Source organism: Neltuma alba, unplaced genomic scaffold, assembly GCF_004799145.2.
Source record: "Neltuma alba isolate B1F8T4 unplaced genomic scaffold, ASM479914v2 tig00010307_pilon, whole genome shotgun sequence".
Taxonomy (NCBI): domain Eukaryota; kingdom Viridiplantae; phylum Streptophyta; class Magnoliopsida; order Fabales; family Fabaceae; genus Neltuma; species Neltuma alba.
In genome coordinates, this window is record NW_021635221.1 from 2348 (window position 1) to 146526 (window position 144179).

At 32.1% G+C, this 144179-nt stretch overlaps 2 protein-coding genes and 1 long non-coding RNA gene across 4 annotated transcripts; all 3 read left to right on the forward strand.

The window, feature by feature from the left end:
* Positions 1 to 2885: 2885 nt before the first annotated feature.
* LOC114755656 (BTB/POZ domain-containing protein At5g47800-like) lies at positions 2886 to 8743 on the forward strand. The gene is given in 9 exon segments (XM_028944519.1): positions 2886 to 2910; positions 4469 to 4626; positions 4730 to 4821; positions 5451 to 5589; positions 5678 to 5747; positions 5902 to 6300; positions 6670 to 7410; positions 7989 to 8516; positions 8518 to 8743. Coding segments are annotated over 6 exon segments (1836 nt in total). The 5' UTR covers positions 2886 to 2910; positions 4469 to 4626; positions 4730 to 4821; positions 5451 to 5530; the 3' UTR covers positions 8557 to 8743.
* A 32613-nt stretch (positions 8744 to 41356) lies between these two features.
* LOC114755653 (probable leucine-rich repeat receptor-like protein kinase At1g35710) lies at positions 41357 to 108187 on the forward strand. The gene is made up of 20 exons (XM_028944516.1): positions 41357 to 41499; positions 60408 to 60478; positions 60577 to 60648; positions 61085 to 61156; positions 61255 to 61326; positions 62896 to 62967; positions 63067 to 63138; positions 63236 to 63307; positions 63749 to 63820; positions 64089 to 64160; positions 103444 to 103515; positions 103610 to 103681; positions 103776 to 103847; positions 104162 to 104233; positions 104665 to 104736; positions 104831 to 104902; positions 105218 to 105289; positions 105892 to 105963; positions 106400 to 106471; positions 108141 to 108187. The coding sequence occupies exons 1-20, from the start codon at positions 41357 to 41359 to the stop codon at positions 108185 to 108187; spliced, it is 1485 nt and encodes a 494-aa protein (XP_028800349.1).
* Positions 60441 to 61308, forward strand: LOC114755652 (uncharacterized). Of its 2 annotated transcripts, none has more exons than XR_003741338.1 (3): positions 60441 to 60478; positions 60577 to 60648; positions 60748 to 60769. It is a non-coding gene; the product is annotated as an uncharacterized LOC114755652 (long non-coding RNA). The 2 variants fall into 2 exon arrangements; XR_003741339.1 differs by lacking the exons at positions 60577 to 60648; positions 60748 to 60769 and adding exons at positions 61085 to 61156; positions 61255 to 61308 and having other exon boundaries at positions 60443 to 60478.
* Positions 108188 to 144179: the final 35992 nt, after the last annotated feature.

Below are 144179 nucleotides of genomic sequence, written 5' to 3' on the forward strand. Positions count from 1 at the left end.
ACTCCCATATCCCCACTGTGCTCCACTCTTTCACGTTTCCTTCTCTTTTTTACCATGCCGCGGCTTCGTGAAAAATAACACAATAATTAATTTGACTTTCTGTCTTTCCTCCTTTTTTTTTTTTTTTTTACCACATAAACTTACTCATTCCAACTGCCCGGAAAGCAGCAAAACTTCTAAGATTGAATTTCTTCTCACATAGATAGATATAGCTTGAATATATATATATATAAGAATTATTTTTTAAAAAACAAATAATTGAGAAAAATAGAGATAAAGTGTAGAAAAATAATAGTTGTGTTGAACATGAGTAATGGAACTGCACAAATTTTGGAATGGACTTGATTTCTTTTTGGTTAAGATGTTTTTTCTCTAAAAGTATTCATTAAGAAGTTACAGGTAGAAGATTTATTTTTATTCATTTTACTCAATGTTTAGAAATATTTAAAAAAACAGTGTTACTTTTTTCATTAAAAATTACTGTTTATAATAGAAGGGTGAAATTACTCATTTTTTAACCTATTAACTCAAAAAGTGGTTTTAAGTACTTCGTGGATATTTTTAAGATGAAAATTAACTTAATCCAACCTGGGTAGTACAAAGGTAATGAAAGGGAGAGAAAGAGAGAAATTTTTTTAATAAATTTAATTTTGAAAAAATTGATGAAGTAAGTCAAAAGTTTTTAATTAATTTTTTCTTGTTTTTTTATCTTGCATATTTTCTCATACATAATATATGGCAAGGAAAATTCAATAAAAAACAAAGAAGACACGAAGTTTTTTCTTGTTGCGTAATAAGTAAGTGGGACGAAAGAGGACAAAACACGTGGCCGACATGCATACGAGAGTTGGTCCCACAAATGGGGCAATAGAAGAAGAATATCCCAAGATTTAGTGGGGGGAAGCATGATGGCGGATGCACACCAGATCTTTCCCCTATGCTCCCCGTGGGGCTCACCGTCATCCCTACCCCAGCTTCGCCTCCCCCACCCCCCTCTCTATTGCGTTGCATGCTTTTTCTCGTGCAATCATTCTCTACCATTTCTCAAGTTACCCCAATTCTCCATCATCGCATTAAATAATTTATTTTCCAAAAAAAAAAAAACCAATGGGTAGGGATTGTGATTGTTTGGTTTTCTATTTCCAAAACTATTTTCTTAAAATAAAAAAAATATATTTGCAAATGTATTTTTAGTAATGTGTTCTAGAAAAAGGTAAAACAAAAATAAAATTTATTCTGAAAAATTAAAAAAATCAGGATCTTTTTTTTTGATGGTATGATAATTTTTGTCCTCAAAAATTAGAGAAGAGGGAGAAAATATAATATTTTCATTAATAATAATCATATTAGTAAAACAAGCTATTTTTTCATCTTTTACTTCACTAATTTAAATAAGGTTTTTGAAATAACGATTTGAGCAGATTTTTAATTTTTTTACAAATTTTTTTTTTGAAAAATTACTCTATAAAACTATCTTAAGATCATAAAATAGATAATAAAACCAAGTAAACCCTTATTTTATACTTTTGCTATTCCTATTTTCCTGTTCCATTTTCGTTTTGTTCCCTAAACATGTCTTGTTCCATATTTAAAGATATAATTATTGCTTATTTCTGGTAATAATTTTGGTACATGGAGAACATTAAATGGGGGTAGTTCATATTTAAAATTGTATATGGCATGAAAGAAAAGTAAAACTGAAAAGGAATAATAGGTGGATTTTCCTTTCGTATTGCCATGACCTATTTTCTTTACCAAGACAAGTAAATTTAGAACTTGTAAAAATTAATGAAATTGGGTGATTTTTATGTAAGTACCAAATGAAATGTCTATTTTTTTAAATTTTTTTTTATATAACTCAGAGTATTCTCAAAGTCATTTTGATTAAAATTAAAATATATATTGGCCTCTCAATAAATTCACTTTTCATGATCTTATATTTTCTACCTTACAGAATGAAACTACTTACCATATCAACTAACAATTTATTAATAATAAAATGTTTATTTAACTGTGAAGAGTTGGAATATGTTTTGATTGTCTTTTGTTAAATTTATCCATTATTAAATTATATTGAAAATGTGGAACAATTAAACTGAAGGTTTATATTTAAGCCAAATTTCAAATTTGTTATACTATATTCGTTTTTAGCTCACAAAAATCAACAAAACCATGCTTTGTGTTTTGATTCTATAAGGTGAAACGCCGACTTAATTGCAAATGGATGGTTGACATGAATTGTTTAGTTATTTTTGATAAATTCAAATCCAATGATAATAAAATGTGATTTCAATATATAATTTCCAACCGCGAAGGAACACGACTAATTTGGATCCATTAATCACACAACTTCTTAATACGTGACCCTTTCTTTCTCTGTCATATTTGAATACATCAAGGGGCGAAGAAAGAGGTTTTCGTTTACTTGTTAATTTTTGAATGGCTTCCTCTTCTTTACCTTTCCCCTTTTCCTTTTCTTCATTCTTTCTTTTATTTCTCTTCTGTTCTGTTCCGTTTCCCTTTCAAGCTGCTTACCAATTATCATCCATCATCATGCCTTGCTTTTGATGCATTACTATGTTGACTAATCCCAACGAACCACTCTCTCTCCCTTTCTCTCACCTTTGCTTTCCTGCTCCCCAAACACTCTCGCTTGGTCTCTCTTTGGCTGGTTCCAAACGAAACAAATTAACCCATTATTCGTCTTTCTCAAGATTACATGAATGAAACTAATAAAGCACTCATTCTTACTCATCTTCTCTGCTTCTTTTACGTAGAGATTTATATGCTTGGTTCTGAAGTTTGGCCTCCGTATCCACAGCTCGGTGCTTCTCCTTCTTCATCTTCTTCCTTCAATTTGAACAGTTTGCGAAATGACGCAGCGTTTTGCGCTCTGAACGTTTCATCCGAGTAAGATTCAATTCAGCCATCTGAGTTTCATGTCTTGGGCATGTTCTCTGTTCTTGTATCTGTGTTTTCTCTTGTTAGTTTTTCCAATTCTTTAAACAATTTTTTTCTGCTTTCAATTAGTTTCTTAGATGTCTGATGCAATGCCTGATTCTGTGATGAGTAATTTGATTGAAGCATTCTCATTGACTTGTTGAACAATTAAAAGCATAAGATAGCTTTTTTACCGGATGTACCCCCCCCCAAAAAAAAAAAAAGAAAACAAGAAAAAACGTGTGGAAAATAACTCAGTGTAGGTTTTACTTTGAAAAATCCAAAAGGATAGGGACAAAAAGGAAATGATAAATCCTCCTTGTGGGATGAGCAGAAGTTGACCTGTAGTGAATAACTTTATCAGTTTCAGAAGACGATGGCCACGGCCACATAGGCCAAATGCCTTGCTGGATGCCAATTAGTAATCAGGAGATGGATGCCAATGATACTGTGTAGAGAAAAGATACTCTGACAGTAGTCATAATCATTTTCTGCAGTTTGATGATGTTCATGGAATTGGAGTCTGTTGGGACTAATTCTAAGAAATAGAATGCTTGTGAGGATTTTTGTTCCAAGAAGCATTAGTTCTTCAAAAAAAGAGTCCTGTTATATTTAGCACTTATATGAAGCAAAGCACTTCAATTTGTACTAAGATATTTTATTCTGTTAGATTCTTTTGTGTTGTGTCATTGTATTTATATCATATGATGTCTCCTTCAGTGTTATTATCGGTGCTTCTTAGATTCTGATACAACTTATTTAGATAAATAATTATGAATGGATTTCTTCTGTCTGATTGAAAGCAATGGGCCGTGCCATTTATTATATATCACCTCATTTCTAAACAGGAGTCAAATTAGCACCAAAACCATGCCTAGCGGCCTTATTTCCTGGCACAAATGCTGAAATTTTTAGTTTATAATATGCTAAATGAAGGTGAACCATGAGAACTACATATTTGCATTCAGTAAAAAGCAGTGAGAATGACTTTGCAATCAGGTCTCAAACTTAATTATGAATCATTTTCGCATTCAGTTAAGAAGCTTATGGTAACACATTCTTGTTATTTGTTCATGATGAATCATTTTCATATTCAGTCAAGACCTGTTTGGTAACACATCTTTCTTATTTGCTAATGATGAGTCATTTTCGCATTCACCTAATAGTTGTTTGGTAACACATCTTTGTTATTGTTTTTGCTTGGTGCATAATATGGAATCCAAGGCATTTTGTTAACAATTGCATTCTGTATGCTGACATATCTGCTTTGGATTTATGCACCCTTTTGGTTTTACTTGTCTCACATTTTATGGTTTCCAACTTTCAGGAATATTATGAAATGATTTTGCACTTTTGGCATAGCTGAAAATGCAGGGCCTTACAAATAAGTTTAATTAGTGATTGCCAAAAATCAAAGTAATTGATAATTTCTAAAGACTAATGAGCTTATCTCATAGGTACAAAATAATAGCTTGAGTTGAGTTAGCTAAGAAATCATCAAATTCTGAAATTCTTCAGTTACTGCCAGGAACTGGAGCAAGAGGCAGAATGCTCTGAAGTCTGATGTAAGACAATAAGAGCATTCTGCATCCACTTAGCTCAGTCAACTTCACTATTCAGCTTTCAGGTTTTATTCAAGTAACTTCAAAAACATAGCAACAGACATTTGCGTTACATCTTTCCAAGGTGTTAAGCAGTTGCTATTCTATAGACTATTTCATCATCCTCTTTCTCAGTGCATGATAGAATATACTGGTTTAGTTTATTATAGTTTTTCATTGATCTGTAGGTGAGGTCACTTTCGTCTACATGCTGAAGAACCCTCAAGAGTTCTATACACCGAAATGAGAATGACAAAGGCTTTATTGAATGAAACTTGAGGTAAGGCTCTCATGCAGACTGTTCTTTCACCATTATTCTTTATATTTAGTGAGCTTTCCTTATACGCAATTGAGGATGATGAAGACAAAATCCTTCTCTCATCTTTCCTCCCTCTTTTTTATTTTTTGATTCTCTTTCTTTGTTATTGTTTTCTTTTCTTTTCTTTTTCCTTTCCTTGTTTTTTTGTAGACTTATGTTATCTAAATTTTTAGTAGAATTGGCAGCTGGCACATGTTAATCTGTCTTCTGCTGCTAATCAGATGATCCTTGTTCCAGTTTTCTTCATGTTACGTGTATTAACTAGTTAGTCATTGCTGACAAGGCATGAGCTGATTAGGTCCTATATTTAGACCCTAGTGTGTTTTGATTGGCTCGGTTTGCAAAAGTTAGCTTTTATGCATAACACTTCACCTGCTGAAATGTTCTGTAAACACACTCTCTCTTCCCAAGCTCTTCCCAAAAATAATGGTTTTCCATTTAAGTTTCATTATTTCCTTGCAAAAGTTTTTTCCGCCTTTATACTTTAGATATTTCATACTGATGCATTGCAGTTTTCTCCCATAGCAGTACTCAATCAACTGATCAAGGTATCAGATACTTATTTCATGAAATATGTTGTCACTTGCAAGGTACAAGCCATCCTTTTTCAATCGGGCTTTTGAAGTAGGGACTTTTACTGACTATTGGGTATAGACCAAAACAATCAACAATGAAGTTTATGAAACTTGGAACAAGGCCCGATACCTTCTACTCAGAACAAGCCACTAGGTACTGACAGTAATCCTTTTCTAAGATGCTTCACACAGTCTTTTTCTTCCCTTGATATGAAAAATAAACACGAATTCTGATTATGCAGGACTCTGGTTTCAGATATACCTTCAGACCTTGTGATTCAAGTCAATAATATCACTTTTCTACTGCACAAGGTACACATGAAAGGGAGTCACGGTTATATTGGTCAGAACTACTCTTTTTATTGGAGAAAAAATATAATTATGATGTTGGGGGGGGGGGGGGGGAATAGAGAGAGACCAAAATTAAGTCTTTGTTCATGTTCAATTCTACTTTTGTTTGCTGCAGTTTCCACTTCTTCCAAAATGTGGCCTCCTGCAGAGGCTTTGCTCTGATTCTAGTGATTCTGAGTCTATCTCTATAGAGCTTCACGATATTCCTGGAGGGGAAGAAGCTTTTGAACTCTGTGCTAAGTTTTGCTATGGAATTTCAATAAATATAAGTGCTCACAACATCGTACCTGCACTCTGTGCCGCCAAGTTCCTCCGGATGACTGACTCCATTGAGAAGGGAAACTTTGTTGGTAAACTTGAGGCTTTCCTGAATTCCTGCGTACTTGAAGGTTGGAAGGACTCCATTGTGACTTTGCAGACCACAGCTAAGTTACAAGATTGGTCTGAGAATGTTGGTATAGTCAGAAAGTGCATTGATTCAATTATTGAGAAAGTTCTCACGCCCCCACAACAGGTCTAAGGATTTGGCCCTTTCTACTTCGTCAAATTTCTAAAATTTCCGTAAATATGTTTAAATAGATACTTTCTATAAAAGATAGATAAACCAAACAAATCATAAATATACAATTATGTCATATGTGAGTCATACTAAATGCTGCACATAAGATACTTGTATGACTTTTCACGAGTGACTAGATCTATTGAACGTTGGGCAAGTTTTCTCAAAATACTAGAGCGGGCCTTGGACATGCGTGGATTTTGAGATGAATCACATTATTCATGGCGTGTGATTAGTGCATTTTCTTACAACTTTTATAGATATTAATTTTTAATTGTTATGCCTGTGGACATTTGCTGAATAAATGAAGATCCTCATGTACAGGTCAAATGGTCCTACACTTACACCAGGCCCGGGTACAAGAAAAAACAGAACCCCGGTGTCCCAAAGGATTGGTGGACGGAGGATGTTTCTGATCTTGAGATAGACCTTTTCCGATGTATAATCATGGCTATCAGATCGGCATATGTGCTACCACCACCACTTATAGGTGAAGCCTTGCATGTCTATGCCTGTAGGTGGCTCCCAGGGATCACAAAGCTTAGGAGTTCAACAAGTTCAGCTTCTCAGACAGAAGAATCCAAGGAAAGAAATGGAAGGATTCTTGAAACAATTGTAGGCATGATTCCGGCAGATAGAGGGTCAGTTTCAGTTGGCTTCTTGTTAAGACTTCTCAGAGTTGCAAATTTTCTTGGGGTCTCCCCAATGACGAAGACTGAACTAATAAAGAGAGCCAGCCTACAATTTGAGGAGGCAACAGTGAGTGATCTGCTTTACCCTTCAACATCACTTTCTGACCATCACTTTTATGATATAGACATAGTTCTAGCAGTGCTGGAAAGTTACTTGAAGCTTTGGAAAAGAATGGCTCCTGGTGCAGTAGAGAGCAGCAACTTTTTAAGGTCAATTAGAAGTGTCAGCAAGCTCATTGATTCATATCTTCAAGTGATTGCAAGGGATCATAATATGACGGTGTCAAAATTTGTTTCTCTTGCTGAAACTGTACCCGATGTTGCCCGAGCGGAACATGATGATCTGTACAAGGCCATTAACATCTATCTCAAGGTGAAGTATTTATATTACACCTGCATTGACATAAAATTTTGGAACCTTCTACGTCTAATTCTTATCTTCTAGAAAAATACCTAAGAAACACTGCCTTTTTTGCATTTTTTCAATCCCTCTCTTTAAAATCACTATTTTCAAAATTTCTATAACAAAGGAATAGATTAGCAGCATATAGTTAAATCCTTCAACAATTGCTTTTAGCAAATATTTGATATATTATTTGTATTTTTGTCATTTGATAGAGGTTATTACTGTCTGAAAAATTTTCTTCTCTGTTGCTTCCCAGAAACCAGAAGGCAGCGAGAGAGAGAGAGAGAGAGAGAGAGAGAGAGAGAGTCCTGCCATCATTTGTTTTGGTCAAGAGTAGAAGCTATTCTTTTCTTTCAAAACGATCTTTTCCTCTTCCCCAGCCCCTTCAAACACACACCAAAATAATTCTTATCCATTAATATAACTTTTTCATTGTACTTAATAACTGTATATAATCAGTTTCATATTGAGTTTAGCAAGACAATATGGTACATTTGTAGTAGAAGTTTCATCGCCTTACACTATTTTAATGACATTATTAACAGGAGCATCCTGACCTGAGCAAGGCCGACAAGAAGCGCCTGTGTCGTATTCTAGACTGCCAGAAACTGTCCCCGGAAGTCCGAGCTCATGCTGTGAAAAACGAGCTTCTTCCTTTGAGAACGGTTGTGCAGCTGCTCTACTTTGAACAAGAAAAAGACTCCTCCATGTCTACCACTAGCCACCATAAAATGCCAAAACCTCACGAGCTTCTTCTTGGAGCCAAAAAGAGGCCACAAGTCAGAGAGAGCAACGGGAAGCAATATTCTATAGGCCCAGATAAAGAACTCAAGAGAGAAGAAGACACAAGAAGCGTATCTCTTCCTGTAACCAGAGAAAAAGATCGACCCAAAATTAAAAGATCAGGCAGTAAGTTGCCAGAGGAACTAGAAAGGAAGATGGTTATAAAAGAGGTTGAAGAAACGGGATCAGAGAGGGGAATGGAAGTGAAAGAAGAAAGTATACCAGGTGGTAGCAGGTTGAACTTGGATCCTAAGAAAAGCATGAGAAGGGCACGAAGTAAGTCAGAGTATGGCCGTGAAAAAGGAAGATAGAGAGAAATATATATCTTAGACACAACATCTGTTTAATTACTTTTATATGTGAACTTAGTAATTTCAATTCTTATTATTTTCTTTTTCCAGTGACATAAATGTTGTACTACAAGTACAAGCAGATAAATATTTGCACTTTACTGTTTCACGGTAAAGAGTTGCGATTATTAGGAAATATTTGAGAAATTTTTGTTGTATTTTATCTATTGAAGAGGTCGATACTGCATTTGGAATTGGAATATTCTGAGAGTCACATTTTCCACGACATTGCAATTGTAATATACGACCTTCTGTCTTCGGTCTTAATATAAGAGTTAGTTGGAGATTTGATTTAGTCTTAAATATAAAAATTCAATCTATTTTGCCTTTCCAAATTTGTAATTTACTGTTCCTATTGATTATACATGTCAAGGGTTTCTGTCCAAAAAAGGCATTTCACAAAAAGCAACTCATATCTGTGGCAAATAATTAACTTACTGATTTTCTTTATCTAATCAAATTAGTTAGGTAATTCTTATATTAAGGATCAGATATAGTATCATGATATCCCCACTGCTAAATTGGGAGAGAAGAGATTTTTTTTTTCTTTCTTGTTTTTTAGATCATCATGTAGTGTCTGTTACTTTCTCAATAGTCACTGATTGTCATATAACTCCTTTTTCTGAGGAAAGCTCTTTGAAGTAATCTAGCATTGATCTGAACCTTCGGAATTGACTCAGTTTAATAGTGTCCATTTAATTTTTATATATGTTTATAATTTCATATAACATTTAAAATATCGCTTGTCCGGGTGGTAACATCTCGGGAAACTGAATTTTCAAGTGCTTCAAAATTTTTGCGGTCATATGAAAACACTGAACAATCTGAAAGAATCATATTCCCATTTGTGTTCCTTGCATATTCCTCAATGGGGTATTCAATGGATGCATATACATTTAATCAGTAAATGAGCCCTCTTTTTCTTTTCTTTTTTTCCCTCTTTTTTTTTTGACACACCAAAATTGGATTTCATGAGCAGGTTTGAATAGTTGCACTAGAAATAGGAACTAGCCATATGTCCAATCCAGAGCATCCTCAGAACTGGTAAAAAAGTGAACAGGCAGGAAACTAGCCTAAAACCGGTCTTGAACCGATCTATGATGAACAATAAATATTTTTATTGTACCACTTTGGTCATAAATATAAGTCATTTATAGGAAAAAATTTTGGTCCAACATTTAAGTTACTTATAATATACTTAATGTTTGTTTTCCAATTTTACTCTTATTTAATCATCATTGGAAAGAGAAAAAAAAAAGGAAGATATATAAGAATGACTTGTCAATTTGTTAATGTAAAGAGAGGAAATTTTAATAAGGGTAAAATTAAAAATTTATTAATTTAAATATTTCTTGGTATGCAAAAAATGTGATGGGCAACTTATATTAAGAACCAGAGTGATAATGATGTGATCTACTGTAAACTTAGTATGTATGACAAGAATCTGGATAAAAATTATCTAATGTTCTTATTTTTCATACGTTTTTTTTAAAATTATATCATAGTTCAATAGTCCAACTGATGAACCTTGAACCAATGGCTTGGTTAGCTCAATGCTATGTTTAATTATGAAACCATCGTTTTTAACCGCTGCTCATAGAATATTAATGTAAAAAATTTTCAGCGTCTAAAATTTCTTGTTCATCCTTCCCCTTTTGAACTTCTATAATTTATTGTGTCTGAATTATTTAGTTTATTATGCTAGAAAGGCTGGTCACCAAAAAGGAGGCGAATAGAGCGATGCAAAATTTTTACAATTTAAATGTAAACACAGAGTGAGTTGAGAAACATGTCCATGACAACGAAAAAAATCAGAAGCTAGAGGTGAAGTTTAAGGTTGTGTTCGGGATCACGCTGATGAGCCTCAACAAGCTGTAAAAAGTAGCTACAAACCTAAAATACATGTTTAGATGGGTGCTAACAGTAAATGGCTTATGCTTTCTGGTAAAAAAAAAAAAAGGCTTATGCTTTGAAGTGATTTTTTTCCCAACAATGCCTTTTGTTGCTTTTGTCTTTTGCATTTCACGTTAGACAAAAAAGTAGGGTCCAGATGGGTGAGTGAAAGGCTGCTTTTACTCATCTCCTAGAGTTCATTTCAAGATTAATAAAATCTTTTTTAAAAATTTAATTGGTGAGAAGTAACTTATAAATTTTTACACATATTGAGTGCGAATTTTATACACAAAGTACTTATATTCTGATTTAGATAATTCTCACTAATTATATTTTCAATAGGGGGATTTTTTTCCCGATTTTTTCCTAAATTTAAATATTTTAGTATTTTTAAATTTTTTTGAATAATAACTATGTAAACAGAGTAAAATTAAAGTATTTAATTAAGAGAAACACATAGGCACCAAATTAAAAATTGAGCAAAAATACAAGCATCTGCAAAATGGTTTTCTCTTCATTTTTATAATTTTTAATTTTAATATTCCTCTTAAAATTAATACATAATGTGCATATACTATATATACATTATTTAATAAAACTATTTCCTTTTAAATCATTTTATATTCAAACTTACTTTTATATTAATAATCTAAATAAGTTTTCGCTTGTCAAATTGATTTTTTTTAACAAAAGTCAATCCAAACATGAATTAAATTACACTAATTGACTTTTCTTTTTGTATAATTCAAAGTATGCTCAAGTCACTTTTAACTTGAAATTAATTTTTGTCAAGTCGGGAGTACCACATCTCACATTTTTGGCTACTAAGAGAGAAATTTAAAACTGACTAAAGGCTAGATAGGATAATAGAGACATAGATGAGACATCTTTTGAGATAAAATTCTAGTAGGAACTAAATTGTAAATTTGAAAAACTTCGTTCTAAAAAATGCATTTTTGGAAGGTGTGCTCGAAATTAACAGAAAATAAGAAAAAAATTGTATAAACTAGAATTTGAGGCCTAAAAGGTGAAAATTTGATAAAAATAATTTGTGATACGAAAAATGTAATACCTTAACTTTAGACCATGCATGCGGCCAAAACATGATAATTGGAATAACTTCGCATAATCACATCTCATTAAACTAGGAAAAACAGATTTTGAAAAATTACTTAGGTTACTGTTCATTTTATAACTCTAAAAATATTGTCAACTTTGAAAATTCATAATTAATTCTAGAAAAATTGAAATGAGGTGGTTCTAAGTTTTATTTGAAGCTCATTCAATTCCTTATGGAGGAAAAATAATCATCGGTCAATTACTAAATCGTATGAGGCTTCATTTTCTTCCAAAAAATCACTATTCATTTGGTCTATTTTTATTTTTCAACATTTTACCTTAACTTCAAAAGTTCATATCTTTTCATACAAAACTCCAATTTTGGCAATCTACTACTTCATTTGAAGCTTAAAATATGATCCATAAGGCCACCAAATTTCATATCCAGATTCTATCATTTGCTCATAAAAGTTGCAGTCCCAAAATTAGGTTTTACAAGCTATTTTATCTCATTTTATTTCCCTAACATGTGAAATTTGATTTCTAGCTTTCATTCTTACTAAAATCCATTCATACAATCATGGATACTATATCATAATACCTCCCAAGGAGTGGGAGCAACCATCCATACAAGCATTGATCAATACACAAACATTACATAATCCATATAATTCATTATACAAAACATATAAAACTTCATAATATTGCATGCAAGATTCCTTATCAAGCTTCCAAACTCTTTCTTTTGTCCCTTTATGAGCCATCTCCTGGGAGGATCAATTGTATATAAAAAAAGTGAGATTTGAAAGAAATCTCAATGGCATAAAACAACAATTATAGTACTAAAAATGTCAAATTATTCATCCTGTACATAATCAAATCTTTTCACATATTTGTTCACATTTTCATGCAATGGAAAGGGAACATAACATCATCTCATTAATATCTTAACTACACACATTGCCAAGGCATAAATGCAAGGACTTAAATACATTTCATCACACATAACCACATCTGGCATAATATACATAGCAAAACAACCAATATAAATCAATACTAAAATTATAAGTTCATGCTACCCCTTATCAAGATTAACTCCTTGATCCTCTTAGCTTGCTCTTGAGCCTCCTCTTGCTCAATTCCAATGTCTATTAATCACATAACAATGGCATTCCACATTACTAAAACAATTTATCAAATACCTAACTTAAAACCCTAACTAATAATCCTTAAATTTTGGGCTTTTGCATTATCTTTTCTGACATAATTCTCTTAGTAGCCAGATGGTGGGAAGAAATTGGATTTTTATAAAACTAAGCTTAAGTTTTAACAAGAATCAAACTCTAACCCTATAATCTTAGCTCGGCTGAATGGTATACCAAATTGTCACAAATTATGGTTCTTCTAAAAACCAAGTTAAAACATAAATTTCGAACCATTCTCTACCCTTTAATTTGTATACCATAAATAATTCATTTCTCAGTGTATGAAAACTTGGATAGCAACTAGACTTAGGGTTTCAAGCTTTCAACTTCCAACAAAACCCTATATAGAACCAACAATTCATATGGCATCATAAGTTGGATAAGATTGATGATCTTACCTTGATTAAGTGCTTAATTTCACCTAGATTTTCCCTTATTCTTCTCTTCTTCCTTCTTCCTCCTTGCTTGGCCGAAACTTTCCTTTCTTTTTGCTCTTGAGTTGACTAAAAATTTTAGCCTAAAGTGAAACATTCTTCCTTAAACCCTCTTTAGTACATGTTTGGAAGTGTTACAGTTCAAGCTATTTACGAAACAAACCCGTAGATTGAAAACTTGCTTACTAGTTAATGGGTTTCTGTTCACTAAAAATTCTAGATTTTTGGTCCAAATTTGATAATTCATAACTAATTCTAGAAAAATTATATTAAGGTGATTTGAAATTCTATTTGAAGTTATTTCAATTTTCTATAGGGAAAAAATTTAAATCTGGCCTTACCCCATGCCAATTTGTATAGTGTATTCGTGAAAATTTTGCTGTTCATTTGATCAAAACAGTATTTTTTTAGTTTCTCTACCTTAACTTTGACTGATCATAAATCTTAGCACACATATCCATTTTAACTGATCTACCGCTTGTTTCAAATCTTAGGATGTGTATTTTAAGCATACCAAATTTCATGAGCAGAATCAATCGTTTGCCTCACTTTCACTTTGCCACTATTTTCATGGCTTATTTAAGGATAACTTATCCCCCTAACTTGCATTAATAATCCATAATAAATTCAATACATATGCCATACTGATCCAACATTGCATTTATCATTATTATTCATCATTATAGTCCATTTATACATGCCATTATTATCATTTGTCATCACATAACATCAATGGCACATCTATAACATACATTGGTATACCAATTACACAGTGTAATATAATAAATTTCTTCAATTTTTTCCTCTTTTCTTTGCTTCCACTTTATACATCCTTTACTTGATCATTATAACCAATTAGGGCTGGTTAAGGAAAGGTAAAATTTAGGAGAATCTCAGTAGCAAGCATTACTATTAATACTTGTAAGATGGATGCAAGTGTATGACATGCTTGTTTGATCTAGCTCATCCTTACTTATAACATGTTCTTATGCTCAATGTTTCACATTAACATGTAGGCCATGAAAAACATCAAAGAAATAGAGCATTATACTTGCATTTGTATCTCATATTATTATCAAATAATATAATGCATATCAACATACAAGCATACATATCAAACATACAAAAAAGGTAAGTTCCCTATATTGTATCTTTAAGCTTTTCTTCCTTGATCCCTTTTATCCCAACTATCAAGATTGTCTAAAAATCTTGCCATTCTTCTTCTTGGGTATCTCATGGCCCTAATTCACAATACGAAATAATAGCCAATCCATTAAAACCATGAAAAACCATTAACCATCTTAACTCTTAAACTCTTTCCTCTTTAACCTTGAATTTCACTTTCCTAATCTTGATTCCTATATTCATTCTCTTGACGGTTTCCCACTCAATTTTTCATGAAAAATCTAAATATGAGCTTAGATTTAACAAAATCCAACTCCTTCCTCCATTTCTTAACTTGGCCAAATGGTATGCTTTAGGGGTCCAAAAATTCTATTTTGAATTCTAATGCTTTCAAACTTGTTTTCTCACTTTTAACCTACACAATTTTTCATTCTAAACTCATTGGAAGTATCAACATCATTAAAATCTAACCCTAAGGCATAAAACTTAGCTTGGATAAACAATTCCTTTAAGTAACATAATCATAAAATTCAACCAATTTTAACATAAAACAACTTGATACTTGTTACTTTCAAGCCTTTAAACATTATTCTAACATCAATTTCATCTTCCTTTTAACTTAGGAATTTCGTACATCATACCCCCTTAGGGTTTCAAGCTCCTAAAAACCATCAAAACCCATAACCAAGCTCAAGAACAACAAGGGTAATGAAAACTACATCAAAAACCATGAACATACCTGTTTTGGAGCTTGATCTTCCATGGGAAGACTTGAAATTCCTCTTCTTCTCTTTTTGCTCAATTTGCTCTCCCCCTTCCTCTTTCTCATTTGGCCAAAGGCCTAAAGGGAGGGTAAGGGGTATATATAAAAGTAAGCTTAAATCTTGGCCATTGATCTTGTGTATATGTGGCTTAATCTTGGCCATCTATTTTGCCTCTTTGTCTTGTGATGATATGTGTCCTCGTGATATCATGCTTACATCATTTTGCTTACATCATCAAGCCATGTGTCCTTCCCTTATATCTCATCTTCCATCTAACTGTTCACGTAATACCTTCTCCTCTCATCTAACTGCAGACATAATCCCTTACATGTCCCTTCATCATTTTGGCATTAAAATAGGGAGGAAATTAATAGAAAATTCATGTAAAATGCAACCCCTAGGTATTTCTCTACTTATAGTGTCATTTTGTACCATGTCAGGTACTTTTCAGGTCTTGACTTACCTGGTACCACTAGGACATATTCTGGTATCATTTTCTTATCTCAAATAAGTCCAAATATGGCACCATCTCAGATGAGCATAGAAAAAAATAGTTAGCTCCACTAGCAGGCTACTTAACCTCACTGAATCACGCAGTAAAGATTTTGTTGTCCCAAGTAGACAGAAGACTGTCTAAAACATACTCGTATTGCATTTTAATTTTTCTACTGGCCATAAATAGCTCTTGGTGGCTCAACATGATGACTCATAATGGCATTATGATTCATTTGTTGACTCAATGCACTAACTCATATGCTGACTCAATGCTTTCATTAATGCGCCATCAATATCTTTAGATATTTTCTTTGATTTTGTCTCCTATTTAGGGGGACAAAAATTATTTAATATTTGAATAGAGTATTTTATTCAATCCAAAACTTCAAATATTTATCCATTCATTCATAAACTTTCTTTAATTTTGGAAAAAACTCTATGAATTTTCTCAAACCATAACTCAACCCGTAGGTATTTTTTTTTTGAATTTCTTGTAAAATGCCCTTAAATTGTAAAATTGGCTTTTAAATATTTTTAAAACCATTCTACTAGTTTTCTGGGGATGAGACTGATTTTATAATTTTCTATAGCCTCTTAACTCATAAATCCATATTTTCACTTACTTTTCTGAGATTTCCTTATGGCTTAAATAATTAAATGTCACTATGTACCTCAAAATAAGTCAAAATCCTTAAAATTCATTTAAAGGCAATTTAAGGCAATTTTTGTAATTTTTCTTTATATACAAGCCTTAACATGCCATTTCTCATTTTTTGACAATTTTTTGGAATTTTTGGGCATAATTTTTATTTTTGCCCTTACCGGCTCGAAACTTTTCAAATTTACAATTAATCCCTGCTCAAGAATCCTTCAATTGAGGTTCCCAATATAATCTCTGGGCCTTAGTTACCTCAACTCCATATGGTAGACCCCCTAAGACTTCATCAGAGTCTCTATCATCCTCTTTTCTCAGTCCAAAAAAACTTTTACTTTGCGATTTAGTCCTTAAAAATCCCTCTATCCCTTCAGGAAACCTTTAGGGATTCCTGCAAAAAAGGATCTAGTAGCCTACCCTTCATAGGCTAATTCTGGTGCTTTTAGGCCTAAAATTTGGGATGTTATAACCTTTTTCTTCTCAAAAGAAATTTCGTCCTTGAAATTTCTAGGTCAAACGTCTATTCTTACCCTTAATGAGAGGTTAACTGAGGAGAGTATCCCCACTTATACTCAACTTTGGTCCTTTTAAACTTTCCATTATACCTCATTGCTAGGTTTTGATCTTAGAATTCATGCTTACATAGCTTTCCGTTCCCTGATGATGCCTTTTGTCGTCAAAGCACTCAATTAAACTAGGTCCCAATTAATTTGTAGTTTAGGGTCAACCTAGGTCATTACTTCCAAGGAGCAAGTTATGGGTTTCTTTAGGTAAAAATTTAGGTGATAAAAAAAAATGCAATAAATCGGACCTAAACTAAAATGCAAAATTCTAACTCTAAATGCAAGATGCAAATATCCTAAAATCTATATGAAAATTAAATTAAACTAAATGAATGCAATGCAATTTTGGGGGGGGTTTTTTGAAGGAAAATAAAAATAATGAATAAAGAAAATTAATCAGAAAGAAAAGAAAATTAAGAAATGAAAATTGAGAAGTTCTCTTCAGGTAAGGTAGAGGGGACAACTTAGGATTCGCATGAATTCAACCTTCATAACCTTAATCAATTAATTAAACCAAAGGGAAGTGATAAGAGAGTGGAATTAATAAACTTAATTACCTACTTGAAATAAAGGGAACCCTTAATCTCAAAAACCCTTAAACCATTAGAGAACTCATAACAGTATAAGGTTGGTCAATTAAGCTTATCAAAACCAATGAAGATATCTCAATTTAATTTTGGAAATTATGTTTCAAATTATCCAATTAAACAATCAGATAATCAACCAACTTAATTAAACAATTAAGAGGTGAAAGAACCCAAATTTTGCAATTCAAACCACATTGACAATTAAACTCATAATGAAAACTCAATTATAAATTCAATTAACAATGCAAAGGTTCTAAACATATATTCCAACAAGTGTCTCAACACAAATAAAATCCAAATATCAATTCAATCCAAGAATAAAATTGACAATCTAGAACTAAATTGTCTCAACAGGAATACAACTTAAAATCATTTAAAACTAAATAATTTTAAGTCCTTGAATTAAAAAGATGAATGGAACATCACTCCCTTGTAGTCTTCAAGTGCTAGCCCAAGGCTCAAGTCTTTTCCATGCTCCTCCCAAGTTGCCTCCCAAAGAAGCTTAAGCTTCCATCAAAATGTCTCCTCCTCCAAGGTTATTAGATGCCATAGCCATGAATGATAAGATGTAGATGGGAGTTGGCCGTGCAATGAGAAAGGAGAGGAATGATTGAATTTGGTGGGTGAATGAGGAAATGAGGGGGAGGAGAATTGGCGTCCAAAACTTCTATCCGTGCGTGAATCAATGGAAAATAAAAAGATATGATTTGGCGTGTGGGTTGTCCTCTCAAATAAGGAAAATATTTTGACGGGGGAAAAGGAAATTTTTATGAATCTAAAACTCAAGCCCATTAGTAATTAATTGGCCCACTTGATATTAGCCATTGAATTGTGCTTAAATCCCAAGAAACAATCTTGCACCATTGGATCTCCTATATGCCCCTTTCTTGACCTACAAGAATTTAAGTGCATCCATTAATGTAAATTATATCCAAATATAATCAACAATTAAATATTAAATCTGCACAAAAATTAGGCAAGAAAGTGCAAAACTTTCTAAAAATAATCTTTCTAAAAATATGAGACTTGTTTTCAAAGAAATAGGAAAAATTAATTCCAAGTCAAAAATAGGAAATCACAAAATATCTATATTTTTAATCCAAAATCTCAATTTTTATGCAAAATCCAAAAATCAACCAATTTATCCAATAATGCATAAAAAGTTCATTTAAGTTCAAAATTATCATTTAAATCCTGAATTAATGTGGGATAAAATATATAAAAATTGGGCTTTATCACTTACTTTTCTGTCATTTACATGAGCATGGCGCTTACTTTTAAGCATTTCATCATCACTGTTCATATTCTTCCTACACTTTAGGCCCATCATTTCATGATAATGCCATGACAGTACACTTGTCTTTATGGTATATTACTATACTATGGCATTTTTGGTTCCTCTAACACTGCCTTTATCAGGTCTTTTAGCATACTCTGTCATTCTCATCTTTACTTTAAAGGCTTATCTCCTTTTCTTTCACATTCTCATTTCATACTTAGCTTGTCTGAATGCATACTGTTAAGGACTTACAGCTCTTTGTTCTTTCAACTCTTACTTTCCTCACTTTCCTTTATTGACTAGAATAGAATTGAGCTTGGTCTAATTAGCAATAACGTTATCCGTGGAAAAGTTAAGGTTACTCTCTCTGTATTAGTCAACCAGTTGAGGAGGTTTTAGTATCTCAAACTCATCCCTAGTTATCATCTTCCCAAATAGGTATTATAGTCTTACTCTTATGGCTCAGCAACTTTCCTTTAGGCTTGATCTATTACAACCTTAAGAGCTACTACGCTCTACCGTAAGCCTCTTTAGGATCTACTGTGACCCTAGAATTTTTCTCTGCTCTAGCTATATTCCAATTCCCTGGGAGACTCTAGACCACAAGATTGAGTAATAAAATAAGTCACCTATACTTAATTGGTAACTTGACTGATCATTTCCCAAGACTAATCACAGATGCTAGTATTGCCTTCTTAGGCCCTACTCAATCTTTTCTGTCAAACTCTAGAGTCATTCATCTTTCTACCTTTCCTTTTCCCTTAGCTCTTAACTTTCTTAGGCCATTTTTCTTTTTATTGTGTCTCTTTAGTGTTTTAGGCCACGGTTTATCTTTATGGCCTTTTGATTTACCATCAAATTCATGCCAGTCTGCCATACCTTACTAATTCTCTTACTTATCTTACTACCATCACTATCTCTTATTGAATATGAATGGTACAGGGAGAGAATTTATAAAATCATCTCTATTATCTTTCTCGGATATTTTATCCTTACATTACTCTTGGCCAGTTTTGCTCTCATTGGGGTAAGGTAGACTCCGTGTGTCTTGCCTCCACTGCTGTTACTTTTTCTGTGGGAGCACGTATTGCTCACACCAGAGCAATGTCAACTTAACCACTTTCCCTGACTTAATGGAGGACCAAATACTTTCACAGGTATGACATCAACTTTACTACTTTAGAAGGATGTACTGTTACCATCATAACATTGTCAACTCCATCGTAGTCGTTTTCCTTCCTTCCTTTCTGAGGACAGCTTGCTCTCGGTAGAGCAGTGTCAACTTTGAGTCAAAGGACTACATCCCACTTCTTGAGAGATACTCTAGGCCAAGAGTTTCCACTTACTTAATCTCTATTTTGGCATGTTCTTTACATATTAAATCCCTATCAGGAAGATCCTCTCTACCTGACTCATTCGATTAGTTTGGTAGTGGCATTCATCTGTAGGGATCTCAGCTTCTAGGTTCCCTACTAGCCCAAGTGCTATGGTCATACTCCTTATTGATGCTTTAAGGACATAAAGGAATACTTACCAGTTTCAAACATTACCATACATCTAGGCATTATGGAGAACGTGCTAATCTGTCTATACTAGCTCCCAGTGTAACCATCATCTTTAACCATGTGCACTAGATTCAAATATTGGGGCTATACCCCAAGTTAAACCTCAGCTTTTGAAGGCATCACTAAGAGGGTTCCTGCTCCTTCTGTATCATCTAATCTTTATCCCTTTTGGTTTGCTATCTCTTACAGTTTCCTATGTTTACTATACTTCTCACGTATTCCTCTTTATCTTTATCCTCAAGAAATACCGCCTGACTTTTACTCTTTATAACTTCTCTTATCTTTTGACCATTCATTCTATGGTCATATATTGGTCATCATAACTGACCACATTACACAACAGGTGTAAATCATTCGAACACCCTACTGTGTGGCATTCTGGTTAGGCACTTAACATCAATCACTTGAGGCTTAGGTTGTCACTCTGCTTTCCCATTATGGTATAGACTCATGCTCCTACCTAGCTTACTGTACACTCAACCGTTACCTTCTGGGGGAGTCTTCTGACGTTGACTCATACCCCAGTTAAGCCCTCTCAGCTTAATTATTCCTCTTCTGAGGGGGAGTCTCTTAGTAGTGGCTACCTATTTCTCAGGTTACTATATGTCATTCCTTACTTCTCTTCTTTGTCTATTTACCTTGGAGAGCACACCTCAAACTCATAACCATAGTTGGACCAATCCTAGTAACCCTTTACTTTCCTAAATAGGGGTTTCACTCATACTGAGCTTTGCTTGAACTAGTGCTTTGTTTATACCTTTACCAGAACCTCGGTTCTATTTAAACTTCTGCTAGAACCGCTGCTCTGATACAAAAATAAAATATCCTTCCTTAAACCCCCTTTAGTACATGTTTGGAAGTGTTACAGTTCAAGCGACTCATGAAACAAGCCTATAGATTGAAACCTTGATTAATGGTTCTCCGGTTATTGTTCATTAAAAATTTCAGATTTTAGTCCAACTTTGATGATTCATAACTAATTCTAGAAAAATTGGATTGAGGTAGTTCAAAATTCCATTTGAATTTCTTTCAATTCTCTATAGGGAAAAAATTATAAATCTAGCCTTACCTTATGTCTATTTGTACAGTTTATTTGTGGAAATTTACTACTCATTTGGTCAAAACAGTATTTTCTAGTTTCTCTGCTTTAACTTTGACCGACCATAACTCCTAGCACATACATCCATTGCAGGTGATATACCTTATTATTTTAAATCTCAGGATGTGTATTTTAAGCATACCAAATTTCATGAGCAGAATCCAACCTTTGCCTCACTTTCACTCTACCACCATTTCATGGCTTATTTAGGGATAACTTATCCCCGTAACTTACATTAATAATTCATAATAAATTCAATACATATACAATACGGATCTAACATTGCATTAATCATTATTATTTATCATTATAGTCTATTTATACATGCCATTATTATCATTTGTCATCACATAACATCAATGGCACATCTATAACATACATTGGTATACCAATTACACACTGTAATACAATAAATTTCTTTGATTCTTCTCATCTTTTCCTTGCTTCCACTTCATGCATCCTTTAGTTGATCATTATCACCTATTAGAGTTGGTTAAGGGCGGGTGAGATTAAGGAGAATCTCAATACGAATATTACCATCAATGCATGCAAGATGGATACAAGTGTATAACATGCTTACTTGATCTAACTCATGCTTACTCATAACATATTCTCATGCCCAATATTTGCATTAACATGTATGGTGTCACACCTCTTTTATTACACCATTATATAACAATTAGAACCCTTTAGGATCATTATATAAGCCTTAGGTATGAGAAAATGCTCAAAAATTTGAAATTTTTTCAAATTTTAGTCTAGGTCGTGACTTTGTACTCCTAGGTCGTGACTTGAGGTCATAGAAGCCATTCTTGCTTCCAAGTCATGACCTTAGCTTCCCAGGTTGTGACTTGGGGTCATAGAGTGCCTTTAAGCACTATTCATTGTTTACTGAAATTTTCACCAACTTTGAAAATTCATAACTAAATGTAGAAAAATCAAAACGAAATGGTTCCAAGTTCTATAGAAAGCTCTTGACATGCTCTTTAAAGAAAAAAAAAAACTCATTGGTATCCAGATCTCTTGCATCAATCCCAAATTTCATTCAAAGTGGTACTATTCATTTGGTCATTTTTCAATTTTCTAGAATTTATGCCCAACTTTGGAAGGGCATATGTTTCTATACAAAACTTCAAATTTAATGAATTACCACTTGTTTTAAAGGTAAGAATGAGATCTATAAGTATGCCAAATTTCATATCCAGATTCATTCAATTGCTCAAAATCACATTAGTCAAACTTTACTCCCAAAAGTCAACCTTTATCCCCCTATTTGCAATTCTTGCTCTTTCCTTTTCTTTTCCTTTCACATAACCTTTCCAATCATATACCATATGCTCGCACATGAATCCTTAATCAATGATATTATATTCCAACATAGTTTACAATAATACATAACAATGTATATAATTACAAAACATGATTTCAATAACAATACACTTCCTCCTCTTTCAAATGAATCCCTTTCCTTTCTCCTTGCCCTTGGTAACACTACCCGTGATTCCTATTACTTGTTCACTTAGTATAATTTGGCCTCTTTAAGGGTTCAATGTTCTCCTTAATTTTTCTCCAAAAACCTTCATCAATCCTTGATCAAAACTTGACACTTCCTCCTTAATTTGCACGGTTATAAGCTCTCTTCCAAGGTCAAGAATTCAGTTTGGCAATACCTCCCCTTATGGTTCTTTATTTTTGACAAAAATGTTCAAATGGAGGGGGTATTTATAGACAAGAAAAATCTGACTTCCTCCCCTCACTTGTAGATGAAATTTGGCCGCAAAAATGGCCATGTGGATATCAAGCCCCCAAAATTTCATATCAAGACAAATGTCTAATCTCTATAATATTCCTACTGATATTTTGACTGAAATTGGGTTTAAATCCATTTAATTGTTAGGCTACTTATTGCACAAAATTTTGGGCTTTCCTTGGCCCAAAATGAAGCCCAATTCTACCCCAAAAAGAAAGAAAGAGTGGAGCCTACTCATAATCATTAATTCCAAACAAAAATGCAGTTTATCAGTTACTATTCACTTGTAACTTTTCATAATTTTCCTAGGCCTCCAAAATTGAATTTATCTCCATGAAAAATCCTTGTTTCATATAGGGATATGATTTGGAAATTTTTATGATTTTTCTCCACCTCTAACTATTTATTTTGAATTTTTCCAGATTAAGCCTTTATCGGTAAAACGATGAGAAAATAAATTCCCTAAAATTAATTCCTACACCTGCAAGGCCTAAAATTAATTTTATAAATTTCTTTAAATATTTAAATAATTAATCCATATTTCTTCTAAAATTATTGAGGTCTCTAGCTATTTAAAATAATTATTTTCCTTCAATTTTTCAATGTTTTTTTCGAAAAACCTCTGTGTTCGGGAAATTCCATAATAATTCATTTTCACACCATTTTCACCTCTAAGGCCTCTATTGAGGTTCCAAAACCTCTAATTCATCAATTTTTTTTTTACTTTTTTGATAATTTTCTAGAATTTTTCTATTTTGTCCTTCTTGGATTGATAAATTTGAAAATGTTAGTCTGGACCCTTTTTGGATCTCATACCATGCCTAGTTTTCTAAGCCAATCTTCTTTCCCTATTGGCCCTTAACCAAATTTTTCATCCCTTTTATCAACGCTAAATTCGGCAGGATGTGATATTTCCTTTCCCTGAAATAAATTTCGTCTTTGAAATTTCTGAGTAAAACTTCTATTCTTATCTTTGATGAGAGGTTGGTTAGGGAGGTTATTCCCACTTATACTCAACTTTCCCTTTTTAACTTCTCATTGTGCCTCACTGCTAGGCTTCAATCCTGAGATTCATACTCACATGACTTTTTCTTTCTTACTTTTCTGTCATTTATACGAGCATGGCCCTTGCTTTTACGTATTTCATCCTTGCCGCTTGCATTTTCTTATGCTTTAGGCCCATTCTCTCATAGTAATGCCATGATAGTGTACCCGTCTTCATGGTATTTTACTATACCACGGCATTTCAAGTTCTTTTAACACATCCTTTATCAGGTCTCTTTGGCATACTCTGCCTTTCTCTTCTTTATCTTAAGGGCTTATCTCCTTTCTTTTACATTCTCATTTCACATGTAGCTTGCCTAAATGCATAACCTTTAAGACTTACAACTTGTGGTGCCCTTAATTCTTACTTTCCTCACTTTCCTTTATTGACCATAATAGAATTGAGCTCAGCCTATTCAACAATAATAGTGTATGTGGAAAAGTCAAGGGTACTTTCTCTGTATTGGCAACCAACCTAAGAAGATTTCCCCCTTTTAAACTCATTCCTGGTCATCCCATTCTCACGCTCCAAAGAGATACTGCCCTTATGGCTCAGTAACCTTCCTTTAAGCTTGGTCTATTGTGACCTTGTATTCATTCTGCCCGAGCCTTTAGACTAGTGGACTGAGTTATAGAATAAGTTGTCTACCCTCAATTGGTGCCTTAACTGATCATGCCCGAGACTGATCACAGATGCCAATATTGCCTTCTTAGGCCTTACTCAAATCTTTCTGTCAACTCTGAAATCATTCATCTTTTTGGTCTTTCCTTTTGTCTTAACTTTTAGCTACCTCATGCCATCTTCCTTTCATTATGCCCTTGTAATTTTCTAGGCTGTTGGCATGGTCTTCTGGGCTTATTATCATATCCATGCCAATTTTCCATGTCTTACGATTTTTCTTTCTTATCTTACACGGAGAGGTCTAGTAAAATGATCTCTATCATCTTCTGAGGTATTTCATCTTTTTATCACTTTTGGCCAACTTCACCCTCATTAGGGTAAGGCCAACTCCATCGTAACCATTTCCCTTCCTTTCATTCAGAGAACAACTCACTCTCGGTAGAGCGGCATTGACTCTGTTTCCTTTCCTTCCCTTTAGAGAATAGCTCGCTCTCAATTTGAGAGAAATTCTATGGCCAAGACCTACCGGTTACTTAATTTTTGTCTCGGCATATTCTTGCATGTCAAATCCTTATTAGGGGAGTCTCTCGACCTGTCTCATTTGATCACCATGGCAATGGCATCCGTCCATAAGACTCTCACCTCTTACATCCCTTACTGACCTGAGTGCTATAGTCGCACTCCTTATTGATGCCTTAGGGACATAAAAGAATACTTACTAGTCCCAAACATTACTGTACATCTAAGCATCATCGGGAACTTATTTATCTCTCTCTATAAACCAATTTCCAGTGCAACTATTAACTATCACATTCTCAGCTCTAAATAATATCAGGACAGGGCTTCCACTATTATGTTCTCATTACTCATTACCATGCTATGGTACCTTGTTAAGTTCGAGGAGTTATACATATTTACCTCATAATACCTTTCCCATTACTCTTGACCAGTTGTCACATCTCAAAAATTTTATCTAGGCATAGAGAGTTAAAAATTGGGATGAGGCCAATATAGAAAGTAAATAGAGGGATGAAACAACTTTTGACTTGAAACCTCGATAGGACTCGGGATGGCAATTTCAGAATCATTAGTCTAGAAAGAGCAAAACTAGAAAATTTGAGAAAATTTTTAAAAAATTCCCAAAAAATGAGAAAAATATAAGTTAGAGGTTTTGGAACCTCAATAGAGGCTCTAAAAGTGAAAATCATGTGAAAATAAATTATTACGGAATTTCCTAGATACTGAGGTTTTTTAGGAAAATAGTGAAAAACTGGAGGAAAATAATTATTTTAATTAGTTAGAGGCCTCAATAATTCTGGAAAAAATATGGATTAATTATCTAAATATTTTTTTGAGTGTATAAAAATTGGTTTTAGGTCTTGGAAGCCTAGGACTTAATTTTAGGGAATTTATTTCCCACACTTTTACTGATAGAGGCCTAATTGGGAAAAATTCAAAATAAATAGTTAGAGGTGGAGAAAAATTTTAAATTTTTTTAGATCATATCCTTATATGGAAAAATGATTTTTCATGATGAGAAATGAATTTTTGGGGGCCTAGAAAAATTATAAAATATTACTAGTGAATAGTAATTGATAAAGTTTCAAAATGGTTTAGTATTGTGATTTGGTTTGTGGGCCATCCTAAACCATTTGTGGGCCCTAGATTGAGCCTAATTAAGGCCCAATTATGTGACTATTTTGGAGCATTCAAATCAAGTAAAGAAAAACCTAATTTTCATAGATAAATCTTAGAATATTCTAGCAAAAATCCACAGTACATGATTTGAATGGTAGCTAAGTAACCCCCTTAGGTGGCATTTGGTTATCCAAAATGAGGAAAAATTGGCAAAACTTTTTCCTGTAAATACCCCCTAAAAACACCGAAAAATGGTAGGAAAATTAGAAAATTAAGGAGAGGTTCTGCCACTTTGAAAACCAGACCTGTAGACCAAATTTATTGAGTGTTTTGAGGCAAGGAAACAACAAGCTTTTGTCAAGGAATCATCAAGGTATGTTTAAACCTTGCTATAGCTAAGATTAAAGTTAGTTTTTGTTAGGTTTTGCATGAAATTTCATGGTGAAATGCTGCCCCTATTTTGGTCTAAATGCTTGCCTATTAGGAAAGGATAGAAACCTAAAATATGAAGTGGAATAAGCTTGTTTAAGTGGTGTATGGATTGATTTTTGGAAGAAAACCAAGTTAGGTTTTCTTAAACATCATTTTGGGCAAGGAGAGTACATGGTGCAGGAGTTTGTTTCACCTTGATTTGATGATTCCAACGGGTTTAAAATGTGTTTTTGTGTAGGGATATACTAAAGGAAAGTGTGTAAAATCATTGGAATCAAAAGTAAAATTTTTAAAAAACCTATACCCCTTATTCAGCCAAGGTTGTTTGATAAGGAAGGAAATTGATTCCTAAAAATCTGATTGGATATTTAAATTTTACATGAAAAATTGTGTAGAAATGATCCAAGAGATTATTGATTCCAAAGGAGGAACAATTTTGTTGAAAATCAAAGAAAAGGAGGGAATTTAGTACGTTTATGATTAAGTAATGTATTCAAGTTATATAATTCCTAATGTGGATTACAATTATACTTGAATTGATAGGTTTTGTGAAAAGAAAACAAGAAGAGGCCAATTACATCAAAGAGACCGAAATTATACAAGTATTGAAAGGTAGCATTGAATTATACTTTGAATGTTTATCTTACTTGTTTAATGTGATTATGTTGGTTGCTTTCGTTGAGAAACTTGTGTTGTGATAATTGTTGAATTGATGACATTGGATTGTGCTTTGGCCAAATGCATGGAAATATGTCTTTGTGAAAATGTTGATGTTCCTCTCTTGTTATAATGCAAAACATGATTTTATGTTGAAGTTCCAAAAGCATCTCATATTATATCTTGCTTGATTTACATGAGAATTATACTTCATTGCTACTGAGATTTCTATGAAATCTTATTCCTCCTATGTTAAATTATGTTTCAAATAGGAAGTGGCTCATCCATGGACAAGAGCAAAGAATTGGTAGTGGGCTAGAAAGGCATCATAGTTTTCATGATGTTATGGAATATCATGTAATGTAGTTGATGAACTTTATCATAATATTGTAATGGATTATGGATTGTATTATGTTATGTCCATATTTGTATGATGTGCCATATTGCTGGAACTATTAATGCTGGATTGGTTAAGTGAAGTAATGCAAAGAAAAAGAAAATAAAATTCAAGAAAAATACGATTAGGGGATAAAAATGCCTTAATTAGGGGCAATCTTGTGCCACATAAAATAATGAGTAAATGAATGAATCTGGACTTGAAACTCGGTCTTATAGATCTCATTTTTAGCTTTAAAATAAGTAGTAGATTGCTAAATTTGGAGTTTTACGCTAAGAGATATGCCTTTTCAAAGTTGGGCTAAAATACTGGAAATTCAAAAATTAACCAAATGAACAGTGCAACTTGTCAAATTTTCTGGCTCTGTTTCAGATGTATATGAGTCCAATGAGTTAATTTTTCCCTATAGAACGCATAACAAGCTTCACATAGAAATTAGAACCACTTAGTATTGATTTTTCTACATTTAGTTATGAATTTTCAAAGTTGGCCCAAAATTCTGTGAACAGTATATGAAATCCCAAAATAGAAATTTTAAAGTTGAAAATTTTCCATTCTTAAGCTTTGGGAAATGACTTTAGTTGGTTTTAATGGACATATAATAAGGTCATAAAGGAGGTGTGACACTTTTTGATATTAGAGCAAAGGTTCTGGCTGTGTATAGTTGCACTGTATTGACTATTATATGTTGTGAAATATGATGAAATGTTATGTTGGTTATTGAACGTTGTTGTGAATTATGATTGATTACTATTTATGGTTCGCAAATTGGACTACTCTGGTACCACCCATAGATGGAAGACCCCAATGATCTAACTCCACCATCAGGGTATTATTAACTACTGAGTGAAATAGAGGATATTTACTCTGAATAGGACTCAAATGAGATTATACAGCTCTATGAGGGAGATGCATAAAGTACTATAATGCCTAGGTCACATCCAGACAAGGTGGGCCCCAGTGCAATTAGGGTAGTGCTTATTAGGACTGTAAGACTGGAGCAGATTAAGGTTAAGGACCTATCAATCAAGAAAAGACCTTTGTTGGTAAAGAAAGAGTTTAAAGACCATGATAGTATCTTCAGAGAGTTTATAAAGTTGGGAAGACATATTGACCAAACCTAAAACCAATGTGCAGCCATCTATCTGGATTATTTCTATTATATGAGATTATTGCATAATGAAGTGGTCAAGGAGGGCCAGTACATAGATGATGCTGTCTGGTGCCAGGTATTAATAAAAACACTACCAACTACCCAAGTTTGGTAGGAATAGTTCCGGTGACTCAGTAGATCCTCTATGTCACGCACCTTTGATTAGTTACTAGACAACTTGGAGCTTTTTATGGCTACTTTGTTTCCCTTCTTTGCTTTTGTGATGTAAATTAAGATGACTGTATTATATTACACTTAGTGGCTGTGGTGGACTGTATGAAACTTTGAACAATATTTTGCCGGTCAATATTCAATCTGTCTTTGTATCATAACGGGTTCTTCCAGTATCTAGAGCTGGCCTGAATATCTCCTTTTCAGGTCTTATGGCTCTAATTCTTCTAACTTGGGCTTTCCTCTATTAATCAAAAGAAAATTGAGCTCATTTTAATTAATGATAAGGTTATCTAGAAGGAAGTCATGGGTACTCTCTCAATACTGGTTTACCACTGAAGGAGGTTTCTATATCTTAAACTCATCCCTGATTTTCATCTTCCTAAACTGTACTCTTACTCTTATGGCTTAGCCACTTTTCATTAGGCTCGGTCTACTACGACCTTGGGAGCTACTATGCTCCACCATAAGCCTCTTCAAGATCCCCGATGACCCTGGAATACTATCATCAATCTGAGTCACATTAAGATCTCTAGGAGACTCTCTGACCACAGGGTTGAGTAATAAAATAAGTCACCTTTACTTAGTTGGTAACATGACTGATCATTCCCCCCAAGACTGTTCTAATAGCTAATATCATTCTCTTGGGCCTCATTCAATTCTCCAAGCTACCTATCTGCTTCTTTAGGTGCCTAAGCCAATCTGCCTGAGAAGTTCTCTTACTCCTCTAGCTGTTCTTACCGTTCTTAGCTACTTTAGAAAGGTATAGGGGGAGGACTTATGCAACTTCTCCTTCCTCTACTTCACTTTTCAATAGGAGCATACTGTAACATGCATAATACCTGGCATTTCAATACAAGGAGTGCAAGTTCTTACTGGTCGCTATGTTTGTAGTGTGCCAACCAGATGTCTTATCCCTAAAAAAAGGGCATCTCATCTTGTTTACGACTGATTCTGGAAGTCATAGGGAGAGGACTTATGAGGTTCTTTTCTTTCTCCTTACCCTTCTCTGTTAAGCTCAAGGACATTTAACCCTAGCTTTGTTCTTAGCTTGTTATGCTTCCGTTGGGGTGAAGTCAACTGCACTTGCCTTGCCTCGGCTGCTCCCCTTTCTTACTTGGACAGGGTATCTTGCTCTATCTAGAGCAATGTTCATTCTGACTTGGAGAACCAATCTCCCAATTTCTCTAGGAAGACTCATGGCCAAGACCATATCCCCTGTGAAGGGTGCCTCTCAACCTAACCCCAAGTAATTGAGTATATCTTATCATTGTCGGGAACATGCCAATCTCATAATGCTAGTTTCTCGCATAGCTATCTGTCTCTTTCTCTTCTTCTTGATCCCCAAGAATTCTATTAGGGCTATCCATCTTGAGTTTTCTATCTCTAAGTTCCTATTTATCTATTTTGGGACTTGAGATAGCTACTCTATCATGGTGCCCCAGCTCTAACAAGGTTGTAAGAGTTTATCCAGCTTAGGTGGCCACTACACCCTCTTAGTGGTGTACAGATTCAACCCCTAACTATCTTGGTCAACTCCTTATCATTACTCTTCCTTTTGAGGGGGAATTTCATAGCTCTAAATAGTGGCTACCTCTCTTTTTGATCTTTACTAGTCTTACTCTCAGTGACCTCATAGTCTATCAAGTCTTGCCGAGATACCACCTTAGCATCTGAGAGTCATTGTCTCTATTCATCACGACCAAAATCCTTGTTTGCTATGATGAAAGTCACCACTTCCTCTAGTGATCACTTTTGTATTTGTTCATTGCCACCAATGCCCTTGGTTCATTGTGATGAAACATACTTTCTCTTAACCTCTACTAGTCTTACCTAGCTTCGTTCATTGTGGCATTGCCCGCCGTCTGAAGGGTTTCCATGTCCCTAGCCTCACTGTGATCCCCAACTAAGTTAGCTACTTCCTTTCTACCAATTGAGAAAGGGTCTGGCTCATATCTCTAGGCCATTAGCACTTTTGGTTTCCCTTATCCTCAAGGATCACTAGCGGTAGAAAGGTATCTTTAACTCTTCCTAGCTTTTTATATCTATTTAGGAATCGAAGATAGCTACTTTGATCGTGTGCATTAACATATCAAGGCTATACTAACTGTATCTAACTTAAGTTGCCACTTGACCCTTTTCTTCTAGGGTTTACCTCTTTCTGACTTGTAAACCATTATACTTTTTTTTTTAGAGGAGAAGTCTCTTTATCTTTACACAGTAGCTACCTTCCTTACTGTATAATTTCTTATCATCATTTATTCATTCCTTTCTAATTGAGGACTCACACATCACCTTTTTAGTTATTCTCAATGCTTATTTTTCTTAGAGCATTCACCTCCAATCCATAACTTGAGTTGGACCTTAGCTAGTATTCTATTACTACCTCTGACTTGAACTGGGCTTTTTCTAAACCTTTGTAGATAGTTCCTTTTTCCTATGCCAGAACCTCTACTCTGATACCAAAAATGTCACACTTTACTTATATAATAACTTAAAGTCTATTTAGAATCATTTTAGATTAGTGTCCATTTAGAATCATTTTACACCACTTTGGATGGCCTTAAACTCAAAATTATGCAATCTGGACATTGATTTTTGAAAATTTACTGTTCACTATCCATTTTCCAGATTATAGGTCTAACTTTAAAAAATCATAAATAATTTTAGAAAAATTGTATGGAGGTGTTCTAAAATTTCACTTATAGCTATTTCAATACTCTTTAAGGGAAAAATATGTAATTATACTTATCTTTAACTACTCTTTACTTCAATTCTTTTTTTTTTTTACATACATAACATGAGTTTACTCTTTTCTATTCATTCTCATACATTGTCATTCATGCCATAAGCATTCTACAATATAAATTGCATCAAGGCGTTCATAAACATAATTTACAAAATAGGAGAATTATACATTGAATATAATCTCATTCATTAACATCAATAATTCTCTACTTTCTTCTCCTTGCTTTTCATGTCATTATTGCCCATCATTGATTGACTTAAATGGTTGGTTAGGAAGGGGTGAGATTTGGAAGAATCTCAGTAGAAAACATCACCACATACATGCACAAGATGAATGCTAGTGTATGGTATGTAGTTTTTCCATAAACTTAAATTAACTAGTGATATGCTATCATACTTTATGCTTGGTATAAAAATGTATGGCTATAGAAACATAGTAAAAACAATATTTCTAGTAACAATCATCATGTCACAACATTATTTAAACATCAACAAAAATAAACCAACACATAAGCATATCACATCAAGCACATAAGGGGTAAGTTCACTACCTTGTACTTCAAACTTTCCTCTTGCTTTTCCTTCGACTCAATTGACTTTCCAACCATAAGGGCTTTCAGTCAACATCAATAAACATTCTCTCAGATGTTCCAAGGTCTTAAACATAGTCACATTGATTAAACAATCCATTAGAACCAAGAGGTTACATAAAGTTCAAGACTAACTCTCTTGAACTTAACTTTTCCTCTTAATTTTGGATTGATGTTCTAACTTTGTAAAAATTATTTCCTCAGGCCAATCCAATACAATTTTGCCCAAAAAATCCACATATGAGCTTAGATTAATGAAAATCCAACTCCTTCCCTAAAAATTAGTTTGGCCGAAAAGGGGGTTCATAAACTCCAAAAATCTCAACTTCAAGTCTAATGCTTCCAATGCTTGTTTTTTTAGGTTTACCCTATACTATTTTAGGGTGTGGATCTTGAAAACCTCATCTTAGGGTGTGGATCTTGAAGTAGCCGAGCAGCATCAATGGTTACCAAGACATATAATATTTCAAACGATAACTCAAAACTACTTGAAACAACCTTGAATCAAATGCTTTAATTATGTTTAACTTCAAAACTTCCTTCCCCTAACCCTAACACATTTTGGCCAGCCATGAACAAGAGGAAGAACCAAATTTTTAACCATCAAACTCAAGAAAAACAAGCAAGGAACAACATAGAACCACTTACTAACCTTAGATCCAAGCTTAGGTAGATGGTTTCTTCTTGATTGATCTTCAAGAAAATATTTTGCAAGACTTTCTCCTCTTAAACTCATGTTAGCCAAAAATTGAAGGGGGAGAGGCTCTATTTATAGCCAAAATTTTGGCTTAAATAGACCTAAATACCCTTGGTAGCTACTAGAAAAAGTAAGGGAAAACTTAGAATTTCAAGTGGACTTTTGCATCATCATTGCATCATCTTCTTGCATAATCCTTACATCATTCTTCTAGAAGGTGCTAGGTGTAATTTGGTGGAGGAGAAGGGAGATTAAATCCTAGCGATTAGATCAAAACTTAATCTTTAAGTTTCCTCCTAATTTACTTGGCCCAAGTTTCTCTTACTTTCTTGATGGCCTTTCGAAGCTCAAAAAATTCTTCTGTCTACTCCATAAATTCTCTTTAGTTCTAGAGAATATCTATAAATTTTTTCAGGCTATAGTACTTCCTTTAAGCCTTGCATAAAAATCATTTACTAAAATACCCTTTTATCAGCACAATCGGCTTTATATTTTATTAAAGCCATTTCATTGACCTTTTGATTATGGGGCTAATTTTATAAATTAGTACAACCTTTCAATCCTTTAACCTTATTTTTGCATATGTTTTTTTAGGTCTCTTGCTATTTTAAATAATTACCTCAAACAATATACTTCGTACTGGCCAGAACCTTATAAATTATATTGAAGCTACCTCAAGGGTATTTTATCATTTCTCTTTACAAAAGAGTCTTAGAATATTATTTTTCATTTTTTGAGATTTTCTTGGAATTTTTTGTATACTTTTCATTTTTACTCCTAATGGCTGTAACTTTCTGAATTTACAGTTTTGCCTCTGCTTGGGCTTAACCTCATAAAACCACTCTCTTTGAGGCTTCTTAATTAACATTTGACTTGTATTTAGCCTCTCTTCTCTTCCTGGAGCCTCTAGCTTTGGTTATACTTCAATCTCTGAAAAGTTTTACTTTGCAGTTTAGTCTCTGAAGCTGTTTTGACTTCCTTTCTCATCTTTGGGACTTTTGCTCAAAAGGGACTTAGTAGCCTACCTTCTTTAGGCTACTTCCAGTGCTCGTAGACCTAAAAATTGAGATGTGATAGTCTTTATTGTACCTAGGGGACACTCGATGTTGATTGTAATCAATCCCTCTAAGGTAAAAATTTGGTATTTTGATTCTCTTAATGGGGATCCAGCCAATTGACCATTTATGCAATTATTATTTACCAGATATCTTGAATATGCCTTATCACATTGAATTTAATTTCTTTGTTCTATCTAATTTTTGACAATCATCAACATTTAATTTCATTGTATTCTCAGAGCTTTGTGGCTATTCTACACAGATCAAGGCTTAGCATGCCCCCCGATTAAAGGCAACCTATTTCATTTCGTGTTCCCATGGAAAAAAGTGAAGATATTCATCACCATTAACTATTCAACTAAATATACTTTATCATTATATCGTCACTAATATATTTTCCTTTCCCTTTCTTTACAGTGCCCATTGCAACCAAGCAAGAGCTTGAATCGTAGATATTGTGTCATGAAGTTCATGAAAGAATTACTTATGCACAATACTAACACAATCCCTCCTAAAGTAACATGTATTTATTCAAAGTTCAATTTATACTTACGTTAATTATACATTTATATCTAACATCATCAATTTCTTTGTTTTTTTGTATACAGTACTTTGTGGATACATATTACACGCAATATTCATCCAATTAGATAGAAGAAATTATGGAAGAATTGGCAATGGTATTGTACTGTCAGTGGGCAATGAATAGATAGACAAGAAGATTGGTATTGTCTTTTTTTTTTGGTTTTATATTTCCCACTGTTCAATGGTGTTTTTAGTTTTGGTACTTGGATAATTTTGTTATGGTTTTGTAAATAGCCAATTTTGGTTTTGGTTTAGTACTTGACAAATTTCGTTTTGCTTTCTCTTGTCTGGGGTTCCTATTGTATAATACATATAGCTTTTGGTTTCTTCAAATATAATGTCAATTTTTGTTTCTAATTTGCTGGTTTGATTGATATATATATGTTCTTTGTTTTGTTGTTGTCGCCTTTTGTATTCAAAACGCAACGGGTTGCTAAAAAGAAGCCACCTCATTTTTTTAAAAAGATAGTCCATAATACTTGATGGGTGTTCAATATAACCGTTAGGTATTCTTTATATATGTTATAGTTATAATTAATAACCATCAAATATACATGATACTTAACTATTATAGATAATAACCATTGAATATATTAACACTATACTTGACAATTATTGGTAAGAACCATCAAGTATGATGAAACTATACTTGACAATTTTTATCAATAACCGTCAAGTATTTGGAATAATACTTCATGGTTCTATAAATAACCATTGAGTATATGTTATACATATTTGACGGTTATTACTAATAATCGTCAAGTATTTGGAATAATACTTGATGGTTTTTAACTAAAAACCATCAAGTATTGTGTCAAATATTTGACAATTATTAACCATCAAATATTGGATAGGAAGATATTGCCTCCATATTTGATGGTTATAAACCATCAAGTATTTATATTTTTGTAGTAGTGTAAAGTTGTAAAAGGGTTAATTTTTTTAGTTTCTAGGAAAAACCATTATTAATGGCGATACCAAACATGTTAGTAGAGTTAAACCACTTGTTTGTCACTACACAGAAATTGAAAAAATGGCACTTTTTTAATTTCATGGAAAGCTTGTTGTTAATAATATTACAGAACTTGTTAACTGTGTTGCAGGAGTCGTAAAATTCTCCATTTATGATGTCATGACTAACATCTTGAGGTGTAAAAAAGCTTTCAGATTATGTGGTTAATGATGTTACGTGAATTGTTAATGTTGGTACTTGTCTTATTAATAGCGATATTAAAATTGTGAAAGTACCACTTTTTCTATTTCCTAGAAAACCTATTATTGACGACGATACCGAACTTATTAATAGTATTAAGAAAACTTGTTAACCGCATTTTAAGAGTTGTAAAATTCTCCATTTATAATATCATGACTAACACCTCGAAGAGTACAAAGCTCTCAGATCATGTGTTTAATGGTGTTACGTGAATTGTTAATAGCATTACACAACTTGGTAATAAAGTTACTGAAGTTGTAAAAGTGTCACTTTTTTATTTCTTAGAAAACCTGTTATTAAAAGTGATACCAAACTTGTTAATAGTGTTAAAAATATTTTTAACACGTGCCTCTTTCTCTTTCTTTCTTTAAAAAATTATGCATGGTAATATGCTCAGTTCAACAAAACTTGAAAATCCCTATTTAGTCCTATCTGATTAAAAAGGAATTACTCTTATTGAATTGACTATTTTGGGATTTCCAAATTTATTAATCATTTTTCTATCATTTTCCCATTTAATTTTTGTAAATAGTTATTTGTTTAATATTTTTCGGATAAGTTTAAGTAATTCAGTTAATACAAATATAAAAGACTTGATTAAAAATTTAAATATTTTTTTTAACAAACACATATACTTCACTATCTATAGGGTTCTTCAGTCCTAAAAATTCTACAAATAGCTATGTGAGAATTTGGTACATATCCAAATTCCATTATTATTATATGGGTAGCTAACAAAAATTGATCATTAACCCTATGTTTGGTATGAGGGAATTGGATGGGAAGGAAAATTTTAATAAGTTTATTTAAAAAATTAAAAAAGTGGGGTTATAAAATTTTGATAAAAAATATGAGATAAAAGAGTAAGCAAAATTAGTTTAAATTTTTTAACCCTCATTTTTTTAATTTTTTAAATCGAGCTCATTAAAATTTTTATTAGAATTGGAGGGCAAAACCAAACCATTTGGTCATCATATGTGTCAAATGTTTCATCCACTACTAGTTTTTTGATTTTAGATTCTGCAAACATTGTCCTAATTGACAACTTGACGATAACCATATGGTAAAGTTTTGAGCTATCCTTCAGATGCAGAGGTTTGTGAAGCAGTAGGAAAACCCTGCATTTCAGGTTTGGTTTTTTCAAATTTAGTTATTAATGAATTTATATTTTATTTAATTAAACTAACTTTGTTGAATTTGTTTCCTTGTCATAGGCACTGAGTAGGAAGAATAAGCAAATATCTGAGCTTAATGTGTACCTATATACCATGTCTTGTGGAGGATACAACAGCTTGGAAAGAAGTATGGTAGAGGAACAGTTGCAGGCTGCACAAATGGCTGCTACTTCAGACCCTATTGGAGTCATTCTACCCATCCAGCATCCTTCTCACCAAGAAAACTGGAAGGCAGCGAGGGTTAAAAATGGTCAATATATCACTCCAGAGACTGCTACTGTTGGTGAGAGGATTGTAAGTAATATCATTGCATTATGCGTTATTAACTGTTTTTTTCAATTATCTTAAATTGAATTTATTGCTTTAATGTTATAGAATACATTTGAGGAGCAATTATCCTAAGGTATATTCGTTCCTCATGGATGGATGTATATCTTAGCCACTGTGATTAAAAAGGCTGACTATCCTGCTAGAGTTAAAGCAGTCTCTAAAGGGATTGGCATTAAACAGTTCTTTGGCCCTGATTTACGAAGAAGTACTGGATCATTCTCTGCTAATATGGTACCTAAAAAAGAGCTTGACTAGTGATTAAAAGAAGAAATAGAGAGAGTTTGATCTCACTTCAGTCAATAACACAAGGCGGAAATGCAAAAGATGCGTGAGGAGTTCGATGCCAAATTTCAACAAGCTATGATGATGATGGGCACGATCGGATTCCAGATACCTCGAGTGTCTGAACCGTCACAAGTAATAATCATACATCTTCTCAAGGTTTATTTCATCCATTTAAACTTATTTAATTTGCCTTAAGTAATTTCTTTCTATATTTTGAGATTCACCTATGATTAAAAGTAGGAAGGAAAGTAATAATCAGACGCAACATGTCACACCTTACTTTTAGACCTCATTTTATCTCAATTGAAACCATTTGGAATTATTTCTTATGGCCTTAGATTGGAGAAATTTGAACTTTTAGATTTCTTAAATTCGAATTACTGTTCATTTTAACCCTTATAAAAGCTAAATTTCGAAAATTCATAACTAATTCCAAAAAAATCAAAATAAGATGGTTCCAAGTTTTATTTGATGCTCATAATGTCATCTTTAAGGAAAAAAAAATACTCATTGGTATCCAGAATTCATCCATCAAGCTCAGATTTTGTGCAAAATGGTACTGTTTATTTGGTTATTTTTTAATTTTTCAGGATTTATACCCAACTTTGGAAGGGCATAACTTTTTGTACAAAACTCCAAATTTAATGAACTATTACTTGTTTTAAAGCTAAAAATATGATCTACGGGTCTGACAAATTTCAGCTCAAGAACCATCCAATTAAACAAAATTTTGTTAGCCCTTAAAAAGTCAACTTTTATCCCTTTTCATTCAATTCTTGGTCTTTTTCTCCTCTATCCAATCCATATAATCCTTCCAATCATACATCACATACTTAAACATGATTCTTAAATTAATTGCTCACATATAAAGCATTCTTGATCGTTAACACAATATTCCAACATAATTCATAATACACATAACAATACATAGTAATTACAAAACATAACTTCAATGGCATTAAGCTTAATTATCTTCCAAGGTGAATCCCTTTTCTTTCTTCATACTTGATCCAGCTCCTAGCTGGTAAATATTTGGATATAAAAGAATGAGATTTCATGAAAATCTCAGTAGTAATGAACCATAATTATCATGTTAATCATGCTTTACATAATGTGACATGCCACAATGCATAATAACCATTCTCAATTTCATGAACAACACATTATTCCATCAAGGAAATTAGCACATATTCATAACTCATATCAATATACATTTGGCCAAAGCATGTCATGCATTGAAGAACATTCCGTGCCATAGTATAAATCAATCATTTCATAGCAAAACAAAGCAATCAACGCGTACACATTGAGTAAGCAAGAAAAACAATCAAATTAGATTCAATGCTACCTTTTGTACTTGGTTCAATTCAGCCTCCTTAAGGATTTGGTATTTTCCTTGGTTCTTCTCCACAAAACTCATCAATCCAAGTATAATTACAAGCCATATTATCAACCGCTCAATTTGATGACAAGTACTTAACCTTAAACCTAATTAAATCCTCTTTTTCTTTATTTTTGTCATAATTATTCCTCCTTTAATTCTATCAATCTCTTAGCTCATTTCTATACAATTTTTTTTATGTAGAATTCAAATATCAATTCAGATTTAACAAAATCACACTCTTTCCCCTTCAATTCACTTTGGCTGAATAGGTAGGATTTATGTTCCAAAATTTTTATTTTTAATTCCAATGATTTTAAATACTTTTTTTGGTGTTTCCCTACACAAAAACACCTTTTAAACTTATTGGAATCATCAAATCACCTTGAAACAAACTCCTACCCTAGGAAACCTTAGTGGCCAAATAGGGGCTATATAAGTGCTAACTTTGATTTCTTTCAAAATTCAATCTAAATATCAAATAAATATAAAATTTCAAGCTCATATTTATAATTTCTATCCTTCCCTAATCCATCCTTAAACTGAAGGAAAATCACAGCATAGAACCTTGGGATTTCGTTATGAAATTTCAACTAAAACAACTTTTAAATCCAACCAAAATCAAGTTTAAACATACCTTAATAGATCCTAACTTCAAGCTTGATAATTTTTCTTGGATTTAAAGGGTATTAGGAGCTATTTGGAGTTGAGTTTTTATTTTGGCGTAATTTTCCCCTATTTTTCTCTATTTGGCCAAATTATGCATGAAGTGAGCGAGTATTTATGGGCCAAAAAACTAACCTCTCTCTCCTCACTTGTAGAAAAAAATTGGCCATCAAAAATAGCCTTATGACTGCCATCAAATTTTTCAATTTTTCTTATTTGTCCAAGTGTCCCTTTGCTTGAGTTTTTCCATTGATATTTTGACTTAATTTGGGTTTAAGACTCCTTAATTGTTGGGCCATTATTTGAAAAAAAATTTTGGACCCTCTTGACCCAATATGAACCTCAAATCTGATTTAAAAAGGAAAAAAATGTGAGGCCCACCCATAAATATCAATTTTTGACTAAAACTCACTATTTTGGTTACTATTTTCAAAAATAGTTCTAGGCCTCTAAAAATTCATTTTTCCCCCATCAAAAAATCCTTTATAATATAGGAAAGCCCCCTGAAAAACTTTGAAATTTATTTCAAATCCTAGGTATTTATTTTGAACTTTTTCTAAAACAGAGCTTTACCGATAATATTTCTGTAACTAAATGTTCTAAAATTAATCCTCTCACCTCCGAGGCCTAGAAAAAAATGTATAAACTCCAATAAATATTTAAATAATTTTTTCATATTTTTTCCTGAATTATTGAAACCTCTACATATTTAAAATAATTATTTCGGACTAATTTTTCACTGTTTTTTTTCAAAAAACCTCTATTTACAGAAAATTCTGTAATAATTTATTTTCATGCCATTTCCATCTTTAGGGCCTTAAATAGGGTTCTAAAACCTCTAATTCACCTTTTTACTATTTTTTGAGAATTTTCTAGATTTTTCTCTAATTTTTTTATTTTACCCTTCATAGACCAATAATTTCAAAAATATTAGTTCAAGCAAGGGTTAGAGCTTAACTCAAAAGTTGTCTCACCTCTAAGTCTACTTTGCTATTTAAACCTCTCTCTAATTTATTATTCATATTCTCAGGGTTAAATTTGGTGGGATGTGATAGAACAGCTGACAGTGTTTGACACTGACTCTAGCCCTGACCCTGCCTAAGACAATGGACTGCCGTGTGCTCTCTATGTGGACTTTGAAGATTCATCTCTTCATATTACTAATAGTTGAGCATTCTTGGACACAAAGATCCATGATAAGAAAGTTCCGAAGGATCAAGTAAGGGTAAAAGTGGATAAGATCTGTAGTGGTCATGGTGGTACACCAGTGCCCAACATTGCTGATGAGGTTCGACTACTGGTTCAGGCTAAAGGAAATTTCATTTTGTGGCCAAAAAGATTTGTGGGAAAGCTAGTGGCTGTGAAGAAGGCGACAAAGAGTGCATATCCTGTCCTCTAGTCTCTTCTTAATCACATTGGGGTTATATATAGAAGTTTGGCGCTTCTTCATTCCATGGTGGGAAATATGGAGAACCCCTTTACTTTCAACATACCACTGGGAATTGTGGGTTTAGATGTAATATACGACTTCACTATTGATAAGAAGGACCTCATTCAATTCCTCAACTTTGAGGAGCTGGATATATTTTTCATGCAGCTGGCTATCTTGTAAGTTACAATATCATTTTTTTTTATTTCATGTTATGCTTATATATGTCCTAATGTGTATTATTTGAACAACAGGCACTTCACTCACATCTATTGGCATAGAGGACTTGAGGGCACATATGGCTTTTTGTGTCCTCAAAAAGTGTAGAAAATAGTAAATATTGTGGAAGCGAGGTTGATCTACATGATGACCATAATGACCCGGACAAAAAAAAGTTATATTTTGCACCTTACGTGGAAGGGTAAGTATATTATTGTATTTGAGATATACAAGTTATATATACAAGATTATAATTAACATGGTTCGTATTTTGCAGTTATTATTAGACCCTAACATGGTTTGATTCCCTGCATGGAGGTCCACAAGAAGAAACCGGAGATGTTACTGACACATGAATTTATGTTTATATATTTAGTACATGTAAAGTTTATAAAAACGTGCTCTAATATCATTTTCTTTTGATTATTGATAGGACTTTTCATAGTTTCAATGTTGTGGCCAAAGGGAAACATAAGCCACTACTAAGATGGATTCTCCCACAAGTATGTTATTTTGAGCTAAGTATACGCTTATAAGTTTTTTCAATAGCCAAAGTTAATGTTTATAAATTTTTCTTAGATAATCAAAGTCAGATATTCAATTTTTTATTTCATTTTGTTAGTATCGTTGTCAATCCAAGAGTGTTGAATGCAGAAATTATGTCATCTACTATATAAATGACATCATTGAGACAGGGGTTATTGAGAAGTTAAACGAGATAAATATAGGTTAATTACATTGTATGTAATTTTTCAATTCTTTTCACGTTTTTGATCAAGTTGACTATGTTACTTTTAAGTTACAGACATTCCAAGATAGTGTGCCATATGACATCGAGGAAATTAACTTGATGAGGGATACTCTGTCAACAGCATTACTTGAGAAGTTTTAAAGTGTGAAATAGTTAAGTCATTCATCTCATTTTAGTTCATTTTTTATTATTAACTAGTTAAGTAGCTGTTGATTATAATGTGTAGGTGATTGAATAAGGATTAGATATTAGTGTTAGGATAAACATCTTAAAATGGCTTTACATATTCTTCTACTTTGCTGGTTGTATTTGACTCTATAAATTGCAGGAAGGTTGTATAGCAAGTTCACGTAGAATGTTAAAAAAAAAAAAAAGATGCAGTTTTTAATGGTGGTTATTTGTTTAACCACCATTAAAAACATTTTTTTTATAAACCGCCATGTAATATTCTCCTTACAACATTAACGGAATTCACTGCACTTTCAAAACCATTATGAAAAGCTCATTTTAACCGCCGTTAAAGATCTTTTTTTTTGGTAGTGTTGGTAGAGTTATATAAGGTACAAATTTGTTCCGTGAGTTTTCACTTATAAGTGCTAAGCACTGGGAAGTCTTTTTTTTTTTTTTGTATAAATTTGCCTCAAAAGTATAAAATCATAGCAGCTTTTCCTTTTACTATTAAAAAACTAACGTTGATTGGTTAAATAGTAATATTGACTGTTAATATTTTTAATAGTAGGGGACAAATTTGCTATGATTTTAAACTTTCACGATAAATTTGCAATTAAAAAAAGCTTTCCGATGCTTAGCACTCTTGAGTTAAAACTTTTGAGACAAATTTGCACATTAACTCTTTAAAAATTTATATTTCTTCTGAACATAGAGATTAAATAATTAATTTGTAAAATAACTGAAATAGAAATTAAATAATTAATTTGTAAAATAACAAACTTTTTTTTATTAGGTCTTATATTTAAAATTAGATGAGTATTTTTAATAAAAATTAAATTATCTTCCTATATAAAGACTAAACCTCCCCAATATCATGTGCGCTGCTCAAACATCAAGCACTGTGATATTACTATTACATCATGCCACCCCTTTCTTCCCATTATTACTACCCCGTGCCCATGATGGCTGAGGAGAAACAGAAACATGCTCTGCTTTAGGGTGACTGGTGGAATATCTCCAACCTTTCAGGCATTATATGGAATCTGTACGTAGAAGCATCAAATAAAAACTTAATAATAATTCAATAAACCTACATTGCACATAACTGATTAAGAAAAATATAATACTCAAATGGCATGGAAATTGCCAAATTGTGACAGATTTGACACTGTAGGCACGCAAATATATATATGTGCGCGCGCGCATGCACATGTGTGTAATATGATTATGAAGGATTTAGGAAGAGGAGCCACCAACAGTAACAACAAAAACAATCTTTAACTTTGTCTAGCATCTGGGGAGGTTTTTGGTGAAAACCAAAACTGTGTTAAGAATAAGAAAATACAGGAAATTAAAAAAATGCAAAATAGCAGGATGCGAAAAGATCAGAAGAGCAGATTAATGTCTTGTTTGGAGCTATTTATATTAAGTACTTATAAATACATTTATATAAATTGAAACGAAACTCTCTTCGTATACTTATTTTATATTCCGTAAATTATAACAAAAAAATTATTGTTGACATCACCGTTACCAAACAAACAGTAAAATATTAAGCTAATTTGGTGGCTGAGTTATTGTGCTTTTGACAGCCCATTCTTTTTATAAGAATTTATTAACATGGTATGAAAGAGGAAAAAAAAGAAAGAAGGGAAGTATTCCTTGTAGTTTTCAATTAAACTTAGTAATAGGAATTGGGTCAAGTGAAAGGGGTTAGTCCCTCATAATGTGACGAACCAATGTTCGAATCTCTGATGCCATAAGTGCCCACATTTAATGCTTAATAGTGCTTCGAATAGGATTACCTCTAAGAAGAGAATACTTAAGCTTTAGGGAAAAATATAAACTCAGTAAACTTAACTGAGGTCGTTAGAGTTTATCTATTAGAATTTGGATGCTTGTAGTTTAAACTCCCTCTGCTAATAATTAACTATGTTGATATGGCTTAATGGAGTTAAAAATAAGTATGTGCCAAATGATTTCAGTTAAAAAAATTGCCCAAAACTACTTGAAGATTTTAAAATTTTAAAATTAACTAAAATAATTTTAGTCAATAAATAAATAAATAAAAATATCAATGAAATCAAGTCTTCTCATCACACACGTTATATTTATGTCCATTTGTTTTGAGGAGGCGGCCGCATACTCCAGCGGCCTTGATGTCGACGGCGCCTTATATAAAAGAGGGGGGCTTTAAAATCTGGAAAAAAAAAGAGAGTATAAAATTGTGTAATTGTGCTATCAAAATAAAAAGCAGCAAAATAGATAATATATTGAAACGTCGTGTGAATAAGCCCACCACATTGATTAATAAAGTGTTTCGGTAAAAACTTATACAGTATATGGCATAAATATGTGAGAAGAATTTCATATTGACTTACATAAAAATACTTTTATGAAAAAGTGCAACGCTGGCAAAAAAATAAAAAAAGGCAAACATGTTTATTTCTTTCTTCTGCTATTTTTTATAATGGGAAATAAACTTGCTCAGCCTTCCTCATTAGAATAACAACTTTCCTAAATTGGCTTTCATGCTACTTTTGGTGATCAATTTTTCATTAAATAATGATGAAGAGCTGTCTTAATTGTCATCCTATAACTTTGAATAGCAGTAATTACAATTCAAATTATTTCAAATACTGTTTTTTATTAGGCCAACTTGCATCTCTGATCCTTTAAATCTATTGAAAATTTTATTTTGAAGAAAAATTATCACGTGTTCGCGTATTACGTAAATTTTGAAGAACAACAATGGTTGCCACAAAAAATCATTCAAAGTTGATTGTGTTAGGGTTATGAGACTAAAAGAATACTTTACAAAATTAAGAAACCAATCAGAGTACGAAGAAAGAGCCACTGATGATGATGAAGAAAGAGCCATCAATTTAGAGTGAAGAGGCCAACGAGTGACAACGACAATAAAGAACCAAATCTAGGTTAAAGATGACAATAGAGAGTGAAGATGAGCAAGAATGGTCCATCGATTAGCGGGCCACAACTTTCGAAGTGAAGACCCAAGTCCCAAAGGAGTGAACGGGAAAAGATGAACATGAGGCTGTTGATAATGAAGAAGATGAAAGGGCTATTTGGGAATTTAACACACAAGAAAATTGGATCCCACCTCTGATCGAAGGAAATTGAGTAATAAGTTAATATAAACATAAAAAATTGAAAGGAAATTTCATGAATTCTTTAAATAAATATATGATCGATCAAATAAGTTGTAAATGTTTGCAACAAGATTTTTGTTTAAAAATTTTAAAATTTAAATTTAAATGATTTATATAATGTCCGAAACTATTATATGATAAAAAAATATGCATTTAAAATAACTTTTTAGCCTTTTAAAAGAAACCTAAATAAATAAGTTTCAATATGTTATGAAGAATTAAAATTAAAAATTTTGAAAATATATCTGTTATAATTATTTGGATCAAAAAGTATTTTTTATGGATATAAATGTTCAAAAAATATTTATGTTAAGAGGGGATATTTTGATCAAAATAAAACTTTAAAAATCAATCTTAATGGTCAACTATTAGTTGGATAGATAGAAATGAAATCTCAAATATATAAAGACAGTTTGTGTGATATACATTTTAATTTCAAGAAAAATTTATATACATTTTTTTTTGAATACTGTATTCCACCAAAATCAGTACCAAACAGCAAAGGGAGACAATTTATATACATTTTTAAAATAAAGGAGATATTTCTATAATTCGGGTAAAACAAAAAGATAGGTAATATATTTTACTCTTAAATTTAATAAGGAAAATTCCAAACAGTATTATTATTTTCTTTTAGTAAACTTATTATGAGTTAACTTTCATTTTGCTTCTTTCTCTTTCCCTATATGCGAGTAATAAGTAAACTGACAGAGGAGTACAAGCAAGGAATAAAAAACCGGATCGGACATTAAACCGGTTAAGGTAGTGGTTTAAGGATTAGTTGCTCGGATCGGGGTCAACTCGAGGTCCAACCGGTCATATTAAAATAATATAATTTAATTAAAAATAACAAAATATAACAACATTAATAATCACTAATAACAAAATATATCGAAATATAACAATAGTTTGATTATAATAATAAAGTATAACGACATTAAGAATTTTGATCTTTATTGTTTATCATTAAGTAAATTTAATAATCATTGATACCAAAATCATCATTAAAATTCATTTAAATCTATAGGGGTGAGATATTAGAAGCTGAATGAAAAAAAAAAAACAACCAATAACAATATAATCATCCAAACCGGTTTATTAATGATTCACACCAGTTTTCACCAGTTCATTCCGGTTTGACCAGTTCGCTACTGGTTCAATTCCCCACCGGTTTAATATCCAAACCGAATTGGACCACCGGTGAACCGGCTAGTTTGATCCGGCTTTTTTGTTCTCTGAGTACAAGTGAAGTGATGAAGACTTTAGTGTTGACTTGGATGGTTGAGAATCATCATTTCATCCCAATAAGGCGGCCAGTTAAGTTTTTGTCCATATAAAGACTCTGTGGTTGCATTCATTTTTTGTGATAATCACTTTATGCAAACAAAATTAATGAAAGATGGGTGTAATGATATTGGTACTTCTATTATGCTTTGCTACAGCTTTCTCCCAATAGAGAAACTTGCTCTACTTCACACCAAATGGTGGAATTTTAGTGATAGTGCCCACAACTTTTCATACCCTTGTTACTGAGAAGAGATATATTGCAATGATTTTGGAAGCGTTGTTATGATGAATCAACCACGGATCCCTCCATAGCACCCTCAGCTAGAAGATCTCAACCTCACTGCATTTCCCAACCTACAATATTTGATACTCAAAGGAAGGGGTTTGATAGATGCCATTCCACCTCAGATAGGATCTCTTTATAAATTCATTTACTTGGACTTGTCTTATAACAATCTTACTGGTGAGTTAGTTATATACCTTCTACTTTCACTCTTACCTTGCAAAATTCACTCAGTTTCAAAATGTTATATCTACCTCAACAAATCTAATACATCTATTTACAACTAAAATTCCAATATAGATGGGTGCTCTTCAAAATCTTATTATTGTTTATTTATTTCAAAACAATCTTGCTAGTATAAATTAATTAACATTTACCCTTAGTTACCAAAACTCACTCATATACTAGCAAGTTACTATTTATTCTAGCTTTTGTCGGTGACCTTTTATGCATCACTTGGATTATGAGAAGTATGTCTGTGAACTTCGGTTATCCGGGTTTTAAAATATTGATGATCTATCATTCCCTTTTTCTGAAATTTCAGAAAAATACAAAATAGGAGGAGGCAAAATTAACAGAAGAGACTGAAAACCAAGCTAATTTTTTGTAGCTAAGTTATCGGATTTTGGATATCCCAAATGTTTGTTCACAAGTTTTTTTCAGGACACTTGTAATAGGAACCAGTTTAAAGTGCTTATGGCAGGAATGATCACTATTATACTCATCATTGCAATGACATTAGATATGTATAATTGTAGTTTCAACCATTTAGATTTATAATTTTTTAACAAATGATTTTTTAGCAAGTAAAAAATTATTTTCTTGAAAATGTGAATAATTAAGATGTTATTTGTATTTTAAATTTTTTCACAGATAAAAATATAAAATTATTTAAAACATAAAAATAAAATTATATTAAATCTAGATCGTTCAATTTTATTTTGAATGATTCAGATTCCCAAACTGAATATCCTGTATAAGGGGTGAGCTCTATCTACCCATTAATTCTCTAATATGTATTCCTTCATTTCATTCTTTTGATAAGGCTTTATTAACAACTTTGTATAAATCTAAAGATTTAGTTAAAATTAATTAAAGTTGTTAACATTTCAAAATTACCAAAAATCGTTGTGTCAAATATACACAAACACACACATATATATCAATGAATTCAACTCTTCCCATCACACCGTCATGATTATGTCCATTTGTCGTGAGGGATACTCCAACTTTGACGTTGACGATGGCTTGCAAACAAGGTGTTTAGAAATTAGGACGTAGAAAAAGAAGTTGTAAAGTTGTGTAAGTTTTGTGATATCAAATTAAAAGCACCAGCCAAATATATAATGCCCCCTCTGATCAACTGGTGGAATAGCTACAACCCTTCAGCCGACCATTGTGATGAATGGGATGCCATATATATTTCAATGATAATGGAAGTGATATTTAATTTATTACATGTTATAACTAAAGCATATAGCATGTGGTTTTAAAGTAAAAGCAAATGTCAAAAGTACCCACTCCTTACACTCTTATAATAAAGAGTACCATCAATTTATGTTAAAACTGAACTTGAATTGCTTCTTATCTAACACTCTACCCTTCCAGTTGGAAACATTTTCCTAAATAATCATTAAGCTTAGAAAATTGATTTATCTTTCTAGAAAACAAGTTTTATAATAAAGATTACTCAAATGTATCTCATAGTGCTGTTATGGAATAGCTTCAAAAAGTCGCGAAAACTTTCTAGGCGCCCAATTTACTAGGTTCCTATTTTAGGCGTTGTTACCATTTCTAATAGAAATATCTGAAGTGGAGGATTTAACATCAAAGCGCCAAATAACAAGAGAGAGAATCAAGAGGTTACAAGATCCATTACCTAAGACTTATATGCAGATAAAGGAAGCAAATGAAGCCTTATTAGAAGGCAATGATAAGAGCTCTTTATCTAAAAATTAATAAATATTGCACAAAAAAATAATAAATAGTGGTATATTAGGCTTACATTTGGAACTTTACTTTTTTAAACTCGATCACACCTATTAGTTGTTAAATATATGGCTATATATTGCAGAGACGAGGAGACATATACATAGATCATTTACCAGTGTGTGTGGAAATAATTTAGAATTTTTTTGAAAAAAATATAAGGGAGCTGGCAGGCATGGCGGGCGCAGCTACTTTCAGCCTTCACCATCGTAGGCTAGCTCATATCGACACTACTAGCCCACTTCACCAGGTCTAGATCAATAGACTATACCTTTGTATCCAATTGTACCCATTCCACACGTTATATTTTGGGAAAATTATGGTGGAGTCCCACATAAATAATTTAATTATTAAAAAGTTTCTTGATTAGTTAATAGGTCATGATTTGTTTTTTTTAATACGTCCGAGCTTATCATTATTACATACTGATTCGTCTCCAACAGTTTTCTCATTGATGTCTGTTGATGTCATTTTTGTCATTATTTTTGTGAGAATTTATTAGGGAGAATTATGATAAGGTTCAAAGAAAAAAGAAGATAATTATCAGTTAGTCCCCATGACAGATGAGTAGTTGTCATTTATCACTATGAAAGTTATTATTGCATGCTGTACTAGTAATTATATTTTTCACTTGGAACTTCATGGCAATTCTCTCAATTTATTATCTTTTTTTTTTTGCCTGACAATTTATTATCACTTATCCAATTGAGGCTATAATAATCAAGGTACTAAAAACCGGACCGGCAATTGAACCGATCAAGACAATGGGTCAAGAGTCAGTGGGTCAATCCAGAGCCAAACCAGGGGTCAAACCGGTGAGAAATAAAAAAATAATTTCAATGTTCACTAAGAACTAGATATATGATAATAAACTATATCTTTACAATTTCTTATAATATCATACTACTAAAATCACTAAATATTCATCCCAACAAAATATCAAAATAGATATATGATAATAAAATATTCCTCCCTATAATTATTCAATCACTAAGTCCTAATTATCAACAGCTTTTAAAAAAATATCATCAAAATAATTTTTTTAAAAAAAGGGGGGAGCTGAGTTAACCCACCAAACCGGGCGGGTCACCCTGGTTCAGTGCAGGTCACACTGAGTCATCATGCACTCGGTTCACAGACTCAACAAACAACAAGACAGGTTACCTGGCCTGTTCACTGGTTTTCGGTCCAAACCAGCTGGTCCGGTCCCGTTTTCAATACCATGATAATAATTGAAGTTATCTCTTCCAGTCACTCCTAACATTTACTGTGGTTTAGATTACTTTCTTGATATGCATTTTTTTCCCTTTTAATCTTTGTTTTAAGTTGCTTCTTACACAAATTAAGAGAATGTATTAATGCTTAACCAGTTTGTCGGTATTATTTAATATTTTTTTTGTAAAAAGTATTCTACTTATTACTTTATTACTTTACAATGACAAATTATGGAATAAAAACCGAATAATAATTCTATATAGTTGCACATAATTAAGATAAAAAAACTGTCATACTCGTAAAATCTACTCATAAAAAGGAAAAAAAAAAAAACGCGTTTGGAATGGTCTTTAAGACCAGACCATAACAATAGTAGTTGTAGACTTTTGAATCTTTTGCAGTTTTGCATGAATTGTAAGAGACAAGTAGCATCATGCAATAAATTATTGATCACAAAATTTTGACCATGATTTACAAAGAAATTACTACCCTCCTGTTTTCCATATGCGTGCCTACTTAAGAAGAAATTGATGGTCCTTTATCCATATTTATTTGTTCTTATATAAGAAAAAGAACACACAAATTAATCTTTTAATAATTAGGTTACAAAAATTCTCTGTTGAACGATGAGTTACAAATATTTATTTAAACAGCAACAAATATAAGAATCTCGGTTTTAATAGTAAATAACTGAGAATAACTTAAGACTTAAATACCTTATTTACAACTCGTATTCTTATAGCTGTAACTCATCTTTTAGTAATATTTTTTTAGATATAAAAAGTTAATGTTTTTAGGCATGAGTTTCCCTTCTGCATTTTTATGATATTTTTATATTCTTTTAGTTATAGAGTACATTTATCTTCTTCTTTTTCTCTTCTTTTCTGGTTGGGGACACTTGAGCACTGCACACAGAACCCATAACAGGACATTGAAATCCCTAATCTCCAACTACTAATACAGATTTAAGCATTACTATAAACAAAAAATCAGGAGTTAGCATAATTTTAGTTTGTATCTTTAAACTTCCAACCCATGACCTTACACACAAAAAAATTTAAAGATGTTCAAGCTTTTTTTTTTTTTTCAATGAAAAGAGACAGCTGAGTAGGTACTAAAGGCCTAGGATTACATTGCAGGGGATGTCAAACCTGTGACCTTCCTTTTAGAAAAGAGTTTTCATATGCCACTAGAACAGAACGCTATTATTTTAAAAATGTTCAAACTTTGTGTTTGATCAACCTGAAGCTGCAGATACCATTTAGGCCACTAGAGATGGTCATTATGTTAAGGCTAAGCTTGACCCATTTGGTAGAAGTTCATGAAGGGTGGTAGTTTTTTCCAAAACAATTAATTAGAAAAAATTTAGGCATTTCTAATTAATTGTCATCCACTTCATGTGAATCTATTTAGCATATTCGAGAGCTTATTGTATTCCAATTCCAATTATGTGGGACCCAATAGACTAGTTTTGTATTTTATTATGCCCTTCTCACACGTTACGTTTATGTCCATTGCCTTAATTTGGATGTTCTCCAAAGACTTTTGACTCTAATGTGTGCCCGTCTTACACATCTTTAATAATGAGTTTGCTTTTTTTTGAATTTTCATAGGACCTCTATATGTATTGTGGTGTTCATCTCACGTTTAGCAATCTCTTGTCTATTTTTACCATACAAGACTTTAATATTGACGAAGACCATTAACAATGATATTCTTTTTCTATTCTTCTTTAATTTTTAAAAAAGAAGGGAGAAAAAACTCTACTATCTATTACAATTATTACCGTCATCTATTCTCACAGATTATATGCATACAAAGTTTTAAAAAAAAAACAATTTGATATGCAGATGAAATCCGTGTGAAGAGAAAAACAGGTTTCCATAGTGTTTATACTCTCTCCCATCCTAATTATAAGAGCTAGTTGACTAATCTGAAGAGATTAAAGAAATAAGTTAAGTTAGTTATTTGTAATAAATATATGTTGTCTTTCCTAAAATATCCTTGCTAATCAAATGTATTGGCTAGAAATGTTATCATTAGAAGGACTACCTTGGAAAAAAATGTATAAATAAAATAGACAAAAGAGATTGGGATCTTATATTTAGGACTAAAATAAAAGTCAAACAAGATTTTATATTAAGGACCGGAGGTAGTATTTTTTATGGTTAAGGATAAAAAATATATATGAAAATATACTAAAACTTCACACAACATCGTGAATGTTCTTTGGGTTCAAATTGACTAATTCAAACTTAAAAAGAGCTCAATAATGCCAATGCTATCAAAATTAACAAATGTCTCTTTTTTAACAATGGGACCCATGATTTTTGTAAGTGAAAGAAACAAAATACCTCTAATTACAAAAAAAAATTCAAGGGTTAAAAAAGTTGATGTTTTCGGGCATGAGTTTCCCTTATACATTTTTATGATATTTTTGTATTCTTTTAGTTATAGAGTACATTTATCTTCTTCTTTTTCTCTTCTTTTCTGGTTGGGGACACTTGAGCACTGCACACAGAACCCACAACAGGACATTGAAATCCCTAATCTCCAACTACTAATACAGATTTAAGCATTACTATAAACAAAAAATCAGGAGTTAGCATAATTTTAGTTTGTATCTTTAAACTTCCAACCCATGACCTTACACACAAAAAAATTTAAAGATGTTCAAGCTTTTTTTTTTTTTTTTTCAATGAAAAGAGACAGCTGAGTAGGTACTAAAGGCCTAGGATTACATTGCAGGGGATGTCAAACCTGTGACCTTCCTTTTAGAAAAGAGTTTTCATATGCCACTAGAACAGAACGCTATTATTTTAAAAATGTTCAAACTTTGTGTTTGATCAACCTGAAGCTGCAGATACCATTTAGGCCACTAGAGATGGTCATTATGTTAAGGCTAAGCTTGACCCATTTGGTAGAAGTTCATGAAGGGTGGTAGTTTTTTCCAAAACAATTAATTAGAAAAAATTTAGGCATTTCTAATTAATTGTCATCCACTTCATGTGAATCTATTTAGCATATTCGAGAGCTTATTGTATTCCAATTCCAATTATGTGGGACCCAATAGACTAGTTTTGTATTTTATTATGCCCTTCTCACACGTTACGTTTATGTCCATTGCCTTAATTTGGATGTTCTCCAAAGACTTTTGACTCTAATGTGTGCCCGTCTTACACATCTTTAATAATGAGTTTGCTTTTTTTGAATTTTCATAGGACCTCTATATGTATTGTGGTGTTCATCTCACGTTTAGCAATCTCTTGTCTATTTTTACCATACAAGAATTTAATATTGACGAAGACCATTAACAATGATATTCTTTTTTTATTCTTCTTTAATTTTTAAAAAAGAAGGGAGAAAAAACTCTACTATCTATTACAATTATTACCGTCATCTATTCTCACAGATTATATGCATACAAAGTTTTAAAAAAAAAACAATTTGATATGCAGATGAAATCCGTGTGAAGAGAAAAACAGGTTTCCATAGTGTTTATACTCTCTCCCATCCTAATTATAAGAGCTAGTTGACTAATCTGAAGAGATTAAAGAAATAAGTTAAGTTAGTTATTTGTAATAAATATATGTTGTCTTTCCTAAAATATCCTTGCTAATCAAATGTATTGGCTAGAAATGTTATCATTAGAAGGACTACCTTGGAAAAAAATGTATAAATAAAATAGACAAAAGAGATTGGGATCTTATATTTAGGACTAAAATAAAAGTCAAACAAGATTTTATATTAAGGACCGGAGGTAGTATTTTTTATGGTTAAGGATCAAAAATATATATGAAAATATACTAAAACTTCACACAACATCGTGAATGTTCTTTGGGTTCAAATTGACTAATTCAAACTTAAAAAGAGCTCAATAATGCCAATGCTATCAAAATTAACAAATGTCTCTTTTTTAACAATGGGACCCATGATTTTTGTAAGTGAAAGAAACAAAATACCTCTAATTACAAAAAAAAAATTCAAGGGTTAAAAAAGTTGATGTTTTCGGGCATGAGTTTCCCTTATACATTTTTATGATATTTTTGTATTCTTTTAGTTATAGAGTACATTTATCTTCTTCTTTCTCTCTTCTTTTCTGGTTGGGGACACTTGAGCACTGCACACAGAACCCACAACAGGACATTGAAATCCCTAATCTCCAACTACTAATACAGATTTAAGCATTACTATAAACAAAAAATCAGGAGTTAGCATAATTTTAGTTTGTATCTTTAAACTTCCAACCCATGACCTTACACACAAAAAAATTTAAAGATGTTCAAGCTTTTTTTTTTTTTTTGTTTTCAATGAAAAGAGACAGCTGAGTAGGTACTAAAGGCCTAGGATTACATTGCAGGGGATGTCAAACCTGTGACCTTCCTTTTAGAAAAGAGTTTTCATATGCCACTAGAACAGAACGCTATTATTTTAAAAATGTTCAAACTTTGTGTTTGATCAACCTGAAGCTGCCGATACCATTTAGGCCACTAGAGATGGTCATTATGTTAAGGCTAAGCTTGACCCATTTGGTAGAAGTTCATGAAGGGTGGTAGTTTTTTCCAAAACAATTAATTAGAAAAAATTTAGGCATTTCTAATTAATTGTCATCCACTTCATGTGAATCTATTTAGCATATTCGAGAGCTTATTGTATTCCAATTCCAATTATGTGGGACCCAATAGACTAGTTTTGTATTTTATTATGCCCTTCTCACACGTTACGTTTATGTCCATTGCCTTAATTTGGATGTTCTCCAAAGACTTTTGACTCTAATGTGTGCCCGTCTTACACATCTTTAATAATGAGTTTGCTTTTTTTGAATTTTCATAGGACCTCTATATGTATTGTGGTGTTCATCTCACGTTTAGCAATCTCTTGTCTATTTTTACCATACAAGACTTTAATATTGACGAAGACCATTAACAATGATATTCTTTTTTTATTCTTCTTTAATTTTTAAAAAAGAAGGGAGAAAAAACTCTACTATCTATTACAATTATTACCGTCATCTATTCTCACAGATTATATGCATACAAAGTTTTAAAAAAAAAAACAATTTGATATGCAGATGAAATCCGTGTGAAGAGAAAAACAGGTTTCCATAGTGTTTATACTCTCTCCCATCCTAATTATAAGAGCTAGTTGACTAATCTGAAGAGATTAAAGAAATAAGTTAAGTTAGTTATTTGTAATAAATATATGTTGTCTTTCCTAAAATATCCTTGCTAATCAAATGTATTGGCTAGAAATGTTATCATTAGAAGGACTACCTTGGAAAAAAATGTATAAATAAAATAGACAAAAGAGATTGGGATCTTATATTTAGGACTAAAATAAAAGTCAAACAAGATTTTATATTAAGGACCGGAGGTAGTATTTTTTATGGTTAAGGATAAAAATATATATGAAAATATACTAAAACTTCACACAACATCGTGAATGTTCTTTGGGTTCAAATTGACTAATTCAAACTTAAAAAGAGCTCAATAATGCCAATGCTATCAAAATTAACAAATGTCTCTTTTTTAACAATGGGACCCATGATTTTTGTAAGTGAAAGAAACAAAATACCTCTAATTACAAAAAAAAATTCAAGGGTTAAAAAAGTTGATGTTTTCGGGCATGAGTTTCCCTTATACATTTTTATGATATTTTTGTATTCTTTTAGTTATAGAGTACATTTATCTTCTTCTTTCTCTCTTCTTTTCTGGTTGGGGACACTTGAGCACTGCACACAGAACCCACAACAGGACATTGAAATCCCTAAGCTCCAACTACTAATACAGATTTAAGCATTACTATAAACAAAAAATCAGGAGTTAGCATAATTTTAGTTTGTATCTTTAAACTTCCAACCCATGACCTTACACACAAAAAAATTTAAAGATGTTCAAGCTTTTTTTTTTTTTTCAATGAAAAGAGACAGCTGAGTAGGTACTAAAGGCCTAGGATTACATTGCAGGGGATGTCAAACCTGTGACCTTCCTTTTAGAAAAGAGTTTTCATATGCCACTAGAACAGAACGCTATTATTTTAAAAATGTTCAAACTTTGTGTTTGATCAACCTGAAGCTGCCGATACCATTTAGGCCACTAGAGATGGTCATTATGTTAAGGCTAAGCTTGACCCATTTGGTAGAAGTTCATGAAGGGTGGTAGTTTTTTCCAAAACAATTAATTAGAAAAAATTTAGGCATTTCTAATTAATTGTCATCCACTTCATGTGAATCTATTTAGCATATTCGAGAGCTTATTGTATTCCAATTCCAATTATGTGGGACCCAATAGACTAGTTTTGTATTTTATTATGCCCTTCTCACACGTTACGTTTATGTCCATTGCCTTAATTTGGATGTTCTCCAAAGACTTTTGACTCTAATGTGTGCCCGTCTTACACATCTTTAATAATGAGTTTGCTTTTTTTGAATTTTCATAGGACCTCTATATGTATTGTGGTGTTCATCTCACGTTTAGCAATCTCTTGTCTATTTTTACCATATAAGACTTTAATATTGACGAAGACCATTAACAATGATATTCTTTTTTTATTCTTCTTTAATTTTTAAAAAAGAAGGGAGCAAAAACTCTACTATCTATTACAATTATTACCGTCATCTATTCTCACAGATTATATGCATACAAAGTTTAAAAAAAAAAACAATTTGATATACAGATGAAATCCGTGTGAAGAGAAAAACAGGTTTCCATAGTGTTTATATTTTTTTGGCTTAAGGGTCAAATATATATATATATATATATATATATTAAAACTCCACCCAACATTGTGATTTTTTTTGGGTTCTAATTGACTAGTTCAAATTTAAAAAAAGCTCAATAATGCCAATGCTATCAAAATTAACAAACGTCCCGTTTTTAGCAATGGGACCAATGAATTTTTTTAGTGAAAGTATCAAAATACCCCTAATTAAACAAAAAAAAGTCAAGGGTCAAAAATACCCATAAACTTCATCAAACACCATATGATTTTTAATAAAAATACCAAAATACCACCAATTTCGAAAGGTTATTGCATTAGAGTGTATTAGAGATTATTAAGTATAATAAATTTTTATATCACCAATCTTTATAATTAAAAAAGATTATTAATCTTTTTCAATAAATTTTTTATTAGCCAATTTTTTTCAATAAAAACCAGCCTATTGTTATAGTTATTCTATTCATTGATGGCTGAAAATATTCTAAGAGCATAAATATTATACATAATAATTAAATATTTTTGTAACTACTAAAAATAGCCTTAAATTTTCTCAAAGAAATTAAACATAAACATAAAAGAAATTTCAGGTTGACTGTTAAATTTGATAACATAGATTAGAAAATAAACATACAGCTCCATGTATCGTTGATATAAGTAACTTATTTTCAAAAGATATCCATAATGTCTACTCAAAAAAAATATTGGGGATATAAATAACTTAACATTGTAGAGCAATACAATTCAAGCTTAAACTTTTTCATATTAGTTATTTTAATTATAAAAATTTTGTTATAATTAATAATCTCTAACACACTCTAATACAATAGCCCTTTGAGATTGGGTGTATTTTGATACTTTTATAAATATTATATGGTGTTTGGTCAACTTTAAGTATAAGTTCATGTAACTCTTAGTTTTTTTCCATTTTAATTGAGGGTATTTTGGTATTTTTATTTTAAAAAATATGGGTCCCACAACCAAAAAAACGAATGTTTGTTAATTTTAATGACGCTGACATTATTAATCTCTTTTTTAAACTTGGATTGGTAGACTTGATCACGAAGAAAGTTCATAGTGTTAAGTAAAGTTTTGATATATTTTCATAAGTGTTTTTAACCTTTAACCTCATTTTTATGATAAAAAAATGTACATATTTTGAGTAAAACAAAAGTGTGATAAATAATATCTAAAAGTCATTTTACAATTTATGAGGTGAATAATTTAAATATGATGATCATAATACTAATAAATGCCCTATCAGTTAGTAGCCAGAGTGAATAATGAAGTGCGCATAACTTTCATTGCAAAAGAGAAATAGAGATCACATAACAATATAAAAGAGTAATAAGTCTTTGAACTCTGTCATTTCAATATTTCTCCATGTAAAGACTCTGAGACTGCACTCATTTTGTGATCATCACTTTGTGGAAGGAAATTAAATAAAAGATAGGCGTCATAGTGGCATTTTTATTAAGCTTTTCCTAACAAAATTAAAATTTGTTCTTAAAACAAAAAAAAATCAAAACATTTTTTTTTATTTTTCTGCCTTTTGTTTTACAAAATTAGGGAAGAGACCCAGAATATTATATTTCTGTTAATTATATCAGGTTAATAAAACAAACTAGTTTTGACCCTTCATTTCATCATTTTACGTAGGGTTTTTGAAATAATGATTCTAACATTTTTTTATTTATTTTTGGTATTCAAAACTTATTCTAAAAGGTAGTTTTAAAAACATAAAAGTTGAGTATAAAATCAAGCAAGCTTTTATTTTTATTTACTTTCCGTTTTTTTATTTTTAATAGTCAAAGTTAGTTAACACATTTCTTTATATGTCACTTAGAAGTCATAATTTTGTTTTTAAGAAAAATAAATTTATGCTTCTATAAAGACTCAGCCTGTGCACTCACTTGGTGATCACGTTGCATGAATCAGTGGCATTCTCCAAAATTATGCTGACTACTCCAACAATAAGCACTATGATGGTAATAGTGATTTTATGACTATGCTCTGCCATTACTTTCTTCAATAATATGGCCACCTCCATGATAGCAGAGGAGAAACATGCTCTGTTTCAAAGCAACTAGCGGTAAGAAAAGGTATATTTCCATCATTTGATTTGTACTTCAAAATATAATCCTAAAAGTTAAAAATAATGGTTTCTTTAATTCGGAGTTCCATCAAACCACTATTCTGTGGTGTTCATCATCTCATGTTTGGCAATTTCATGCCCATTTTCACTATAATAACTCCAAAGACTAAAGACTTTAATATTGACTAAGACCATTAATTAACAACTGAGGCAATCTCACATGATATGATTAGTCCATTCGCCATTAGACCTACACACTCCAACGACTTTGACGCGCAGAAGGGAGATTCAATAATATTACTCTATATATAAAGACTCTGTGGATGCACTCATTTCATGATCGCTTTGTGTAGACAAAAGAACTAAATATGGGTGTGATGAGAGCGGTATTTTTATTATGCTTTGTTGCAATAACTTGCTTCCATATTAATGGTGTAGCATCAGTTGCCATGATAGAAGAGGAGAAACGTGCTTTGTTTCATACCAAATGGTGGAATTTCAGCAACAGTGCCCACAACTTGTCAGACCCTTGTCACTGGGAAGGCATATCTTGCAATGATTTTGGAAGCCTTGTTGACATGAATTATCAACAGATGACTACACAATACCATCATCTAGCATATTTCAATTTCACTGCATTTCCCAATCTAGAACGTCTCATACTTTCTGAAATGGGTTTGATAGATAACATTCCAAGCCAGATAGGATCACTTCATAAACTCATCCTTCTAAACTTATCTTTTAATAGTCTTACTGGTGAGTTGTATCTTCTACTTCTACTCTTACAATCCAAATTCAACTAATTCAAAAATATTGTATTTACCACCCCACAACCTAATACTTCTATTGACAGGGATTATTCCATCACAAATAGAATCTCTTCAAAATCTTACTTACTTAGACTTGTCTTCTAATAGTCTTGCTGTTGAGTCATATATCTTTCATTTCTACTCTTGCAAATTCATTCAATTTTGAAATATTATGTTTATTTCCACACAACTTAATACTTTTATTGATAGAGATCATTCCATCACAGATAGGATCTCTTCATAATTTGATTCATTTATACTTACCTTCTAACAATCTTGCTTATGAGTTATATATCTTTCATAGCTACTCTAACCATGTAAATTCACTAAATTTTGAAATATTGCACTTATCTCCCCACAACCTAATACCTCCATTGACAGGGATTATTCCATCACAAATAGGAGCTCTTCAAATCTCAATTATCTAGACTTGTCTTCTAACAGTCTTACTGGTGAGTTATATATATTCCATTTCTACTCTTACCTTGCAAATTCACAAAATTTGAAATATTGTACTTATCTCCCCACAACCTAATACCTCTATTGACAGGGATTATTCCATCACAAATAGGAGCTCTTCAAAATCTCAATTATCTGGACTTGTCCTCTAACAGTTTTACTGGTGAGTTAGATATCTTCCATTTCTACTCTTACCTTGCAAATTCACTAAATTCTGGAATATTGTATTTATCTTCACACAACCTAATACTTCTATTGACAGGGATTATTCCATCACAAATAGAATCTCTTCAAAATCTTACTTACTTAGACTTGTCTTCTAATAGTCTTGCTGTTGAGTCATATATCTTTCATTTCTACTCTTGCAAATTCATTCAATTTTGAAATATTATGTTTATTTCCACACAACTTAATACTTTTATTGATAGAGATCATTCCATCACAGATAGGATCTCTTCATAATTTGATTCATTTATACTTACCTTCTAACAATCTTGCTTATGAGTTATATATCTTTCATATCTACTCTAACCATGTAAATTCATTAAATTTTGAAATATTGCACTTATCTCCCCACAACCTAATACCTCCATTGACAGGGATTATTCCATCACAAATAGGAGCTCTTCAAAATCTCAATTATCTAGACTTGTCTTCTAACAGTCTTACTGGTGAGTTATATATATTCCATTTCTACTCTTACCTTGCAAATTCACAAAATTTGAAATATTGTACTTATCTCCCCACAACCTAATACCTCTATTGACAGGGATTATTCCATCACAAATAGGAGCTCTTCAAAATCTCAATTATCTGGACTTGTCCTCTAACAGTTTTACTGGTGAGTTATATATCTTCCATTTCTACTCTTACCTTGCAAATTCACTAAATTCTGGAATATTGTATTTATCTTCACACAACCTAATACTTTTATTGACAGGGATCATTCCATCACAGATAGGATCTCTTCATAATCTGATTTTTCTGCACTTGTCTTATAATAGTCTTACTGGTGAGTTATATATCCTCCATTTCTACTCTTGCAAATTCACTCAATTTGGAAAAATTGTATCTATCTCCACACAACCTAATACTTTTATTGACAGGGATCATCCCATCACAAATAGGATCTCTCCATAATCTAATTCATCTATACTTATCTTCTAACTATCTTACTTACAAATTATATATCGTTCATTTCCACTCTTACCTTGTAAATTCATTCAATTTGAAAATATTATATTTACCCGTACACAAACTAATACCTCTATTGATAGGGATTATTCCATGCCAAATAGGAGCCCTTCAAAATCTCAATTTTCTAGACTTGTCTTCTAACAGACTTACTTACATATCTTCCATGATTACTCTTGCAAATTCTCTAAATTTTGGAATATTTTATTTATCTTCCCACAAACTCCACTTATTTGGACTTGTCTTCTAATAATCTTACTAGTGATTTATACATCTTTCATTTTTACTCTTACCTTGGAAATTCAAAAAATTTAGAAATATTTATATTTACCTCTACACAACCTAATACCTCTATTAACAGGGATCATTCCATCACAGATAGGATCTCTTCATAATCTGATTTATCTGGAGCTGTCCCATAACAGTCTTACTGGTGAGTTATATATCCTCCATTTATACTCTTACCCTGCAAATTCACTAAATTTTGGAATATTTTATTTACCTCCACACAACCTAATACTTCTATTGACAGGGATTATTCCATCACAAATAGGAGCTCTTCAAAATCTCACTTATCTGGACTTGTCCTCTAACAGTCTTACTTGTGAGTTATATATCCTCTATTTCTACTCTTACCCTGCAAATTCACTAAATTTTGGAATATTTTATTTACCTCCACACAACCTAATACCTCTATTGACAGGGATTATTCCATCACAAATAGGAGCTCTTCAAAATCTCACTTATCTGGACTTGTCCTCTAACAGTCTTACTTGTGAGTTATACATCCTCCATTTCTACTCTTACCCAGCAAATTCACTAAATTTTGGAATATTTTATTTACCTCCACACAACCTAATACCTCTATTGACAGGGATTATTCCATCACAAATAGGAGCTCTTCAAAATCTCAATTATCTGAACTTGTCTTCTAATGGTCTTACTTGTGAGTTATATATCCTCCATTTCTACTCTTACTCTGCAAATTCACTAAATTGTGGAATATTTTATTTACCTCCACACAACCTAATACCTCTATTGACAGGGATTATTCCATCACAAATAGGAGCTCTTCAAAATCTCACTTATCTGGACTTGTCCTCTAACAGTCTTACTTGTGAGTTATACATCTTCTATTTCTACTATTACCTTGCAAATTCATTAAATTTTGAACTATTTTATTTACCTCTACACAACCTAATACTTCTATCGACAGGGATTATTCCATCACAAATAGGAGCTCTTCAAAATCTCAATTATCTAGACTTGTCTTCTAACAGTCTTACTGGTGAGTTATATATCTTCCATTTATGCTCTTAGCTTGTAAATTCACTAAATTTTAGAATATTTTATTTACCTCCACACAACCTAATACCTCTATTGACAGGGATTATTCCATCACAAATAGGAGCTCTTCAAAATCTCACTTATCTAGACTTGTCCTCTAACAGTCTTACTTGTGAGTTATATATCTTCTATTTCTACTATTACCTTGCAAATTCATTAAATTGAAATATTTTATTTACCTCCACACAACCTAATACCTTTATTGACAGGGATTATTCCATCACAAATAGGAGCTCTTCAAAATCTCAATTATCTGGACTTGTCTCTTAACAGTCTTACTGGTGAGTTATATATCTTCCATTTCTGCTCTTAGCTTGTAAATTCACAAAATTTTGAAATATTGTATTTACCTCTGCACAACCTAATACATCTATTGACAGGGATTATTCCATCCCAAATAGGAACTCTTCAAAATCTAACTTATCTGGACTTGTCTTATAACAGTCTCACTGGTGAGTTAGATATCTTCCATTTCTACTCTTACCTTGCAAATTCAGTAAATTTTGAAATATTGCATTTATCTCCCCACAACCTAATGCCTTTATTGACAGGGATTATTCCATCACAAATAGGAGCTTTTCAAAATCTCACTTATCTGGACTTGTGCTCTAACAGTCTTACTTGTGAGTTATATATCTTCTATTTCTACTATTACCTTGCAAATTCAGTAAATTTTGAAATATTTTATTTACCTCCACACAACCTAATACCTCTATTGACAGGGATTATTCCATCACAAATAGGAGCTCTTCAAAATCTCAATTATCTGGACTTGTCTTCTAACGGTCATACTGGTGAGTTATATATCTTCCATTTCTACTATTACCTTGTAAATTCATTAAATTTTGAAATATTTTATTTACCTCCACACAACCTAATACCTATATTGACAGGGATTATTCCATCACAAATAGGAGCTCTTCAAAATCTCACTTATCTGGACTTATCTTCTAACGGTCTTACTGGTGAGTTATATCTTCCATTTCTACTCTTACCTTGCAAATTCACTAAATTCTGGAATATTGTATTTATCTTCACACAACCTAATACTTTTATTGATAGGGATCATTCCATCACAGATAGGATCTCTTCATAATCTGATTTCTCTAGACTTGTCTTATAATAGTCTTACTGGTGAGTTATATATCCTCCATTTCTACTCTTGCAAATTCACTCAATTTGGAAAAATTGTATCTATCTCCACACAACCTAATACTTTTATTGACAGGGATCATCCCATCACAAATAGGATCTCTCCATAATCTAATTCATCTATACTTATCTTCTAACTATCTTACTTATAAGTTATATATCGTTCATTTCAACTCTTACCTTGTAAATTCATTCAATTTGAAAATATTATATTTACCCGTACACAACCTAATACCTCTATTGATAGGGATTATTCCATGCCAAATAGGAGCCCTTCAAAATCTCAATTTTCTAGACTTGTCTTCTAACAGACTTACTCGTTAGTTACATATCTTTCATGTTTACTCTTGCAAATTCTCTAAATTTTAGAATATTGTATTTATCTTCCCACAATATAATACCTGTATTGAGAGGGATTACTCAATCACAAATATAATATAAAAAATTTTCATGGAATGGTGACAGGTATCATTCCAACTCATATAGGAGGCCTTCAAAATCTCAATCATTTGGACTTGTCTTACAACAACCTTTCAGGTGTTCTACCTTCCAACCTTCCAACTTTATTTAGAATCACTAGATTTGAGTAGAAACAAAAAAATAGTTGGGGTCATTCTTTAAACTTTGGGTTTTATGACAAATCTCCACAGCTTATATTTATACTCAAATTTATTCACTACAGGTGGCATCCCTTCTTCGATTTTCAATTTGAGAGATTTACAAGATTTTGATGTTTCTCAAAATCAATTAAGTGGTGGCATTCCAGAAAAATTAAATATTGACTTTGACGTAGATGTGTCCCAAAATAATCTGAGTGGAAACATACCGGACATTTTGAACTACTTCTATGTTCGTGTTAACTTTAGTCACAACAAATTCAATGGAATATTACCATCTAATATATGCAGTGAACCCCCATCATGTAGCATTGATTTAAGCTACAACAGTATCTCTGGTAGCATACCAAGAGAATTTGGTAGGCTACAGTACATCAACTTGTCATACAATCTTCTTAGCGGCTATGTTCCAACTGAAGTTTATAGCTCTTTTCATGATGACATTTTAAATGGTAATAAAGAATTACTTGGGCCAGAGAAGATACATAAAGGCTCAAAGTCTTTGCTGAAAATCATTATTCCTTTGACAATCTTTCTTGTCATCACATTTGTTGTGGGTTTCATCTTATTTGAATCATTCAAAAAGCACAAGAAATCCGTAAGTCAGGCAAGAGAAGCAAAAAATGGGGATTTGTTTTCCATATGGAATTATGATGGAAGAATTGCATATGAAGACATCATTGAAGCGACAGAGGACTTTGACATCAAATATTGTATTGGAACCGGTGCTTATGGAAGTGTTTATAGGGCACAACTTCCAAGTGGCAAAATCGTAGCATTGAAAAAGCTCCATAAAAGAGAATATGGAAACACATTTTTGGCCAAGAGTTTTCACAATGAAGTGAAGATGTTGAGTGAAATTCGACATCGCAATATTGTAAAGCTTCATGGTTTTTGTTTGCATAATCAATGTATGTTTCTCATCTATGAATACATGGAAAGAGGAAGTCTTTTTTATGTGTTGAATGATGATGATGAAGCTAAAGAGTTGAATTGGAGTAAGAGAGTGAATGCTGTCAAAGGAATAACAAATGCTTTGTTGTATATGCATCATCACTGTGCTCCTCCAATTATCCACCGAGACATAACAAGCAATAATATATTGTTGAACTCACAGATGGAAGCTTTTTTATCAGACTTTGGCACAGCTAGGATCATTGATCCAGATACATCTAATCAAACTCTTTTAGTTGGTACTTATGGTTATGTTGCTCCAGGTGAGCATTTCTAAGTCTCTACTAATACTCCTTCTATGTTGTATTTTATTTCTACAGCATATTACTTGTCTTGGGATAAATACATAACTATTTAATTTTTGGCCCATTGCAGAGCTTGCATACACCTTAGCTGTTACTGAAAAATGCGATGTTTATAGTTTTGGGGTGGTGACATTAGAAACAATAATGGGAAGACATCCTGGAGATTTGATATTATCTTTGTCAAAGACCTGTACAGTAAGCATTTTGCTAAAGGATATTTTGGACTCACGTCTCCCTTTGCCATCACAGAAAGATGCAGGAGATATAACTCTTTTGGTCACAATAGCATTAGCATGCTTGAACCCATCTCCCAAATCTCGACCATCAATGCAACAAGTGTCTCAAAGGCTTTTATCATCCAACCTTCCATTGGCAATTCCTTTCAATAATATCTCAATCCAACATTTAGCAAATGAAGATATGCCAATAATGCAATAAAAAGCTTGGAGATTTGGCTCAGTGTTTGCTTTGTACCTCAGATGAAACCTTTAAAGATTTGCTTCAAAGTCTAGATTTGAAATCTGCCATATGTTTAATTTGTTGCAGTTGATATTTGTCTTATTCTGTTTAAATAATAAGGTATCAAAATTGAATTATAAGAAATGTATACCTAGAAGCAACCTCACTAAACCCACCTCTACCCAGAATGTTTTTGTTACTAAACTTATCTATTGCAACTTAAAACTTTTCAAGTTGACCAAAGTGAGTTTCTAGGCCCTCCTTAAATCGGCTGTCAGTAAAAAGGCAAAATGTTATGTTAGTAAATCAATTATGGCTATCACATAAATCATCAATCATTATATATAGCATCTTTTCCATTATTCAACTTATTACCAAGAACATCAAAGAAATAATCTTTTTGTCTCCTTTTCCATTAATAAACATTTAGAGCAATAATAGCTCCAGTAGCACTATTGCCTAAAACTATTAAGTGGAATAGAGTGATCAGTAGAATTTTGATATGCTCCCGCTCATTAATGACTATGAGCCTACACTTCATCATTATATATATACGCACACATGTATATAACTTAAATTCTACATGTGCATAAAATCATTGAAGTTTAGCAAAACACCCACAGGACTTACAGTGAATTAGAAGTAGCCAAGGTCATAGGAATGACTCCTATCAAGCTGTTGTTTAGAGACGCCAATTTCAGAGAGCATGAAGGATTAGTTTATGAATAATAGCATGCTAAGGTAGAGAGATATGAAAGCAATAGGCAAACATTTTATCATTTAATAAAGTTTAGAACGTGTTACTCCAGTTCTGGTGACACATGACTTGTTCCTAGGAAAATAAATTTACTAAAGCAAGAAAATCCACAACTTGGGATGGCGCTTATTGAAAACAAAAAGCTAAAAAATGAAAACAAAAAGAGACTGAGGGAAAAAAAAAGCTAATTTGGGAGCCAAGTTATTGGCCTTTTGATGGCTCAAATACCCGCCCAGAACTTTTATCAAAATGGCTTGTACTAGGAACTAATTTTATGACCAATATTATGATAATTGTTGCAATAACGGTCGACATTTAAAATTGTTAATTGATGGTTTTTAAGCAAGAAAATAATTCTTAAAATCTGACAGTTAGGAGATAGTTTTTATTTTAGACTTTACACATATCAAAATATTAAATGACAAAAAAATTAGATTAAATATGAACTGTTTAATTTTTAATTTGATCAATTCTGATCTTGAAACTGAACCCTTGTAACATGGGATTTTTTGCATTTACAATACTCCCCAGCTTCTATTTATAAGCTTCAAATTTATGAAGGAATGTGATCTATTTTATAAGCTTCAATTTAGGGATTGTCTTAACATTTAATATTTTCTTAATGTTATTCTTAATTATTTCTCTATTTCATATTTCCCTACGTATTCTCTTTATCCTTTTTCTCATTTATTATAAGGGCATATTTAAAAACAAAATTATATTTTTAAATTATTTTTTATTTTAAAATAATTTTAACTAATTATTTATTATCCGTAAATTAGTTATTTAAAACTCATAAGGAGCAGAGTGAGTAATTCTCTAGTATGTATTTTGGTTTTGCCATCGATTCTCTAACATGTACTCATTTAGCTCTATTTATAAGGTACAGAGAGAATGTTTTTTTAGTCATGTTTATAAGTCACTTTATTAAATTTCTAATATAAATGCACTATTTTGTCATTCTTTTATTATAATGTAGATATTTATTTTTTGGGTTAATATAATGTTTGGTCCTTATAGTTTATGTTCATTTTGGTTTTGATTCCTATACTTCCAAGCAATAGGTTTTGGTCCCTTAAGTTTTATTTTGTTTATAACATTAGTCCCTGTAGTTTAATAAGGACCTAAACAGTGTTAAGTTTGCTAATGTGTCACTAACGCCGTTTATTCTACTGACATGGCATGCTGACTAAGCAAGGTGACTGGATATGTGATTTTAATTATATATATATATATCTACACACACACATATATAAAAAGCCATCATCTTCTTTGCGTAATGGGGCGTTCTCACTGCGCACCATTAATTCATTGTCATCATCTGGCTTTTTTCTTGTACGGTTGTAATAACTTGAGGAGCCAAGTGTCAGCTCAATGGCAAACTCATACATGATCTCTACCTCATCACTTTCTAATTCTACAATGTGCTCCTCCACTATCCTGTTCAAGATCAAATCTGCTTTTAGGCTTTTTATATGCATCTTTATGATGATTAGTAATGTAACATGAACATTCTTGATTACTCAATCTTTAAATGATCAATAATTTGAAGGGCAAAATTTAGAAAGACAAGTACTTGCTCCATGAGCCACTTTTGTTTTTTGTAAAAACAGAGATTAACATAGCCATGAATCTGAAAGTTGCAAGCCTAAAGATCTTTGCAATGACAGAGCAATTGGACTTTGTGGTCCTTGTATTCTTCAATTCTATTTATTTTTTCCCAATAATATTACTCCCATAAATTAATGATGACTTAGATAAGATATCTATGTCCCACGTGATTTTGGCTTTCTAATTGATTGATTTTTTTTCCCAGCTAGGTGACATATATTTCATATAAAATGTTAATAAATTTCAAACAAATTCTGCAGTCTCTTCGCCCCCAACCCACAACAAACGCCTCATATGAACATATAATTTCAAAACAATGGTGATTTCTTCAAAGTATAGACATTCTTCACCCCTTTCCACCTTTCCTCCCCAAGTAACCGATTGTTTTCCACGTCTGCTCTCTTCTCTATTTTGGCTTCCACAACAAGGAAGGAGGGCTGAGGAGTCACGGGGGATCATCATCTTCATCAAGAGGAGGGAGAGAAGGATGGGAAGAGCTAGACAGAGACACCTTGACTAGACTGAATCCTCTTCTTCATTGGAGGTTTGACAACATGAGCCACGGAGGGCACCGTCGAAGGAGTGAGTTTTAATCAAGAGAGGAAGGGAGAACGCCATTAGAGCTAGCAGAGGAAATGCTTAATGCAATTTTGATGATGACGTTGATGCACGGTGAGAAAAAGATGATGGCTTTTTTTTAATAATTAAAATCACATATTAGTCATCTTGCTTAGTCAGCATGCCATGCCAGTAGAATAAACGGTGTTAATGACACATCAGCAAACTTAACACTGTTTAGGTTCTTATTAAACACAAGGACTAATATTATAAATGGAATAAAACTTGAGGGACCAAAACGTATTGCTTGAAAGTATAGGGACCAAAACCAAAATGAACATAAATTATGAGGACCAAACATTATATCAACCCTTATTTTTTTTTCTCCCTAAAAGATGGTTGACTAATAAGTTAATTGAAATAGGCCGCATTTTTGTTATAAAAAGTCTAAGCCCAAAATCAAAATTCTTTACTAAATTCTGGGATCAGGGCTCGAAAACTAGGCCCAATCAAACTATATTAAGTATGGATTATTTATTTGTTCCCATGATCAATTTAAATTTCTTTATGTGAAAGAAACCGTGATTATAATAATTTATTATTGAAAAATCATATTTATATTTATTTTAAAAAATTAATATTAATATTAATAAATTCTTAAACCTAGCTATCCCTAAGTTGACTGTTTGAAAATATATCATGTTATAATTATTCTTTTTTCCAAAAATGTTCTTAGGACTGAGGTTGTATTTAAAATTGAAAAGTTAGTTCCTAAAATATTTTATACAATTATTTCCTTAAATTTTAGTTAAATTTGGTTGTTAAAATATTTTATACATTTATTTAATTGAAATTTTGTCAAAGAGTTAATCTAAAACTTAAGATGGAAATAAATGTAAACAAAAAGTGAACGATATAATATCTTCATAATATTTAATCATTTTATGAGGTTTATTATTAAGAATGATCAAATTACATTGTTAATACATTACAAAGAGTATAGCTTATTAGAAATTTAATTAATATATATAGAGATGGAGTTAAATAAAAGTGAATTTTGCTCCGAAGTCCAAACAAATGACTCTTAATTTATTCATAAAAGGTCTCTTATTTTGGGGTCGGCCATGTGAATGCCGCGCCTAAAGGGGTCAATTTCCGCAAGCAAGTGAAAAATTAAATTATAGGTCAACTTATAATAAAAAATATCAAAATAAATAAAAATCTCATTTCTATGTATTGTAAAACGTTTTTCTTTTTTTTTTAAATAAATATTACTTTCCAGTGTATCATCCCAAGGAACTGAAATCATATCCAAGCAAATCAAGAGCTTGTTATGCTTATGACCGTTGCATTGTTTTACTTTTGTCAACTTAATGAAAATTTCAAACACCACTCAGCAATCAATATATAAATATATATTTATATATCATCACGCCCCCCCCCCCACATCATTAGAAAAATTGAAGGGTAAAATAGCATCATAGTACTTCTTTTATGCTTAATATAAGACTCAGTTGACTAATTTAAAAATATTAAAAAAGATAAATAAATTATTTTATTTATTTTCTTACTTATAAATTTATATATAATATAATGATGCATATAAGTAGTTCATGTAATATATATTCTAATTAATTTATTTATTTAGCTTTCTTCATATTTTTAAATTATTTAACTGAGTCTTATATTAAAAAATAGATTTAGTATTATTTATGATGCAATTTTACCCATACTTGTGCCCAAATGTCTGTTAAGAAAAGGAGAATTAAAATCAAGTCCTACAGAAAAGAAATAATTACTAAAAGGTTTTAATAACAACCTGAGAAACCTGCAAAGACAAGTTTTATAGCGAAAAATGACAACTTCTAAGACTTGTTTTGTATTTTTTTTTTCTTTCATAGAACTTGGTTGTAATTCTCCTGTTAAAAAATCATGACAGATGGGCAATTTTTTGAAAACACTTCCACAGAGGCAAATGACACGGTAGACTGATTTGACTTTTTCTTAAAAAAAATTTGTTAACTAGACGGAACATGGATTATAAGATTTAAAAATATTTATAAACAGTTAAATAAATAAATACATGCGGCTAGAGGTTGGGCGGAGGGTAGGGGTGTGCATAAAGCCCAAATGCCCGCTGAGCCCGCCCGAGTCTGAAGAAAAATTGTCCAGCCCAGCCTGGAAAAAAAAGAGCCCGAAAAGGAATGGGCATCTTTAGGCTGAGCATTTCATGGGCAGAGTTGAACATCAGGCAGGACATGCTGCTCTGTCCATTTGGCCCTACTCGGATTATATATATTATAATTTATAAAATAATATTAATATATTACATTTCTTTAGCTAAAAAAAAAAGTTATCTCCCTCTTCTTTGAAATTTAATTTATTATTATTACATGCTATTAGTTTTCCATTTTAGGGGATCTAATTCTTCTAAAGAAGCAGTAGTATCTTGCTTTTAACTTGTTCTTCGTGAGCTTTATTAGTTATATCTTATTGTGTGTTGCTGTTGTAATGTTGGCTATTTATAAGTCAATCTTCCCCTCTATGCCACTAACAATTTTTTTTGTTAGAGAATGGAGTTCATACATTACATATTTGTATAAATCAATAATTTTGAATATTTATACAAGATAGAAAACAAGATGGGGGTTGGAGCATAGAAAGAAAATTGGGGTTTAATTATCTGAATTACATGTTTTATTTTTTATTTAATTTATATTTAGTTATTTTATATTAATTTTTTATGAACAAGTCATATGATAGAAAAAAGTCTTTTAGTTGTATGGACTGCTAACTGCATTGTATCGCATAATGAGTATTTACATATTAAAAGTGGTTATATTAAATTTTTATAAGATTATAAGATTTTTTATTTTTCTTTTTATAATTATTTTCACCCTCTTTTTATATGGTCTATGTTATTCCTGTCAGCCCATTGTTTCAGTTTTAATATCCTTTTGCAATCCTTTAGATAACATTTAATTTTTGCCACTTGAATGGATAATCCAACTTCTATTACATCGTCATCCGTAGCTCCCAATAGAATATCTCAATGTGCTTCAATCTCTCTTCAATTTTTTCAGATGTTTTTTCTTCTCAACTTTCTGGAAATTGATACAAACCGTTTGAATTGTTTTGTTCTAAATGGATTATGAATATTGTTTATTTGGATATTTGCTCAGATTTGTTTTGAATTATTTCTAGATAATTTCAATGTGTGAAAATATAAAATTATGAAATATAATTTTCAGGTATGGACGAAATTTTTTTACATATGATATCGGTAGGTCATCACCATTTGGGCAGTAAAGCCCGCCCTGTCCATGCCCAGCCTAAATTGGTTAGGGCTTCTATGGGCAGGACAGGACAGCGGGCTGTAAAATGCAGCCCGTTCATATTTCGGGCTGGACCACGGGTAGGGGTCCTGTCCTGCCTCATGTGTACCCCTAGCGGAGGGTGAGAAAACCCGATGGAGAACGCAAGTGGGAGCAATAAATACATACGGCTAGGTGTGGAAAGGATACGTTGAGAGATAAGATTCAATTTCTGGTGGTGTTTGTATTCCTTCTATGCCTATGTGAAATCCAACGGAAGCCCTTATTAGCAAATATTTCTTCGAATTTATTTATAAGTTATTTTTAATATGTTTTATATAAATTAAGAAAAATTTTAAATTTTATTAATTTTTATTTAAAATTTAACAATTTTTTTTATTCTTGTTAAATATACGTTATACTCATATAAATAAAATCAATACAATAATAAATAAAAAATAAAATCATATATCTATATAAAAAAGTGGTCTCGATATTCTATAGATAAGACTAAAAAATATATTTTCTGCTCAACTTATAAACAAAATCAAAAGAGAAGGGTTTACCAAAAAAATTTGTATTAATTAGAATTAAATGCTAGGACATGCCAATCCCAAAGATGATATGTGAATTGGGACAAAGACGACGTGGCATTTGAGGTGTCAATGGAGATGACCGGCGCTCCATTTGTCAGTTGATGGAGATGATGTTGAGATGCGGACGAAGATTTTTAATTATTCTCACATTTTCCCTTTTTTTTTAATGAGAATTAAATGAAGGAAAAAATTAGAAAATAATTAGTACTCCTCCGGTCCTAATTATAAGACCCAATTGACTTATTTGAGGAGATTAAGGAAGTAAGTTAAGTTGGTTATTTATAATAAATAAGTATTGTTATTCCTAAAATATCCTTGCTAATTAAGTATATTGGCTAAAACTATCATTATTAGAAGAATTATCTTTGAAAAAAATGTATAAATATAAGAGAGAAAATGGATTGGGTCTTATAATTAGGACCAAATAAAAAGTCAAATTGGGTCTTATAATAAGGACCGGAGGAGTATTAATTAAATGATATACTACCTCCGGTCCTAAATATAAGACCCATTTAACTAATTTGAGGAGATTAAGGAAGTAAGTTAAGTTAGTTATTTGTAATAAATAAGTATTGTTATTTCTAAATATCATTGCTAATTAAGTGTATTGGTTAGAACTATCATTATTAGAAGGATTATCTTGGAAAAAAATGCATAAATATAAGAGATAAAATGGATTGGGGTCTTATAATTAGGACCAAACTAAAAGTCAAATCGGGTCTTATATTAAGGACCGGAGGTAGTATTTTATAAATGACTTATATTTAGGATAAAAATTTTTTCCCGAAAAGTGACTTATAATAAAAACGGGAGTGTTACCCCACAGCATGCTAAAATAAAACAAATTCGAAGGTTTTTTCCCCTCTTCAATGAATCATTTTATTTCCCAATGATTATTTTTCTTTTACCAACCAATGATAATTGTTCCCCCTTTTTCCCACGAAACAAAGGTATACTCAAATCACGCCACCTCCTATCCTAATTATAAGAGCTAATTAACTAATTTGAGGAGATTAAAAAAATAAGTTAAGTTAGTTATTTAGAATAAATATGTGTTATCTTTCCTAAAACATCCTTACTAATCAAATGTGTTAGCTAAAAATACCATTATTAGATGGACCATCTTAAAAAAAAAAATACATAAGTATAAAGGACAAAGTGAATTGGGATATTATATTTAAGACCAAAATAAAAGTTAAACAAGATCTTATATTAAGGATCATATGTAGTAGTAATTAAGAAATATCCCTCTCAACCTCCGGTCCTTAATATAAGATCTATTTAACTAATTTGATTAAATTAAGGAAATTAAATAAGTTAGTTAATCATAGGAAATATGACATATTTTTCCTAAAACATCATAATCATCTTTCTTAATATCATCCATCTCTCATTTAATTATGATTGAGGGAGTATCCGCATGGGTAATTTAGGAAAAATTGATAAATATCAGAAATGTGTCTTATATTTAGGACCAAAATTAACTGAATAATTAGATCTTATATTAAGGACTTGAGGAGTATAATTGTTTTTCACATGTCGCAGCGTGCCAAGTGCCTGCCGATCATTTCAACTTCACCGACATAGGCATACTGGAAATTTGGTGTTAATTAACGGAGTTTTTTTTTAATACTTTGCATGACTATATATATGAATATATGGACAGTTACTATTTAATATTTTAAGAGGGTGGACACATTAAAAGACTGTTGTATTTGTTTTTTATTTTTTTGGGACCTCCTGTCTTTTTAGTTTTTTCCCAAATATTGTCAACTTTAAAGCTGTCGATTTTTTCATTTACTTGTTTAATCTTTGCATATTAATCGTAATATTTATCACTTATGAAAATGTAAAAATGCTTTCTTCTTTTTTTGGTTTTTTTACCTTTGACAATGCTCTTTTTCCCAAACTTGCCAATGTAATTTCTTAACATCTTTATGTGCATCGTAACTGCCCATTGATAAAAGCCTTCTTACTATGTGTAATTAAGGGATATTTCAGGAGATAAATTATTAACGTGAAAGATTAAATAGATAAAAATCTTATATTTAGAATTAAAGTAAATTCATTGTCTAGTTCTTTTATTTAGGACCGAAAATAGTATTATATTATAGGATCTCTTAGTTATTTTCTAGTGGTCAATTGGAATCACAAAAGCTTGTGTTGACTTGTGTTCTAATTGCTTTAGCTATTCATCTTTAGGATTTGTTTAATTATTTTATTCACGTACACTACATATTTATATTAGCATCAAGGAAGGCCTCATTATTAAATGATGATAAATTTCGTTTTCACAATAAGATGTGGACTTTATGAATTATTTGATTTTCATTTTATATTTCTACGATCTTATGGTAGACTACTTATGTGTATATAGGCTTTGACACGTCATACATAATCATTGAATTGATTAGAGATTATCATGTGATAATTAGCAATTTAATTAAAATTGAAGGTAAAACACGTACCTTTGGATGAATTTGAATTGAGTTAATTGTATTGTAATAAAGTTCAAAGCAGACTATATTTAATACTATACTGTTAGCCAAACAAACGATAAAAGAAAATTTATATTATTTATAGAAAATAATTTTTTATTGTGATTTATATTAATAAGTTTTTATTATATGATTTATATACCAGGCATTACACAAACTTTCCCCCTTATCATAAATTTTATTTTATGTAAAAGTTTGTATTCTTAATTTTGAACATGGAAATTTATGCCCTTAATTTGAAGAATCATTCTTAAATTCGAATTCTCATGTTTGAGTGATCATAAGTTTACACTGAACGATCCTCGTGTGCTCTCATCTACCATTGAAAATTTATTCAAACGGTTCAAATTTAATTTTTTTTAATTTGTAATTTTCAAATAATAAATGTGCTATCTCCTGCGCTTAATTTTTTGTTCGCTTACTTCTTTTTGAATTCAATATCGCCTTATAAATTTTCAAATTATAGTAATGTTACCTTATTATTAAAAAGTGTGGAGTTTGACCATTTGTTTAAGGGTTAACCATGATCTTATCTTCAGATTTAAAATTATACTACTAAACAAATCATGGGCAAAAGTACACTTGAAAAATAAGATTAGGATCAAAATTATACATTAACTCTTTGTTTAATTAGAATTCCCACATCTAACTCTTACATAGTGCTCAATAATTTAACTCCTTGCAGATTCTGCATCTTTAATTCCTTGCATGTTATCGTGTTATCGTCACGATTGGAAAATTTTTAGATAACATTAAACTCACAAAAAAATCTCTGAGACTTATAGTCACTTAGCAAAAATTCTTGCGACAAAATTAGATCTAACATAGATTTCACAGGAAAAAATATGTTTAAAATTTACTACTTTTATTTTTACTTGTCAAAAAATATACTTTATAATAAATAATATATGCCCATGCACTTGCTAACGAATTTATTATTGACCTGACTTGAGGTGAATTTTTTTCATTCATTTTCAATGTTATTCACGGAGAATTTAATTTATTTTGTATCCAACAGAAATCAACATACTAAATCAATTATCCCACGGAAAAATATTAATATGTTGACTCCTATAATTTCATTTGATTTTTAATTAAACAATTATAAGTTTTATTAGGTTGCTGTATTTATTTTTCATTAAATTTCATATTACATTAATTTGCTGTATTTATAATTTATAATTACTTAAGGACAACAGTTAAAATTAGGACTTATACTCCTCCTGTTTTAAATGTAAAAATTATTTTACAGTATGATTTTGATTACAAAATGAGTCTTACATTTAGGACTAGAGGATAATTATATTTAGAATGAAAGCAAGTATTTTCATATATTTAGAAGTTTTAGGATGTTTCATATCAAATATGAAAGGCTATCTTATGTTTAAGTTTGAAAAAAAATTGTGCAATTTGGCCTTGATTTTTATTTGTGTGTGTCGGTCAAAGTGCAATACATCTTTTATAAGCTTAAAATTAGTTTAGATTATTTAATACTCCTATGATAATAAATCTTTAAAAAAATTTATGTGCAAGGACCCCATTGCTCTTTGCGAGTCAAGGTCTTCGGTGCACATTATAATAAAATTTAGGTTGTCCAAATTTAAGAGATTTATATTAAAATTTTAAATAAAAAATATTATCTACCCATGATTTATAAAGGATTTTGCACATTATGTTTATTATCTTATGAGATTTTATTTATCATGTGCCTATAACAAATAAATTAAGTACAAAATAGAGTTAGATATAATTTACTCAAGTTATCAGATCCAATCATCCAATCAAGAGTTTTATGATCAATAATACTTAACAAAATTTTAGCCATGTAAGTTTTTATTATTAGAAAAATTATTGTGCTAAAATTTTATGGGAGAATTATGTCTCATAAATATAAAAATGAACCTACGTTTTGTCCATAAATTAGGTCTTGTTTGATTTTATTTTCTATTTTTATGTTTTTAGAAAAATTTTCTGGAGTAATTTCTGAGAACAAGTTTTACAAATAAAAAAAATGTTTGGATTACTATGCCTCTGAGAAACTAAAATCTATAATCTGAAACTAAAAATATTAAAATCAAAATAAGAGCAAATTTTAAAGAATAAATATTGTATTAACCTATAATATCTTGCACTATAAAGTAATTTCATTTAGATTGCTTAAATATCTGTTAGAAGGGGCTTTATTAACATCATTAGACTTTTGTTAATGACTAACTTAACTTGAAAATTAATAATTTAACTGTTATATTTAAAATCAGAAAAAAATATTGTTTTTAAACACCTAACTAAAGGCAGAAAAGATGTCAAAAAGCAGGATTATTTCAACATCAATTTGACAAGTAATGTTTCTGAAAGGAATCCCAATTGAGTCAACACGTGAATAATTATTGAACGGACTAAAGTTTCAGTGTCATAAAAAAGATGGGCATTCTTTTCCATTAAGCAATCTCTTTTATGGATTTATTTATTAATTCCTCTTTTTTTAAAAAAAAAAATTTCTTTTGTCCAAATAATTTGATGATTATTAATGATCAAAAGAAAGATATCTAAACATGATCATCACAAAACAGAGCGAATGACAGAATAAAGAGAAATTTGCTTCTTTCCTAAATTTTAGTTTAAGTGTAAGTTTAAATTTTGAGAAGGATATTTATTGAGAGAGTTTTAACCTTAATACTCCCGGCTTGATAAAGATTAGCTTAAGTCTAAAATGATTTGAAGATACTTTGAACTACACCAAAAAAGAGAAATTGGTTTCTTTCCTAAAATTTTGAATTAACCCCAAACCAAAGAAATAAAGAAACCATCAAGAAATGAGTTTTATTTTTTTTTTTTGGGTGAAAATTATAAGTCTAAATATTTCGTACTATTACTTGGTGATTCTATAATAGTACGAAGGTTTTGGGGTGTTCAAGTAGAAACTAAACCATAATTTTAAAAATATTTTTATGGTATATAAACGATTTTGTCTCGTTTTGTGAAAATCCATACACCTCTTAAGATTAATTCTAGTCAGCGTTGACGTATGGTAAATATTGGCGTATGATAAAGATATTTCTTTAATAATTATTTCAGCATCAAATACAACGTCCTATTTCATTTTTAAATATTACTAACCCTTAAAAAGGGCATCTCTTTGTATGGTTGTTTTTTCATTTATAACTAATTATTCACAAGTCCTAAATAAGGGATTTATTTGCAAATAAATCTTGTAAATGAACAATGATTTAGGAAATATAATTTTTGATTCATTAAATTTGTTCTTATTTTAGTTTTGGTCTTTTAAGTTTCAAATAATAGGTTTTGATTACTCAAGTTTTTTCTCATTTAAAATATTAGTTCCTGTAATTTAATAAAACCTAAGACCACTTTATAAGAACTAAAATCTATGATTTAAACTTAAAAAATTAAAACCAAAATGAGAATAAATTTAAAATAAACTTTATAATTTGATAGTCTGTGCTCGACTTTGTAGATTCTTTAATAAGAATTGATATTTGGGCTCTGCAATGTTTTTTTTTTTTTGTAGTTTTACCTATTCCCCTGGACATGATTGTCTACAAAAATTTCAATGTATATATGATTGTCTAGATTAAAATTAGATAGTCTATATTTAGTATTATTTACCTTTATATTTTCATGGATATAGAATCTAAAATGTAATAATTTACAAATAATTATTTTTCAAAAAATAAATTTCTTATATAAAAATTTTAAATTCTGACTCTCCAAAAATTAAAGTTATATTTAGTTACCTCAAATATGATTACATTCAACAAAGAGATATCTATAGCAATGAAAAAAAGGCAAATGTTTTCATCGTAGCTTTGTTGTTAAGGTGATAGATTTTTTTTTTTCTTATTACTATTTATTTTGATGGATCAAAATCAATATCATTTGACAAGAAGAAAGGTAAAGAAAAGGACCATATAGCACACCGGACCACTTTTCCAGCGCAAACTACCAATATGCAAATGACAACTCAAGAAATGAAACAAATGCAACACTGTAAGATTAGTCCCACTATTCACACTTTATAAATATCCTTTTGCCAACAAAAACTTTCTAAATATAACAACTTTTAATGGACTTTACATTTATATACATATTTATCCAAGAAAAAAAAATCCAGCAATAAAAGTCTGTTTTTTTGATATGGGAGAATGACAATTGGAGATTATAATTCTTGTATTCATGCTACCGGAAAGAAAGTCGTTGAGAAATTCAAATTCAAAGTACTGATTGAACTACGTTGGTCAGTAAAGAAATACTTTTCTAGTTTTATTTATAAGGTGAAGAAAATATTTTTTGTTGTTGTCTAGATTAGAAAATTGTTAAATTTTAAGGTAAAATTAATAATGTTTAAGGTATGTTTTTTTTTCTTCTGATAAAACATATTAAAAGTGATTTATAATTAGAATGAAAGAAGTAATCAAGAAACAAGGGTATTTTGTTGATGACTGTATAATCAATTTAATTAAAATATGGATATTAAGTGGGATTTGCCAAAACTATGGTTTTGACGGGAAAGGAAGGGGGAAGAGGGGGGAAAAAAGAAAGTAAGAAAGAAGAACAGAGAGAGAGAGAGACTAGACAAATAGAAAGAAAAGAGAAAAAACTCAAAAAGAGAGGTAATACTCATTTTTCAATTCCTAATTAAGAGTATATTTTATGAGCTATTTATAACTTCAATTTTTGCCATATGAATTAAATGTAAAATATTTTAAAAATCCTGAGATTAAATGCAAGAAATATTTAATAAAAAAAGTAACAATAAAATTATAATCAAAACAAAAATATTTGGGAGAACCCCAAAAAATACCTTTAAATTTCAAAATTTCAAGTTAGTCTTGTTTACTACACTTCAATAACAATTGATGGCATTTGAAAAACAAATGACAATACATTCTTGTAGTTATTTCTGATTTGGGATTTTGAAATTTTAGTAGCATTTTTTTTTTGGAATTTTTCCAAAATATTTCCTCTAATATATCTAAAAAATCCTAAATTCATAATTAACCACTGTCTGGTCTCATACCCCATCAGCTACATATGAAATTGATTTTCTATCTAACTATCTGAATGGTTTTGTTGTTTAACATGAAATAGCCACTTGCGGTGCCCTAATTCCCAATAACAATGAGAGATGGATTACTGATTTACCAGCAAACTCAATTTCATTGTCTATTAACAATTTCCATTTATTATTATAGTAATAGGCTTTTGGTAAAATCTTCCAGTAATTTCTTAAGTGTTTTGACCAATTTTGTTTTTTGGTTACGAATTTTGATTGATGATAAAGTATTATTTAAAATTTCATGGCAAATAGATATTATTTGTATTCCTGTTTTGAATTCAAAAATTTTAGCTTTAAGAATCTTTATTCATTAAATTGGTTTGAGATTGAATTGTTACTTTTGTTTTGTTAGTTATAGTTTTTCAAATTTATCTTGTATTTATTTATTATATTGTTGGTTTATTGATTGATTGATTTGTCCATTGTTTAAATGATTTGAGATTTATTATATTTAAAGAGAAATTTTGTCAAAATTTTTATAAAATAAAAAAGACATTCCTTTTAATTTGTAATTAAATGTTGGGTAAATGTGCATCCAGCACTCTCATTCATTTTTAGAGATACACTTAGCACCCTAAATTATTTAGTGGTGCAATTTTATCTCCAAACTAATAAAAATAGAGCAATTTCACCCAACTTAACAGATTCCTCTTAAACACCATTTGCTAATTGACATATGGATGCAAAAGTAGACGTAAACATTAAAAATTAGAGCAATTTTATCACTGCCGTCAACAAGTCTAAGCATCCATCTCTTTCTTGTTGTGGGTCCCACTTATTTTCCATTTGGCATATGCTGCGCAAACCAACTTTAGACACATGGCACTTTTTTTTGACCTTCCCTATCTCTCCTCTCTCATCTTCATTCTCGGTTACTAACATTCCCTCTTGTTGCCTTCTATTTTTCTCACACGCACATTCCGTTTTCTCTCTCCATTTTTATTTTCTTACGCCCCCACCATTTTCTCTCTTCTTCACTTGGCCTTTTTGCTTGCAACCCCTTCTTCTTCCTCCTCCTCCTCAATGTTATGTGCATCAGTTCCCAATTCAAGGACCTCTACCGCTCCATGTGCTTTCTCACCATGTCTCCCTCCATTTCTTTTCCTCTTTTTCCCCCCTGGGCTGACTATGTCTTCTTCCATTTCAAACTTGATGGCATCAGCTTCGACACCTCTTTCCTTCAATAGCTTGCTCCTATTTCCACCATGTACGAACTTTTAGATTCTTTTCACTCCTTTTCTACTGTGTTCTGTTTCTTACACAATATACTCAAGTTTTCTTCTTAGGATCTAGCAATTAGTTTAGAGTGGAATTTTCTTTACTTCAATCAAAATCTATTGAATCATCTGAGGCTTTTACTTTTTATTTCAATACGGGCATAACGGTATGGATTTGACAAGTTGGAAAGAGGGAAATTAGACGGAAGAGGACTGAGAATTGGATGAAGTTATAGAGGAAGAAGAGGATTTATGAACTGGTTCTCTTCCTCCTTTTGTGTTGGTTTTCGCAAGGTTCAAGCTCTTTAGATGGAATCACTAATTTGAAATGTTCGATTTTGTGAGTTTATAAGAGATTTTGCGGGTAGAAGAAGAGATGTTTGAAGGATAGAGAAATGGACAATGAGTTGGGTTGTTTATGGGTTGAAATATGGTTATTTTTCTCATTTACACGCTTGTCATATGTTATGATCATATCAACTTTCACTCTCTGCCACATCACCATTTCAGGTCAAAGATTTTTCTCTCTCCAACTTTATAACGGTCAACGTGATTCAATTTAATGGTTGTGATAAAATTGCCCCACATTTTAATGTTTGTGTATACTTTTGCACCCTTCAAAACTAAATGGTGCTAGATGCTCTTAGCATAAAACTTTATTGTTAGAATTGCACTCTAACCCTTTTATTTTTCTCCACTCTTTCCCTCCTACCACAGACCCATCAAATCACAGCATTGCCTTTTGTTTCACACTTTCACTCCTCTGCACCTGACGCCGATCTTATCTCTTCTCACCAAGCCTTCACTCTCTTCTTTGTTCTCTCTTTGTCCTTACCTTCAAATCTTCAATCACGGTCTCTCTCTCCCCCCCCCTTTTTCCTTATCTTCCACGAGCAACATGAGTTGAGTTGGTGGGTTGAATATTGAGATGAAGATAGATAGTGCTAACAGCAGCAGTGACAGAGCAAGAAGTTAAGAGTAAAGACCACAACTTAGCAACGATGGACACAGATGAGTTCTAGCATTCTAGATAGACTGGCAGAGAGATTTAGAGTTTCTTTTCTTCTTTTTTTTTTTCAGTTTTTTCTCCAAATATTTATTGTGTTTAATTTTTTTTAAATGTAAAATGAGCTCATTTCTTGAGGTTGGAAGATTGAAATCATCAAATCGGATAAGCCATCTTAATCAGCAGTTTACCCAGTTCTTACTGGTTGAACCGGTTTTTTATTGGTTTGAACATTGTTCAGTTTTTTCCCTTAACTAGACCGGATCAAAGACTGGTTCACCGGTTTTCTGGTTGAATTGGCCGGTCCGATCCGGTTTTTTCTTCATTGGTTAGAATTGAGCTTCACAGTACAACTATGCTTATTAACTCTATAGAACAATAGATCATAGTTGGATGAAAGTTAAGAGAATTAGCAAAAAATATGAGGATGGGCTTGAAAGGTTTCTTGAGTTTGCCTAAGGACATGTCGCTAGTAAAAGGGATAGCTTGTATTGTTGTCCTTGTGTCAAATGTTTAAACAATAGTCATCGGAGTATTCTTGAGATAAGAGAGCATCTTATCTGTGATGGAATAAATTTGAGGTTTATAAATTGGATATAGTATGGAAAAATTAGAAAGACTACACTGTTTGGAAATGAGAAGGTTGTGAATGATGACTTTGGTGATAAAATTTCAAATATGTTTCGTGACATAAGGTCTGAATCCTTTGCACAGTTATCTCCCACATGTAAAAGCTTATGTAGTGATATAGAGACGCCTTTGCACCCAAAGTGTAAAGATGATTACACATGATTGACAATCGTGTTGCAGTTGATGAACTTGAAGGCAAGAACTGGTTGGACCGATGCTAGTTTCATGAAATTGCTTGAATTGTTGAGTAATATTCTTCCAAAAGGGAATTCACTTCCAAAAGGAATATATGAGGCAAAGAAAATTTTGTGTCCGATGAGTTTGGAATATGAGAAGATACATACGTGCCCTAGTGATTGCATATTGTTCGGAAATGAGTATGAAGGATTGAATAAGTGCCCTAAATGTGACATTTCAAGAGACAAATCAAGAAAGCGGTGGTGATTATAATGACATGATCAAAGGTCCTCCTTTGAAGGTATTGTAGTATCTTCTATTCGATGAGAAAATACATGATGGAAAACTTTGTCACCCTATAGATTCTCTTCAATGGAAAGTAATAGATAAAAAATTTTGTCAATTCAGTAGTACGCCAAGAAACCTTTGGCTAGGGCTCTGTACGGACAAAATTAATCCATATGGTAATCTTAATAGCACACATAGTGCTTGGTCGGTTCTTTAGGTAATTTGCAACTTGCCTCCTTAGTTATGTATGAAAAGAAAGTACATTATGTTATCTTTGATGATCTTGGGGACAAAATAGCCGAGAAATGATATCGATGTGTATTTGACATCTTGGGATTAAGGACTTGAAGAAATTATGGGAGGAAGGTGTTGATATGTTTGATGCATATAAACAAGAGACCTTCAATTTATGTGTCATGATCTTCACTATGATAAATGATTTTCTTGCATTAAAAAAATTGTCAAGATATAGTGTTAAGGGGCATAAAGCATGTTCGATATGATAAGAGGGCACTCACTACATGACATGGAAGGAAGACAGTCTACCTTGGTCACAGAAGGTTTCTTAGTTGGCACTACCTTTACCGTACATTGAAGAAGGCATTTAACGACTCACAAGGATATCAAATGGCTCCAATACCATTAACTGGAGAAGAAGTTTATCAACGAGTGGAGGGAGTTAATGTGACCTTCATTAAAAAGAAGAAGAAGATTGCTAGTGAGAGGAATATATGGAAAAAAAGATCTATCTTTTTTTTATCTTCTATATTGGCGAAGTCTTGATGTGAGACATAGTCTAGATGTGATGCATATGGAGTAAAAAGTGTGTGAGAGTCTTGTTGGTACACTTTTACGCATAAGTGGAAAGACTAAAGATGGAATCAATGCAAGAAGGGACTTAGTCAAGATTAGAATAAGAAAGCTCCTCTACCCACAAGAAAGAGGGGGTAAGAGGGCTTATTTACATCCAACTTCGCACATATTATCAAAGGAAGAGAAAATAAGTTTTTATGGTTTTTTGAATAGCATTAAGGTGCCACAAGGTTATTCTTCTAATTCGAGGAAGCTTGTTTGAATGCAAGATTTGAAGATAATAGGGATGAAGTCTCATGATTGTCATGTGTTGATGCAACGATTACTTCTTGTTGCTATTTGAGGCATTATGAAAAATAATGTGAGAAACGCTATTACGAGACTTTGTATGTTTTTCAATGCTATTTGCAGCAAAGTCATTGATCCTACTGAGTTAGATGAATTAGAAAATGAAGATTATGTGATCCTTTCCCAATTGGAAATATACTTTCATCTATCATTTTTTGATAGCTCATCTTGTGTGAGAGATAAGACTTTATGGCCATATGTGTTTAAGGTGGATGTACCCATTTGAGAGATACATGAAAATCTTAAAAAGGTACTCTAAGAATCCTTATCAGCTTGAGGCATCAATTGTTGAGAAATATGTAGCTGAGGAAGCAGTTGAGTTTTGTAACGCATATCTTCATTGGATAAAGATAGTTTTCCTCAATCTCGAAATAATCAGGAGAGAAGCAAGGGAACACGGAGTGTCATAGTAACATCCATGTCTCGTGAAGTTGTAATGCAGGTACATCTATATTTTTTAAAACAACACAGATGAAGTTTTGCCTTATTTGGATGCTTACAAGAATAAGCTGAGGAACTTGAGTCCAAGAAAGAGTGATATGCAACTAGCTAATAAGCATAACAAGTCATTTATAGAGTAGTTCAAACAAGAAGTGTTAAAGGATGTCAATCTTTCTAAGACAATACAAAGGCTAACTGCAGGGCCTCATTTTGAAGTTGTGAGTTAGGACAGATATGACATAAATGGTTATTCATTTTACACAAAAACCTAGGATGATAAGAGTACTATGCAGAATAGTGGGGTGATGGTAGTAGCTGAAGCTATGCATTTTGCTTGTTCAAAAGATAAAAGCCCAACGTTGGTGTAATAAAAGAGATATGGGAGGTTAGCTATATCAAGTTTAAAGTTCCCATCTTCAAATGTAAGTGGGCTAATAGTAATACTATGCAAGTAAATAAAGAATTTGGATTTGTTTCAGTTGATCTTGAGAGGGTTAGATATAAAGATGAGCCATTTATTTTAACAAGTCAAGCAAAACAAGTGTTTTATGTCACCAATCTAGCAAAGAAAAAATTGTTTATCCTGCTCCAAGGTAAGAGGCAAGGAGTTGGTGGAGATGATGGTGACTTAGAATTTAATCTTGACGAAACCTTGCCTTTCACAGCTACTCAACCTAAAACAGCGGAATTTGATTTGGTAGATGATGACTATGTTGTTAGGGATGATCATTGTGAAGGAATTTAGGAGGATAATTATTGTAAGGCCTAAATAAATTATTTGATGTTTCTTATTAAATTTATTTGATATTTATCATTTATTCATAATATGATGTTTTTTTGTTAAATTTACTTGATATTTGTTCTTTGAACAGAAAATGGACAGATCCAGTTAATAGGGTTGTGACGATAACAACTCCTTTACTAGTAAGAAAAGGGGTAGAGGGCCAATTCGTATGAAGAAGTTGGCTTTATGTGATGAGACCACACAGTTCACGGGGATTATAGTAGAGTTTGATGATGATTTGAAGGCTGTATGTCCTAAAGGGACTCAGTTCAATAGTTATATGGGTTATCAAGCACGCAGTAAGATTGGAATTGACATTCTTAATTGGAGGATGACAGAGAAAGAAGTGAAGAACAAGTTTTGGGAGGATATTTTGGTACATTACGAATTTTTTTCTCTATTTGTTTCTATTATAATTGATTGTTTACTTCTAACTCTATTGTATTGTATTATAACTCACATTTGATATTCCCACAATAGAGGAGATGAAACACTGTGTGTTAAAGCAACTTGATGAACGGTGGAGAGATTTTGAATATATGCTTACAAGAAAGTATCTCGGTGGAAAAAGAAAGGACGAGCATCCTAAGGATCGATACTCTATTATTAGTGACAAGGCATGAGAGAGGTTCATGAAGTAACAGGAAGACCTTGCATTTCAGGTTTGGTTTCTTCATACTTAGTTACTAATGAATTTATATTTTATTTAACTAAACTAACTTTGTTGAATTTGTTTCATTATCATAAGCACAGAGTAGGAAGAATAAGCAAATATCTGAGCTGAATGTATACTCACATACCATGTCTTGTGGAGGGTACAATAGCTTGGAAAGAAGTATGATGGAGGAGTGGTTGCAGGTAACACAGATGGTTGCTGCTTTAGACCCTACTGGAGTCATTCCACCCATCCAGCATCCTTCTCACCAAGAAAATTGAAAGGCAGCGAGGGTTAAAAAAGGTCAATATATCACTCCAGAGACTACTGTTGTTAGTGAGAGGATTGTAAGTAATATCATTGCATTATGCTTCATTAACTAATTTTTTCATCTATCTTAAATTAAATTTATTGCTTTAACGTTACAGGATATACTTGAGAAGCAATTATCCCAAGGTATAGTAGTTCCTCATAGACGGATGGATTTCTTGGCCATTATGATTAGAAATACTGACCATCCCGGCAGAGTTAAAGGGGTCCCTAAAGGGATTGACATTAAATAGTTTTTTGGCCCTGCTTTGTGAAGAAGCACTGGATCATTCTTTCCCGACATGGTATCTAAAGAGGAGCTTGACCAGTGATTTCAAGAAGAAATGGAGAGAGTTGGAGCTTAACTTAATCAAGAACACAAGGCAGAGATGCAAAAGATGTGTGAGGAGTTCGATATCAAATTTCAACAAGCTATGATGATGATGGACACGACCAGATTTCAGATACCCCAAGTGTCTGAACTGTCACAGGTAATAATCACACATCTTCTCAAATCTTCTCAAAATTTATTTCATCCATTTAAACTTATTTAATGTGCCTTAAGTAATTTCTTTCTATATTTCAGGTTCACCTATGGTTAAAAGTAAGAAGGGCAATAATAATCAGACGCAACATATCACACCTTACTTTTAGACCTCATTTTACCTCAATTGGAACTATTTGGAATTATTTCTTATGGCCTTAGACTAGAGAAATTTGAACTTTGAGATTTCTCAAATTCGGGTTACTATTCATGTTAACCCTTATAAAAGCCAAATTTTGAAAATTCATAACTATTTCTAGAAAAATCAAAATGAGATGGTTCCAAGTTCTATTTGAAGCTAATAATGTTATCTTTAAGAGAAAAGTACTCATTGAAGTCCAGAATTCATCCATCAAGCCCAGATTATTTCATCAAGTGGTACTATTAAATTTTTTAGGATTTATGCCCAACTTTGGAAGGCATAACTTTTTGTACAAAACTCCAAATTTAATGAAATACCACTTGTTTTAAAGCTAAAAATATGATCTATGAATTTGACAAGTTTTAGATCAAGACCCATCTAATTGCACAAAATTTTGTTGGTCAAACTTAGCTCTTAAAATGTCAACGTTTATCCCTATTCATTCAATTCTTGGTCTTTTTCTCCTCTATCCAATCCATATAATCCTTCCAATCACACATCACATGTTTAAACATGGTTCCTCAATCAATTGCTCACATATAAAGCATCCTTTTTTGTTCATACAATATTCCAACAGAATTCATAATATACATAACAATACATAGTAATTACAAAACCTAACTTCAATGGCATTAAGCTCAACCATCTTCAAAGGTGAATTCCTTTTCTTTCTCCTTGCTTGATCCAACCCCTAGTTGATGAATATTTGAATATGAAGGAATGAGATTTCATAAAAATCTCAGTAGCAATGAACCATAATTATCATGTCAATCATGCTTTACATAATGTGATATATCACAATGCATAATAACCATTCCCAATTTCATGAATAACACATTATTTCATCAAGGAAATTAGCACATATTCATATTTCATATTAATATGCATTTGGCCAAAGCATGTCAGGCATTGAAGAACATTCCATACCATAGTATAAATCAATCATGTTATAGCAAAACAAAGCAATCAAGACATACACATTAAGTAAGCAAGAAAAACAATCAAATTAGATTCAATGGTACCTTTTATACTCGGTTTAATTCAGCCTCTTTAAGCGTTTGGTATTCTCCCTGGTTCTTCTCCACAAAACCCATCAATCCAAGTATAATTACAAGCCACATTATCAACCACTCAATTTGATCACAAGTACTTAACCTTAAACCTAATTAAGTCATCTTTTCCTTGATTTTTGACATAATTATTCCTCCTTTAATTCCATCAATCTCTTAGCTTATTCTTACACAATTTTTCATGTAGAGTCCAAATATCAATTCAGATTTAACAAACATCACACTCCTTCCCCTTCAATTCACTTTGGCCGAATACAAGGAGAAAAAAACCGGACCGGACCGGATGGTTCAACCGAAAAACCGGTGAACCGGTCTGAGGTCCGGTCTGGTTTGGCATAAAAACCGGCCTCCAGTCAAACCGGAACAACTCAGAATGAACCGGAATAAACCGGTAAAAACTGGGCAAATCGCTGACTTGATTGGGTTGGCCGGTTGGTTTTTTTCCCTGCTTCTTTCTTGCTCTCACCATTCGCCGGACGTCTCACCATTTGTGGAGACCATATACACTACAGAGATAAGTGGTAGAAGTAGAGAAGATTATTGAGGTGAAGGAAGACAGAACTTTGCTGGCTCCGCTTTGAAGCATACTTGTGAAAAACTGGAAGGCAAGTAGAAAAATAACAGGGAGAGTAAGATGAATGAATAAAGTGCATAGAGGAAAAATGGTGCCATTGTTCGCTGTTTCAGTGTTTCTTCGTCTGAGAAAGAAAGAGAAGTGAGAAGGTATGAAGCATTTTGAGAGGACAAAATGAGAAATGACAATGCGTGTTCAGGGAGGAGCTACCCACCGCCTATTCTACTTTGCTGCTCTGCTTATTCAATATCCAAGGAGGAAAGAGGAAAGAAAAGCTGCTTTGTGATGCGTGACATAAGGATGCACGTGGGAGAGAGAAGACATGGTAAAAACAATTTTGAAAAAACGAAAGGCTCCGTTGGGTGAAGTGAAAGAAAAGGTAAGGGAAAAAAAAGAAGAAGAAAGAATACCCATTAAAAATTAAATATTATTTTATATAATTAGAATATGAATGTTTTTACCAATGTCAACTAAATTATATTATTTTAATTATTACCGGTTTGATCCCGGTCTGACCCTGATCTGACCTACTGACCCTTAAACCAGTATCTCAACCGGTTCATTATCCGGTCCGGTTTTTTGTTCCTTGGCCGAATAGGTAGGATTTATGTTTCAAGATTTTTATTTTTGATTCCAATGATTTTAAACATTTTTTCTAGATGTTTTTCCTACACAAAAACACCTTCTAAACTCATTGGAATCATTAAATCACATTGAAACAGACTCCTACACCAAGAAACCATAGTGGCCAAATAGGGGCTATATAAACCTTAACTTTGATTTCTTTCAAAATTCAATCTAAACATTAATTAAACATGAAATTCTAAGCTCATATTTATGGTTTCTATCCTTCCTTAAGCCATCCTTAAACTGACCAAAAATTACGCATAGAACCTTAGGATTTTGTCATGAAATTTCAACCAAAATAAACCTTAAATCCAATCAAAATCAAGTTTAGATATACCTTAATAGATCCTAACTTGAGGCTTGATAATTTTTCTTGGATTTGGAGGGTATTAGCAACTATTTGGAGTTGAGTTTTGATCTTGGCAGAATTTTTTCCTATTTTTCTTTATTTGGCCGAATTATGCATGAAATGAGGGGGTATTTATAGGCCAAAAATCTGACCTCCCTCTCCTCGCTTGTGGCCAAAAATTGGCAAGCAAAAATGGTCATGTAGTTGCCATCAAATGCTCCAATTTTTCTAATTTGTCCAAGTGTCCCTTTCCTCGATTTTTCCCATTGATTTTTGACTTAATTTAGACTTAAGACTCCTTAATTATTGGGCCATCATTTGTACAAAAATTTTGGACCTCTTGGCCCAATATGAACCCCAAATTTGATTTAAAAAGGAAGAAAAAGTAGGGCCCACTCATAAGTATCAATTTTTGATCAAAACTCACTATTTTTGTTACTATTTTCAAAGCCAGTTCTGAGCCTTTAAAAATTTATTTCTCTTTGTCAAAAACTCCTTTCTAATATAGAAAAGCTCCCTGAAAAATTTTAGAATTTATTTTAATCCCTAACTATTTATTTTCAATTTTCTCCAAAATATGGTTTGTCTAATAAGATTTCAATAATTAAATGTTCTAAAATTAATTCTCTCACCTCCAGGGCCTAGAAACAATTTTATAAACTCCAATAAATCTTTAAGTAATTTTATCATATTTTTCTCAGAATTATTGATACCTCTACATATTTAAAATAATTGTTTCAGGCTAACTTTTCACTTTTTTTAAAAAAAAAAAACTCTATTTACAGAAAATTTTGTAATAATTTATTTTCATGTCATTTTCACCTTTAGGGCCTCAAATAGGGTTCCGAAACCTCTAATTCACATTTTTTCCATTTTTCAAGAATTTTCTAGAATTTTTCTCTAATTTTTCCATTTTACCTTTCCTAGACTGATAATTTCAAAAATATTAAATCGGACAAGGGTCGGAGCTTAACTCAAAAGTTGTTTCGTATCTGAGTCTACTTTACTATTTGAACCTCTATCTAATTTATTATTCACATTCTCAGGGTTAAATTTGGCAGGATGTGACCCAACAGCTGACAGTGTCTGACACTGACTCTAACCCTGACCTTGCCTAAAACAATGGACTACTGTGTACTCTTTATGTACACTTTGAAGATTCATCTCTTCATGTTGCTAATGGTTGAATATTCTCATACACAAAGATCCATGGTAAGAAAGTTCCAAAGGATCAAGTGAGGGTGAAAGTGGATAAGATCCATAGTAGTCAAGGTGGTACACTAGTACACAACCTTATTAATGAAGTTTGACTACTAGCTTAGGCTAAAGAAAATTTTATTTTGTGGCCAAAGAAACTTGTAAGCTACCATGAAGAAGGCGACAAAGAGCACAGACCCTGTCCTCCAACCTCTTCTTGATCATATTGGGGTTATGTATGGAAGTTTGGCGCTTTTTCGTTCCATGGTAAAAAAATATGGAGAACCCTTTTATTTTCAACATGCTGCTAGGGATTGTGGGTTCAGATGTAATATACAACTTCACCATTAACAAGAAGGACATCATTCAGTTCCTCAACTTTAAGGAGTTGGATATAGTTTTCATGCAACTGACTATTTTGTAAGTTACAATATCATTTTTTTTATTTCATGTTATACTTATGCATGTCCTATTATGTATTATTTGAACAACAAGCACTTCACTTGCGTTTGTCGGCATAGAAGACTTGAGGGCACATATGGCTTTATGTGTCCTCAAAAAGTGCAGAAAATAGTAAATAATGTGAAAACGAGGTCGATCTATATGATGACCACAATGACTCGAACGAAAAAAAAAATTATATTTTGAACCTTACATGGAAGGGTAAGTATATTATTGTATTTGAGATACACAAATTATATATACATGATTATAACTAACATGGTTCATATTTTGCAATTATCATTAGATCCTAATTGTTTTTGCCCTCTTTGATAACAAAGTCTATTGGTTTGATTCATTATGTGGAGGTCCACAAGAAGAAACCAGAGATGTTACTAACACATGAGTTTATGTGATGAATCAACCACAGATCACTCCACAGCACCCTCAGCTAGAAGATCTCAACCTCACTGCATTTCCCAACCTACAATATTTGATACTCAAAGGAAGGAGTTTGATAGGTGCCATTCCACCTTATATAGATCTCTTCATAAATTGATCTACTTGGACTCGTCTTATAACAATCTTACTGGTGAGTTAGTTATATACCTTCTACTTTCACTCTTACCTTGCAAAATTCACTCAATTTCAAATGTTATATCTGCCTCCACAAATCTAATACGTCTATTTACAACTACCATTCCAATATGGATGGGAGCTCTTCAAAATCTTATTATTGTTTATTTATTTCAAAACAATCTTGCTAGTATAAATTAATTAACATTTACTCTTAATTACCAAAACTCACTCATATACTGGCAACTTACCATTTATTCTAGCTTCTGTCGGTGACCTTTTATGCATCAGTTGGATTATGAGAACTATGTCTGTGAACTTCGGTTATCTGGGCTTTAAAATATTGATGATCTATCATTCCCTTCTTCTGAAATTTCAGAAAAATACAAAATAGGAGGAGGCAAAATTAACAGAAGAGACTGAAAACCAAGCAAATTTTTTGTAGCTAAGTTATCGGATTTTGGATATCCCAAATGTTTGCTCACAATTTTTTCTAGGACACTTGTAATAGGAACCAGTTTAAAGTGCTTATTGCAGGAATGATCACCATTATACTCATCATTGCAATGACATTATATATGTATAATTGTAGTTTCAACAATTTAAATTTATAAGTTTTTAATCAATGATTTTTAAGCAAGTAAAAAACTATTTTCTTGAAAATGTGAATAATTAAGATGTTATTTGTATTTTAAATTTTTTCACAGATAAAAATATAAAATTATTTAAAACATAAAAATAAAATTATGTTAAATCTAGATCGTTCAATTTTATTTTGAATGATTCAGATTCCCAAACTGAATCTCCTGCATAAGGGTTGAGCTCTATCTACCCATTAATTCTCTAATATGTATTCCTTCATTTGATTCTTTTTATAAGGCTTTATTAACAACTCTGTATAAATCTAAAGATTTAGTTAAAATTAATTAAAGTTGTTAACATTTCAAAATTACCAAAAATCGTTGTGTCAAATATACACAAACACACACATATATATCAATGAATTCAACTCTTCCCATCACACCGTCATGATTATGTCCATTTGTCGTGAGGGATACTCCAACTTTGACGTTGACGATGGCTTGCAAACAAGGTGTTTAGAAATTAGGACGTAGAAAAAGAAGTTGTAAAGTTGTGTAAGTTTGGTGATATCAAATTAAAAGCACCAGCCAAATATATAATGCCCCCTCTGATCAACTGGTGGAATAGCTACAACTCTTCAGCCGACCATTGTGATGAATGGGATGCCATATATATTGCAATGATAATGGAAGTGATATTTAATTTATTACATGTTATAACTAAAGCATATAGCTTGTGGTTTTAAAGTAAAAGCAAATGTCAAAAGTACCCACTCCTTACACTCTTATAATAAAGAGTACCATCAATTTATGTTAAAACTGAACTTGAATTGCTTCTTATCTAACACTCTACCCTTCCAGTTGGAAACATTTTCCTAAATAATCATTAAGCTTAGAAAATTGATTTATCTTTCTAGAAAACAAGTTTTATAATAAAGATTACTCAAATGTATCTCATAGTGCTGTTATGGAATAGCTTCAAAAAGTCGCGAAAACTTTCTAGGCGCCCAATTTACTAGGTTCCTATTTTAGGCGTTGTTATCATTTCTAATAGAAATATCTGAAGTGAAGGGTTTAACATCAAAGCGCCAAATAACAAGAGAGAGAATCAAGAGGTTACAAGATCCATTACCTAAGACTTATATGCAGATAAAGGAAGCAAATGAAGCCTTATTAGAAGGCAATGATAAGAGCTTTTTATCTAAAAATTAATAAATATTGCACAAAAAAATAATAAATAGTGGTATATTAGGCTTACATTTGGAACTTTACTTTTTTAAACTCGATCACACCTATTAGTTGTTAAATATATGGCTATATATTGCAGAGACGAGGAGACAGATACATAGATCATTTACTAGTGTGTGGAAATAATTTAGAATTTTTTAAAAAAATATATAAGGGAGCTGGCAGGCTTGGCAGGCGCAGCTACTTTCAGCCTTCACCACCGTAGGCTGGCCCGTATCGACACTGCTAGCCCGCTTCACCAGCTCTAGATCAACAGACTATACCTTTGTATCCAATTATACCCATTCCACACGTTATATTTTGGGAAAATTATGGTGGAGTCCCACATAAATAATTTAATTATTAAAAATTTTCTTGATTAGTTAATAGGTCATGATTTGTTTTTTTAATACGTCTAAGCTTATCATTATTACATACTGATTCGTCTCCAACAGTTTTCTCATTGATGTCTGTTGATGTCATTTTTGTCATTATTTTTGTGAGAATTTATCAGGGAGAATTATGATAAGGTTCAAAGGAAAAAGAAGATAATTATCAGTTAGTCCCCATGACAGATGAGTAGTCGTCATTTATCACTCTGAAAGTTATTATTGCATGCTATACTAGTAATTATATTTTTCACTTGGAACTTCATGGCAATTCTCTCAATTTATTATCTTTTTTTTTTTTTGCCAGACAATTTATTATCACTTATCCAATTGAGGCTATAATAATCAAGGTACTAAAAACCGGACTGACAATTGAACTGATCAAGACAATGGGTCAAGAGTCAGTGGGTCAGTCCAGAGCCAAACCGGGGGTCAAACTGGTGAGAAATAAAAAAAATAATTTCAATGTTCACTAAGAACTAGATATCAATTTAATATCTTGAATCACTAGTAAAATAATCACATCCTTACAATTTCTTATAATATCATACTACTAAAATCACTAAATATTCATCCCAACAAAATATCAAAATAGATATATGATAATAAAATATTCCTCCCTATAATTATTCAATCACTAAGTCCTAATTATCAACAGCTTTTAAAAAAATATCATAAAAATAATTTTTTTTAAAAAAAGGGGGGATCCGAGTTAACCCACCAAACCGGGCGGGTCACCCTGGTTCAGTTTGGGCCACACCGGGTCATCGTGAACTCGGTTCACAGACTCAACAGACAACAAGACCGGTTACCTGGCCGGTTCATTGGTTTCTGGTCCAAACCTGCCAGTCTAGTCCCATTTTCAATACCATGATAATAATTGAAGTTATCTCTTCCAATCACTCCTAACATTTACTGTGGTTTAGATTACTTTCTTGATATAACTACATTTTTTCCCTTTTAATCTTTGTTTTAAGTTGCTTCTTACACAAATTAAGAGAATGTATTAATGCTTAACCAGGTTGTTGGTATTATTTAATCTTTTTTTTGGTAAAAAGTATTCTACTTATTACTTTATTACTTTACAATGACAAATTATGGAATAAAAACCGAATAATAATTCTATATAGTTGCACATAATTAAGATAAAAAACTGTCATACTCGTAAAATCTACTCATAAAAAGGGGGGAAAAAAACGCGTTTGGAATGGTCTTTAAGACCAGACCATAATAATAGTAGTTGTAGACTTTTGAATCTTTTGCAGTTTTGCATGAATTGTAAGAGACAAGTAACATCATGCAATAAATTATTGGTCACAAAATTTTGACCGTGATTTACAAAGAAATTACTACCCTCTTGTTTTCCATATGCGTGCCTACTTAAGAAGAAATTGATGGTCCTTTATCCATATTTATTTGTTCTTATATAAGAAAAAGAACACACAAATTAATCTTTTAATAATTAGGTTCCAAAAATTCTCTGTTGAACGATGAGTTACAAATATTTATTTAAACAGCAACAAATATAAGAATCTCGGTTTTAATAGTAAATAGCTGAGAATAACTTAAGACTTAAATACCTTATTTACAGCTCATATTCTTATAGCTGTAACTCATCTTTTAGTAATATTTTTTTAGATATAAAAGTTAATGTTTTTAGGCATGAGTTTCCCTTCTGCATTTTTATGATATTTTTATATTCTTTTAGTTATATAGTACATTCATCTTCTTCTTTTTTTCTTCTTTTCTGGTTGGGGACACTTGAGCACTGCACACAAAACCACAACAGGACATTGAAATCCCTAATCTCCAACTACTAATACAAATTTAAGCATTACTATAACCAAAAAATCAGGGGTTAGCATAATTTTAGTTTGCATCTTTAAACTTTCAACCTATAACCTTACATAAAAAAAATATTTAAAGATGTTCAAGTTTGTTTTTTTTTCAATGAAAAGGGTGGCTGAGTAGGTACTAAAGGCCAAGGATTATATTATAGGGGATATCAAACCTGTGACCTTTCTTTTAGAAAAGATTTTTCATATGCCATCGGACCACAACGCTATCATTTTAAAAATGTTCAACTTTGTGTTTGATCAGCCTGAAGCTGCCGATACCATTTAGGCCACTAGAGATGGTCATTATGTTAAGGCTAAGCTTGACCCATTTGGTAGAAGTTCATGAAGGGTGGTAGTTTTTTCCAAAACAATTAATTAGAAAAAATTTAGGCATTTCTAATTAATTGTCATTCACTTCATGTGAATCTATTTAGCATATTCGAGAGTTTATTGTATTCCAATTCCAATTATGTAGGACCCAATAGACTAGTTTTGTATTTTATTATGCCCTTCTCACACGTTACGTTTATGTCCATTGCTTTAATTTGGATGTTTTCCAAAGACTTTTGACTTTAATGTGTACCTGTCTTACACGTCTTTAATAATGAGTTTGCTTTTTTTTGAATTTTCATAGGACCTCTATATGTATTGTGGTGTTCATCTCACGTTTAGCAATCTCTTGTCTATTTTTACCATACAAGACTTTAATATTGACGAAGACCATTAACAATGATATTCTTTTTTTATTCTTTTTTGATTTTTCAAAAAAGAAGGGAGCAAAAACTCTGCTATCTATTACAGTTATTACCGTCATCTATTCTCACAGATTATATACGTACAAAGTTTTAAAAAAAAACAATTTGATATACAAATGAAATCCGTGTGAAGAGAAAAACTGGTTTCCATAGTGTTTATACTCTCTCCGATCTTAATTATAAGAGCTAGTTGACTAATCTGAAGAGATTAAAAAAATAAGTTAAGTTAGTTATTTGTAATAAATATATGTTGTCTTTCCTAAAATATCCTTGCTAGTCAAATGTATTGGCTAGAAATGTTATCATTAGAAGGACTGCCTTGGAAAAAAAATGTATAAATATGATAACAAAATGGATTGGGATTTTATATTTAGGAATAAAATAAAAGTCAAACAAGATTTTATATAAAGAACTGGAGGTAGTATTTTTTATGGTTAAGGATCAAAAATATATATGAAAATATACTAAAACTTCACGCAACATCGTGAATATTTTTTGGGTTCAAATTGACTAATTCAAATTTAAAAAGAGCTCAATAATGCCAATGCTATCAAAATTAACAAATGTCTCCTTTTTAGCAATGGGACCCATGATTTTTTTAAGTGAAAGAAACAAAATACCTCTAATTAAAACAAAAAAAAGTCAAGGGTTAAAAAAGTTGATGTTTTCGGGCGCGAGTTTCCCTTCTACATTTTTATGATATTTCTTTTAGTTATAGAGTACATTTATCTTCTTCTTTTTCTCTTCTTTTCTGGTTGGGGACACTTGAGCACTGCACACAGAACCACAACAGGACATTGAAATCCCTAATCTCCAACTACTAATACAGATTTAAGCATTACTATAAACAAAAAATCAGGAGTTAGCATAATTTTAGTTTGCATCTTTAAACTTCCAACCCATAACCTTACACAAAAAAATATTTAAAGATGTTCAAGCTTTTTTTTTTTCAAATGAAAAGGGACAGCTGAGTAGGTACTAAAGGCCTAGGATTACATTGCAGGGGATATCAAACCTGTGACCTTCCTTTTAGAAAAGGGTTTTCATATGCCACTAGAATACAACACTATTATTTTAAAAATGTTCAAACTTTGTGTTTGATCAACTGAAGCTGTGGATACCATTTAGACTACTAGAGATAGACATTATGTTAAGGCTAAGCTTGACCCATTTGGTAGAAGTTCATGGAGGGTGGTAGTTTTTTCCAAAACAATTAATTGGAAAAAAATTAGGCATTTCTAATTAATTGTCATCCACTTCATATGAATCTATTTAGCATACTTGAGAGTTTATTATATTCCATTCCAATTATGTGGGACCCAATAGACTAGTTTTGTATTTTATTATGCCCTTCTCACACATTACGTTTATGTCCATTGCCTTAATTTGGATGTTTTCCAAAGACTTTTGACTCTAATGTGTGCCCGTCTTACACGTCTTTAATAATGAGTTTGCTTTTTTTGAATTTTCATAGGACCTCTATACGTATTGTGGTGTTCATCTCACGTTTAGCAATCTCTCATCCATTTTTACCGTACAGACTTTAATATTGACGAAGACCATTAACAATGATATTCTTTTTTTTATTCTTCTTTGATTTTTCAAAAAGAAGGGAGAAAACCTCTACTATCTATTACAATTATTACCGTCATCTATTCTCATAGATTATATACGTGCAAAGTTTAAAAAAAACAGTTTGTTAAATAGATTAAATCCGTGTGGAGAGAAAAACTGGTTTCCATAGTGTTTATATTTTTTTTTGGGTTAAGGGTCAAAAATATATATAAAAATATACTAAAACTCCACCCAACATTGTGAATTTTTTTTGGTTCAAATTGACTAATTCAAATTTTAAAAAAGCTCAATAATGCCAATGCTATCAAAATTAACAAACATCCCTTTTTTAGCAATGGGACCAATGATTTTTTTTAGTGAAAGTATCAAAATACCCCTAATTAAACCAAAAAAAAGTCAAGGGTCAAAAATACTCATAAACTTCATCAAACACCATATGATTTTTAATAAAAATACCAAAATACCACCAATTTCGAAAGGTTATTGCATTAGAGTGTATTAGAGATTATTAAGTATAATAAATTTTTATATCACCAATCTTTATCATTAAAAAAGATTATTAATCTTTTTCAATAAATTTTTTATTAGCCAATTTTTTTCAATAAAAACTAGCCTATTGTTATAGTTATCCTATTCATTTATGGCTGAAAATATTCTAATAGCATAAATATTATACATAATAATTAAATATTTTTGTAACTACTAAAAATAGCCTTAAATTTTCTCAAAGAATTTAAACATAAACATAAAAGAAATTTCAGGTTGACTGTTAAATTTAATAACATAGACTAGAGAATAAACATACAACTCCATGTATCGTTGATATAAGTAACTTATTTTCAAAAGATATCCATAATGTCTACTCAAAAAAAAAGATTGGGGATATAAATAACTTAACATTGTAGAGCAATGCAATTCAAGCTTAAACTTTTTCATATTAGTTATTTTAATTATAAAAATTTTGTTATAATTAATAATCTTTAACACACTCTAATACAATAGCCCTTCGAGATTGGGTGTATTTTGATACTTTTATAAATATTATATGGTGTTTGGTCAACTTTGAGTATAAGTTCATTTAACTCTTAATTTTTTTCCATTTTAATTGAGGGTATTTTAGTATTTTTATTTTAAAAATATGGGTCCCACAACCAAAAAAACAGATGTTTGTTAATTTTAATGACGCTGACATTATTAATCTCTTTTTTAAACTTGGATTGGTAGACTTGATCACAAAGAAAGTTCATAGTGTTAAGTAAAGTTTGGGTATATTTTCATAAGTGTTTTTAACCTTTAACCCCATTTTTATGATAAAAAAATGTACATATTTTGAGTAAAACAAAAGTGTGATAAATAATATCTAAAAGTCATTTTACAATTTATGATGTGAATAATTTAAATATGATGATCATAATACTAATAAATGCCCTATTAGTTAGTAACCAGAGTGAATAATGAAGTGCGCATAACTTTCATTGCAAAAGAGAAATAGAGATCACATAACAATACAAAAGAGTAATAAGTCTTTGAACTCTGTCATTTCAATATTTCTCCATGTAAAGACTCTAAGACTGCACTCATTTTGTGAACATCACTTTGTGGAAGGAAATTAAATAAAAGATAGGCGTCATAGTGGCATTTTTATTAAGCTTTTCCGTAACAAAATTAAAATTTGTTCTTAAAACAAACAAAAAATCAAAACATTTTTTTTTATTTTTCTGCCTTTTGTTTTACAAAATTAGGGAAGAGACGCAGAATATTATATTTCTATTAATTATATCAGGTTAATAAAACAAACTAGTTTTGACCCTTCATTTCACCATTTTACGTATGGTTTTTGAAATAATGATTCTAACATTTTTTTATATTTATTTTTGGTATTCAAAACTTATTCTAAAAGGTAGTTGTAAAAACATAAAAGTTGAGTATAAAATCAAGCAAGCTTTTATTTTCTTTACTTTTTGTTTTTTTATTTTTAATAGTCAAAGTTAGTTAACACGTTTCTTTATATGTCACTTAGAAGTCATAATTTTTTTTTAAGAAAAATAAATTTATGCTTCTATAAAGATTCAGCCTTTGCACTCACTTGGTGATCACGTTGCATGAATCAGTGGCATTCTCCAAAATTATGTTGACTACTCCAACAATAAGCACTGTGATAGTAATAGTGATTTTATGATTATGCCCTGTCATTATTTTCTTCAATAATATGGCCACCTCCATGATAGCAGAGGAAAAACATGCTCTGTTTCAAAGCAACTAGTGGTGAGAAAAGGTATATTTCCATGATTTGATTTGTCCTTCAAAATATAATCCTAAAATTTAAAAATAATGGGTTCTTTAATTCGAAGTTCCATCAAACCACCATGCTATGGTGTTCATCATCTCATGTTTGGCAATTTCATGCCCATTTTCACTATAATAACTCCAAAGACTAAAGACTTTAATATTGACTAAGACCATTAATTAACAACTGAGGCAATCTCACATGATATGATTAGTCCATTTGCCATTGGACCTACACACTCCAACGACTTTGACATGCAGAAGGGAGATTCAATAATATTGCTCTATATATAAAGACTCTGTGGATGCACTCATTTCATGATCGCTTTGTGTAGATAAAGGAACTAAAGATGGGTGCGATGAAAGTGGTATTTTTATTATGCTTTGTTGTAATAACTTGCTTCCATATTAATGGTGTAGCATCAGTTGCCATGATAGAAGAGGAGAAACGTGCTCTGCTTCAGACCAAATGGTGGAATTTCAACAACAGTGTCCACAACTTGTCAGACCCTTGTCACTGGGAAGGCATATCTTGCAATGATTTTGGAAGCCTTATTGACATGAATTATCAACTAATGACTACACAATACCATCATCTAGCATATTTCAATTTCACTGCATTTTCCAATCTAGAACGTCTCATATTTTTTGGAATGGGTTTGATGGATACCATTCCAAGCCAGATAGGATCTCTTCATAAACTTATCCTTCTAAACTTATCTTTTAACAATCTTACTGGTGAGTTGTATCTTCTACTTCTACTCTTACAATCCAAATTCAATTAATTCAAAAATATTGTATTTACTACCACACAACCTAATACTTCTATTGACAAGGATTATTCCATCACAAATAGAAGCTCTTCAAAATCTTACTTATTTAGACTTGTCTTCTAATAGTCTTACTGTTGAGTTAGATATCTTTCATTTGTACTCTTGCAAATTCATTCAATTTTGAAATATTATATTTATTTCCACACAACCTAATACTTTTATTGATAGAGATCATTCCATCACATATAGGATCTCTTCATAATTTGATTCATTTATACTTACCTTCTAATAATCTTACTTATGAGTTATATATCTTCCATTTCTACTATTATCTTGCAAATTCATTAAATTTTGAGATATTTTATTTACCTCCACACAACCTAATACCTCTATTGACAGGGATCATTCAATCACAGATAAGATCTCTTTATAGTCTGATTGAACTATACTTGCCTTATGATAGTCTTACTGTTGAGTTATATATCTTCCATTTCTACTCTTAGCTTGTAAATTCACAAAATTTTGCAATATTGTATTTACCTCTACACAACCTAATACCTCTATTGACAGGGTTTATTCCATCCCAAATAGGAGCTCTTCAAAATCTCACTAATTTAAACTTGGCTTTTAATAATCTTACTGGTGAGTTATGTATCTTCCATTTCTACTCTTGTAAATTCACTCAATTTGGAAATATTGTATTTATCTCCATGTAACCTAATACTTTTATTGACAGGGATCATTGCATCACAGATAGGATCTCTTCATAATCTGATTCATCTATACTTATCTTCTAACTATCTTTCTTATGAGTTATATATCTTCCATTTCTACTCTTACCTCGTAAATTCATTCAATTTGAAAATATTATATTTACCCCTACACAACCTAATACCTCTATTGATAGGGATTATTCCATCCCAAATAGGAGCTCTTCAAAATCTCACTTATTTGGACTTGTCTTACAACAATCTTACTGGTGAGTTATGTATCTTCCATTTTTACTCTAGCAAATTCACTAAATTTTGAAATATTGCATTTATCTCCCCACAACCTAATACCTCTATTGACAGGGATTATTCCTTCACAAACAGAAGCTCTTCAAAGTCTCGTTCATCTGGATTTGTCTTCTAACAGTCTTACTGGTAAGTTATATATCTTCCATTTTTATTCTGGCAAATTCACTAAATTTTGAAATATTGCATTTATCTCCCCACAACCTAATACCTCTATTGACAGGGATTATTCCTTCACAAATAGGAGCTCTTCAAAGTCTCGTTCATCTAGATTTGTCTTCTAACAGTCTTACTGGTAAGTTATATATCTTCCATTTCTACTCTTACCTTGTGAATTCACTAAATTTTGGAATATTGTATTTATCTCCCTACAACCTAATACCTCTATTGACAAGGATTATTCCATCACAGATAGGATCTCTCCATAGTCTAACTGAACTATACTTGCCTTATAACAATCTTACTAGTCAGTTATATATCTTCCATTTCTGCTCTTAGCTTGCAAATTTAGTTCAGTTATATATCTTCCATTTCTGCTCTTAGCTTGCAAATTCACTAAATTTCCAATATTGCATTTACCTCCACACAACCTAATACCTCTATTGAGAGGGATTATTCCATCACAAATAGGAGCTCTTCAAAATCTCATTATTTTTTACTTGTCTTCTAATAGTCTCACTAGTGAGTTATTTATCTTGCATTTCTACTCTTACGAATTCACTCAATCTGGAAATATTATATTTATCTCCACACAACCTAATACTTTTATTGATAGGAATCATTCCATCACAGATAGGATCTCTTTATAATCTGATTCATCTATACTTATCTTTTAACTATCTTACTTATGAGTTATATATCTTCCATTTTTGCTCTTAGCTTGCAAATTCACTAAATTTTGATATATTGTATTTACCTCCACACAACCCAATACCTCTATTGACAGGGATTCTTCCATTCCAAATAGGAGCTCTTTAAAATCTCACTTATTTGGACCTGTCTTGCAACAATCTTACTGGTGAGTTATGTATCTTCCATTTTTACTCTAGCAAATTCACTAAATTTTGAAATATTGCATTTATCTCCCCACAACCTAATACCTCTATTGACAGGGATTATTCCTTCACAAACAGAAGCTCTTCAAAGTCTCGTTCATCTGGATTTGTCTTCTAACAGTCTTACTGGTAAGTTATATATCTTCCATTTTTATTCTGGCAAATTCACTAAATTTTGAAATATTGCATTTATCTCCCCACAACCTAATACCTCTATTGACAGGGATTATTCCTTCACAAATAGGAGCTCTTCAAAGTCTCGTTCATCTAGATTTGTCTTCTAACAGTCTTACTGGTGAGTTATATATCTTCCATTTCTACTCTTACCTTGTGAATTCACTAAATTTTGGAATATTGTATTTATCTCCCTACAACCTAATACCTCTATTGACAAGGATTATTCCATCACAGATAGGATCTCTCCATAGTCTAACTGAACTATACTTGCCTTATAACAATCTTACTAGTCAGTTATATATCTTCCATTTCTGCTCTTAGCTTGCAAATTTAGTTCAGTTATATATCTTCCATTTCTGCTCTTAGCTTGCAAATTCACTAAATTTCCAAATATTGCATTTACCTCCACACAACCTAATACCTCTATTGAGAGGGATTATTCCATCACAAATAGGAGCTCTTCAAAATCTCATTATTTTTTACTTGTCTTCTAATAGTCTCACTAGTGAGTTATTTATCTTGCATTTCTACTCTTACGAATTCACTCAATTTAGAAATATTATATTTATCTCCACACAACCTAATACTTTTATTGATAGGAATCATTCCATCACAGATAGGATCTCTTTATAATCTGATTCATCTATACTTATCTTTTAACTATCTTACTTATGAGTTATATATCTTCCATTTTTGCTCTTAGCTTGCAAATTCACTAAATTTTGATATATTGTATTTACCTCCACACAACCCAATACCTCTATTGACAGGGATTCTTCCATTCCAAATAGGAGCTCTTTAAAATCTCACTTATTTGGACCTGTCTTGCAACAATCTTACTGGTGAGTTATGTATCTTCCATTTTTACTCTAGCAAATTCACTAAATTTTGAAATATTGCATTTATCTCTGTACAACCTAATACCTTTGTTGACAGGGAATATTTCATTACAAATAGGAGCTCTTCAAGGTCTCACTCATCTGTATTTGTCTTCTAACAGTCTTACTGGTGAGTTATATATCTTCCATTTCTACTCTCACCTTGCAAATTCACTAAATTTTGGAATATTGTATTTATCTCCCTAAAACCTAATACCTCTATTGATAGGGATCATTCCATCACAGATAGGATCTCTTCATAGTTTGATTGAACTATACTTGCCTTATAACAGTCTTACTGGTCAGTTATATGTCTTCCATTTCTGCTCTTAGCTTGTAAATTCACTAAATTTCCAAATATTGTATTTACCTCCACACAACTTAATACTTCTATTAACATGGATTATTCCATCACAAATAGGGGCTCTTCAAAATCTCATTATTTTTTACTTGTCTTCTAATAGTCTCACTGGTGAATTATATATCTTGCATTTGTACTCTTAGGAATTCACTCAATCTGGAAATATTGTATTTATCTCCATACAAACTAATACTTTTATTGACAAGGATCATTCCATCACAGATAGAATCTCTTTATAATCTGATTCATCTATGCTTATCTTTTAATTATCTTACTTATGAGTTATATATCTTCCATTTTTGCTCTTAGCTTGCAAATTTACTAGATTTTGATATATTGTATTTACCTCCACACAACCCAATACCTCTATTGACAGGGATTATTCCATTCCAAATAGGAGCTCTTCAAAATCTCACTTATTTGGACTTGCCTTGCAACTATCTTACTGGTGAGTTATGTATCTTCTATTTCTACTCTTACCTTGCAAATTCACTCAATTTGGAAATATTGTATTTGAAAAGACCTCTTCTTGATACGTAATTATAAAACCATTTTTTGATGATAACCATGATGGAAAAAAGAATTAAGTTAGAGTGCTAAAATATTGCCATGGTTATAAAGAGTTTGTTTGATTTTAAGAACATCCTAAGAGGCTCAATGTACATAAAACACTCATGAATTTAACAACACGTACAACAAGGACTCAGGGCGCAGTAACCGCCCATAAACCCAACACAAAAATTCACCCCACCAAGACTTAGGGTACAAGAAACACAGGGTGCTCAGCCCAACCCACAAGTCGTACACATAATAGTAACACATACGGCAGAGTCTTATGGCCTCTAACCATTCTAATAGCAGTCCATGAAATATTCTTAATGGTATGAAAAATTAAACTGTAAGTTTTGAAAATAGAGAGAAGACATTTTGCACTTTTAGCAAAGCTAATATAGGGGAAACGCATTTTGCTCTTATTATTTTTAAGATGAAAGCAAAATGCCTTCAATACTATCTCACTTTTTTTTTTAATATGCAAAATATAGTAAACAATTCTTAAATAATTCTTGAATATCATATATTACCTCCGGTTCTTAATATAAAAGCTAGACAAAGTAAAACCTCAATATACTTTGTTTGTAAAACTTGTAATTTTCTTCCCAAAATATTCTCATTGATTACACATATTAAGGAGTTCTATGAAGCAATAATTTCAAAGCACATTATGAGTAAGAATATTTTAGAAAAGTTAATACATATTTATTGTAAATAATTAATTTAACCAATTTTTTTAATATTATCAAATTAATTAATTATTTAGCTCTTATATGAGAATTAGGCAGTACATGATTTCAATTATATTGGAGTAAAAACAAATGGTAAGTCCCATAACGTGAAATTTGCGTTCAGCTTGATGCGGCCGTAAACATTACTTCCTCGAATTCCTTATAATCAGTAAGATGGAAAGTGGTCAAAATTGGCACCTTTCTACGAGGAAACAAGTCCATTGACTTAATCACTAACTCTCAATAGAGATGGGACCCGCAGAAGAAGAGTACCAACACAATGGATCCTTCATTAATGGCGCTGGCATCTTGAATACACTACTACAAATTGGGGAATACTTGACGCTAAATATTTGACGGTTATCATAAAAACCGTCAAATATAATCCCCCCGAATGTGGACTGAGGAAAAATAAAGTCAACAGTTAAATGAATGGTAAAATTGTATATTCATGTAAAATAAGACAAGGGGCGTATAAAAAACATTCATATAATTAAGCTGCAAGTATTCCTGGGCTACTAAAAACCGAACCGATGAAATCAAGACAAAGATTTAAGGGTAAGTGATTAAATTGAAATTAACCAATCATAGTTAAAATAATATAATATAATTAAAATATATAAAATATTTAAATATAATCACAGAAAGATTAATATTTAAAAGAAAAAAGTATTAATCCATAAAAAAATTGCTGAAAAGAAACCCCATTAAAATATTTATTGCAAAGGCGCTTAAGATTTGTTTGTGCGCCCAAGTTATTAAGTAGAAGCAACTCATATTCGGCTGCTCAGCAATGCGCAAATTGTCTTTCATTTTGAACATTTTTTGACGTAGTTGAGAAAAGACTTCACGCAGCTCAAAAAATTGCACCCGCTGAATAGGAGCTGTATACATCTTTTATAGGCAAACTGGAAAATATTTACACATATGAGGATTCATCGCACACCACTGAGAGAGAATTACATCCACCACAGATAAGTTGCAATAAACCCATATGTAAATAGGCATGCTCACTTGCATTTAACATTTAAATTATATGCAATAAATCATATGCAAATGAGCATGAATTACATATAATTTAGCAGTACCTGGAGTTACGTTCATAACCACATCATATCTATAATCACCAATAAATCCAGGGACCCACGCGTAAAGATTATAGTCACCAGGGCGTATATTGCTGATGGAGAAATATCCCTCATCGAAACTGATAAGTCTGATAACAAGTAAAATGCCATATTTGACTCATTGAAAGACAGATGGTGACGTTATAATGAAAATGAGATATCACTGACAGAAGAAAAGTTTCCATTTTCAATAATCACCTTGCATTCTCTTTGCCATGATCCAGCGTCTCCTGGTGGATCCAAGCCAACATAAGCTCCTTTTGCTGAGATATAGTCATCTCCAACATACCTATATCCATTGTTATTACCAAAAGCGAATTAAAGCAAGCAATGTTCATTTGCATATGATAGGACTGCTAAGAGATTAGGATAACTAAGAGATTAAGATAAAAATATTGCTAACTATCTCAAATATGGAATGGTCGTTATTCCTGCAGCAAATGTGGCTAACAATCTCACCTTTGGTATTAAATAATGTATATCAAGTTTCCTAGACCTCAACGACCTGTTTTGAAGAGCTTTCATTGCATTTTGTGCAGCTCTTATATCATAATAGGAAATCATAACAAATCCACGATGCTTGCAAGCAGTATAAGTGGTTCAGACGTCACCATATTGCTGTCACAACAAACAAGAAATTGCATCGACTTTTTATGTGATTCAAAGTCTAAAATGCTTTCTAAGAATTCTGACATAGCATCTATCAGCATAAAACAATAAAGAAGCACCTCAGAGAGAGTCTTTAGCTCAGAATCTTCAACATTGCTGTTAATGTTTCTAACAAAAAATGTTCCAGAAGACTGTTCCCAAAGAGGAAGTTTCCCTTTAAAACCTCCGAAGCAACTAGGATCTTTATCTCGACCATTGGCCCCTTTTCCTATAGTTAGATGTTCATCACCTTCCAACTCCATACCTTCACCATTGCTAAACAGATCAAAATCTTCCAGGTCATCACCAGTTTTGGTAAGAGTATTGAAACCTAAGTCATCAACAACACCAGAAAATAGATCATCTTCATCAGGAAGGAGATTTTGAACGGTGTTAGCCTCAATTTCTTTAATAGATTTATATGGTTCATCATCAAGAAGAGGGAGACATGTCGGAAAGTGAAGAAAGAGGGAGACGACTTGGAAAGTGAAGAAAGATGAAGTTAGGGCATGTGGGCAAAGGATTGGAAAAAAAAAAACAGAAGGGCATTTTTGTTTTTTAACTAACATTTCATAATTCCTATTTGAGATCAGGTCTCTGACATGAATTTTATAAATTCAAGAATCCAAATTATAATTTTGTATATGTTAGGGTCTTTATTTGCGATTTTTTCAAGATTTTACTCCCATTTAAATTGTTCAGTAAATATAAAATAGATCATCTTCATCAGGAAGGAGATTTCCAATGGAACATCAATTTCTTCAATAGATTTGCATGGTTCATCATCAAGAAGAAGGAGATAAGTAGGACAAGTCGGAGAGTCAAAAAAGATGAAGATGACTTGGAAAGTGAAGAAAGATTAAACTAGGGCATGTGGGCAAAGGATTTGAAAAAAGCATAAGGGTATTTTTGTCTTTTAACTAATATTTCATAATTCCTATTTGAGAAAGGGTCTTTGACATGAATTTTATAAATTCAAGAACCCAAATTATAATTTTGTATATTTCAAAGTCTTTATTTACAATTTTTTCAAGATTTTGCTCTCATTGAAGTTGTCCCGTAAATATAAACAATCATAGCAACACCTAACAACAAATAATTCAAAATGACTTTTGCTAAACTAACCTTGCTGAAGAGATTTTATTTAAAATAAAGATAAAAAGATTTAGAAATTACATTGCAGTACTAAAGAAGAAAATTGAAATTATATTTTGATAATAAACTACTCCTCCGATCCTTAATATAAGACCCATTTAACTAATTTGATAAGATTAAGGAAGTTAGGTAAGTTAGTTAATTATAAGAAATATGACACATTTTTTCTAAAATACCATAATTATCTTTCTTAATACCTCATCTTCATTTTCTACTTGATTATAGTGAATGGAATATCCATAGGGGTAATTTAAAGAAAATTGACAAATGTGAGAAATAGGTCTTATATTTAAGAATAAAAATAACTCAATAATTAGGTCCTATATTAAAAAGGGAGAAGTATCAAAATAGCCTTCCTCCATTTTTTCTTTTTTAAATTCCACTCATTGCCGAAGTCTGGGGCATAGCCACCGAAGAATAAATGTCCCAAGAAGTAGCTGGGGAGGTGTTTTGACTCCATGACCCTTGGCTCACCAAAGAAATTTACGAACACCAAACCATTAAACATATTTAATTATATTTGGTCAAAAAAAGCTATTTAATTATATAGTGCGAAAATTTTTTTATATGTAATAAACATAACTTCTTAATTTATACGTTAACAAGCTCTAATAAAAAAATTTAATTATTTATAAGTAAATTTATAAGTGTACATACACCTTTTAACAATTAATAGTAACAAAATAATAAGTTTCTATATAAAAAATTTATACATCCTAATTTAAATTCTTACAGTCAAGCCCTCCTTTTTTTTTTTTTGGGATTCGTATGTCTTGATTGGAACAAGTTATTATAATTCATCCATGTCCACAAATGAGTCAGACATTTTAAACAAATTTTACGAAAAGAGGCTCCTATTTTCATATTTGTTATTTCCTAACTGCATTCCAAACTTTTTTTTATCAAAAAAGAATAGGGTTTCTGAAATTTTTATCTTCTAATTGTATCATCATAAAAAAAAAAAAAACAAGCATGTTGAAGGTGAAAAAAATTACAGTTAATACAAAATTTTATAGGTATTTATAAGTAATACTAAAAATCACTTAAATTTATGACAAATTTCATGCTTTTAACTATTTTTATTAGTATATTTGAATTAGTTAAAAATGACTTGTATGTAGGATCAAAGAGTACAAAGTTTACCAACATGGCTTGGGTTTAGTGGAAAAAACTAGTTCTTTACAACGTGATAAACAAATATTTGAATAACCGTTGAGATGAACGCCCACATTTAGTACCCAACGATGCTTTGAATAAGAATGTTTATGAGACCCAAAAACCTGCAATGCCCACCCAAATACAGTAAAATTTAAGCCCAGCCCAATCTGAAAAAGTAGCATAAACAATAAATGAGTATTTTCGAGCAAGGCCAAATGTCGGGCAAGGCTGGACATCAGGCAAGATATGCCACCCTGCTTATTTGGCCTTGCCTAGAATTTATATATATAATTATATTGAATATATATAATATACATTCATTGTATATAATTGTATTAATATATATATACACACATATGTAATAGGGAGAATCCCAAAAAAAAAAATCTTTGAATTTCAAAATTCCAAATCTATCTTGTGTACTACACTTTAATAGCAATTGACAACATTTGAAACATTCTTGATTTGAAAATTTGAAATTGTAGAGGCTTTTTTTTTTTTGGGGATTTTTCCTATGTAATATTTATATATGGTAGAATTATATATTTCAAGACTTAAATTTTTGACATATTTGATTATGGATGTTGTTTGAAAATCTATCATGTTGTGTTTGATTATATAATTACGAGGAGATATGAAATGATAAATAGATATATGGAGTTTTAGTGTAGTGTTTATATTTCTTCTCTTGAAATATTCTAAATTTTGAAATTATAAAATATATTTAAAAACCAAAATATTATTTACTAGGCTTGCTGGAAATCGTCACATAATAAGAACAAGGTACTAATGCATCACCACTTAGAGTAGGCTTCCCTATCCACCCTGGTCTAAATAACTCGGGCTTTCACAAGGTGGGAACAGGCAATGCGCAAGTTGCCCAACCCTTTTTAATCCCATACATTAGCAATCCAATCAAAATAAAACATATAATCCATCCAAAAGCTAATGGTGGCAACTTGTGCCATATCCTTTAAAGACACTGGCCACATCATATAAACACTATTATATTGTAGTTTCTTATGTAAGAAATAGATCCCATTGCAACTATTTCCTTAGGTAGATGACACAATCTCTTAAACCTCTGGGAAGCTTCAGCAAATCAATGCAAAAATTGTTTTTGTACCCTCATTCACAAGTTTACTAAACTTAATCGCCATTTCTTCTACAATTAACAAAGCTAAGAGGAAGAGACAAAATGGACACACAGCAAAGATAGAATTGAACACCTTGGACATTGAATTTCACAACACCAGAGAACCATGCTTCATTTTTGGGACATAATATCTGAGGCCCCGTAGAACCTTTCAATTATGCCGCAATCGAGAGAAAAACTACTTATGTCAAATGATCCACGAAGTCGAAGTGATCTATCAACAATATCCATGAAATCCCTTGATAGTACATTCCCTCTAACAAAGTGAAGTTTAGGGATGGAGGTCCATATGTATTCCCATCTTTTGGATAATATGCTCGTTCGCACAGCCTCTTCAGTTGGAAGAAATTAAACGAAAGAATGTGTGAAAGAACATATTCAGGTAGTTTACTCAAGCTTCTTACTCTATCATTAATATCTTCCATATCGGTCCAATTCCTCCTCCTCTATTAATTTTTCAGAGAACAAATTTAAAATAAAAATTAAACAGGTATAAAGGATGGTGCGCGAAAACAAAAGTAGGGATAGATTAGGTTCCAAAAGAGGAAAGGTTACCGTAATAATTTCTTTTGAAATTGAATGTTACGGTGAAATAAGAAGCCTAATTATCTTTTATTTCCATATGATATTTCTTACTTTATTTGAATTTATTTATTCACTTCTACATTGTAGATAAAATTTTTATTTCACCATTGCATTATTAGAGAATACACACCCAAAATGTCTAGTAGTTCAAAACAATCACCATAACCAGATTACTTCACAAATATAGACTAACAGTTATCCACTCATCTCTCTAAGACAATCACACATCCGAGCTCTGATTGCAGACAAAATTTCATATGCTTATAAAATATTCATTAGTTCCATGGCCCCCAATCCAAGAATGTGTGAAGGAGGTTAATCTACCCCTTCTATTATATATTTCTTTATTTATGACTTGCCTCTGGAATCTTAACAGCAAGACAAACTTGCCATAGAGAGTCCCACATACAAATTTTGAAATAAAAAGAGCAACAAGTTCAAAGAACAGCATGAGTACAAGTACTGACAGAATAAGTTTCGAAAGCGAGGCAAAGGAGAGTGAGATAGTTCTATTTGTAAAAATATTACAGAAATTAGATCACTAGTTCGTCATAGTTGAGCTTAAGGAGGGAAAAATAAAGGGATCAAAACCAGAAATTTCTTCGATTGGTGAAATTTTGAAAGACCAAATCAACCAAAAACTAGCAATGGAGGGAACAAGTAAAGATCGAAACCATTGAATAGTGGACAAAAAAAGAAGTTGAAACTGTAAAGGTATTGGAAAATAAAACCAGAAAAAAATGCAAATTCACAAGTTTACTTCAAAGCCCAAGCAGAAGGTGAAGCTGCAATCCAAGGTGAAATGAACTAAAGGCATTGGTTATTACTTATAGGCGTCGCTGGAAAATCTTATGACCTCGACTAATCCCTCGCGCCCCCTCGGTGTTTTCAAAACTTTTTGAACAATTTTTGGGCGTTTGATATGGAGATAAATATTTAAGAAAAATTTTGTCTGATAAAGTGTATATTTAAAACCTTTTAAAACAATCAATTGTAACCTTTTACCAGACAAAATTTTTTATATATTTATTTTATATAGTGTAAAAACATTTTTCTTTTAAGTTAATCTACATTATCTAAATGGATGCTAAATAACAAAACCCTTCAAATTCTGTGATTTTTTAAGGGATTAAAAATAGAACAAGCACAAATTCTATATGACTTGTAGAGGAATTCTTGTATCTTCTTCTGTGTCAACTCACAAAATTCTGAGCTATAAAAAAAGAACAAATACTTAAGAAGATTCTTACAAAAAGATATTTGAAATTACTAAATCTCAAATAAGAAATTTCTACAAAATATATTGTTAATCAAATGTTATCAAAACCTATTAAACTATGAGAACTAAACCTGATTTGAAATTTAATAATTTTAAGCTACTTTTTATAAGACTCAAATACTTAATGGGTATTGAATCTAACTTATCTTAGGTAATTCTATATTGAATAAAATAAATGAGAAATGAGTTTTATTTTATAAAATACAAAATTAATTTTATAACCCCCACCCATTCCTCCATTTTTTTAAAATAAAATTCTCTCAAAATAAAATTTTGGATTAAGATGTGTCACCCTCAAATATTTTCTTAAGTACACTAAGCATCTAAAATATTTTGATGTTTCTCCAACACTCTAAAATATTTTTTTGGTGTATTTAATATTTTAAAATATTTTGTAATTTATTTAGCATTCTGAAGTATTTTTTTTAGGTTTATACATCTAAAAACATTAAAAAATATATGTTCGGTACTAACTCATTTAATAAACTTTTTGAGGAGTTAGCATCGAAGTTAAAATTGTTCCTGAAAAAGTACTTTAAGAATATATGCTGCTCTTAAAAAATTAATACTTTGAAAGTAAAATCACACCTCAAAGTATTTTAGATACTGAACACACATGAAAAAATATTAGGTAAAGGTGTGTAGCTTACCTTGGTTTTATTTCTCATGTGCATTCAGCATTTTGATTTTATTTATGGTGCATCTAGTACCCTGGTCTTTTTCTCAGTGTGTTCAGCACTCTGATATTATTTTTTAGAATATTCGGTGTAACTAAAAAATAACATTGGGGTGCTGGATAAACCAAAAAAATAAAAGTAGGATATTTGATGTATCATAGATAAGATCAAAGCGCTAGATGCATGTTTACCCGAAAATATTTTAGGATACTTAAGAGTGCTGAACACAACTAACAAAATATTTCAAAATGCTAAGTACACTTTAAGCCTATAAAGTATTTCTTGTTTCCTTAACCAAGTAACCAAAATAAAAGTGTCTATAGTTACAGCACCGATTTCGTATTTTGCAAGTATTTTATTATGAGTTTTGGTTCAATTCCACATCATCCTTTAAATGTGACATTATAAATAATAATTGTCGAATTTGATAAACATGATTAATTATTCATCATACAAAAAGTAATAATTTTCAAATAAAAAATCAATCGAATTGTTCCACAAAAATAATAAAAAATAATTATCAACATATTTATATCTATATCAATATACTTAGCTGCTAGAACTTATATCAAACTCGTGCTAGTCCCAAATCCCGACAGTAAACAGTGCAATATGAGTTGTTCATTTTGCAATTTGTAGGAATGAAAATTTTCGGTTGAGTGAGTGTTTGGTTCACACTAAAATTAAAAATGGGTTGGATAAAAAATTTATATTTAGTTGGATGAAAATAAATGATAAAATTGAGTTATTTGATTATATTACTCTTAATGAAAGAATATAATATTATTAAATAAAAATACATTTGAAAAAAAGAAGAAATGATATAAATAAAAAAATGCTTTTTAAACACATACAATAATATTATTATTTAAATAAAATATATTAAAGGAAAAAAAACTCAACTCGAATATGAAAAAAGAAATATAAATATTATATAAGGATTATAACTGACTTTGTCTTGTGATAAATGTATTTTTTTTTTAATTTTTTGTTTATAATATTTATCAATTGAGCATTTTAGTGGCAGACAAAATTTATATAATATATTTTAAACTGGTCTCATTTTGTCTTTAAATTATCAGATGCAATATGATTTGTTGACTATATTTTTTATTACAATACTAGATGAGGATTCATCAAACCAAACTTTCAAAAATAGCTAGCCAACCTCTCAATTCTTTTATTGACAAAAAAAATATGCTTCCAGTATTAAAAAGACAAAATATCAAAGAATTACAACTCTATTTTGTCCGTTAACTTTACACAAAATTTATTTTGGTCCTTTAATTTTAAAAAGTAAACTTTTAGTCCTCTAACCTTAAAATTGTTAACAAAAATTGATAATATTCAACTCTTGAATGCTGATAAAATAATACTAAATACTAATATATTAAGTTTAATATTCAAAATAATCATGATTATTACAAAAAAATCATCATTTAAGATTAACAATTTTGCAGTTAAAGGCAAAAAAATATTTTTTTAAGTTAAGGGATCAAAGTGAAACCTTATATAAAGTTAAATAATCAAATGTATACTTTAACTTTCTTTCTTCTTGTTTTTTTTTACCCTTATCTTTCAACTGTTCGATAGGGCATAAACAAACTCACATACACAATCAATTTAAAGGCCAGTTTGTAGTGGACATATTTTTTTAATTAAAATACAAATTAGGTAAATGACATATTGTTGAAAAGATCACTAAGCCTAATTTCTACTACAATAAGACCCATTAAAAAAATCTTCTTATTTTTAAAGTTATATCAATTGAAATTTAAGTTTTACTACAATAAGGAACGGAGCAAGCAAATTTGAATTTAATGCAACATATTCAAATTTCCTTTAGAATTGTAGCAAATTCTGCAACAAAATGTCCATCATATTCAAATTTGTTCAGCCGAATTTGAATTTCCTGCACTATATTATAACTTTTTACTTAAAATTTCAGTTCTACTACACTCTGTTATGCTCTGTTTTTTACACACCAAACATAGTAAATTTTCAAATAAAAAATGACGTCTCACTGTGAACACCCATGACAAGTGATGAACAAATAACGTATCCTCTATATATATGCATCTATGTATATATGTTGCACATATAACTCATCCTCTCTCTATATATGATGTATATTGTTGCACGTGGTTCGGCCCTTCCCATTAGCTTGAATAGTTTTTCCACCATTGAAGCACCACCAGGTCCACACATACGTATACAAATACCAGTAGCAACGAGAACAAAAGCGACACCTCTAATAACTAAATTCCCAACCTCACCATTTTCTTTTGTGGCACCAATCAGCTTTCCTAACAAATCCTAACCAGTTTCATACGAATTTCTAGCGAGCAAGAGAATGGCTGCGCGAGATCGATAACAAATTTTCAATTGCCATAGCATAGGCGAGATGGAGATATGGCGGAGAAGCACATGTGTGTGACGAGTAGGACAAGCTTCATGTTGGCTCAAGAACCACCGGCATTACATCCGAAGGCTGCTATATCAATGCCGACGGAATAAATTTGATAGAAAAATCAATAAAAAGAGAGCCGGCGTTTGCAGAAGAGTTTTCATCCTACCCAAACTTCTATACACATCAGTAAACAGGTCAATACGCGCTTCATGCCAGTGACTAAAAATTGGTTTCACCCTCTTTTGGTGTCAACCTTTTTTTCCCCCCCCCAGCAGAACTCTTTTGGTGTCAACCTATTTTCAACTACCGTCCTGCTATTTTTTTCTCGCCTTCTCTTTCAACCAAACTAATGATTTTCGGGCATGCCTGGAGTGTTCCATGCCTTCAGATAGCCAAGCAGAGGTCCGGCTACGATATTGAACTCGGATTTGGAGACACAGTAGATGCACTCTAGAGGAAGAAAAAGAGAGAACTGGAGGGAGGAGACGCAAGGACTGAAAAACTACATGCCACTAATCCTTTCGATTGGTTTCTTAAGTCCACATTGAAACCAAAAAACTGCCTCCATTTTGAGTTGATTCCCATGGTTATTTAACCGTTTTAAAACAAAAAGAGGTAAATTGCAGTTCTCGACCTGGATGTTTTATTATTTATATGAGAACCCCAAAGTTAATGGGTTTGGGCCCAATCCACCAAGGGTGGACTGACCCATTTTCTTATATCTCCTACTCACACTTGGTGGATTAGATGTAATGGGTCTAGTCTCTTTTTCTCACCTCAATTTCATACGCAGTGCGTTACCGTGACCGCGTGGGCATGACGTCTTCAGTAGGGTGCCTGTACTAGAAATCCTGTTTATAGGACCAACACAAGTCAACCACTCTTTCGTGTAGCTTGAATTTTAAAATTATGCCTTAGATGTCCTAGATTTACCTATATATACTTTTTCATGGTAAATCTAATCCCTCTTGAGTCAATGTTTGACTCAGATTACCTTCCTTGTATGTCTAATGTCCACACTTACGACAACAGAATGTCATAAGGGACATGTCACAGACACTAGCATAGGTGTGTATATCGTAGTTAATTTTCCTTTTGCCCAAATATCACTTTGATATGAATTAGTATCTTTATTAGCATATTACCTTAGACCGCATCTATCATGATTGTAGGAAACATGCTAAAGTAGCAGCCACTGAGACACATCTTCATGACATTGTCAAGATCAAAGGACATCAATGGGAAGATTGCTCCTTCCCTGGGACTCACATAGCAACGAAGCAAGGATCTTTCACTTGCTTCCTTTTTGTCGTTCTCTCAGCACATGTGGTATGAAACACATGCTACAGCGTTACTCTTTTACCATAAGAGTGCATGTCATTTATCATTAACACTGTACAGAATTAAGTCTAATATACTCAGTATCTAAACTCAAATTCTTCAACTTTGCTCATATCTACTACGTTGACGTTAGAGTTTGTTATTGGCTATAGGTATTATGGAAGTGGAATTCCAAATTTCGATCCAACTTTATTTATGTGGATCTCATCTTAACTTGCTACACTTTAGTCAAGGCGACATATAGTTTGTGTTCCTTCTATACCATATCAGCATTCTTTGTTGCTTTACTGGTGAACACAAATGTCTCATCTTTGCTCACTCCACCTGAGCGTCAAAGGCGGTTGCTCGTGTGAGAGAGCCAACCTTTGTAACCTGTACGACATACTATATATTGTATGCTTTCAGACAAACACATAAAGTAATGACAAAAAAATATAATTTCACTAATGAGGTTTACATATTACACTTTATGCATGCCAAGGGCTTGCACATGTTCTTTAAAAACTTTTTTGCCTATTAACTTTGTCAAGGATCTGCTACCATACATTTGGTTGAAATGTATTGTACAGTAACAATCTTTTGTGCTATATAATCTCTAACAAAATTATACTTGATGTCAATGTGCTTGGTTTTGTTGTGATACTTAGGATCTTTAGTATAGGCTATGGTTGTGGTATTGTCATAGTGTACTAACATTGGATTGGTACTCTTGTTTCCAAAGGTGTTCTATAAACCTTTTTAGCCATAAAGCCTCTTGTACTACTACGGTGCATGCCACAAACTCAGCTTCCATTGAATGTAAGGCAATGCACATTTGCTGCTTGCTGCTCTAACATATAGTGCCATTGTTTAGCAAGAAGGCATAACTTGAAGTTGACCTTCGTTCTTCTTCATCTCCGCCTATATCAGCATCAGAGTACCCAACAAGGCATAGGTTGCTTCCTTCATAGCACAGTGTATAATTAGAAGTGCCCTTTAAGTATCTCAAGATCCTCTTCACTGCTTTCCAATACTTTTCACGAGGGTTAGACTAGAATCTCCTTACCAGTCCCATTGCATAACAAATGTCTGGTCTTGTACACATCATTGCGTACATCAGACTGCCAACAACACTGGCATATGGAACTCTTTCCATCTTCTTTTTGTCACACTCAGTTTTAGGACACATGTCAGGACTCAATGCCACTCTAGTAGCAACCGGGGTACTCATATTGCTACTGAAGCCACCTCTAATGAGCTCACCTACATCCTCTCTTCTCTTCTCCAAGTTGACATCACATTTGCATTATCCCATCTCTGAGAGCTCCATTGAATAAGGTAAGGTCAAGAGTAACCTTCCTCCTTTTGTTTATTCTGTATGTGTTGCAAATGAAATGCGGGTTTGTGTAAGTGGCTGCTAAATCTTAAATTGCATTTATAAAGTTTTACCCTTGCAAACATTGATTGGGTAATGGATTTAAAGATTAAAAAGTTTGTTAAACTTGTTTGAATATTGATGCACATAAGGTGTTTGTCAAAATGTCTAAGAGATAATTTTTATATATTGGTATTGCATTAAAATGGTAATATAGTTATAATGATCTTGAGAGGTTTATTTAATAGCAAGTTGATTTTTTTTTTTTATGTGTGTTATCTCAAGAGGAAGCTTTGGGAAAAAATTTTCAAAATGAGTTAACTTGAAAATTGTGGTTGGGATTGTGAAGTTGAAAATTTTGGTAAGCTTTTTATCTTTTGGATTGCTTTAAATTGTTGGATTATTGAGCTTAATTATCATTAGTCTTGAATTTGTGCCAATTTTGTTGGAATTGAGTTGAATTAGACTAAAGTGCTAAAATTATGAATTGGTTTGATTTTGTTGGAATTGGACTGAATTGGATTTGTTATCATTAGTCTTAAATTGCTTTATTTTTATTAGGATTGAGTTGAATTAGATTGAATTGGTGAATTTAGTCATAAATTGTTTAAAATTGCTTGTTGAATTTAGTCTCGAATTGGTTTGATTTTGTTGGAATTTGATTAAATTGTATTAAATTTCCAACATTATTTTTGAATTGTTTTAGGGGCTTTTTCTAATTGAGTTGAATTAGTCTTAAATTGTTCAAAATTGCTTGTTGAATTTAGTCTTGAATTAAATTTTTCAAAATTCATTAGGTAGTAATGTAATGAATCATAGTTGGATGAGTGTTTTGAGGATGTTTGATGAATATGAGAATGGGGTAGAATAATTTATTGAATTTGCTAAAAAGAATGCTCCTACCAAAATGGGAATGTATCTTTACTCCTATGTCAAGTGTTTAAATGAGAGTCGATTGAGTATTGATGATATTAGGGATCACTTGCATTGTAGGGGTATAAATCTTTGATATATAAGATGAAGATGGGATAACGAAGTAGGAACAAGTTCAATGCTCAAAGAAGAGGAAGTTATAGATGATGTAAATGATAGAATGAGCAATATGATTCATGATCTAGGGCAATGTTCTTTGCACGATCACATGTAAATGATATCTTGTAGAGTGATTTAAAGATACCTTTATACCTTGGGTGTTTTAAATATAAACAGTTGATAGCTATGTTGAAATTATTCAATTTGAAACCAAATAATGGGTGAACTGATAAAAGTTTCATAGAGTTGCTTTAATTGATCAGTGACCTACTTTCAACTGATAATGTTCTTCTAAATCGTGTTTATGAGGCAAAGAAAATCTTGTCTTAAATCAGTATAGGCTATGGAAATATACATACTTGTCCTAATGACTGTGTATTAAACATAAAAGAGTATGCTAATCTAAGGGTGTCACACCTCTTTTTATACCACATTATATCACAAATGGAGCCATTCATAACCATTTCCCAAGACTTAAAAGTGGGAAAATTCAATACTTTAAAATTTGGTCTTGGGTCACTATTCATCCAATACTGAATATTTAGCAAACTTTGATAATTCATAACTAATTATAGAAAAATCAAAATGAGATGGTTCTAAGCTCTATTGGAAGCTTGCAGTACATTCTTTAAGGGGGAAAAAAATACTCATTGGCATCATATCCTTTTGAAACAGAGTCAGAAAATTCGCAAAGTTGCACTTTCATTTGGTAAATTTTTAAATTTCCAGAATTTTAGCCCAACTGTGGAAGGACATAACTCTTAGTACAAAATCCCAAATTTGATGATCTACCAGTTGATTTAAAGCTTAAAACAAGATCTAAAGCTGGAAAAATTTCAGGTCCAAACTCATCCGTTTGCTTATTATTTTATGCGTTCTAAATTCATCCAACTTTAGGGCATTTGTTATCCTTTTAATCACCAATTCTTGAATTTCTTTTCCTCGTTCTCATGCCGCATAAACCAGCCATAACTAGCCAATATACATGGGTAGAAGGAATGAGGGTGCCTATGATGTCATGTAATTAATTATAATATTTATGGCATGAATGAAAGTGTATGAGCATGAATGGGAAAAAGTAAACCCATGTTAGGTATGCCAAAGAAATAAAAAGAATTAAAGTAAATAGATATTAAGGGATAAAACATAGGTCCTAAGGCAGTGAGGTTGTACCTCCAGTTTGACCTATTAAACGAATGAGTTAAGTCACAAGATTTGGCAGACTCATAGTACACATCCTAAAATTTAAAATGAGAGGTAGATCACCTCAATTGGATGTGTACACAAGGAGATATGAATTTTCAAAGTTGAGCCACAGAATCTGGAAGTTCCAGATTTTATGAAATAAATAGTAACCTTTATTGATTAAACTATATAAATTGGGTAAGGATAAGTCTAGTTCGATATTTTTCCCTTAAAGAGCATCAAAATAGCTTTCTGTAGAATTTTAGAACACCTCAATACAATTTTTATGGAATTAGTTATGCATTTTTGAAGTTGGGTCTATAATCTGAAAGTTAAACATTAAATAGTAACCTGAGTGATTATGTTGAAATTTTAAATCCACGAGCTTGTGTCATGATCTGCTTGAACCATAATGCTTACGAATGCGTGCTCTAAGGGGTTAAAGGTAGGGCATTTCAAATTTCTTGTGAAATTATATTTTGGACTGCTTGTTTAGAATAAGTGTGGGGGAGGGGACTAACCCAGTAGAAAAAATAGTAGTTAATTGTTCAGAATAATCTCCCTCTATTTTGGTAATCCCATTTCCTGTCTCTTGCTATATTTTTGATCTACATGATTTATATCTTTAGTCTGCTTGCATTGAGGACAATGCAAGAGGTGAGTGTGGGGGAAGAATGTGGTTGTTGCTGTCCTGTTTTGCTAAATTGTCCTATTTTGCTGAAATTCCCAATTTTTTTTTTAAAAAAGTTTCACTAGGTTTTGCTGTTTTCAATCTATTTAGCCTTGGTTTACAGATTTTTGAAAAGATGAAGCATGATTTCAAGGTTTGATGGTTGCAAATTAATTGGTTTTGGTCTAAAAATTAGTTCCATGATGTGGGCTACTTTAATGCATTGAGGTTAGGAATGGTGCATAATTTAGGTTGGTGAGAATGAACTTAGAAAGCATAACCCTTGTTGGAAGAATTTTTTAGCCTCATTGCCATTCATTTCTTTGTGTGCATATCCATCTAGTACTAGCTACCTCTAGAACTTGTCTAAATTATGTTTCAAAGTCACATTTGCACATTAATGACTGAAAAATGAAGGGGGCATTCATTTTAGTAACCCTATATCCCAAACACTTGCATTTACAATCTAACCTTTGCTAACTGTCACATCCTAAAAATTTTTATTTGGCAATAAAGGATCAAAACTTGGGATGAGGGTCAATATAGAAACTAGACAGGGAGATGAAACAACTTTTGATATGAAACCCCGAAAAGGTCCGAACTGGGATTTTCGTAATTATCAGTCTAGGAAGGGCAAAACAGAAAAATTTGAGAAAAATTCCAGAAAATCCCCAAAAAATAGAAAAAGTATAGAGTAGAGGTTTTAAAAACTCGGTTGAGGCCCAAAAGGTGAAATTTCAATGAAAATGAATTATTACGGAACTTCCTGTAAACGGAGGTTTTTCAGGAAATTATTGGGGAAATGAAGGAAAATAATTATTTTAATGAGTTAGAGGCCTCAATAAAGTTGGGAGATTGATGGAAAATTCATATAAATATGTGTTTGAATTTATAAAATTGGTTTTAGGTCTTGAAGGCTCATGAATTAATTTTAGGGAATTTATTTTCCCTCAGATTTACTGATAAAGGCCTAATCGAAGAAAATTCAAAATAAATACCTAGAGGTAGTGAAAAATTCTAAACATTTCCAGATCATGCTCTCATATTAAAAGGTGAATTTTCCTGGAGAGAAATGAATTTTTGGAGGTCTGGAAAAATTATGGAATGTTACTAGTGAATAGTAACCGATAAAGTTTCAAATCGGTTTGGAATAGTGATTTGGTTTGTGGGCCATATTTTTGGACCAATCCAAACCATTTTTGGGGCCCACAATGGACCCATTAAAGGCCCAATTTCGTGCACTTTCCAGATTCCACCATTTTTATTAAATAAAATGCAAAATTAAGAGATATTTGTGTGGAAAAATCTAGAGAAATGCCACATGGTGAGATCTGAAGATTTGAGACACTTGATGGCTGCCAACACACCTCCTTATCTATCATTTGGGCATGCAAATCAGGAGGGAGAGGGCAGATGGATTTTTTCTATAAATACCCCTTGAAAATACAAGAAAAATGTTAGAAATATTTTTGGAAAAAAATAAGGGGAAACTCTGTCATTGTTCATCTAGCCACCCTTGCATGAAATTTTGAGGTGTTTTAGGCAAGAGATTATCCAAATTACTTCAAGGAAACACTAAGGTATGTCCAAGCATCAATATCTCTAAGTTTTACATTGATTAATCAAGGATTTTTGCTTGGGAAAATGCTGGAAAAATGTTGAAAATTCTGCCAAAATTTAGTTTGGATGTGTGATGCCTAGGAAAGGATAGAAACCTTAATAATCAAATGGAATAAGGAAGATTAAATGGTGTATGGATTGATTTTTGGATGAAAACAAAGTTAGGGTTTAAGGAAAGGAATTTTGTTCAGCACTGTTCATGCAGAAGCAATTTGATTTTGTTTGATTTGATGATTCCAATGGCTTTAAGACAGGTTTTTGTGTTGGGATATAATGTTGGAAAGTGTTTAAAATCATTGGAATCAAAAATAGAATTTTTGGAAGCATATAGCCCCTTATTCGGCCAAGAGGAGTTCATGGGGAAGGAGTTTGAATTTTAAAAATCTGATTGCACCATTGGATTCCTCATGAAAGATTGTGTAGGATTGAGTCATGATATGGTTGATTCTAAAGGAGGAATCAATTTGTTAAAAATCAAAGACAAAAGGGGGGAAATTGTTAAGTAATTTTAAAGTGTTGGAACTAAGTTGTCTTGTGATTAATATGGCCTATGTTTATGCTTGGTTTAATAGGCATTGAGAGGAGAAATTAAGGAGAAGCATTGCTCCTTGGAGGAATTAGTTGGACAAGCTTTGCAATGGTAGCTTTGAATTATAATTTGATTGTTTATCTTGCTTGTTTATTGTGATTGTTGTTGCTTGGATTGGAGGACCTTTGTGGTGACATTGATTGTTTGATTGACATTGGTTATTGTAAAAACCCTTTACCTTAAAAACGTTAGAACTCATCACAAAGTCACTACTATGGTAGAAAAGGAAAATCTGTTAAATGAACTACCATAGTAGGAAGAAATTTGCATAATTTTGAATTCACATTTAAACCGTTGCATGCAACTGAAAATCATTCATGTACATCTACTGGGCCTCCGAGCCTCCGGCCCGGGTAACAACAAACATCACATCAGCCCATCTAGATGATTCCCAACCAAATAATCCAGAGTTCATAAAACACTAGCAATGGCCTCCGGCCAACCAAAATAAGGAGATACATTCTCTCCAGTTTACAACAAGGCCGGGTAATCAAATATATCAAAAAGAAGTCCTAACTGTGGCAATATATACTAGTCATACATATACAAATGCTAGAGGCCTAAAGCTAACCAAGCTCAAGCCTCTGTGTCTCTTCCCGATGGCCCACGCCCAGAACCTTCACCTGAAAACATTGTAAACCACGGGGTGAGACAAAGTCCCAGTAACCAACTTTTCCAATACTAGGTACTACTAAATAGGTGCTTGTGAGGTGTCAAGTGGGGCAGTTCACAAGTAATATAATAACAAGATAGCCACAATAAATCATGCGAGTGAAATGATGCAAATCCCATTAACCAAATCCCTCACTTTGGGGGATTTTTAGGAGCCGAAGCCGGCCTATCCCTCACTATGGGGGACGTAAGGAGTCATAAAAGGCCTATCCCTCACTCTGGGGGACGTAGGGAGCCAAAAGGCCTATCCCTCACTATGGGGGACGTACTAAGCCAACCATCATGCATTAATGGAGGCCTTACCACGTGGTAGTAACAGACAAAACTCTCACCAATTCCCAATTAATGCATCATGCTCAAATCGTAATCAAAGAGTAATAATCATTTCACAATTAACCTCATTCAGTGGCATATCTTTCACAATTCCAAAATTCATTCATCATTAGTCGAAACTCCACAAGACGGTTTTCCTTTTTATACACAACATACAGTTTGAACATAATTACTACTTAGAGCACAAAACATAAATCTACTCACAAAACCACAGAAGCAAGTACTAAGGATTGGAAAGTGGTTACCTCTCGCCTGAGCAAGGAATAACAAACCGACAATGTGGTCCCGTGTACCACCACGACTCACAACCGGTCTACACAAGCACACAAACACACAACCATCATATATTAGTTTTCAACTAATAATGTGGCCAAAACAACACTTGGGGATACAAAATTCCTATCTCCCACTGACTCTACCCAACTCAAAGGGTATAACTATCAAGGCAACACTCCAAAGTCATACCAATCCATTAACACCTTAATTCCTTTCCAAACATCAATTAAGATTCACAACCACAAGGACCCACTATGGAATTCTATACCCAAACATCCTATTTGAGCAATTAAGGTTCCAACAACAAATCTAAACCGATTAAACATCCAATTTAACCCTCCTTAACATAACCCAATTCACAAAACTCAAAATCAACCTCTACATTATCATCCTCAATCCCAAATTACCTATCTCCATAAACCCTAACTCCAAAAATTCAAGATTCTTTAAATCCAAGGAAACTACACCGATTAAATACTTAAACTAACCCAATGCAATCAATTAAACTCAAAACAATCGGTTAAAAACCTCAATTCCATCACAACTTAGAAAATCCTAGGGTTCCACCAAAAATCCTCAGAAATCCAAGAAATTCCAATAAAGAAAGAAGATTAGAGGTTAAAATCACTTACTTGAGGTAATGGATCCTTAGAAATGCCCCCTCCAAGCCAAAAGTTCGAAACCCTAGCAGAGCTCCTCTCTCCTCCTTCAGATTTTCTTATTTTCGCACGCTGAACCCTCCCGCGACTATATAGATTCGCGACCTTTCGCCGCGGCGAACTAATCCCAAGAGGGATTACTCGCCTAAAAACCTGACTTCGCCGCAGCGAACCCCAATCTTTGCCGCAGCAAAAGCTTCCCGAGAGGAAACTCTCGCTCGCCCAGAAAACATTCGCTGCGGCGAAACCTTCCCGAAAGGGAAGCCTCGCTCACCTGAACAACTTCGCCGCGGCGTCCCCTAGACTTCGCCGCAGCCAAACCTTCCCGAGAAGACACTCCCCTCTGAAACTCTCGGTGCGCCGCGGCGAACATACCCTGAGAGGGGTACGTTCACCTATTCCTCCAACATACCTCAAATTCAACCCAAACACCAAGATCAAGATTAAATTGCTAATCTATCCTCAAAATCAACCAAAAGAGGCTATTAAAACCCAATAAAACTCAGGATGTTACAGTTATGCTTTGGCCAAATGCTTTGTGATATGTCAATGTGGATAATATGATGTTCCTCTCCTTGTATGATGTTTGGTATGAATTCCTATGAGTTGGGAATGGTTTGGATTGTATGACATTTCACAATTAAACTTGCATTGATTTACATGATAATTATAATTCATATACTATTGAGATTTCTTTGAAATCTCATTCCTCCTATGTCATTTTATGCACTAATTAGGAAGTGGACCAAGCATGGATCAAGGCAAGGAATTGGTATTGGGATAGTGGAGCAATATGTAATTAATGTTGTCATGTTATGTTGTGTAAGGTATCATTGAACTTTATGTAATGGTTGTATTTAGTTATGGATGATGTTATGATATGTATTATACTTTATTCTCATGCCCTAATGTTGGAATTATGCATGGTACATTATGGAAGGAAAGTGGAAAAAGGTAAAAGGGGAAATAAATCAAGAGAATGGAAATTAGGGGATAGAAAGTCCCTAAAAAGTGCCAAATTTGTGACACATAAAATAATAAGCAATTGTGAGAATCTGGGCGTGAAATTTTACAAATAAATAGATCTCATTTTTAGCTTTAAAACAAGTGGTAATTCATCAAATTTAGAGTTGTGTACTAAGAATTATGCCCTTCCAAAGTTGGGCAAAAATACTGAAAATTTGAACATTTATCAAATGAACAGTACACTTTGACGAATTTCCTAGAATTATTCTGGAGTGAATTGGATGTAATGATTATTTTTCCTCCATAGAAATCTTAGCAAGCTTCATTTCAAAATTGGAACCACTTTGTTTTTATTTTTCTAGATTTAGTTATGAATTTTCAAAGTTGGCCCATTTTCGGATGAACAGTGTACGGACAGGATGAACAGTGAAATTCCGAAATTCAAAATTTTTCATCCGAAAACGTTACAAAATGACTTATGTTGGTTCCAATTGACATATAATGGATTATAAAGAGAGCTGTGACACTAACCCTTTGTGCCCATCACGTTTCTAAAGTCATTATTTTTTAACAAGTGCTTTGATGTAGCTGCATTAAACTATTTGACAGCTTGATTGGTTCAAAACAGAATAGCTTTGTAGTGTGTAGTTAATGCAATGTGGGAAGTGATTCATTTAATGCATTGCATATGTATCATGTATTGCATGACATGTTAAAAAATATAGGAAAAAAAAAGACTAGAAGAAAAAAAACGATGAAAGGAAAGGAGAAACAAAAAAAAATAGAAGAAGAAAGCAAAGAAAATAGAATAAAAAAAGGAAAAGCAAAAAAAAAAAGGACAAGAGGAAACATGTCATGTGAAATGAATATGATGCAATTGAGTGGAATACTTATGTATTTGAATTCTATTGTTTTGCTTGTAATTGGGCATGTTATAGTACTAGAATTTGCTTATGTTAAGCTGAAATGAGGTGCTGTTTTGGAATCTTAATTAATGCATTTGTATGTGTAGCCTTTTTATTGCACTCATCCATTCTATGTGGCCATTCTCCAACATTACAGCCCTAAAAGACCCCATGATTCATGAGTCTTTGTGCTATCAAGTGATAGAGATATTAGAATTTTTACAAGCTTATGGTAGGAGTTAGGCTAGATGGATTTGAGTGAAATTGGCCTAATTAAAGTGAGATGAGTGAAACACTATACCCTTGTGTAGCCTTCTATGTTTCATTCTCTAAAGTTAAATTGTGCACCCTAACTAGTCTCCTTTCATTGAAGTACCCTATGGATTGAGCTAGTTTGAAGATCTTGATTGATTTAGTTGTGGCTCTTGAATGCTTGAGACATGTTAAAATCCTTTTACCGAATTTCCTTGGCTTATTAGTTGTTAGTGATCGATTCTTTGTCCCAAGAGTGCCAAAGTGCAAGTGTGGGGGATAATTCTAACTCATTTTTAAGGCTTCTATCCTTCCTTAATGCATAGACATTTCAACCAAAATTGGGAACAACTTCTCCTTAGAAAATAACTCAAATTTCTAACCAAAGCAAGCTTTAATCTCAACCATAGTAAAGCTTAAACATACCTTGATAAATCCTTGACTCAAGCTTGGTGATTTCTTGTCCAAATGCACTAACTAAGACTAGCTTCAAAGCTCAAGAAGACAATTTGATAGCACCTTTCCTCTTTTGTCAAATTTTGCCTATTTTAGTGTATTTAGGGGGTATTTATAAAGCAATAAATCTGCCTCCCCCTCGTCTATTTAGGCATTTTAGGCTACTACATAAGGGGACACTTGGCTGCCATCATGTGCTCCAAGTCTCATGACCATGCCATGTGTACATTCCCTAGAATGTTCCATTAATTTTTATGTGAAAATTGGACTTAAATCCAATTTAATTATTGGGCCAGGTTTTTGCATAAATTCTTGGGCTTTTCTTGGGCCAAGTGGGCCCAATTTGATCTAAAAAGTTTCAAGAATTTAGCCCAATAATAAAATATTAATTCTAAGCAATACTAAAGCTTATCAGTTACTATTCACTTGTAAATTTTCATAATTTTTCTAGGCCTCCAAAATTACGTTTTTCTTCATGAAAAATCCTATTTAATATAATAATGCAACGTGAAAATTTTCAGGATACTTTTCCACCTCCAATTATTTATTTCGAGTTTTCTCCACATAGGGCCTTATTAGTAAGACTCTTGGAAATAATTTTCCTAAAATAAATTCTTGTATTTCCAAGGCCTGAAACCAATTTTATAATTTTCAATAAATATTTAGATAATTATTTCAAATTTTTTTAAGAATTATTAAGGCCTTTAAATAATTATAATAATTATTTCAACTCAACTTTCACTATTTTTCCCAAAAAATCTCTGTTTTCAGGAAATTCTGTAATAAACTATTTTCATACCAATTTTACCTTTAGGGCCTTTATTGAGGTTTCAAAACCTTTAATTTACCTTTTTACCATTTTTTGGGAATTTTTAGAATTTTTCTCAAAGTTTCCCATTTTGCCATTTCTAGACCAATAATTCCAAATATATCAGTCCAGACCCTATCGGGGTTTCATATCAAAAGTTGTTTCGTCCTTCTATCTACTTTCTATATTGGCCCACAATAAGATTTTTAACTCACAATACTAGGATGAATTTTTCAAGATGTGACAGAGGAAGTATCCAAAATGAAGAAGAACATGGGTTGTACTGATGATTTAACTGTTCACTTAGTGCCTTGGAGTTAAATGCAAAATTAAATTCAAGGATTGCACTCTAAGATGTAACCCTAAGTCATCTCTCTTTGTGAAGCCTTTATTTGAAAACCTAGCAACTAAATGTCCTAAATGCAATACGTACAAAAGGGGTTGATTTTGAAATCATTTCAATTGTAACTAAATAACGCAATAAAATAAATCCTAAAACCATTTTTTTGGTATTTTAATTAAATGGTGTAATCATGAATGCAATGGATTGGATTTTAAGAAAATCAATAATGAAACCTTTTGAGAATGGCATTTGGGTTATCCTAGTTCTTCTAATGATAATGAGAGTTAATGCTATGTAATTTAGATTAATTCTTGAGCTCATTTCCTTAATCAATGGATGTAATGCTTGGCCAAAACATTAATGTAATGGAAATGCATAATTATGACGATCCAACACATAGACATATTGGAATAGAAAATCATAAATACATTGGTTGAAGGAAATATATATAGACATACATAACCCAGGGTATTAAAGCTCTAAAATAGATCCCAAATCACAAATACATCAATCTTGGAGTCAACCAACAAAGGAACTCAAATCCAATATAGAAATTGAACAACCTAGGCCTAGGAAATTCAAATATAACTTGGAAACAAAGATTGAAACTAGAAAAACTCTACTTTGTAGACCTAGAACTCAAACCCTAGCTCCATCCTCAAGAGATGAACTTCTCAACCACTCATAGTCTCTGACCAAGCTCCAAATTGCAAAAAAGAAGCTTCAACCATGGTGGAGATACCGAGAATGATGGAAGGAATGGTGAAAATGGAGGTTGAAGATGAAGAAGATGAAAAATAAAGGTAAATGGTGGGTGGAGAAAGGAGAGGAGTTGATGGGTGAGGTCAAGAATGGAACTTTGAGAAGAGAAGGGATGAGAAGAACTAAAATCTGATACAATGCCTTGAAAAAACGCTGTGTTTTACGCCTTTGGCGCCCATCTGCAATTTGCTGAAATTATGGGTCTTTTTCTGTAATTAACTATGTTCTTAGGAACATGACTTCTGGTCCTCAACTGTAATTTTCACAATTCTTTTCAGCTTTTAACTCTTATTTCTCCCAAGTTTTCTGTAATTAAAATTAATATAATGTAATACCAAATATTTCAAAAATTAATTAAAAAAGACTAAAATATGACGATTTTGCCCTTGTAGCCTCATTTTAATGCAATGGTCTTTAATATAAATTAATCATAAAATAAGCAATAATGGCCCAAATAACTTATTAAATAACCCGAAATAAGATGAAACAGCCTTATTCTAATGTGAGAATGCTTGTCTTAATGGACGATTTGAAGTTAGTGGAAATGATGATGTAAGAAAGATGATGTAAGAAACACTATCTAGATTGTGTATTTTCTTCAATGTTATTTATAATAAAGTCATTGGCATAAAAAAGTTGGATGAATTGGAGAATGAGGGTTATGTTATTCTGTCTCAGTTAGAGATACACTTTTTTCTAGCATTTGTTGATATCATGTTGCATTTGATCATTTATTTAGTGAGGGAGATAAGGCTTTGCGGTTCTATTTTTCTAAGGTTGATGTATCTATTTGAAAGGTACATGAATGTCTTAAAAGGTTATTCTAAAAGTCCTTATTGACCTAAAGCATTAATTGTTGAAAGACATGTAGCAAAAGAGGCTATGAAATTTTGCAAAGCATATCTATCAAGGGTAGAGGCATTGTCTTGACATTAAGATAAGATAAGTAAAGGAGTAAGGGAACTTAAAGTGAAGAGTACAAATCACAAAAAAGTGCTACAAGCGCACTTATGCATATTGAATAATATGGAAGTAGTTTAATCATACTTAGATGGTTATAAAAAAAGTTTAAAGGAAACGCATCCAAAGTAAAGTGATTCAAGGAAAAGGTTTTGAGAGAGGCCAAAGTGTCTTATACAATAAAATAATTAGCTTAGGGGCCTCATTTTAAAGTCATCACTTAAAGTGAATATGACATAAATGGATACTGCATCTACATAAAGGCTCAAGGTAACAAAAGTATTATGCAAAAAAGTGGGATAATGGTGATAGTTGAAGTGATGCGTTTTTCTAGTTTAAAAAATAAAAACCCCAAATTGGCATCCATGTCATATTATAGAGTTATTGAAGAGGTATATGAAGTGAATGGGGATGTTTAAGGTCAAGATCGAGGCCCAGCTATGCCAGTCACTTTGACAAGAGCTTTTGGCTGAGCTTCATGGTGAGATGAAATCTATAGTCTCCAACATGCAAATTGGGACACTTCAACAAGAATGCACACCTCAGGTTCGTAATTAATTTCACTTAAAGTAATATTGAGTTTTGCTAATGTTTCTTCTGCTTAATTTAATCCTCACATTCCTTTTATTTAGGATTCCCCTAGCTTTTAAATCACTAAAGACAATTGTAATCCACTAGGGGCATTAGGAATGCATGATCCTAACAGTCTTATGCTAGAGGTTGGACAAACTTCTTGTCTATTTTTAGAGGTCCTGAGAATGCGTGTTGTTGCCGATGCTCTTGTTTACACTCAAGAGAGCACCATTCATCATCAAAAAATTCAAGAGGATCAAGTGAGGGTTGCGGTAACTGATGTTCAAGGGGATAGGCAGGTGTAGATGTGCCGTTCCCTACTGTTGAAGTTGTGAAATTAGGCTAGGCAATAAGAGCTTTCATTCTTTGGCCTAGAAGACTTGTGAATGATAAGATAATACCCACAATGGTCGGAAATGCATTGCTATATTATTTAAATTTTCTCAAATAGACTTGTAACACTTTATTTTTTATTTCATTAGGACAATAAAGCTGCTCAAAAATTTCCCTGCTTGGCATAATTATATGAGGATCATAAAACAATTAACAAGATCAACATGAAGATGCCTGTAGGGATTGTGGGTGAAGAAAAATCATATTCATTCGGATTTGACAATAAAGATATTAGGGATTTCCTATCTTTGAAGCAGTTAGACATAGCATGGGTTCAATTAGCAATCATGTAAGTTTATTTTCATTTCATTTTTAACTTAAACTTCTAATTTTTATCTTTCACATATTTACTAGTTATTATCTTATTTCAATTTTGATAATAGCCACTTCTATAACAAATGCGCATCATCTATGGAGAAAAGACATTTATATGGATTTTTATGCCCTGCAGCTGTGCAGAAGAAATACATCATACTAGATAAGAGAACAAGATATGTGGGTAATACAATTAGAGATACAAAATTACCTTGTTATCTAGCACCAGTTATTAAAGGACAAGTAACTTAATTTTATTTATTTATGCATGTTCAAATTACTAAGAATTATTGTGACATCCATCATCATATAAATCCCTCTCTATGTTGTAGTTGTCATTGGAGTTTGAGTGGTCCTTACCCCATTAAGAACACCGTCTACTAGTTTGATTCTTTGGGTTATGGTTTAAGCATTGAGATGAATAGCGTCTTCAATATGTAAGTAGTTTAAAGTTGAATAAACTTATTTTCACCACAAATTGCTTTAATAAATTTTGATTTTTATTTACTTGTACGGCTTTAAAGACTTACTATATAACTGGTAGGAAGCGTGAAGGCAAAAATACCGAACAACTTGGATATATCCCAATATAAGTAGTTTGAACTCAAGTCTTTTCATTGATTACAATCACTGCATATATGCATTTACATTGTACCATTTCCCTTTTGATTTGCAACATCCTAAGCAACAAGGGTCAACAAAGTGTAGATATTATATTATCTGTTTTATGTTTGAAATTATTGAGAGTGGATGTATTAAAAGATTTGAAGAGGCAAGTGAAAATAATTTTAGTTTTGTCACAGTTGTTGAATTTTTAAATTGAATTATTACTCATTTATATTTCTTTATACATTTGAATTTATTCATTTCTCAATTTGCAGATTTTTTATAATGCTCATTCACGTCTGTTGGTAGAAAAAGGAAGTGAAAACTATGAACTTTTACTTCTGTTCATTGAAAATAGAAGTAAAAAGTGACACTATTTACCTCTGTTCTTGAAAAATAGAAGTAAAAGTTCCCATATTTACTTCTGTTTTGTGTGAAATAGATGAGAATAATAGTACTATTCTCGTATGTTTCTCTAAAATTGAAGTAATTATGTGGACTTTTTACTTCTATTTTTAATAGACGAGAATAACAATACTATTCTCCTTTGTTCAAAACAGAAATAAATGGGGTATTTTTTACTTCCTTTCTTTTTATGTCCCCTATAAAAACAAAAGTAAAAGGTCATCCAAAATAAAAGTAAAAGGTCCATGTTGTAGTAGCATTATGTTAAAAAAAGATGATGTAAAAACTTTAAAATCAAGGATAAAAAGTTAGGGTTTTGGGTTAAGTTTTTAATTAAGTTGTTTGAGTTGATATTTAGAGTGCCATTATTGTGTAATTGATAGGCATTGGTCTTGAGTAAGAGGAGACTCAAGAACAAATGCAAGAGAACAAGAATCAAGGGTTTGAGCAAGGTGGCAGGAACTTACAATTTTAGTGTTGACTTGCATTAGTTGTTTTGCTACGTGTTCTATGCCATAATGTGGTTAAGTTAGCCATGATGAAATGTGTTTGACTCATTGCATTTATGCCTTTGCAATATGTATAGCTGAATTGTTTAATGGTATGATTATGTGCTCTCTTTCCATGGTATGATGTTATATATGAATGCATGTAAATGTTGATTACATATAGCATAAATTAATCTTGCATTGTTAACATTATGATTATTGTTCTTTGTTACTGAGATTTGTTTGACATCTCACCCCCTTTATGTCTAATTGATACTTCCAGGGCTTGGCACTTTAAGAGAAAAGGTGAAGAATATGAAAGCATAAGAAAGCTTACATGAAATGTTATGCAATACTGTACTTTCTCATGTGATGTAATCAAGAGTTTGAATAGAATTATGTATTGTTATGTAAACTTGGATGAATGGTTGTATGAGACAATGCTTCCATCTCTTAGGAGGTACTATGATGCATAATTATGTGGTGATATGAATGATAGTAAATATGAGAGTTAGGGTTTAAATATCACAAGTTAAGGCAATTAAAAAGGGGAGAAATGCTTGAAAAACCAAGCTTTTGTGGCTACGATGTTTTTGGAAAAATGATGGAATCTGAAACATCCTTTCATTTACCCCTTTTAGTATACATCTAGAAGTGTTATGGTTTGAGCAGATCTCGGAAAAAGCGTGTAGATTGAAATTTTGAAATTTGCTTCTTGGGTTACTATTCGCTAGTAAATTTCATATTTTTTATCTAACTTTAATAATTCATAACTAATTCTAAAAAAAATCATATTGAGGTGATTCAAGTCTCCACTTAAAGTTCTTTTAATTCTCTATAGGGAAAAAATATAGATTTGAGCTCAACCTTTCTCAATTTGTACAGCCCATTTGTTGAAATTTACTGTTCAAATTGGTAAAAACTATATCGGCCCCTAACTTTGAGCAATAATATCTCTTAGAATGCATATTCATTTTAAGTGATATACTACTTGTTTTAAAGCTTAGGATATTTACTTTAAACGTACCAAATTTCATAGGCAGATTCAATTATTTGTCTTACTTCCACTTTGTCATAAACTAATGGCTCATTTAGGGATAATTTACCCCCTTACTTGCATTTCATTCTCATGCATTAACATGTTCCATCATCTATGTTGTCATTGTCATTTAACTTTACATAATATCATTAGCACTATCCATATATACATTGACATAGAAATTACACAATGAAATATAATATATTTCTTCAATTCTTCTCTTCTTTTCTTTGCTTCCACTTCATGCATCATTTTGCTTGCTCATTAATACCTATTAGGGCCAGTTAAAGGAGGGTGAGATTTGGGAGAATCTCAATAGCAAACATTACCGACATATATGTAAGACAAATGCTAAGTGGATGAGATGCTAGATCTTATGCCTTCATGCTTTCATGCTTATCAAATGACATGTTTTAATGCTCAATGTTTCATTAACACATAGCCATAGAACATACAAGAAACAAAGCTACATTCAATCTTTTATATTCTAAATCATCATCAAGAAATATCAATACTCAAGCATACATATCAAGCACACAATAAGGGCAAGTTCACTATCCTCTGTTTTTAAGCTTTCTCTTTGCTCCCTCTTGCTCCCCTTAAGTGTTAAAGATATGGAGACTTTACCTGTATTGAACAGTAGCAGAGTTATTTTGCAACCACAAGAGCCTTAAATACCTCTATGACAAGAATGAATTGAACATAAGGCAACGCAGATGGATGGATTTGCTTAGGGATTATGATCTCCAGATTAAGTACCATCTAGGCAAAGCGAATATGGTTGCTGATGCCTTGAGTAGAAAGGCAGTGTAGGTAGCATCACTAATGATCAAGGAGCAAAAGCTGATAAAAGATTTCAGAGATTGGAGTCCTCTATATCAGATGCAACTAGTAGAAGGAAATAGAGGTAGAACGCAGTGTACAGCTCTGCTCAGGGATCAGATCAGGGAAGCGCAGTCATAAGATCGGCTAGCAGAAATTTTCAAAGGAAAGTTGGAGGAGCATTAGCCTTATTAAAGTAGATCGGGCACTTATGGCACCTCTTAACATAATTGATGCAATCTTTCTCCATCATGATCTAATAGTAGTCGCATCTTTGAATTTGCTTGATCATCGTGTGACTGTTTGCGTGCACACCACATATGCCCTCATGTATTTCTATCATGATCTTATATGCTTCTTTAAGATCAACACAACACAACTACGTTCCATCAAAACTTCTTTTGTACAGGATATCATTAATGATAAAAAAGCCCATAGCCATTTGTTGAATGGCTTTCTTTTGGTTTTGTGTGGCATCTGGTGAATAAGTACGGTTTTTCATGTATACTCTGATATCGTGATACCATGGTAGCTCATCATGCCCTTCTCTAATATTCAAGCAGGAGGCTAACGACCTCTTAGTTTCAATTTGAATTGGCTAGACATGGACCCCGCAATTAAGCTAAATCATGGCTGCTGGAGTAGCTAAAGCATGAGCGAAGTGATTTTTATCTTTGGTCATATGATGGAAGCTGATTGCTCAAATTGTTTGATTAACTCCACCAAATACCCTTGATAAGGGATTAATTTTGGGTCTTTAGTTTGCCATTCTCTGGTCACTTGATAAATTATAAGAGCCGAGTCACCAAAGACTTTCGGGCTCTAAACGTTCATGTCAATGGCAGCTTGAAGGCCAGTAATACAAACCTCGTATTTAGCCATGTTATTAGTGCAGTCGAGTTCTAGCTTAATGGCAATAGGGAATTGTTTTCTGCTTGGGGAGATAAGTACTACCTCGACACCATTCCCATGCATGTTGGCAATGCCATCAAAGTACATTTCCCATCTTTTTGGCTCATTTGTTTCATCTTGATCTCCTTCTATAGCATACGTCTTCATCTAGGAAGTGAAAATCTAGAGGTTGGTATTCCTCTATGGGGTTCTCTGCCAGGTGATTGGCTATTGTGCCCCCTTTAATGGATTTTCGAGAAACATACTTTATGTCATATTTCACACCCTGATAATTTTATCCTAATTGATGAATGATTTGAGACTGACTAAGGTCAAGTAGTATAGTAGGCTGGTAGAGGATCCAGGCTATGAGGAAAAATCAGGATAGGGACATAACGGTCATTTTTGAAAAGATCGGTCAAGAAAGGGCAGTATTGGAAATAATGTCCGAAATTCCTGAAAATTCCCAAAAAATCATGAAAAATAGAAAGGAGGGTACAGAATAATGTTTGAGGCTTAGAAGGTGAGTATAGGATTAAAAATAATTTATCAGGGAATTATTTGTAATCATTGGAATTTTTGGTTAATTAAGGAAAATTAGCCAATTTCCATTATTTAAAATATATAGAGGCCTCAAAAATTCAAGGAAAAATAGGGATAAATTATGTGACATATTATCCTAATTTATAAAATTACTTCCCACCTTTGGATGTACAGAGGTTAGCTTAAAGAATATTTATTACCGAATTATTATCGGTAGAATAGTGATTTTTGACAGAATAAAATTTAGAAAATTATAGAGGGAGGTAAAACTTGAGAAAAATCATGGAATACCCTTGGAATAAGGGGAATTTAAGGAGGTGTTTAAATCAAAATTTTGTGACAGTAAATTGGACAGGATTGTTGGAAAATCGGACCGAAAATACACAAATAATCAGTGGATTGCACTGAATATTGGATGAGTCATTTTTCTCCCAATATTTAGAGTAATATTTCGGCCAAAAATAAGGGGGGAGGACAAAGTTGGAATTTTTCAAATTGTTAAAGGGCATAAAGGGAAATAAGAGACAAAACATTAAAATAATATTTTATTACCACATGAAAATCACATGGTGAATAGGTGTCCATCCATGTGTCAACTTCTTGTGGTGTGTGCTCTAGGATTTGTCCATGTGTAAAGTGAAAAAAAATGGACGGCCGAGATCGCATCTTTTTCCCGAAGGGCATTCTTGAAATTTTGAAAAATCAAAGCCTATAAATACCCCCCTCTCATGAACATTTTGGCCAAGGCAAGTTTTTGGTGAGGGAATGTTGTGTTCTTGAGTTCTAGGAGAGAGAAAGGAAGAAAGAAGAGAGAGAAAGGGAGAAAGCAAAGTTAGACACCTCTAATCGCCGATTAAGAGCTAATTAAGGTATGTTTACCTCCCTAAGTGTTAATTATTTTTAGTAAATTATTTATTTGAGGAAGATTAGGATTAATTACCTTGATTAATTATGGTTTAGTGATAGCTAAGATTAATCATGTTATTTTATTAAAGATTAGTAAGTAATTAAGGTTAGCTACCTTGATTAATTAGTAATTAGTGATTAGTTATGCTAATTGAAGGATGATTAATTATGATTAATCATGTTGATTAAGGAATGATTAAGGGTTAATCATGTTAATTAGAGAATGATTAATGGTTAATCCATAAGGGATTAGTGACTTAATCTTAGAGGATTATGTTGTACTAATGACTATGTGATTTGAGGACCTTAATTAAACATTGGATTAAGGATTAAGGGTTAGTGATTAACCAAGAAAGCATGATTAATCATGGATTAAGGAAGAATTTCAAGACCTTAATTGAGGATTAAGGCTTGGTCAAACCAAAGTCAAAGGATTAGGAAAGGTATACAAAAGTTGTAAATTGAAAGGCATAAGGGTAGTATTATATTGAGAAAGAATTATATACTGGATATGGAATTTACCATACCCTTATTGCATGGTTGATAGGTAATTTTCTGGAAACCTAGGAGGACCTCAAGCAGGGAAAACAGGGAGGAAACATTAAGCGTGGAACTGAGGTAGCATGAACTTGCAATTATTTTGTTGACCTGCATTTGGTGTTTCTGCTATGTGTGTTTATGTGCCATGAGAATGTTTATGCCCAGATGATGTGAACTCCTTGCAATGTATGCCTTGGCTCTTGCATGATTGAGTTTTGACTAGAATGATTATATGCTCCATGATATGATGACATGGATACAGAATAGTTATGGCATGGCATAAAGACTAGCAATGTTATTTTACTGCATGTAGCATGACATCTTATGCATGTTGACCTGATGGTTGTATGTTCAATGCTACTGGGATTTCTATGAAATCTCATTCCTCCTATAACATGATATCCTAGGTGCCACTACTTCCAAGGAGAAGGGAAAAGAAGTAATCATGGCTTGAGGAAATTATGATCCATGTATTGTATTATATGGTTTTAAACCTTTCTCTTCCAAGCCATGTAAGCATATTTTGATCATGAACACATAACATGATACCCTTTTTGGATGTATATTAATGGTAGAGTACCTTTATATGTGATTATGGTATGCTTATAGTGAAAAACGAAATAGTGCTAGCATTAGTGAAAAAGGGGGATAAAAATGGTCTAGATTTGACCAAACTTTGACCAATGAAGACCCTGGTCAAATAGTTGAATTTTTCCCTGAAATTTGGCATGCAAATAGATCTTATTTTTCCCTTTAAAATGAGTGGTAAATTGTCACAATCGGAGCTCTGTGCAAGAAGTTATGCCTTTCTGAAGTTAGGCAAAAATCCTGGAAAATAGAAAAATGACCAAATGAACAGTACTTCTTGAAATTAAAATCGGATGCGTTTCTGATTAAATAGGAACTTGAGGTCATTTTTCCTTGATAGATGATGTTAAGAGCTTCGAGTGAGACTTGGAATGACCTTGTTTTGATTTTTCTAGAATTAGTTATGATTTTCCAAAGATATGCCAAGTTTAAGGTTACAGTGAATAGTAATGCGGGAAAAGAAATTTTTAAACTTGGATTTTTCAACCCGGTAACCTGAGATTGCGCTTCCGAATATCTTAACTTGGCATAACATAAGGTCACAAACGTAAGGTGTTACAAAGTATCCCTGAGGCAGCTTAAATGGAATTTATAAAGTTATGGCTGGTAAAAAGTATACCATTTGAGGTAATTATTTAAAATAGCAAGAGACCTCAAAAATGTACGTAAAAATGAGGTTAAATGATTGAAAGGTTGTACTAATCTATAAAATTAGTCCTGTAACCAAAAGGCCAGTGGAATGGCTTTAATAAATTAAAAAGCCGATTATGCCGATAAAAAGGGTATTTTAGTAAATGATTTTTATGCAAGGCTTAAAGGAAGCATTATGGCCTGAAAAAATTCATAGATTTTCTCTAAGGTGGAAGGAAATGTTGGAGTAGACAAAATAATTTTTAGAGCTCCAGGAAGCTAAAAAGGAACCCTGAAAAATGAGAACCAAGTAAATAGAGGAAAATATCTTCTAAGGAAAATACAAATGTCATGATGGCTCATTAAGGCATCATGTAAGGCAATCATGACATATGTGAAGGCATTAATTAGGAGAGAAGAGGTAGTGGAATAAGACAAAGGTGAGATGACGAATATATGAGTGCTCCAGGAGACTGGAACGAAGAGAATGGACCGATAAAGTGCACTGATAAAGTGTAAAGGTACACTTGCTTTCTACTTGGCCTAGATTATGCCACTTGTCAAGCTCCCTATGGAGAGGATTTTGACTTTGAACATCAATTTCATTTGGAATTATTTTAAGGATGGAAAATGGTTCAAGGAGCCTTTACAAGTTAACACCTCACCCTTGTAATTTGAATGAACTTGAGGGGCATGTTGGTCCATTCAAGCCAAATTTTTGGCTATAAATACCCTACCTTGGAAGAACATTTTGGCAGCCATTTGTAGAGGGAAAACTCTACCAAAATTTAGAGAGAAAAACGTGAGGGTGAAGGCTAAGAAGAAGGAACAAGATTCATGCTTCAAGATCAAGGACCTTGGAATATTTAAGAGGATGTTTAATGATATTGACTAAAAGTCCTTATGGTTGGGAAGTCAAGGGAATCAAAGGAAAAGCAAGAGGAAAGCTTGAAGTCCAAAAGTAGTGAACTTACCTATTGTCTTTACTTGATGTTGTATGCTTGTGTCTTGCTGTGTATATGTTATTTGGATGTTATTGTGATATGTTTTAGCTACTGTAATTGCTATTCATGATGAGTAGATTATGTCTCCATGGCCATACATCAAGAAGTTAGCTTTGAGCATGCTAATATGTCACTAATTAACAAGAGAATAAACAAATTGTGTGTAGTGCATTAGTATCCATCTAGCATGATTAATATGGTATTGTTTGCTTCTGAGATTCCCCCGAATCTCACCCCCTCCCTAACCAACCATTTAGTCAATCAATGATGGGCAATAATGGCATGAGAAGCAAGGAGAAGAAAGTAGAGAATTATTGATGTTAATGAATGAGATTAATATTCAATGTATAATTCTCCTATGTTGTAAATTATGTTTATGGATGCCTTGATGCAATTTATGTGCATAGAATGCTTATGGCATGTATGAAAATGTATGAGCATGAATGGAAAAGAGTAAACCCAAGTTATGTATGCCAAAGAAATAAAAAGAATTAAAGCAAGCAAAGGTGAAAGGATAAAACGTAGGTCCTAGAGCAGTTAGTTTTGAGCTTTAGTTTGGCCTACCAATGAGCAAGTTAAGCCACAAAATTTGGCAAACTTATAGTACACATCTCAAGCTTTAAAATAAGAAGTAGATCACCTCGATTGGATGTATACACAAGGAGATACGCATGGCTTCATTCATATTAAAAGTTACAACATGATATCCTACTTCCATTGTTATACAGCTATGCTTCATGCTTATAATGGTTTTGGAAGTTTGCAAGAAAGGTCTTCCTAGAATCAGAGTACTCTCCTTTGCAAGTTCATTGAACATGTCTAGAATATAGAAATTAGCAGGAAATACTAGGTCTTTAACTTGAACAAGAATTTCCTTTATGATTCCCTTAGGGTACCTAATAGACCTATCTGCTAGTTGGAGTACTACACTTGTGTCTTTGATGCCATTTATCCCTAAAGCCAAATAAACTGACCAAGGCATGACATTTAGAGTAGCTCCTAAATCTAATAATGCTCCCTTAATGTGAACCTTTTCTATGGTACAAGGGATGGGGTAAGATCCAGGATCTTGGCACTTAACTGGTAGTTCAGTTTTGAATAAGGATGACACATTGGCACTCACTTGAATTCTCTCAAGAGGTCTAAACCTTTGCTTGTCCTTACACAGTTCCTTTAATAATTTAAAGTATTTAGGATTTCCTCTCAAGAATTGAATTATGGGCACATTAATTTCCAATTTGTTAAATAAAGTGTAAGCATCAGTGGCAAACTCAGCATCAAACTTTTTCTTATAAGAGAAATAGGCTTTAGAGAAAGGAAGATCTTTAGCACTTACCTCCTTACCTGAAAGCTTAGAGGCTCCTTGCATGCTAGTCTCTACCTTGTCCTCCTTTTGTTTGCCTTTGTAAGTTGAGCTCTCCGTAGTGTTTTCATCTTCTAGTACAGCTTCTTGAGGCACTTGGTCTTTGCTTGAATTGACTCCCCTTCTGGATCAGTTTGTGCTCTTGCCCTCTTCATGAGCTCTTCTTCTTTTGAGCTTTTAGACTTGCCAAGCCTCATTGGGAAAAGTGGAGGGCTTCCTACCTCTTGATTACTTTCAGCTCTATCAATTCTTTCATCTTCAAAATGAACCTTCTGACCACTTCTTAGGGTTGTTGCATTAAGGCTTTTTGGGTTGATCACTGTATTATAGGGAATGCTTCCCCAACTTTTGGCTCGTATGTCATTGACCGCGTTAGATAGTTGGGTCAA

Coding starts and splice junctions, on each gene's coding strand:
- LOC114755653 (XM_028944516.1), top strand. CDS start 41,357: ATGGAGAACCCCTTTACTTTCAACATACCACTGGGAATTGTGGGTTTA. Junction 103,682..103,775: donor GTCTTCTAACAGTCTTACTG/GTAAGTTATATA, acceptor CTCTATTGACAG/GGATTATTCCTTCACAAATA. Junction 105,290..105,891: donor GTCTTCTAATAGTCTCACTA/GTGAGTTATTTA, acceptor CTCTATTGATAG/GGATCATTCCATCACAGATA.